The sequence below is a fragment of the Aquila chrysaetos genome, chromosome 1 (genome assembly GCF_900496995.4).
Source record: "Aquila chrysaetos chrysaetos chromosome 1, bAquChr1.4, whole genome shotgun sequence".
NCBI classification, from domain to species: domain Eukaryota; kingdom Metazoa; phylum Chordata; class Aves; order Accipitriformes; family Accipitridae; genus Aquila; species Aquila chrysaetos.
This window is the reverse complement of record NC_044004.1, coordinates 38,862,708-39,006,886: the sequence shown is the minus strand read 5'-3', so window position 1 is coordinate 39,006,886 and position 144,179 is coordinate 38,862,708. Positions and strand designations below refer to the sequence as shown.

General features: G+C 37.2%; 1 long non-coding RNA gene across 3 annotated transcripts; it reads right to left on the bottom strand.

Moving 5' to 3' along the window:
• Positions 1-69,860: 69,860 nt before the first annotated feature.
• On the bottom strand, positions 69,861-124,859 carry LOC115345910. 3 transcript variants are annotated; one of them, XR_003924957.1, is made up of 6 exons: positions 124,767-124,859; positions 114,995-115,052; positions 103,923-104,004; positions 77,376-77,446; positions 73,118-73,431; positions 69,861-70,219 (listed from the first exon to the last, which is right to left on the bottom strand). It is a non-coding gene; the product is annotated as an uncharacterized LOC115345910 (long non-coding RNA). The 3 variants fall into 3 exon arrangements; XR_003924963.1 differs by lacking the exon at positions 73,118-73,431; XR_003924962.1 differs by lacking the exon at positions 77,376-77,446.
• Positions 124,860-144,179: the final 19,320 nt, after the last annotated feature.

The window sequence follows — 144,179 nt, the reverse complement described above, 5'->3', positions numbered from 1 at the left end:
GTAAATTTACAATACAAGAATACTTCCTATAAATTCATTAAAATATGGCTAGGAATTTCCAAGTGTGATTATCTTTTTTCCCATTCTTTTCAGCCAATAGTCTTTAGAAACAGATAAAGGCATTGCAGAAGTGACAGAGGAAGTTAATTTAGAAGTCAGAATCACTGGCAGAGACAGACTGAGACTTTAAGGCAATATTACACACATGGCTGAACATTGCACCAGTATAGACATGTTCCCACCAACTCTGCAAATTGATAAACATGTTCATCATATAAAGATGATAGAAGTCTGGGCCAATACCCCTATTTCACTCAATATCTAGAATCACATAAAATCCTGGCTTTAATTAAGTATCTGAAGCATTCCATCACTAGCACCCGTTTTCGTTTGACTGCCAAAAGCCTCACATAACGTTAGACATCATGATTTACAATTATAAAAGTTTTTTTGGTAGATCATCATTCTGTGATTCTGTGAAAACTCTACATGTCTAGACAATAGAACATCACAATGTTTCTTGTAATAAAGGCAGAAAAATCTAATGGTTTTATCTGGATGTACTAGTTTTGGCTGGGATAGAGTTAATTTTCCTCACAGTAGCTTGTATGGGGCTATGTTTTGGATTTGTGCTGAAAATAGTGTTGATAACGCAGGCATACTTTAGCTATTGCTGAGCAGTGCTTACACAGTGTCACACTCTCTTCTGCTCCTCACACTGCCCCACCAGCGAGCAGGCTAGGGATGCACAAGAAGTTGGAAGGGGACACAGCTGGGACAGCTGACCCCAACTGACCAAAGGGATATTCCACACCATATGACATCATGCTCAGCAACAAAAGCTGCAGGCAGAAAGGAGGAAGGTGGTGGGGGTGTTTGGAGTTACAGCATTTGTCTTCCCAAGTAACTGTTACGTGTGGTGGAGCCCTGCTTTCCTGGAGATGGCTGAACACCTGCCTCGGAAATAGTGAATGAGTTCCTTGTTTTGCTTTGCTTGCACACATAGTTTTCTCTTTCCCTATTAATCTGTCTTTATCTCACCCTACGAGTTTTTGCACTTTTACACTTCTGATTCTCTCCCCCATCCCACTGGCAGGGAGTGAGCGAGCAGCTGTGTGGTCCTTAGTTGCTGGCTGAGGTTAAACCAGAACACCAGAATAATTCTGGATTTGTGGGTTACATATGCTTACATATTTGTAAGGAGGAGATGAGGAGGGGGTGTCATCCTCTGTGTCAATGAGCAGCTGGAGTTCATGGAGCTCTGCCTGGGGATGGATGAGGAGCTGACCAAGAGCTTATGGGTCAGGATTAAAGGGATGGCAGGGACACATGACATTATAGTGGGAGTCTGTTACAGGCCACCTGACCAAGAAGACTGAGTGGATGAGGCCCTCTACAGACAGATAGGAGCAGCCTCATGTTCACAAGCCCTGGTCCTCACTGTGGACTTCAACCACCCTGGTATCTGTTGGAGGGACAACACAGCAGGGCATAAGCAATCCAGGAGGTTCCTGGAATGTGTTGATGATAACTTCCTTCTCCAAGTGATAGAGGAGCCAATGAGGAGAGGTGCTATGCTGGACCTTGTTCTCACCAACAAGGAGGGGCTTGTGGGGAATGTGAAGCTCAAGGGCAGTCTTGGCTGCAGTGAACATGAAATGGTGGAGTTCAAGAGCCTTAGGGCAGTAAGGAGGTTTCACAGCAAGCTTGCTGCCCTGGACTTCAGGAGAGCAGACTTTGGCCTCTTTGGGGATATGCTTGGTACAGTACCATGGGACAAAGGCCTGGAGGGAAGAGGGGCCCAGGAAAGCTGGTTAATATTCAAGAATCACCTCCTCTAAGCTCTGGAGCGATGCATCCCAACAAGGAGGAAGTCAGGCAAAGATACCAGGAGGCCTGCATGGATGAACAAGGAGCTCCTGGACAAACTCAGACACAAAAAGGAAGCCTACAGAGGGTGGGAGCAAGGACAGGTAGCCTGGGAAGAATACAGAGAAATTGTCCGAGCGGCCAGGGATCAGGTTACAAAGGCAAAAGCCCTGATACAATTAAATCTTGCCAGGGATGTCAAGGGCAGCAAGAAAAGCTTCTATAGGTATGTTGGTGATAAAAGGAAGACTAGGGAAAATGTGGGCCCTCTCTGGAAAGAAATGGGAGACCTGGTTACCCGGGATATGGAGAAGGTTGAGGTACTCAATGACTTTTTTGCATCAGTCTTCAACAGCAAGTGCTCCAGCCACACCGCTCAAGTTGCAGAAGGCAGAAGCAGGGACTGGGAGAATGAAGAGCCACCACTAAGAAGAAGATCAGGTTTGAGACCATGTAAGGAACCTGAAGGTGCACAGGTCCATGCGACCTGATGAGATGCATCCGTGGGTCCTGAGGGAACTGGCAGATGAAGTTGCTAAGCCACTATCCATCATATCTGAGAAATCGTGGCAGTCCGGGGAAGTTCCCACTGACTGGAAAAGGGGAAACATAACCCCCAGTTTTAAAAAGGGAAAAAAGGAAGACCCGGAGAACTACAGGCCAGTCAGTCTCTTCTCTATGCCTGGCGAGATCATGGAGCAGATCCTCCTGGAAACTGTGTTAGGGCACATGGAAAATAAGGAGGTCATTGGTGACAGCCAGCATGGCTTCACTAAGGGCAAATGATGCCTGAAAAATTTGGTGGCCTTCTACGATGGGGTTACAGCATTGGTGGATAAGGGAAGAGCAACTGATGTCATCTACCTGGACTTGTGCAAAGCATTTGACACTGTCCCGCACAACATCCTTGTCTCTAAATCGGAGAGACACAGATTTGATGGATGGACCCCTCAGTGGATAAGGAATTGGCTAGATGGTGTGGCAGTACATCCGTAACAGATGGTCCCACTCAGAGAGTTGCGGTCAATGGCTCGGTGTCCAAGTGGAGAGTAGTGACGAGTGGCGTTCCTCAGGGGTCAGTATTGGGACTGATGCTGTTTAACATCTTGGTCAGCAACATGGACAGTGGGATTGAGTGCACCCTCAGCAAGTTTGTTGATAACACCAAGCTGTGTGGTGTGGTTGACACGCTGGACGGAAGGGATGCCATCCAGAGGGACCTTGACAGGCTTGAGAGGTGGGCCCGTGCAAACCTCATGAAGTTCAACAAGGCCAAGTGCAAGATCCTGCACATGGGTCGAGACAACCCCCAGTATCAATACAGGCTGGGGGATGAAGGGTTTGAGAGCAGCTCTGCAGAGAAGGACTTGGGGGTGTTCGTTGATGAGAAGCTCAGCATGACCTGGCAATGTGTGCTTACACCCCAGAAAGCCAACCGTATCGTGGGCTGCATGAAGAGAAGCATAACCAGCAGGTTGAGGGAGGTGATTGTGCCCTTCTACTCCGCTGTCATGAGACCCCACCTGGAGTATTGTGTTCAGCTCTGGGGCCCCCAACAGAAGAAGGACATGGACCTGTTGGAGCAAGTCCAGAGGAGGGCCACGAAGATGATCAGAGGGCTGGAGCACCTCTTTAATGCAGACAGGCTGAGAGAGTGTGGGTTGTTCAGCCTGGAGAAGAGAAGACTCCAGGAAGACCTTATAGCAGCCTTCCAGTACCTAAAGGGGGTCTACAAGAAAGCTGGAGAGGGACCTTTTACAAAGGCATGTAGTGATAGGACAGGGGGTAATGGCTTTAAACTGGAAGAGGGTAGATTTAGATTAGATGTAAGGAAGAAATTCTTTACTGTGAGGGTGATGAGGCATGGGAACAGGTTGCCCAGAGAGGTTGTGGATGCCCCATCCCTGGAAGTGTTCAAGGCCAGGTTGGATGGGGCTTTGAGCAACCTCGTCTAGTGGAAGGTGTCCCTGCCCATGGCAGGGAGGTTGGAACTACATGATCTTTAAGGTCCTTTCCAACCCAAACCATTCTATGATTCTGTGATTCCATGAAATGGTAATAAAAAGATATATTAGCAATAGCCAGAAATAGTAATAGCTTTTAAAACAGAAGGAGGAAGGTCAGATTTGCTTCTACCAAACAGCACAATTCTCATTTGATATTAAATACTTTAAAAAAGTAAACTAAGTCTATAAGAAGGAAAGCAATAATGAGCCAGATCACAAGTAATTAAACTGTATTCTCCAAGCACACAGCTACCTGTGGAAATGACATGTTAGGATATTTTATAGTTCCAGCTTTTAAAGTTAGATATAGAACGCATATCTATATTTATATGTAACAACAGTTTCATATAAACAAGGGATGAATCAAAGACTGTCTTGTATACTAAATCCATACAAAAAGAAGGTGAAATAAATGGCTTGCCAAAAAAACCCAGCTATAGTTGCACAGGGTTTTTAGTGTCTAGCAAACTGATTTTTTAAAAAAATCTGAAGTACCTTGGGAGTCAATGGTTACCCAGGAAGGCAAGATTTAGTAGAAAGAGCATAATCTTTGAACCTGTTTTTCTTCATATTTCTGTTCCTTTCTGCAAAAGAAAATGATACTTCATCTAAGTAACACATCTGATATAACTACAATTTTACATCAATGATGAACAACCTTGCTTCCTCAGGAACCAAATAGACTTTTCTTAATTGCTACAAGGGACATGTGATATTCACCTCAAACATATTCCAGGATAATTAGGGGAACTTAGAACTGATTCAGCTGTTTCACTGCAAACACAAAGAACAAGCATTTTAATCTACAAGATTTTTTTCAGTACTAAGTAGCAGCTGCCCTTCATGATTTAAAAAAAAAAAAAGTAAAAATGACAGACTTTATTAGATGTAATTAGTTGTGCACCATTGCTACTGTCATGTCATAATACAATTTTTGACAATTTATACTATGACATGACAGTGGAAGCACACCATCAGCTGGATCAAATGCACCGCACAGAAAAATAAAGACAAAACAGCTTTACAAAATTCTTTAAGTTCTTAAGACAAAGCATTCTAGAAAGCAAAAAGTGATGATTTCAAAATAAATGCTTTTTGCACAACTTTCCATAAAAAGTATAGATTTATAAATGTTGAAGTTCTTAATGAAAACAGAATTTTTCATGGGAAAATCCCTAACTTTCTGACACAAAAATCAAACTGCTCCATTGAGAACCACTTTAGAGTTGACTCTGCAATCAACAGAGTACATGTTGTTTTACACACAAGGTAACATGCATTAATTAGCTGATGTAATATTATGACTAACAGATGGGATGCATAAAACAGTGCCAACAACACTTCAGCAGTTCTTATTTAATACATTCACCTTTAGGAAAGTCATGAAGATTCAAGGATAATGTCATTACCTTTTGCTTTTATGTCTTCAAATGCCCTGCTTTGCTTTGATACTGATGTTTAACTGTGAGAATGATGTTATTCAGGACATTGCCTTCATTTGTTCAGTTTAGTTGGTAAATTATACCTGCAGTACAAAAATATTCGTTATTCAGAGAAAAAATACATGTGTTAATATAATGCCCTAATTTAAATTTATATCTCTAAGAACATTGCTTTTCTCTTCATTTCAATCATAAATGTTGGTATAGACTTCAAATGCAGAAGGGACCCTGAACTGTGAAACTTTAATAGATGTCTGTGCTTAGTCTACCACCCCTTGAAGAAGTTTCTGATATTTTTGAAACAAAAAATGCCATGTTTTTACTGGCAGCTATTGTTGCATTACAGATGGTCAAGGGCGTATGTGGGTAAGAGAGAATAAACTGAATTAACAGAGATGGACTACAAGTTGCGAATAACTACTTTTCTCAAAAGCTGTAGATAACAAGTAAGCACCATGGATGATTTCCAAACATGTTCATCACACTAAAATATTTATTAAAATGATTCATGCAAACATTTGAATTTTAGAGAAATAGAACTTTGAAAAAAGGCTGCAAAAGCCTTGCAAACTATGATCTTACCCAGTGACTACTAGGAAAATCAAATGTATAAAATAAAATCTGCGAGTGGAGATCAGACTTTTCCCTTCCAAACTGCAGCCCACAAACTAAATGCATGTTCCTCCTGGGCTCCAAGTTCCAGCCCGTCTGCACATTGGCAGAGCAGGATGAATGGAATGCCTCTATGTTTTCTTTTTGCTAACTGGGAAACTATGATAGCATCACCAACCTCTTCCACCCAAATTACAGAATAGGCTGCTTGAATTACCACTGACGTGTTACATGCAATCTTGCTACCAACAAAAGGAACACACTGTATATGCAAAGGCAGGTATTTATTGTCAATCTAAGTCCTTGTACTCTAATAAGAGAATTCTTATTATTTCTCTTGCAACAATACCAACATTGATATTTTAAATTACACAGAGTTAAAATGATACAAACACAAACTATCTAGTGTCTGCCCCTTCCTCTGATGATATCCTCTCCCCCTCCACTGTCCCACTGGGTTTTAAGGTAAATGACCAGTCTAGGGGAGAAGGGTGTATAGCTAGTCATCAGCATCCTGATCCCATGAGATTATGTTACGAAAGACGGAACAGCCTCTATTTCTTCCAAGTAATATTTTGTGCATCTAGATATCTTTGTTTCAGGAACCTACTCAGGTACAGGTTTGAGCTAGGCACCTACAACAGCTGTAGGTATGCAAAACAACAAAGTGCCCGGGACACAGTTTCAAAGTTCCCAGAAGTCTAGTTTCATACAAGACAACATTTTCAGCATATTCAGCAATTGTCCAGTTTTGACTATTTCTTAAATCTTGCTTTAGGCAACTTTGCTTTTGTTGGATCTACTCACAAATAGGTTCCTGTCCAAGATATGGATGTTAGATTCTGCAAAAATGTGTTTACCTCATCCTGCATTTGAATCACAAGCTATAATCAATTGTAAAGATTTTCTCAGAACAACGAAGATTTTTTTATTGGTATCAACTTGTACTGCACTCATTTCCCTGGATTACTGCAATCCACAACTAACATTGTTCTACAAAACTCTGCATATTTTACTCTCATGCCCCTTTAACATGACAAAACAATGTTGATTTAAAGTTTTATGTGCTTCAGAAAATGGTTTTTCATGAGGGTATGCCATAGAACTGCATACATGTAGTAAACTAGTTCTATTAAGGTCATCTTGCACACTGATTTTTTTTTTTTAAAGGTAAGGAAACAAACATTTGAGGTGATCACTATAGTTTATAAATGTTCATGAAATGCTTAGCTTTTTGTAAATCAGCTTTTTGAGCAATTCACTTTGTTTTTCAAATACAGGCAAATTATTTAAATGTAAGAATAGTATGAATGTAAGAATCAGTATTCCATTTGACTCAACAGCCTCTTGAAATACCATTTAGAAACTTTAAATTAGGTAGAATCTAATTAATTACATCATTTATGTTGAGTTAAATAACTGTTTTATGTATAGGTTTGTTTTTTAGCCCTTTAATGCTTATCCCATTAATGAGGATAAAATAGCAGAGCATTTTAAAAAAAAGGAGGGAGAAGACATGGTAGTTTCCCCCCTTAATGGTAAAGAATGTATGTATCTTAAAGTATAAACTGTACTCTACAGCTTTAATTTTGATTCATGATTTAGATCATCTTGAGCAAGATTAAAAAGTAAGGCAGATGATTAAGGCATTTATTTAAGGCATATTTTATGCCTTTTTCTTAATGAAAAAGAATATATAATTGGCCTAGAATGGAAGGCAATACAAATCAATAGCTATCATACTTAATGAAAGTCTCAGTTCAATTTTCTATTGTAACCTGAATCTTTATTTTAAAGGCCTGAGGTCACAGATCATTCCAATTAACCAGAATGTGCAGGACATTTCCCAGTTCTGGCTAAAATTTGCTTCTATTTGTGCAGGTCAGACTTCCAGAAGCAGTTCTATATGAGGGCAGAATTTGGCAAGTTTTTCACAATTTCATTGATTTCTATGTGAAAAATAGGTCTGCACTTTATATATGTACTAGAGGAAGAGAGCTTTAGATGGACCAAACCAATGGAGTTTACAATATAAACTTATAATCAAGAAAGTCAGTGTCCCATATGCTATCACCAGTGAATACTTCATTATCTAAAAATTTGATTCACATTTAAAATTATCACTTCTCAGAATTTACTTAAATACCAATTCCTTGCAAGGATTTCTGGATTCTAGTTCATAACTTCCTGTTTACTTTGTGCATTTGATTCCTCTCAGTCATTATTCTATCTAAAAAATAAACATATCCTTCAGACACTAGAGATACAAAAGTGTTTTCATTTTACAGATGCAAGAATGATGAACAGGGAAATTAATGACATGTTTAAAGATACATGGGAAGTATTTGCCAGACAAATGGGAAGCATCTCCCAGATTTCCTGTGCATTCTGTCAATGAAGTAAAATGGTTACTAAAAATACAAAATAGCCTAGGAGAAATCACCCGTTTCCTCAAGACCTGAACTTCAGTCTACAGAAAATGCAAGCTTTAGGACTATATATTTAGACCACATCATTCACAAAGCTCAGATCTACAAGGATATAATTCTTTAAAACTGAATTTGAAGTTTATAACAAGTGCCACTCCCTTAACATGTTAAAAGTCTGTAAGGATCTCCATTTTTGGAATGTGGTAAATGCCTCAATGTTTGTTTCAGCAAACATGTCAATTCGCATGTGAGACTTACCACAGGACTAAGATCCCAGAAGCAGATCTTCCTCCACCTGAGCAGGAGGAAAAGCCCAACCCAAGGGAGAGTTAGTGAATGTTGGCCTTACACAAGCATGGCAGCTTCCAGCATGCTTCCCCTCAGAGAGAGTCCATTTTTTTCTAAAACAATTCACTTCTTCCCCATAAAATGCCCTCAGTTCTCTCTTGCTTGCCCAATGAATCTTCATTTTATTTATTTGTTTGTGGGGTTTTTTTGCTAAATGATTTAGTTTTACCAAGACGGATTGAAAATAACTGCCGGACACAACAGGAGGCACCACGAGGGTTAACACGGGCCTGAGGGAGGTGAGAGGAGCAGGCCTGGCTGCAGCCTAGGGCCCCCTTGTTCACTCAAACAGGAGGAAAACACGTTGCCATAATCTTGCCTAAGTATCTTCACAGAACCAGCCCACAGGTCACTGGGCTTAGACACCGCGTTTTGCTGCTACACGTTTCTATAATTCAAACAGTCTAATTAAGATTTGATTCCTTATGAGGGTTTTGCAATACTTTGCAGGCCGACTTCTGCACCTTGTTCTCTGTGGACTCCTGGCATTCATAGTACTGCACAATCAAATCCATAAAAAACAGAAAAGTCTAATTACGAGATTCACAAATGTATTTATCAGCAATAGCGTGGGGTTAATTTCTCAAGTATGCAGGTTGAGAACTAGTTAGTTCCCTTTGCTAATGGCCACACAAGCACGCACTTGCTCTTAGTAGGAATGATTTAAGAATTCAGTCCTGTAATGAAAACTAACCGCACTTAAAAGATTTTTTTTTACCTCAGGAGATGCCCAAGACTTGGGACTGTCCAGACAGAGTTGCTGGGCAGGACATCAGGGGCAGAAGGAGCAGTACTGCTCTCCAGGGCAGGCAGCCATGAGGCAGCCAGGCCGTCACCTCACCCTCAGGCACAGTCCCATGGCTGGAGGCAGGCAGGCAGGGCACCCAGCTGGCGGCGGCAGGGCCGACGAGCGTTGCAAAGGATGGGAATAAGCCATGTCTGAGATCAGTGCAGGAAATCAAACTGCCCAAGGCCAGGAGTACAGGCAGGCAAGCCTGAGGTGCTGCTGGGGCAGGGACTGAAAGCCCCGGCTGCACCGAACTGTCATCCTGGGCCTGTGAGGAGTGGAGCAGGCCCTGAGGGAGGCTGTCCTGTGCCAGGAAGGCTCATTACTGCACTGAGGGCCCCGAGGCAGAAAAAAATCTTGCACGTATGTCTCTGATGGTCCTAATAGAGAATTTGTAAGAAGATATCAGGTCGAAGCGTTATGGAGCCCGTTTGCTCAGCTGGCAGAATTTCTCCTTCAGGTATACACCTTTTTGACATATATATAGTCAGTCAGACAATCCAGCTTTTTTTCCTTTTTTGTCACTCAAAGGTCATTTGCTGAAATAGAGACTTGCCTTACTTGCAAACAAAAATCTTCATTATTTTGAGAGAAATTTTCATTAAAAGTACATTAGTATATTTCCTTCAAAACAGACTTTTAACGATGTACATTACTTACAGTTATCTAAATACAGTTTAACAAGCCTACCTTGAAATATCTGTTTCTCAGGAAGTGTTAAGACTAAAATATTTGGTCATGAAATGTAGCACGATGAAAATGTTTGCCATCTTTCTTTTCACCAACAGACATTACAAAATCACTGGAACTGAAATATGCAGATTTCACATCTGCTTTACTTTTATTTGAGTTCAGAGATATAATGCAAATTTGAATCTCTTTAAGAATGCATGATTTTTATCTGTGTAAGTATTTATTAGTGGCTTACTCGTAGATAAGATACATTTATAATATTTATTGCTTGTATATGAAGATGATTAAGCAAATAAACTCTAATGAAATATTAGATCAAAATAAAAGCCATGCATTTTACCAGATGTAAAGAACAGAGCACTGTCAGTTACAGGAATCAGGGTTTCGATGGCAGACCATCGTATCCTACAGCAGTGCAGAAAGGGGAAGGGTTAAATTGTAGTTCTCAATTACTCCACACTTCTGTTTTGAAAATAAACATATCAGTCTTTCAGGGAAGAGCCTGCTTTACAGATTATTGCTTAGAATTAGACAAGAACTATCATTACTGAGAAAGCTGTCAAAAAGGCTGGCTCAGGATCTGTTGACTCTGAAGATACATGTTGCAGAGATTCCTGATTCATAGCTTTCACTGAGGCTCCTGAAGAAAGCAGAATTTACGTTCGCTACTGAACTTAAACTGCTATCCTTATATTTTCCCCCTCCTGCAAACACCAAGAAAAGAATAGGAGTTTTCAAAGCAGGATTTGAGGAAGCAAGACAAGTTTCCTGTTAATTAACCAGGCAGTTCTTTAAATACCATTTTCATGAGGGAATGTTTTAAATTAACAAAACTGATTTCACCGAAACTCAGAACATCACCGCGTCTTCACATTCCTATTTAAAATAAGTGGCTAATTGTATTTCTTCTTGACAAGGAAAACCTTTAAACATATGTATCAGAAGAAATATAGAACAAGTTTGAAAAATGAGTTACTCTAATTGGAAACATATTATTGGTAGTTATTCAAATGCATTTTTTCCTAACTGCCGTATGTGTATTGTAATTTCAACCATTAAATCAGTGACCCAGATTTACAAACACCCCTTTTTGTGTTTGGTATATCCATAATTTATGTTCTTGCTTGCTTCTGTCGTTATGCTATGCAATGCTTCTGTCTTTCTTATAGCCTGAATCACATGGGCTGACTCCATCGTTAATCTAAGCCACCCACCTGCAGAAGACGAATAGCTGCCAAAGCTTCTCCTTATATTAAGGTTTTAAACTTTGACCCTAGTTTAACAGCTCAACAACAAAAACAAACCAAAAAGCCTTGTGCACCAGAGTAGGAGGTACGATCCTATCTATCAACAATTAATGCTTTTCCTAAATTCCTCGCCTTTATCTTCCTAGCTTCATATGTCTACATTGATAGGCTACCTAAGACTGTCTGATGAACACTCTTGTCCCTATTGTGTTACTTCTACATGTAAAAGTACTGCCTTACTAGTAGCCAGGAAAACTTCTGCACTGTGACACATACAATAGTTATAAAAATAAAGATAATATTACATACAAATTCTGTAATAAAATTGATTGTCACTTGCATGTATAATATTTTTATCTTCACACCTGAACTACTTTGTCATATTTGGAATACTGTGTCAAGTTCTGGACTCCCCAGTACAAGAGAGATATAGAGTTACTGGAGAGAGTCCAGCAAAAGACCACCAACATGAGTAACGGACTGGAGCATCTCTCATAATCAGAGACAAATATTGTATTATACTGTTCTCTCACTTTGACAACTATAGCTAAGTGTCTTTCATTCTGAACACTGATTTGAAAGACTAATTTTAATTCATGTTAGATTAAAAATCTAGCATTAAATTATTGCTACACGAGAGAAATTATTAAAAATAATATACAACTTTCTGTATACTTTTAACACAATAGGTAGGATAGCAAGATGGTACCAATGTATTTCGACCCTGAACTATTAAGAAAATCTTGCAAGAACATGTATTTTAAGTATCGTGTACTGTTTATATTAGCAAAATATGCTATTATACATGTTCCTTTTGATTTTCTTAATGCTTCAGGGTCAAACAGTTGGTAAGGTGCAATATGGATCACATTAAATTATAATAATTAGAGCTGCAGAAGTAATTGTATATTTTACCTATTAAAGGTGCAGAATTTTTCTTGTGTATCTGAGATTTAGAAAATTTTTAAATTCTAATTCTGTGGCAATTGTTTGTCATGTACTGTATATGTGCGTGTACTGATAACTGTCCATTAAAATCTTCATTGTCATGTTATAGTCTTTATCCCAGTGGTTTATTCTATATGTACAGCAGTGTGGAAAATCTTATGAAAACAGACAACTGTTTATCTGTATATGTATCTTCCAACTGCTTTCAAAGAGGACAATTAATTTGCATGTATTTAAGAAAAATAGTGTAACAGACAGAAATGAAGATAATTAACATTCTCCATCAAAGGAATGGAAAACCTTATGAGGCCTGAAAAGTCTGTGTTTCTTTTCTTTTCTTTTTCTTTTTTTTAGCAAAATTCAGACTGAGAAGGGCTATGACTGCTTTTTTAAATACATCATTGAGTAACCACTTAGGAGGAAAAAGAGCTTTAGAAGACGAAGCATATTGTTGGCATGAAAACAAATGTGTGAGCACTAACTAAGAATAAATTTATGCTAGAGATCAGGAAAAAAAAATCTCTAGTCATCAAGGAAGTGATTCTCTGGAACATTCCAAGAACAATACCTGGTGACCCAGCAGATCACTCCTCATCCTAAGCCTTGAGTTTTCATATGTTTAAACCATTGCGGGCTGTGGTCTCCCAGCCCTCCCAAACAAACAGCTGTGGCTTCTTGCTACATTACCTAAATGTCACTTTAAAGAGTACAGAGGAATACAAAGGGAAAAGAATTCATGCAATACAAAAGGAAAACATATTTTTAGAATAACACTAAAGCTGAAAACTTCATTTTTATGGATTTCCAACTACAGTTTTTCAAGCTTTTTAAGTATTTTGCTGGTTTGTCAAAGGTAATGTTGTCCTTGAGGATTTGTCCTGCAGTTTTATAGCTACTAGCTTTTCTTATTTACAACTGCATTAAGCAGGTTGCCTGATAGTAGCATAAATGGGTATGAAGCAGTGGTGATATTTAGTCATTCCTAATGAGAATGCTGGCTAGGAGATATGTGTTCCAAGGGGCCAAGAGAATTTAGATGAACTATGTTATGGAATACAGAGCATGGAAACCCCAAGCTATCAATTAAATTATCACCATTTCAGTGGAAAGAATTGTGGATTATCAACAAGATTAATTATTCTGAAATGCTAATGTTGAAATCTCTGGTAGACTATTAGGTGTTGTCTGTGTTACAGACAAATTTACTGGGACAAGGAATATGTTTGTGGGAAAGGGAGAGGTTTATCCTCCACACTAGCACCAGCTTTTGACAGGGCTGCATAGCTGTTTATGCCTATGTATCAGTAGCTGACACACCAGTATCTTCTTTATAAATAAACGTTACTTTATTGTAATCACCACTATTTATCTTTGGTTGTTTGGTTGCATATTTCTACATAAGAGGACACCTGGGCTCCAACAGGGTACTGAGAAGCAAAAAACCTGGGGATTGCCTGAGCTAAGGCAGCTGCATGTAAGGGCACTGCAATGTCTCGGTCACTCCATCGATTTAGGAAGGCACCAACAAATGACAAGAGTGGAGTTATAGAGCAGCTTGATGCAAAGCTACAACATCCCTCAACTCTTCACATAATCCAGGAAGGACAAAGGCTGTGTAAAAGCACCTTTGTGTTCCACCCACATACATTTCTGGCAAGAAATCTCAAAAGGATGTTAGCATCACTAGCTCGTTCTGTTGTACAGCATCTGCAAATTTCACTCCCTGGGGTTGTTGACTTAAAGAATAGTTTCCCCACCCCCCACCATCTACTTGTATTTTCAGATCTAGACATGTGCAATAAGCACTGTAGTTGCAATTCTTAACTTAATTGGCAGTCTTTCAAGTGCAATTATATCTAAAAGATTGGCCTTTAATCTTGCTACACTGCTACTTAAAATGCCTGATTTTTTTTTAATACACTGACCATATTCACTCACTTTAAATATCACTCTGACAGCTCTATACAACAAAAATCACTGGGTTTGAGAAGTTCATTCAATAAATGGTTTTAACATTTAGAGTAATACAAAGTAGATATTTTCCTTGTAAAAACTTAAATTGTTTGGTTCTTTCACCTAATTAGCATGAAGCCGAGGAAAATAATGAACTGAAAATATACTTTGTCCTTTATCTAGCCCACTTTTGAAAATAGCTATTTTCTTTATTTTCAGCTAACTTTAATTTTCTCTAGGAAGATTACTTATTTCAGAGAACAAAGTTGCTGGGAAGGTCTCTCCTGTTTTTTTCCAACTGACAGCAAAACAGATAAAATATGGCTGCTTTTCATGGTCTTGCAGTTGCTGGCAGTATCTGTACCTGGGCCAGATTAAGCATAAATACACTATCTCTATGTTTCTTGAGTCATATTTTCATCAGACATTCAGTTTTCTTTAAAAGAAAAAAGAAGGACGCTTGCAGCCCTGAGTCAGAAGCTTTTTTTCCACCCTAGAGAATGTATTTCATCTAAACAGGTAATTTCAACTGGAAGACAATATTTTTAATGAGACCAAAGTATTCGGTTCCAATATTTTAAAAAATTAAGACTATAAATTGGAAAAAAAGGCATTTTTACAGACCCAAGATATCCTTTAAACATTTTTTGATGTAGGAGTAATAGTCTTATTTGGTTTTATTCATGAAAATATAAACAATGAAAATATTTTTGAAATTTCTAAAAAATTATAATTTAATTTTCTTTAACAGCTCAAAATAATTCGTATGATTAATACTCAGCTATGTCTACAGAAGGTCAAACTGCAGCAATTCTGCAAAGTGTAAACGGACACACTTGTCTCATGAGTATGTTAATTCCTCAACATATTAGAATTCCTCAACCTATTACAGCATAGTACAAGCCTCCATAAAACTCCGATAAACAGCTCCATAAGGAAGAAAAGAATAAAACCAAGATGAGTGACCTCCTTAAACAGCATGCTGATACTTCTCTGCCCTTGCAGGGTAGAGACAAGCATGTACACCAACAGTTGAGAAGAAAACTGAAAGTTCTTCAGAGATAAACAGATGTATGTCTGCGCAGGTGGTATGGTAAGTTTAATTTAACATTTCCAAATCTTCAGAAACTGAAACAGAATTTATCTATTATCCACAAAGTTGTTGCAGTTTTGTTTTACCACCTTCTGTTCATCTTCTCTTTTCAAAGAGGCTTTATTCTGGCATTTTTATCACACTGTGCCAGTGCAAGATTATTGTAATGGATGTGTTGCTTTTAAGCATGGGGAGAATGATAATTTTAGTGGACAGTACACATGACATAAGGGATCAGCAATAGAGGTTTGGTCTTGTGCAGGTTATTCTGCATGATCCAGCAAGTACTAAGAAATTCAGATTTTAAAGTGAAGCAGCCTGAGGGGGTGGGGGTGAAAGTGGCGGGGGGGGGGGGGGGGGGGGGGAAGAAAGAAAAAGAAATTTTATAATTTGAAAGAGTGGGACCATATAAGAATGAAAAGGAAAATACTCTTAATTTGATAAAGGTGATTTATGAAGTGTTCTGAGAATAATAGCATCCTTCTAATGTACTAATTTCATCTTCCAAATAATGTGTACATTGATGAGCAAGAGATATGGAACCACTGGGTTTACTCCACATATTACCATTCCGTTCTTTTTTAACTCTAATTGTTTAGGGATGTAATGAAACTGTGCTAATGGAGTACCACAATTAAAAATCAAAATATCACTTTGCAGCTCCATTTCATACACTACATTTGCTATGAAAGTCTTAACCTTTTTCTTCTTGTAATCTTATTTATTTCTCTTTCTGCATTGTTTAAAGGAATTTATCCTAGGGCGGACTCTAGTCTGTTTCAAAGAGTCTACTGTTTCAGAGATTTTGACAGGAAAGTGGGAAAACTTAAGAAATAATAAGAATAATGAAGCGTATCTGTTCATCTACCTGAGAGCTGGCAATACATGATTTTTCTGTGATCAAATATGCTTGTTCTCAGAATTACGCCTGTCTTGAAAAGCCATAGTCTTTCCTGAAAGCACTGATCACATTGGATTCTACAATTTAACCATATTTAGCCATATCTCAGATATACAGAAACATTTCCTCATAATGATTCAAAGTATGATGCCATGTAATCCTATTATGATATCCATATGATCAAAGAATGAAACAGCCAAAAGGATAGGCTGACTTACTTGCAAATATCTCCAGCTAAGGTTAATAAGAAGCTGTTCTTGAATAGTTTCCCAGAAAGTATCAAAAAGGCCTTGTTTTAAAATGTGAACTAGTCTAATACTATTTCACTCTTAATTGTCTTTCACTCTTTAATGTTCTTGTTGACATGTCAGCAAGAACGGACTTCACATCCCAGATGACATAAGTAGTATGACATAATGTCTTCAAGGCTTTAAGTCCTCTTAGACTTCATAAACTCAGAAACAACAGCTCAAATTTGTTAATGGTGAATTGTTTCAGAGAAAACAGAAAGTGTTTTATTTATCTGTAGTACAAAGAGTAAGATGTAAAGTGTAATATTTTTCTCTTCCTTTAAAAACAAGCAAACTGAACAGATCAACTGAACACATCAATTGTGATAACAAAAATTGAAAAATTATTATCAGGTGACAAAGCATGCTGAGAACCAAAATATCTGGAAAATGTTGTCAGTCTGGGGCACTTCGCTTCAAGTTTTCCAATATTTGACATGTTTCATAAATGCTCGTCTGGAATCATGCGGTCATAAGAGTGTCTGGTTTTAAACTTTTTTATTTAGTGTAAAATAAGCTCTGAAGTTCTTATGATCATGAAAACAAGCTTGAAAATAGGACCATGAGGGATAAAAAATAGAAATTGCTTTGAAAACAGAGGATAAATAAAAAGATCTAAACTTCTCTATAGTTTTGAGTGCCATAAGAAGTAAAATATTTTCAAAAACTTAGGGACTTGCCTTACTATGTTGAGAACCAACTCAGTGATATGAATACTAGTAAACTTCTTGCTGAGTGACTCTTACAGGCAGATAGGTTTGAGGTTCTCTTGAGCTTTTAAGAAAGGAGGCTGTCCAAAATATGTGGATCTTCAAAGCATCTCCCACCTCATCCCAGAGCTTCCAGTTCCAATACTGAGCTTCCCTCTTTTCCTCTGTTCAGAAGCTAAAAGTTCAGCAGATCCAGGCAAAACTCAGAGGATGAGGCTCTGCATAGTTTTTCTCTAATCCTTTTCTATTTCATGAAACTTCTGAATGCAACAGCATCTAGTGAGGTGCTCTAGAATACTAAAGAGATGTAAAAGTTGACTGTGTTGAAGTTAGCAGCAAAAAAATGATCGTTTACTGAAGCAGGTTCAGAAGTGATTTCTCCTTGCTTTGCAATTAAGTGAGAAAAAGGATATTTCACAGATTAAAGGATATTGTGACCACTCCACATATTATACTTTTCTGGATAGTGATGATGTTGATGATGATAAAATGGCCTTAAAAAGCAGGTTTGTTTAGTATTATTTAGGGAATACATTATTTAGATATTACTGCAATTTGTCATAGAATAGCATGTTCACTTCTAATTAAAAAATTGTGGTCAGCTTGGAAACTGTTTGAGCACTTTTAATCTAATGATGCTTTTGAGAACAAGAGAAGGCATCATTGAATATTTTTATTGTCAAAGTATTCAACCTGTCATATTTAAAAACATTTAGACTCCAGAGAGCATTTTACATATGCAATAACTGCTGTCATTGCTTCAGTTACTATTCAATTGTGTTTTATCAATAATCTTATGTAATATTTAGCTAAAATGTCAGTCCAAAGGTTACCCGTAAAGAAATACAAAAAGATTTGCATAATAATTACTCATCAATTCAACAAAAGAGAAGAAATAATGAGTCTTTAAAAAACCTGAAAATTTCAATGAGGTTATAAATCCAAGTCTACTAACAATATACTTAATGTGTTTTCTTCCAAGGCTGCCCAAAATTCTTTTAAGAAGTCACAGTACAGTATACTCTTACAAAATAAATCACCTGACCATAGTAATTCCTTTCTTGTCTTGGGAGATTCTTTTAATTAATTAATAATGATAATAATCCATGGCTCTGTATTACTTTCCCTCTATGATTAATGAAGTGTTTCATAGGCATTATTAAATTAAATTTCCTAATACACTGAGAGATGAGTAAATACTGTTATTTCAGCTACAACATACAGAAGAGAAGTTAGGTATGGAAATGTTGAATAACTTGCCTAGCACAGTGTGAATAAGCATAAATATTAAGAAATTGGGAGTAATTCCCACCCCTAGAATTATGAGATGGGTTTAAAATCATGTTGTTTATATTTCTTAATGCTACTTTTCACTTGCTTTTGCTCCCCTGGATTTTGGCCTTCTGTTGTTTTTCTAATAGATCTTTTTAAAGGTTCCCCTCTACAACCATAGAGTCTAGAGATTTTTTTTTCCTTAAACTAGACAGAGAAAGAGATAGATAAAATTCTCACATAAAAACTCATCCCCAGGGGCTTAGACTTCAAGCAGAGCAACAAATATTTTGAGATTGAAACAAAAAAGCAAACAGAAAAAAAACCCAAAAACCAAGAATCCAGTGCACCAGAACTGAAAACAAATAATTTCTTAATTGTTTTTTTTCTTGGTTAGGTCCTAAAGGTGAGCTTTTACATCCATATTCAGGTGCCTACAGAAGCAACTCGACTTTTGCCAGCTAATTATAAACACAGTGGGCTTCCTTGAGTTAACTGGAATTTAATGCAGGCTCAGAACAATTGAGCACCCAGGCCAATTTTGTGGTGTGTAATTAAAGGGTTCTGGGCTGAACTTTAGGTTCCAGTTTTGAAAAATCTTAACCTCTGTCTCCTGACTTTTACTTTTGGCTTAATGGAACATTTTTCTTCTTCACATTTTTATTTATATTGCACTTGTCACAGTAGCAAATTAGGGCAAATTAAATTCCACAATAATTCATGAAAAGCTGTGAGTTCTATATTAAGATTAAGAGCAGTTGGTTCATGATAATAAAATATTTCCACGTTAACTGCATAGTCTAGGAAATGATGAAATTATTTTTGCAACAAAATTAACACTTTTGACACATACAGCACAGAAACCATGTTAAAGAAGTTAAATAAAAAATGTTCTTCCTGAAGCCGTAGATGCTTTGTGAGACCTTTGTTTAAACAATCCTTCTTAATGGATCTTTTTTTTATTTATTTCAGAATGTTCTCTGTCTAATTAAATTCACTTTCCTCTTCTGCAGTGTAAACAAAACACATACAAATTCAGCAGGTTCATGATAACACCTTTGGCAGAATTGCTTAGCATGATGATGTCCTTTAGCCTCAGTATTCCCTTCAGCCATATTTTTGTAAGTTCCTGTGAAATGCGGAACAGGTAGCTTAATATTTTTGACCTCCAGCAAAAGTTTGAATGGAAACTACACAAGCTCAAGCACAATTAAGCACTAATATAATTGTCTTCATAGAGCAGAAATAAATTGTACTTTCATTGTAATACTTCTCTTTTATATTTTAGAGAAAGGCCAAAAAGGGATAAGGAATGATTGCTTCAGTGACCATATAGATCAAATATGAACTTTAGCATGTAAGTAAGCACATATCTAAAGGATTGTGCTCTTTGATTTACTCCTGGGCCTAGCACTGTCATAAATATAAGGTCAGTCTCTTTTTCAGTGTCTGAACCAGCCATTACTTTTTACTTTATGAACTGTATACTCCATCTCTGTACTATACAGGACTAAACCTCATTTTTCTCTGTTTCCTAAATAATTGATACACAGCCATTATCACAACAGAACTCTTCCACAAAAGTGTTTTCCAATGCAGCCTCTCCATAAGCAATTTGACCTGCACTTGCAAAATAGTGAGGTAATTTGTAATCCATTGAGGCCATTTTCCCTTTTAAACTAAAATTATTTAAAGACAATATAATCCAGATAAAAGAAGCAACATCTGGTGGTAAAAAAAAAAATCTGTATATTATAAATAATTATAATTTCTCGAGATATATATTTTTAACTTGATTTCACTTGGAAAAATATGCTGTACATAATGACAGTACAAGCTAGAGTTCAACTCCTTTAATCAATATTTAAAGAAAGTTTATGTGGGGATTTCCTAGTTACCTTCTAGGGTTTGGGGATTGGGTTTTTGTTTGGGTTTTTTTTTTCATTTCAGCAACTTTTTGCAACTGGGTGATATTCCCAAGCCATCTGTTTGTTTCTTGGATGTATTTCTCAGTGGGGTCAGAGTTTTTGTTTAATGATTTTTATTTTTTTGTTAGGCACTATGTGGCAGTGAATAGCAAGCTGTATGGGTAAACTCAACTGAAAACCAAGAGGCTGTCAACAGGCAACCTTTCAAATCAATAGGGAAACAACACACTTGACTGAGGGACCCTGGTCTGATCTTTTCCCCTTCCCATACAGTAACTATTGATTGTTTTTTCCTCTTTTTCTTCTTTCTCCACCTCTTTCCTTCTTCATTGCTGTTGTTCCTTTGGTCATGTGTTTCTTCCTCTGCATCATTCCATGCTCTGTTCTCACATCTTACTTGCATTTGCAGAATTGTCTGCTTCCTCCGAGCTTGATGATTTACCAGAAGGAATAGTGAAATATCATTATATCTCCATTTTACAATTTATTGTAACAATTGTAACAATTATTGTAATTTCACTGCATAGGGCTCAAACAGGCCTTCCTGTAATACTGTAAAATCACCATAAAACTTGCAAAATCACCTACTACACAGGCATGCATATGTAAGCACAAAACGTCTTTCCAAGATATGCAGAGATGCATTCTGCATAATGACCTCAGACAACAGGATTAAGCACTATAACTTTAACCTCTGTGAGTGGTACCATAAGGGAGATTTTAAAACTGAAATATTTAAGTGTCTTTAAAAGTCCCTAAACCATGTTCTTACTATTCATACTGATAAGAATTCAAATAAGGATTTAGCTTTTAGCCATATATACATATATTTGTTTTTCTCGTTTATGTTAAAGGTTCTGCAGTAAAAATCAATGTGTGGAAGGGTAATACATGTAACAGCATCAATAACAATAATTCTTATATTCTGCTAAAGGCCAAACCACTGTCAAAATGGGATTTCATATAATGCTTTCATCTTCTTTCAGATAAAAAACTATCCATTTCATTTCTGTAGCACATTTATTGTCATTTGTTACAGCTCTGCTGCATGTGCTACTGATGCTGTTTAAGCATTATCTGTTACAAGAGTAACCTCGTCAGCTAGAATGGGATATATGTGCATATGCTGATAAACTATTTTATTGTGATTTAGCTATAATTTATTTCATCCAGCATAAAAGGAAAAGGTAGAATATAGGACAATCTTACAGATGTATCAAGAGCCTGAACTAGACTTGCCAAAAGCTTATATATTTCTAAGTGCTTTTCCTTAAAAAAAAGCTTTATCTATAGCCCTATTTTCCCTAGGGAGGGTAATATTTATGATTAACTGTCAATGTTTTTAGCATGGAGTTATGCACAGATGATTCAATCAAATAAACAACCTCACTGTCTTGGATGTTGTACAAATATACAAGGAAGACATACTCCAGTCCCACATAGCTTAAAATCTGAAAAAGTCTAGAAACAGACAGAGGCTGGAGAACAGACAGTTTAGTTAAGCAAAACAGTTGGGATATAATGAATACAGTTGGGATGTAATTAATAATTTTCTATTGCATTTGTTTTCTTCTTTGCATAATGTATCCATTTCTTTTGTTAATCCTTGATCAAGACTGATGGGGGAAAAACTGGTAATGGTAATAACAGATGGGCATGGCAATAGCAGATATTGTGAAAAGAGGGAAAAGAGAACAAAGTCCGGCAGCCAGAACTGGTCTGTTGCTGTATTTCAGTCCACTTGTAGCTTATGTGCGCAGTAAATTTTTCTACTCCTATTACCATTGCTCTTCAGTGTTGTTAGAAAAACTCAAATTCTTTGAGATTCTGCTTTAATAATGTGGATAAATAAAGACAAAATCTGCTCCCAGTCCACTGGCTTTTACCTTTCCCAGAGTCTTTGTACAGAGACAAATAAAGTTACCTCCCAAAGTGTCTAGATAGCAAGGAAATGTTTTTCATGACTACCTACTGTCATTATGGAAGAAATCTGAGTTATTTAAGACTTCATATAAACTACAAAGAGTGGTTTCAACATGGTTTTTGCGAACAATGCAATTATTTGTTATATTCAACTACTGTTGACATTAAAAGAAATAGCCCTTGTTCTCTTTTGTGTGATCAATACAAAAATATTGCTACATCTCTTTTTCTATGACCTACAGCACATACTCCTCACTCTGCAAACTTAATTAAGGTTCTCTCTAATGCCTGAATGCAACAAAAGCCATTCTGTTCAGCTCTTCTTACAGTATACCAAGACAATAGCATAAAGGTATTCTTTCAGAAGTGCCAAACACAGTAATACTGGTCAGTTTAAGTCAAATTCTTAATCACTGTATAAAGCCAGAAATTATACGTAGTCTGATTAGTCCTCCTGGATTACATGAATTATTTAAAATGTGGCAAAAAAAACCCCTCAAACTGAGAAGTTACACACAAGTGAAAGCCAAAAGTCTGTGATGTATATATATGACATATAGGTGTATATAATTTTACTCTTTAAAAATGTTCTCAATTTCACGGTGGTAACTCTAGCAGCCAATTCTGTGTCACAGAAAACAAGATAGGCCAGGAAATCAAAGACCACATTTCATTACTAAAGCATGAAGTATAGAAATTAAGATAGGTTAATTCGAATGTCTGCTTTTACTTGTTGACTTTTATGTAGTGGACATCTTGGAAACTTGTTGGAAGGATATTAATGAGTAAGAGAATGTGATTCAAGGGAGCAAATTACTTAAGAATAACAGAACATGTCACAGGAGTGTTAGACTAACACTCTCCATTAAAGATTTTTCTGAATTATTCCTATATAGCTTAACAGCATTTCTCAGTCATGCAGAGAAATTAGATTGCCCACTTCAAGACTGATCCACAAGCAAGAAAACTATGGCAGTCTTGTCATTTTCTACCACAGCATTTTCAAGATTTCTATTATTTTCACAAAAGACTCGTATCTCTATAAACTCTATAACATCTGTCAACACCGTCTGTCAATATGGACAATATAATTTGCATATTAATATCCCACATCATGGCAGCATCATCACCTGTCTGAAATACCTACAAAAGTAAGACCAACCTTCAGATTTTCAATCCAAACATACTGAAGCAAATACTCCTCCAAAATTAACTCACAAATATGCCATCAACAAGCAGTATTTTCTCTAAACAAATAACTGCAGCTGTGAACATGAAGATAGATTCATAGTGTGATAGTATCTTCATGAGTTCCCTGAATAATTCCATATACTCGAGTACCAAAATTAGTCTGTATGTAAGATACATAGATGACATCTTAATGATATGCACTTAAAATTTGGAATTTCTCAATCCAGCAGAAATTCAGTAATTATGATTCCCCTATGGAACTGTTTCTTGAAGACTCTTAAAATAATGTGACCTTTCAAAATATCCTGAGCCATATCAAAATGGGAACCTAAGAACTTAAATATATAGCAAAGTTATAAAATCATAGACCAACAGATGAAATGCAAGATGAACAACGTCAGGAAAAAGAGTACAGCACACAGAAAACATACAGCAGGATTGACTCTAAAGTAGCCTTTGTGACTGTGAAAACACATTTTGGAATCACTGTGGACAGTTCGTTGAAAATGCCACCTAAATACTTAGCAGTAAGCAAGAAATTTAGATAGAATGTTAGGAATTATCAAGAAATTAATACAGAACAAGCCAGAAGATATTATTGTGCTATGAAGTAAATCCACGGTACACCCACATTTTGAATACTGCAGTTATGAGACTATTACTTCAAAGCAATATAGTAGAATTTGAAAATGTCTAGTCAAGCACAACAAAGATTATCAAAATGGCTATTAAAGAACCATTTTGACTCAACTATAAACTCGCACAGCTCTCTCACTGACTGCTTGGAGTTTGTGGGATCACTTTGAGCTTAGTGTTTCATCTACTTATTCCATAGGCAGCCACAGTTGGCCACTGTCAGAGATGGGACACCAGTTCATAGGAAGTTTTGATCTCATATTTTCCCTCCCATCTTCACTGTTAATCGGTATTTCAAATTGGAGGGTAAACTCCATTTTGAAGTGATGACAAAAGGACTCTTGTTTGTTTATATAGCAGATAAGACTAAAAAATTCTCATGACATGGGAGCTTGAAATTCTGCCCTTTACAAATAAAAAATTAGTTTGGGAAGTTTCATCTTACATATATGGTCAGCTGTTCATTGCAGAACCTTACAGTCTATTGTCACAAACACTCAAACCTTTTTGCAAAAGAACAAAGGAAGATTACTAAAAAATGTGAAAGGTAACTCATCTCTTTCTTGTAAAAATTCCTTTTTTAGACAGTAATGTCTAAGAAATATGATCATTAGTATCTAGTATTTTTGTAACTAAGCATTACTTGTGTAGCTATAAAAATTATTAAAATGTACCATTTTTTCTGATGTGTTAGTTTCTGAACACATGCAGTAGTTAGGGCAGCCAGTTAGTACAGCAGTTAGTACAACAGCCATTCACTAAGCTAAAACTTCCACAGTTGAGCCCCCCGAGACAGATTATTCACAGTTGCCAGCGTAATACCCCAAAAACTACAACAACAAAAAAAATCCACAACTGAAAGCTGTGTAGTTTTGCTTAGCTGGTTTGTTAGATATTCTCTGATAAGAACTTACTATGAATATTTTACAAAGTACTTAGGGACAAGGTTTTCCCATTTGAGCATGGCAGTTTTCAGTTTGTATAATTTCTGTCACTCAGTAAGGTTTTTCCTGCCTTTGACATGTATGAATGAACTAGAATTTCTTCTGTAGTAATAGGCTGTCTTAATAGCTGACATTTGGGTTTGTTTTGTTCAGTTTAAAATTCATGTCATCTTTTGCCATGGCCCTGTGTACACAGATATGCCATACTGGCCCTGGCCAGCCTCACGTGGGGCCTCCCCCCACCTCTGCCCCCCTGCCCATGTGCCCAGTACCCCGTTTCAGCTCAGCCCAAGGGAGGGCTGTCTCTGGTCCTGCCTCCTCAGTGGACCTCAGCCCTACATGGGTACTTGTCTCCCAGAAGTTCCTGTCAGAAATACATGGTAGCCTTGTCTCCAGCCCTGTCCTTGGCCCCATCCCCTTTTGCTCCTGGCTGGGCTCCCTGGATGTCCCCTGGACCCAGTCCACCACTTGCCATATTGGGGTCTGGGTCAACCTCAACTCCCAGCTCACCTTCCTTAGAAATCAGCCAGCCCTCACTGCTCCCTGGCGGTGTCAGAAGACTGTCAAAGAGCTTGAATGCATATGTTGCCAGAATTCTTTTTCTAGGTGTAGACCCCAGGTATGGAAACAGGAATTAACCCAGTCTAAGAAGTATGTGTATTTATATTTTCAGTTTTGTTCTAGTTCAGCTTATAAAACTAATCTTGGATTTTTTAAACTTCTCTCTTGATCTTAATTTGAAAAAATACATCACTATAAAATAAAGGGCCACTGAAATAGCAGCAGTTTTATGTTCACTTGTATTTGTTTATTTTCAGTACAAATTCTCCAGAAGTCAGTATGTTGGCCTGAACATACGCACTAATAATATGTATTTAATAGTGCACAATATACATGCACTGGAAATACGCACTCTTATATGTAAATATTAAACTATCTGAAGTTCTTGAGGAAAATGTTAAGCTTATGTTAATGTAAATGAGTATTTAGAGTGTTTCATTGTGGACCATGACACACCTAGAAAATTATGTTAGTGTGCCCATATTCTAGAAAATCCTAATGTCAGCATTTTCTCTTTTTGCCCAGAAAATTCCTTTTAAATTCCTATTGCATTTTTTATTCTGTCCTGAAGGAATTTCTCCCAAGATCCTTTTAAGTCTGCTTTTGGTTTACCAAGCTCTACAATTTCATAATTTCTTTGCAGTTGATACTTACCCTTATAATTCTACACCTTACAATAAGCAATATAAAATTTATTTTATACAGATAATTGACCTAAAGCTGAATGTATATAGTTAGACCTTTACACAGACAAGTTGAGAGCAGGGAGGTGGAAAAATAGCTCTTCCATCATGGTTTTTAGGTATCTCATGCCCTTCTCCAAAACATAACATATTTCCATATTTTCAAAGTCAAATGTAAGCAAAGCCACTTTTACAGTATCTTTCATGTAATTCAGTTTGCAGTCTCTGTTGCTAGGCAGGTAAGCCAGTTTCCTCAACCTTTACCTGGTCTAATCCAACAGTAACAGCAGAATATTTTACCTCACCAACTTCGTTACACATACCCTTATTTTAGTCCATTGTTCATCTTACTAGTCTTTTCTTTGTATATAACATACTTATCCCCATATAATATGATCAGAAAGATTTCCCGTGTGCTTACAAAATATAAATTGAGCAAAGTTGTCTCCATCCTTCAGATAGTCATGACCACAATTAACCCTTCATGCAAAAAGGAGGAAAAAAAAAATCTATCTGAACATTAAATATTATTCAAATTTGTTTCTGAGTAGACACACTAGTCTCATTAGTTTTCACCTGGAAGGCTTTGATTAGTTTTAATTGTGTAGATATCCAGCTCCACTAACAGCTACTGTAGGACTGCTAAAAAAAAATCAGTATTTTCATTTCACACTTTTATATGTATTGTACTAATACTCTTTATAGAAGAATGATCCAGATTGCACCTTTGTCTAAAGATGAGGCCTTTTCCTTTCAACCTCCTTCCCACTCGTTTTTCTAATCATCATTCAGATGTCATGTAATCTAATACCAGGTTCTGAAAAAAAACCAAAACCTGAAGTGGGACAAATTTTTGTTTGAATCCTACTGGGAAATCTTTATTGATACTAACAAATTTAATTATCGCCTCCCCAAATAGAATAATAGAATAATTTTTTAAAAAGAATACCATACCAATTATGATTGGAAACAAAGGAACACGGATGGGCCCGTAGGCAGCTGCAATATAAATTATAAATAATTTCTATAATTAAGAAGTGGTCTTGAGGTTACAGTTACTGGTCAGGTGGAAACCATGCTCCTTTCACACATAGGGGAAATAGCTAGATGAATGCAATGCTGTCGTGGTTTAACCCCAGCCAATAACTGAACACCACGCAGCTGCTCATTCACTCCCCCCCCCAACCAGTGGGATGGGGGAGAAAATTGGGAAAAGAAGTAAAACTCGTGGGTTGAGATAAGAACAGTTTAATAGAACAGAAAAGAAGAAACTAATAATGATAATGATAACACTAATAAAATCACAACAGTAATGATAAAAGGATTGGAATATACAAGTGATGCACAATGCAATTCCTCACCACCTGCCGATCAACGCCCAGTTAGTCCCTGAGCGGCGATCCTCCCTGCCCCGACTCCTCCCAGTTTATATACTAGACGTGATGTCACATGGTATGGAATACCCTTTTGGCCACTTTGGGTCAGCTGCCCTGGCTGTGTCCCCTCCCAACTTCTTGTGCCCCTCCAGCCTTCCTGCTGGCTGGGCATGAGAAGCTGAAAAATCCTTGACTTTAGACTAAACACTACTTAGCAACAACTGAAAACATCAGTGTTATCAACATTCTTCTCATACCTAACTCAAAAACATAGCACTATACCAGCTACTAGGAAGACAATTAACTCTATCCCAGCCGAAACCAGGAAAAATGCCTATGCATGACACAGGCTTCTCACTGCTGTGAGAACTTGGAAGGACTAATGCGGCACTAAGAAGGAGCAAAGTCATCTTATTCTGTTTTTTTCTTGTCTTCTCTGACAGAATTTATATGTATTTCTGCAGACATTTTCAAGAATGCAGTAAGAATATTTGGTCTACAGTTTTAAAATTACCAAAGCTTATGTTAAAATAAAGGGAAAAGGGAATGATGGTCACAAAAAGGAAGTATAAGAAGACTTTTCACAGAGTGGCAGAGGAATGCCTAGAGTGGAAAAGACAGATTGGGAAGTGGACACAAGCCTGGCATATGTGACTACATCAGTGGACAAGGGAAGAGCTATAGATGTCGTCTGCCTGGACTTCTGTAAGGCCTTTGATGCAGTCCCCCACAACATCTTTCTCTCTAAATTGCAGAGGTATGGATTTGGTGGATGGACTGTTTGGTGGATGAGGAATTGGCTGGATGGTCGCATCCAGAGAGTAGTGGTCAACGGCTCAATGTCTGGATGAAGATCAGTAATGACTGGTGTCCCTCAGAGGTCCGTACTGGGACCATTACTGTTTAGTATCTTCATCAATGACATAGACAGTCAAGTGCACCCTCAGCAAGTTTGCAGATGACACCAAGCTGAGTGGTGCAGTTGACACGCCTGAGGGGCAGGATGCCATGCAGAGGGACCTGGACAAGCTCTAGAGGTGGGCCGATGTGAACCTCATGAGGTTCAACAAGACCAAGTGCAAGGTCCTGCACATGGGCCGGGACAACCCCCAGTATCAATACAGGCTGGGGGATGAAGGCATTGAGAGCAGCCCTGCTGAGAAGGACTTGGGGGTACTGGTGGATGAAAAGTTGGACATGAGTCGGCAATGTGCACTCACAGCCCAGACAGCCAACTGTATTCTGGGCTACATCAAAAGAAGCATGTCCAGCAGGTCAAGGGAGGTGATTCTGCCCCCTTCTCCACTCTGGTGAGACCCCACTTGGAGTACTGCATCCAGTTCTGGAGCCATCAGCACAGGAAAGACATGGACCTGTTGGAGCTGGTCCAGAGGAGGGCCACAAAAATGATCAGGGATGGAACACCTCTCCTATGGAGAAAGGCTGAGAGAGTTGGGGTTGTTTATACTGGAGAAGAGAAGAGTCCAGGGAGACCTTATTTCAGCCTTTCAGTACTTAAAGGGGGCCTATAAGAAAGATGGGGACAAACTTTAGTAGGGCCTGTTGCGGTAGGACGAGGGTAGTGGTTTTAAAATAAAAGATGTTAGATTTAGACTAGATAGAAGGAAGAAATTTTTTACGATGAAGGTGGTGAAACATTGGAACAGGTTGCCCCAAGAGGTGGTAGATGTCCCATCCCATTCAAGGTCAGGTTGGATGGGGCTCTGAGCAACGTGATCTAGTTGAAGATGTCCCTGGTCATTGCAGGGGGTTGGACTAGATGACCTTGAAAGGTCCCTTCCAACCCAAACTATTCCATGATTCTATGATTCTGTATGTTAGAGAAGACCCTAAAGGAATTACCATCAGTATGATAGGTCCTGTTTGTTGAAACATACCTACCAGCTGGCATATCTAACAGCATTCACATTTAAGTGGAATTACTTGCCTCAGTGCGTAAGAACCTGGTTTTGCTTGCATAATGAGTAGAAGAATTTTAAATTCTTTAAAAGCCTGGGCTTTTCTGTTTGTAAAAATGTATTTAGTAATTATCAATGACTCAAACCTTATGAATAATAACCACTTCAGTTCGATGAAACCATTAACTATGCTCGTAAATTTTAAACAGTTTCATGGATTTGAATACTCCTATACTTTACCTCAAGCTTTAAAGTTTTGTTAAGTTAAGCCACAAGAGTAAAAAATCTCTTAGGTTAAAGGCAAACAAGCAAACAACAATTGGTTTAAAAATTATTTTTCTATTTTATACAAATTTCTGATTTTAAGTGCCATACTTCAATTCTGAAAGAAAGTCACTCTCTTTAAAATCAAATTCACTTCCTAACAGTACTGAAACTGAGAATTGGTGATATTTCAGTGGAAGATGTATTTGCTGCTTTTTCTCAGTTGACTGTCTTTTGACAGGTTTTTGGTGTAGTTTCTTGGCTTATTTTCACTTTACAATATGCTGTACCAAATAAACAGGGGTTTTAGTAGAGAGATCATCAGTAGACTCCCACTAGAATTGTACAGGGATGTATGCTTTTCAGCATATTCATAAATTATCTAGGGAAGGAGATGAATTGCAAAGTACGTTTGCAGATGCTAGTAAGTTACCCCAGCTAGTGAAAAGGAAACCTGACTGAAATACTGCAGAGTATCTCCTGGTATTGAGTGTCCAAGCAGGAAATCCAAAGTTGGTAAGTGATGGGCGTGGAAGAAGCTGAGCCCCCAGTTCTAGAGGTGCAGAATCATAGAATAGTTCAGGTTGGAAGGGAGACCTCGGGAGGCATGTAGTTCAACCCTCTGCTCAGAGCAAGGTCTGCTGTGAGATCAGAGGTCAGCTATGAGATTGGTCACTCAGAGTCACTACCCAGATCATTCAATCATTTTTCTTGCCTGTAAGATATTCAAGACTGGATTCACTGTTCTATTGCTCCTCTCAGGATTCCAGGAGTGTGCTTCTTTTGTCAAACAATGTTGTGTTATTCAAAACTATTGTGTATGTTCTGTCGTCAAAAGGGTCTGACACAACATTGTAGATTTAAATCAGGTACACTGAAACTTTTCCAAATCTTATATAGAACATGTAGATTTTCATGCCACGATATTCGCATTTCCATTTTGATATGAGGGGGTTTTGTCTTCCTTTTTTAAAAATTTCATTATGCATTCCATAGCATAAAGAATACATTTGCTACTGGTTTAGGTCAATGGAACATTGATTATTAGTGCAAGCATTTCTTTTGAAAGCACATTTGAGCCCAGTATGCATGGTGCCTAAATTCCTGTCAGGTCTCTAATGTTAAAGTATTTTTAGGAAATCTAACCAGCTGAGATATCTGTAACTTAAGATTCAGAAAAATGGAAAAGCTGACAAGGAGCTTTGATATGACACAAAGTGCAACTTCACTCACAATGTTTCTGCTTTCACCAAATACTTTGTAGTTACCAGCAATCTATGCCAGTCAATGCCATTGATAATCAGGTGTATTAAAAATAGAAAAATGAAGGTGACATCAGTCTGTATATGAAAACAAGTGAGTGACATATGTCAAATGAAACAAATACTTCAAAATGTGGACTAAATGTTGCTTGGCAACAGAATGCTTGACTAATACTGGGGTGTCTATGAGACCTACGCAGTTGTTAAAACAGTGCTACTTAAAAGCAGGAGGGAAAGCATGGTAGTAACAGTAATGAACATCTCAATAATCATTATTTAAACATCCCATACCCATCCATTGTTACTGAAAAAAAAAATTGTGCAAATAAAGCAGTTTTAAATCACAGACTATTTTCGTTAAGATAGCAGCTGCATTCATGGCAGATGTTAAGGTGGACATTGTAAGAATCTTATTTTCTTTTAAGTTTTAGATTCATTTGATAATTCAGTATACAAAACTATCTCAAATAACCCACACATATTTGCTCCATTCAGGTGCAATACAGATAACTTATTTCTTATCCAAATGATCTAAAGATAAGAAAACTATGAATAAATCCAACATTTTCTGTCCAGCATTTTAGGTAAGATACATTTTTAGAGTACACACCCACAAATTACATTTAATTTCTAGGCAGAGACTAAGAAATCAGGTCATTTTTAAGGCCTTGAGCTGTTGGAATATTTGCATTAATCTGAGGAGGTGCTGGATCACCCATAATTGAAATGAACACTGGGCAAAGTTCTGTTACAGGTCCAAATCCAAAAGAAAACATTTTTAATGGACAATTTAATTAGTTTTAAATTGACTTATCTCAGAGAGCAGAAAGACTTCAGTACACATTTTTGTAAGACATTTTATCTACCTTGCTTTCTAGAATTTAAGATAAAATTCTAGCCCTAGGGCACTGGGGTAGCTGCCTGTGTAGAACTGCTAAAATTAGAATAGTTCTCCTAAAATGTATAATCTAAATTTATCTCCATAATAGTGAGTTTGTGTATTTCTAGCTGCCTGTCTTGAAATAACTAAATATGATCCAATTTAAGAAGCTAAGAACATTCTGAACAATTTCCCTCTTTAGAATACTTCAATTTGTGTTAAAAAAAATCAAAGTTGCTTTTGAAATGAGATTGTGTGTAACTTTAGAGTAATGCTCTTCTATGGAGTTGTAAAATACATCAAAAGACAATGTGTTCCTATAGTTGATAAAAATATGCTTTGTACACCATGACATAAATTTCAGGGGGGGGTTACCTGTACATTGTCACTGTTAATGGAGTAATGATTGGTATCAGAAGCTATCTCTTTGAGTTTAAGGAAATTTGTTTTGCACTTCTTAATATTCCTTCAATTTTTCTTCATACTTGTTTTGTGTATGCCTTAATTAGGCTGAAAAATGTGCATTTAAATGCATTTCTGGAGAACTTAGCAATTCAGGGCTGAAATGGAAAAGCCATTCTTATCTAACTCTACATCATAAACAATTCTAGAATGATACTTACCTTAGGTAAAGTATTGCAATACCTAGACACAGCAAGAACACTAAAAACTGAAATTTTGATTTCAGCTCTGAACTTCCTTCCTGTTATAGGTTTATATTAGCCAGTGTTCAGTATTACTTTGATGTATTGTGGGTATTTTTGATGCTTCAGTTGTTAAGTGACCATATGTAAGTGCATGTATATACAGCAGAACTATCCAGTCACAGATTACACACATCAGTCACTCCAATAGCTTCACTTCCAACATCAGTAGGGAAATGAAATCATCACAGGGAAAAGCAATAATCTGAGGTTACAGCAAATGTTTTGCTCTAAATACAGAACTTTCTTGTCATGTACACTAATCTCTTCTTTCACAGGAGGAGGAATATTTTGCCTAGGTGTGTTACACTCCCTCCTTGGGTCATTTTTCAGGCATTTCTAGCACTGCACAAAGAGCTGCCAGCAAGATATATATAGCTTAAAAGTATAATGCAGTTATTTATTGACTGATGCACACAGAGATATCTAGAATTTAACAAGCTACTAGACTAAGTACTAATATGCACTCTGGCATGATAAGGCACCCAGAGTCTCCGCTGGCCAGGCAGGCACCAGCCTGGAGGGGAAGGGCCAGCTTCCACTGTCCCTGAAACAGATCCTTTTTCACTGACTCTGTTTTTTTCCTTCAGGATTTCATACCATTTCATGCTGATGTTCTTCCTCTTGAAACCTTGAGCTACTAATGATCCAGTCCCACCAACCCTACTCTGTCTGCAGTTTTACCTTTCTTATCTTGCATACCTCCACTCTGCAGACTTCCTCTCAACTTAGCAGTTTCCTCAGAGGTCTGAGCCAAGGTTATGAAGCTGAGCCATATCCAATCTAGGTCTTCACAGGCAGCTGCACCCTGTGGTGAGTGAGGAGGCGGTTACAGAGGGGATCACAGAGAGAGATGGGTACAAGTGCAATTCAGTTCATGACCAAAGACAGCAGCAAAAGTGGGCCTGACCTCAAAAAGCTGTTAAAACTACACGGCTTTCCAAAGCCCGCTGACTCCACTTTTATACCCTCCAAATCCTCAAAATGATCAATGCTATACAGCACTCCCCACCTTGGTGTCATCTACCCCTGCACACACACTGAATCTCTTTCAAATGCGAGGAAACACCTTGCCCACAGGCCCAAACCCTAGGTTTTGGCATAGCTGATCTCTTACTGGATTCTATTACTTCTGTTTCAAATAGTGCCACGTGCACTACTGTACCAGAGATTAAAGTCTGATGGGAAAACATGGTTTCATTCCTTTCCCTTCAGAGAAGAGAAAAAGAAAATATTTTTGTTCTCTACCTTCCATATGGCAAAGAAAGATAGTTTGGAGGTAATGAGATCTTTCATCCTTTCACCTCTTTCACCTCTAATAGGAGGCAGGGATAGGAACAAATGGAAATTCTTTTTCTTTTGGCAGAGATGTCAGTCATCTCTGAGATAACTACATATCTGGAGTTGCTGCAAGCAGCATAAACACATCATTGTATTTCTGATTAAAAATCTTTTAGCTAGTGAAGGTCCAGCAGTTTTATCTCCTAGTTAGCTCTACAGTGCCCACCCTTGAAAACTTACGAAAGCTTGATCATAAGCAGTTTAGCAGAGGGGAGGTAAGTGGATCACATTCCCCAAAATACACAGTTTAGAACAATCATGTTAATTCCATCAGGAAATTTTCATGCTGATTCACTGTAGCCAATACAGGCGAAAAATGACCACTATGTCCCAGATACATGTGCCTGTCTGAGTTTGAGAGTCAGAATGCAGTGCAGAGACTGAGGGAGCTTTGTGCAGCTATTGTGTAGTTAAATTATCTTCATTAGATAGGAAGCAATTTTGCTTGTTTGCAGGAGTATCTAAGATCACAAATGAACTACAACAACAGACCAATTAATTTTCCATACCTTATCCCTTCCCAGTTTTAGCAAATGCCAGACACTTCAGACAAAGACAATTGTACAGACAGTACTTTCCCAGAGGAAGACAGCAACTTCAGTTCACGTGTTTAGCTCTTCTTATAGGCAATCAAATAATTATTGTATTACGCTTTATTTTATGTCCATCCAATTAAGGTTAGTTTGGACATGAATAAGTGTTTATTGACTAAATCAATAGTCTTAGCCATGTTACAGTGCACATAAAATAGTTACAAGAGTAAAATCAGTTGTTACATTAACCACTTGCAAAGAATGGTCAGGCTAAGCTTTGAACTAACATTGCCTCATTAGGTTATATTCAGATTAAGAATTAGACAGGAACAAAAGGAAGTAATTTTTTTTTAAATTAGTCTTCCATTTCCTTTCCACACTTTAGATTAATTAGAATTTACCACTAAAAGAGCCAGACAGTACAATTAAGTTTTACAGCAACCATATTAAAGTTTTTAAAAATTGAGCTTCGACTTCCCCATAAATCCCAGGGGTACTTACAATTAAATTAGGCTTTGTCATCTGAAATAACAGAATGAGATACATAATATGCTACACACTCTCTGGTACAGGAACTCAGCTAATCAAGAGAGTGACCTAGCATATTGCTACTTCAAAAATACAACAGCAGTACAGCACTACTCGTATATCTGGAAACACCTCTCTACAGAGAATGTATGCATGTAAAAGTTATTTCATGTTCCTTCTCCCTGACATCAGCACTAAGCTAGAGCAGAATGAACAATGTATGACAAATAACTTATAGAATGGATTTTGCCTCTTGTCCCCTTCCAACTGTGGCATGTCCATGAAATGGTCACACTCCTTCTACAGGTATTAGGTGCTAAATAGAATGTGAATAATTTCCCTCCTCTGATTTTCTATTTATTTTGAACTCATTGCCAAAAGCCTGTGTTGTATTTTTAGTTGACAGCTCTTCTCTGCATGAACACAACTGTTAGAATATCACAGTATTTCACAGACAATATCCAAATTAATAACTTGTTAACAGAATTATTTTAGAAACTTGGTAAGTGATTTGGCTCGGCTATTTTTCTGAGAGTCTTTTTGTTAAACGCTGGGTCATTGACCAGACCAGATGAGACAAGCCTGTTTGCTTGCCTCTGCTTTATACATAGTGGGCTATAACCTCTCTGAAATAAATTCGTAAGGGTGCTGGAGTATATCCTGGCCTCTACAGCAGAAAATTAGTTATAGGAAAGGATCAAGCCAAAATGATGAGCCCAAGGGAACGAACCAACAGGAAGCACTCTAATTTCATGTTATATCCCACTCCCCTCTGGGAATTAGGTGATTCCACCTAGTGGTAGAAAACTTTGTGTTTTCCTTCATAAAGAAAGCAAAAAAGATCAGAGGTTTCTTTCAAAATATAACCAGAAAAAGATTGTGGGGATAGTGCAGCCCCAAACAGCATTCGTCATTTCCAAAGGTGAAAGCTAGACCTGCTTCTTTGTCTGATAAGATATTTCACACCTCACAGGAGAGTAATCTACATTTCAGGCTAAATTGTTGAGAAGTAGAGAGGTTTGAGATGAATACTCTCCTGTTATTCAATTAATGTTCTATTGATTAAGCTCTTCAGTTAATATTAACTTAGGCACAGATTGATGTGAATGAGAGTTAAGTGTGGTATACTTGTGCTGACCTGCTCATCACAAGCAAGTCTGAGGTATGTCTCAGTATACCCAGAAATAAAACTTTAAGCTTCTGGACAAATGTACAGACATTGCACAGTGACTTCTGCAGTGAATTCTACAAACCTGAAACAAAGCAACAGTTCTCCATTTGAAAAAAAGTAAACAGGACTTAGGAGAGACAGTCTGCATCTTGAACAATCTCCAAGAAAACAGTCAGGTATTGTAAGTGCTATTTACATACTATTTAAACATTTACAGTCTGATCTGGTTAGTTGATTGGTTTGGGTTTTTTTTTTGGGGGGGGGGGGGCGGACACGACGACTGTTGGCTGGTTGTTTTTTTCTGAATCACTAACATGTATTCTTATGACATTAGGCATGGAATCTTTCTAGTGAATCATTTCCAAACTTTCAGCACTATGGAATTGCACATGTCCAGTGCTCATGTCCACAACGCCCACTCAGCTGCCTTTCTAGGTACTTTTCTTTCATTTCCAGGTTATCAGAAAAGAAGCACTTAAATCCTGCATTCCTTGAACATTAGTTTGCTATGCCTGTTTCAGAAACAACTATTTCATGAAGTTGCTTTTGCTGCTAATGCAAAATAAACAATAACAGGCCACAGCAAAGGTAAGTTAGTTGCCTAAGAGCTGTTAATGTAAATTTCCCAAAAAGTTCTTACAAAAAAAATTTGCTTGCAATTTGGATGCTAAATATTTTAAAGACAGACTGTTGCAACGAAAGTTTTCCAGACCTGACGGTAGGTGAGTGAAATGATAGCTAAACACAGCAGAGATTCAGTGTGTTTAGTTCCTCACAATGACATTATAGTCCAGACAGATGCAGACACCTGATTGTCATATGTGGAAAATTAGAGAGAGATTTTACTGCTGTGTTACATATTTGCCCACTTCCATAATTTCAAGCACAAATGGTTTGACCTAGGCAGCTCTCATTCTAACAAAACATCAGGAGACAGAACTGATAATTGGTATTAAAATTTAAAGAAAAAATGTATTATGATTCCTGCTTTGATGAGAAAAATATAAAATATATGCATCTTTGTTTTCATTCATTTTAGTATGAATACTTGACGCTTCACAGATTGTAGATTTTTTTAAACAGTTAATATCTATTACCCCTGAAATTATATTTATCTTATGGCATCTGACACATCTCTCATGCTTTGCAGTAGCTGTTTTCATTTCTGTAGTCTCTGCGATGGATGGCAATATACGATCAGCAATACAGCACCTTTAAAAGAACCATAAATAGGCACTTAGGAACTCAATGAAAGATTATACCATTTTCTAGTGGACAGAGTGCTTAACTCCATTAGTGTCATAGGTTGATTAAATCATCCTACATCACATTTCAAATGCACTGCAACCAATTAAGTCAGCCCCTTGTAGCTCCATACATCTTTACATTTCTATGGTCATAAAGATGTTGTGAAAAATTTTCTGAGATAGCCTGTAAGTGAAATTACTTATTGTGCTGTAGTTATGCCTAACACCATCTTGTGGAAATAAAAGTGATTAAAATATCTCCAATCAGGTGGTTTTTGTATCGAAAATAACTGTGAAATAAGTCTTAATTGTACACTTCAGAGGGTTTTTCTGAACTACAGCAGAAAAAGTAAAGGACTATGTGAACCAACCAACTGGAACAGAGAAAGAAATAAGCTACGTTCATTTTCAGTCAGGTCCCTATTGTGGCAACATCTCCTTGTAACTTTAATATTTCACCTGAATGATAATATCACCAAGAAGACACTGAAAAGGATGAATTTGATCCCTAGTGTAACATCCATCTAGATCCATCCATCCAGCACATTTCAAAAGCATTTCTGATTATTCGGTTGTTCAGTTTATTTCCACATTTCTAACACCACACAGATGCTACACTAGTATCAGAGAAATTACTGAATGCTTTCAGCAGTATCTCCAGGATTCATCACATGGTCACACTGCATGTTATTTATCACAGGTTCCTGACTGAAATAAAAAAGCACGTCACATCTGTACACACCAGCCAGGAAAGATAGAAAGTTCAGCACTAAGAAATGTTAAGTTTTCTGACAAAAAAACAATTCTTACATTCAATACTTGAATTTTTAGGTGGGCTAGAAGTGGTTAGTCTCTCCACTGTGTCTCATCTCTTGCCTTTTTGCAAGAATCAGTGAAGGATAAGCTTCTAAGACATATCAGGACACTGTACCTATCCTGCTCAAAACAGAAATAGAATAAATCCTGTCATTCCCAGACTGACTTGCATTTTATTATTGGTCTTCCACCATTATTGCACTAGTTTTTGAGATCTTCCCAGTAGGATCACTGGAATATACTGTGTGCAGGCTTTTCTTTCACAAAGTTCTTTAATCTTATTTTGACAGAAACTGGATGTCATGTTGGTTAAAATGTCATTGCTTGATTCACATAAATGTATTTGTTATACCTTTGCTTTTTATAAGTAAAAGCTTGATACATGTCAAGTGTACCGGGTCTGGCTAGGATGGAGTTCATTTTCTTCATAGCAGTCCATATGGTGCTCTTTATTTTCAGTCTGTAACTCTAACAGCATTGATAATACCCCAATGTCTTAGCTACTGCTGAACAGTGCTCACACAGCCTCAAGGCCTTCTCTGTTCCTCACTCTGCCCCCATAGCGAGTAGGCTGGCGGTGGGGAAGAGGTTGGGTGGGGACACAGCTGGGAGAGTTGAGCTGAATTGACCGAAGAGGTATCCCATGCTATGTAACGTCTCACCCAGCAATAAAACAGGGGGGAGCGAGCAGCTCGTGGGTGCTTAGCTGCTGACTGGGGCCAAGCCCACTGCAAAAGGCCTTTATCTTTGCACAGTACACAGTTCTGTATTTCAGCAGAGATGTTTACTAGGAAGATCTTATCCTTGGATTACATTATACCCTACCCCAAACTCTGAAATTCTCAATTATGTAGTGGTAGACGTATCATTTTATGCATTAAGAGCAGAAATGAAAAGGATGAGGAAATACACAGGAAGGTGAAATACACATGGATTAGATACCTAATACTGCCAAAGTGAAATCCTACCAGCCTTAAAGTGAATGACAACATTCAAATGGAGTTGAATGAAGCCAATATTTCAGCTATGAAATTTCCCATCATTTTTATAATTCCATTCAAATATTATTAGAAGCAGACAAACAGGGGGGAAATGTCATGTGTACTGATGCTAATTCCTGTGTCCTGGAAGAGTGAGAACAAGTAATTGTCTCAATTTCCAAGATGCATAGTAGCCTTGGCAATATTGGGATTTAGTAATATGATATTACCTGATGTATGAGAAGACACAGAAAAGTATCTGATCAATGTATCAGTAGTCAAAGCAGAACTAGCATCAAAAAAGGACATTTTTGTGTTGTATTCAAGTAGTACTGGGTAACTAGTGTATAAGGAGGTCTTGATGGCAGCTGAGAATGCTGGGAAGTATTTTCTTTGGTTGTGGAGGTAAGGCTTAATTCAGCCTGCCTGTTTTCCCCATGATTTTTCTGGTTTTATAAATGGAGGTGCACAAATTAATGTGCTGCAAAGGTAGTGATGGTTTCAGGGCAAGACTTCTTTAGTTTATTATTTATAGTTTGCACTGTGGGCCAGGAGAGAGAAGGAAAGAGAGAACTTGCATACTAAAATCAATACAAATAATAATAGCCTCTTACAAGAGAAGCCTCAGGGGCTGAATATCTCTGGGTTCCTTTTTTTACATAAATGATCTCGGTGGATTATTGTTTCAATGTTTTGTGCTGTCAGTCACAGTCAGCTACCAGCTCTCTTTTTGTCCCATGGAAATCTTCTCACTTCTGTGTGCTGAAATAAAACAAAATTACATAGCAGCAGGTAGCCCATGATGGCTTTCCTGAATGTTTTCAGCAGAACAGTATTACAACAGAAGCAGTAATCCATGCTGTTCATAGGCTCTTTTTCAGACACACACCCTGTCAGTCAATGTTGAAGTGGCCAAATGTGTTCCTACATTATACCCGAACTTTCTCATTCCAGAGCAACTTGGGGCTGTGGCTCAATTATTTGTCTTGGTTTATTTTCACTTATTTTTAGCAAGCAAAACACACTGAAAAACAAAAAAAATATTCATTTGGGCCACAAGAACATTCATATTTGATAACATTACTGTCAGCTTAATAGGAATGTGCATTAGGATTCTGCAGGATTCTGAATACCTTGGTATTAGGTAAACCAAAGATATTCAGATATCTCTGTATTTTTAATGTGTGCACATAATAACAATACTTAGTGCCTATACTTTTCCACAGACGTTTTTTTCTGCTTGAGCAACCCACCTAATTCTGTTATTCTACTTACTATTGTTCTATGTACAGAGGAGAAATGACAATTTTTCATAATTCTTTTGGCATCATAATAGTTTTTTTCCTTATTAGTCATCTTTATTTATCTACATAAATATTCAGTGAAAATACATTCACATTATTTTAAAATGTTTATGATTTTTATAATTGTATAATTATATTCAGAGGGTACAAATTCTTGCATAAAATGAATTATATCTCTTTTTAAAAAATAGATTACCATAATCCTGTTTACTGAATTATTCAGTGCTTACAGAGAACATATTACAGTCTCTGCATTTTTGCATTTTTATTTCACTATTTTACTAAAACAATAACATTATTTTGCAACCAGAGGCATATTTTCATTGAGTTCCTTTTTATTTCCTTGTTCCCTTTCATATTCAGATAATTTAGGAACACAGGAGGGAAATTAATTAAGATGTCTGCATTTTCTGGATCTTAGAAGGAAGTTGAGCAGTTGGCATTTTGACTTATTTTTGACAAGTAAAAAGGTGTTTTCTCTCCAGGGATCTTTTCATGGTAACTATTCAACTTATTGCAGCAGTTGTGGGTCATATGCAACAGCAGCAGTCTTACAAACCTAGCTCAAAAGAAAATGGACAGAAAAGTAGAGGTTTCGACCAAACCCAGAAACAGTACTGAAAGACAATGAAAAAAACAGTCTTACTGTATCACCCACCTATGCGTGCTCACACAGTGATGTTTCTTTAAGACCACATCAGCTGGAGAAATGGAGGAGTTTACTGCCAGAAGCTACACAGTGAAACTAAAAAGTAGGGAATAGACCGGCATATCAAAGACATTTTGATGCTTTTGCCTAGCTCCTCAAAGCTATATTAATGCCTAACTTTCATTGCAAGCAGTACCTTAAAAACAAAACCAAAAGTCTTAAAGCAACAGAGGTCCTGATTCTGTTTCAAGCACAAAGGGTAGGAAAACAGGAGTTCTAGCCCTTAATGTTGCAGTGTTCAAAGATCAGTATTTTCCTTTCTTCCTTAAAATGATCCTTGCTTAGTTCTAGGAAAAGAAAAAAAAAAAAAGAGCCTTCTTATGATTGTTATGTGACAGACTGTGCTGACTGATGTTTACGTTCAGTGTCTGCTTTGGCAGAAGTGCACACAGCTTTTGAAACACATGATGCTTTTTTTGTCTACATTATTATCATAGCTAATTATGCAAAATCTATTTTTCCGTGATATTTAACGCCTCTTCCATTTACTGAAGTCTTTTTCTCGTGCAGCCTATTCCATGCTACATTTAGGAGTCACGTCAGACTTTCTATATTGTTTATACTAATCACAATTACTAATGTTGTCACAAACCTTTTCTCTGCAGCACAGTGTGTACTTTATGGTTATATACTATGTCAAGTTACTGATACTTATGTATTTGTTTGTATTTATGAGAAATCCAATTTGCCAGGCTCTGTACAATATTATGGAAGTTGTATGTATAAACCAGTAAAAGGTAAATGCTGTTTTTCTCTGACATAATGGTAATTTTAAAAGCAGGAAAAATAGCATTAATTCTCACACAGATGTTTTCAGTCAAGCTAAAACTAATGACTGCTACTGTAACTTAATTGAAGTACAAGGTAATTGCCTTTCGTTTCGTTTAAAGCCCTTAGTTACATCTTTACTACAATAAATACAGTGGGGTTTTTTTAATCTTTAAACAAAAAGTGATACTAATTTACCTTATCCCAAGATCAGAATACAGAATGCCAAAACGCTTTTTATTACAGTAATATTGCTATTAAAATTTTTGTACTTTTACCAGTAAGTTAGTATAACTATGTCTTCTCATACCGTCATCTCATTTTCTAAATCTGTAACACTTCGGGCTTGTCAGATGGGAATTTAGGAGTGAGACAGGTGCAAGAACAGAACCACACAACTTACCCAGAATCCTTTCCAAGGATAGTATAGCTGAACTGCAGCTTCTAATTTATCACATGCACACACTTACACACATATGATCTGTACAGAAACACACTCACACTAGTCACAGCCTCCACTCTATGTCCGGCACCATGGACTTGGGGGACATCTGCAGATGCGTCCTGGCCCACCCAGAGCTATTGGTTTCATTACTTATTATTTCCAACTTAGATGGTTGGCATGAGCTGCCAATGGCCTTGTTGGTCATATCACCTCAGGACAGTCCCTTTCCCATGTTTAAAGCTGATTGGCTGTTGTTACTTAGGTTAATATCACCTTCTGGCTTCCTGCCTCAAATGCATTACAGAGATGTAGTTGTCAAAAGTTCATCTGTCCCTGTCCTTCTTTGTATTTTCCCTATGCATAACTAAACCAATAGAAATGAGCAGATGTAGTTGAGAGCTTTTGGACAATACTCTCCCATAACCACTGTATTTGCTTTGTTTTCCCAGTGCATACCAGAATCACCTAATGAGTGAAGAGGTGGGCAGATGTAGTCAAGATATCACTTATCTGGCAGAAATTTTAGCTGGAGTTTGTCCTGTGGAAAGGCTCTTGCCAAATCAGGGAACAACCCAAATAGTTTGAACTTATAAAACCATTGGCCTTGGAATTTAACAATTTTGCTGATAATTACTGTAGAAATTTCTTTTTGTTTTAATTGTGCGTGTCCCAATCTGCATCTTTCAAAAATTAAATCTTTACTGAAATGTCTGGATATAGACCAGTTCATACTTTATATGCCTACAAAAGAAATAGTTATAACAAAGCATCATGGTTTACCAACTCTTAATCTCAAATATTTTGCAATATAGCTGAGTATGGCACAACCATCCTTTCTGGTGGCTGGATGACTAGGTGCCAGCTTGCAACTGTTATTTTGCATCTTCACCCAGCACTGTCTATGGGTGAAGAAACAGCCGCTCAGAAGATGAATTTAGTGGAGGTCACTTGTGCAGACTCTTCCCCCTGTTTTGACTGATTTTGAGGCACATGTGAAGCAAGATTTCCAGGGAAGGTGTCACCCGCAGACACTGACCAGAGGTATTGACAAGGCACAGATTCTTCTTACAGCTCACTTTAACCGTTATAATACATTTCATATTCAACTGTGCTTAGCAGGCAGATGCTTTTTCCCTGCAAGGACTCAACGAGTGCGTCAGACACAGCTTGTTAAATGTATGAAGTAAAATAGAAACAGGTACCATGCTAATTGCACTGACTGATTGATAGCATTAAGCTTTTCTGAGTTTTCGGCTATTTAGGATGCAATCCTTCACCTATGGGCTTCTCCATCAGCCTGTGCACACCAACCTGCTGGAACCTGGGGGTTCGGGGCCTGGGGTCCACAAAGGCAACACACACAGTCAGGGCTGCTGCCTAACACTTAAAGATGAAGCATGCACACACCAGTATTTGGGGGGTGGGGGTGGGAAGGAAACTATGTAATTGAAATGTAATATATTTTCTGCATCAACAACCTTTACTTTTCCATTTTCAGCACTCAATGAATGTAAAATACTTGTCGCTTAGGACCTTTCATACTCTCTTGGTGACAACACAAAAGATAATCGTGTGCCAATTTACACTCTGCCAGAAGAAAGAGGGGCAAATTTGCTCCTCTAACTTCAGAGAGAGCATATTTTAATGTAAAGTAGAGTGCAGAACAATTTTTCTGGCTCTTGAAGACTTTGAGATTTATGTATTTCCATTTTTGTCAGAGGCAGATAAACAGAACAACTGGAACATTTTAAATGAGGCCACTCAGTAACCTCATGCAGCTAGTTCTCTCCTAAAGGTTTTAACTTTTACTTTTTTTGTGCAGTTTACACATGAATGGAACTGAAGTTGGTAGCTGTCTCCTCAGCCCCCACTGTTTCCTGATATCTAAGAGATACTGAGCTCCTTACCACTAATAATATGAGTAGCTTTCTTATTTAGTCAATACCATCTGTTTATAAAAGTAAACAAATATTAGACAAACTGCCTCCATTAAGTTATTCCTCTTAACTAGCCTGCCTGCACGTTTTCCTCTTGGCTTGCTATCTTTGTCCTACTTTTATTCAGTGGGTTATTTCAGATAAGATTATAAACCCTTAGAGAAAATGTTTTCATTTCCACAAAACACCTAATACAATGAATCTCTAATCCTGACTACAGTTGTTTATTATTATTTATAAATAATATAATAGTTTTAAGCTGATACATTCAGTTCAACCAAGGGCAGCTTAGTACTCTATCTGTATATATTATCTCTTTATTTTCACTCATTAGTCTTAATCCTTAAAACAGGTCTTATAGCATGTGGGAGCAAAGGTAAACAAAGAAAAAAGAGTGAGTAAGGAAAGAAGCCTCACCTGAGCTATCCTAAGTTGACATTTATTATGATAGTTACCTGTGTGATTACAGAGACCTGTCTGTAAACGAACAGTTTAGTGTTACCATAATTTCTATTATGGACATAATATTCTAACTTCTTAGTATTTGGATCCTGTGTGCTGGAGGAAACACTCTGTGCCTCAGAGGTGACAGTGTCTGGCCCTAAACATGGGTCAGATTTACACTGCCATGGCATAAAAGAATTTTATAGCCTTCACCTTTTTTTTTTTTTTAAACACCATCCCTCCCAAACATTTTTTTTTCTTTAAGATTTCACATAAATTCTCTATTCTTTCATAATTTTCACTTTCATACTAAAATTTTCTCTGCCAAACTTTAAAAATGCTACTTAAAAATGCATAAACAAGGAAAACCTTTGTCTAATCATGATCTAATATGGATGATTTAATATAAAAATATATTTAATGTAAAAAAAAAATTGAAACTGAATAAGTAATATGATATGCTGTTATGAGCAGCATAAAAAGAAAACAGAATCCTCACAAATATGGCTGTAAGGTGGAATGTCTCTCCATAGGAACATTCCAAAAAGCTTGCCATTTTTTGAGTTGCAAACAATTAACATAACATAAAAAGCTTAGTTTTCTTGCTGCACCACCTTATCTCCAAGTGTCAATATTATCCATATCTAATTTGAGCCAGTCTGTAAAGTTATACTTCTTTCTAAATGATAAAATGTCACTTATCATGACATTGGAAGGCTGCTAACAAAGCAACTGTATAACAGTTCTTTCTTATGCAGCTCTCAGCCTTTGTGAGTTGCTGAATTCAGAGGAAGATGAATTCTAGAAACAGGCACTGGAATTTGCAGCTCTTAAAAAAAAAAACCAAATCAGCCATTCAAACAGTTGTTTAGGTTTCTATACAGTCTCTCCTCAGTCTTGCAAAGTTTGAAGTTTACCCCTGCTCCTGCTAGAAAGCTGCAAACATGCTATTGACAATTGCTTTTTTAAACCCCTACCAAGACTTCAACACACTTTTATGATATCCTGTGTAACATGTTGAACTTCGAGAAGATGAACGACAATAATGAACTACTTTATTTCCTGAACGCATTTGTTTCCTGTATTGTTATTTTTTCTTCTTTAGCATAGTCTACTTGGTATAAGAAGTGCTACTCTCATTTTCTTCTTTAGCACAGTGTACTTGGTATAAGAAGTGCTACTCTTATTAGGGTATCATCTAAATCACATAAAGCATATTCTTTTTTTTAAGATAAAAATTCAAACTCAGTCATTTGTTGGAAAAATTTTGGAATTTATTAGTTATTATCTCAATGTGATCATTTCTAAACAATTGTGATCTAAAGTATTTCTTTCCATTTTAATAATACTAAGCATGCAAAACATTCTAATACAGCAAATTTAGCACAGTCTTTACAGTTTATTAAGCCCCAGTCTTAAGACTAGCAATCTTTTTTGGCTAACTCTCATTTGTGGGTATTGTTTCTGTGATCCCTACCCCTTTTTCCAGTCAAATTACAGCAGGCAATATTTAGGTGTGTATAGCTTTTCTTGAGAATTAAAACATTATGAAGTTGTAAAAAAATGCTCAAGCATAATTAGCAGAGTAATATTTACCTATGATAAAGACAATTTTAATTAAAAGAAAAACAGCACATTTGAAAAAAAAGAATAAGTCGTTAGAATGCACTGGATATCATACCTGAAAAGGCAATACAATAATTCAGTGGAATTAATTTTCACTATTTGTAACCATTTAACCATTTTGAAGACAGGATGCCTACATTTCAAATGAAGCTAGAATATTATACACAACCATCTTTTAAGTTTTACGTTGTGTCCCCTCAAGCTCTATCATCATAAAGTCTTCTGGTCCCTCTTTCAAAAATACCAATGTTAATGAAGTAAGGTAGAGTTTTGCGCAGGAAGCAGAAAGCTGGGCTAATGAACTGATACTCTAGCTAATGTCCACAAGTCCTCTATGAGATCAGAAGCAGTAGCTATGCAGCTTAAACATATAACCTATTCTCAGATAAAATGCCTATTTTTCTCAAGCCCACCTGCTTTCCTATCACCATCAACATTTTCTCACCAAAACTTCAATTATATCGCCAGTGATTACAAAAAAAATTTCCTTGACTTTGTTTAAGAAGAAACTTTATAAACAATATAAAAATATAAACAATTATAAAAAACCAAGTGGCTTTAAATGGGGACTAACAAACTAGTTTGTATTTTAGAATGAATGTTGAATGAGTATTCAGCATGAATACTGAACATTCATATGACAAAACCCTATTGACAAGAAGGTGCTAAACCCATTTTTTTTTAAATTATTGTTTCTGAAAAACTTCTTTCCTGATGAAATGGGAAACGAGAACAACAACAAAAATTTAAAAAACCCTAGCTGTAAATACTATAAATCTGTAGTTACCAGTGTGCAGTAAATCTGCTAAATCTCAGCTGTGTCCATGTACAGTATCTGAAATAATTACTACGGCAACTCATTTCTTTATCACTTTATCTGCAATGACAAGAGTCCAAAATGCAACTGAAATACCTATAACTATGATTTGTCAGATGTGCTTTCAAATGAGCATAGTCACTACATACTAAGTATAAATTCAGTTTATCTACGTCCAAATTAAGTGGAAAAAAATGCAATAAGTTATATTCAGTGCTAACTAGATTGCAAATGTGAAATTAGGAGATTTTGAGCACCACTGTAGATAAAACCAGACAACTAAGGAAAAAAAGAGGGTAATTGAACTATACCTGAATTTGAACCTTCTGTAATTCATACAGAAGCACATCCAACGTGAAAATTTTCACACACACAACCACCAAAAAAAAAGAAAAAAGGGGGGGGGGTAGAGCAAATATCCTGCCAATGCTTATTATTCCCAGCTTTCAGATGTTATCATGTACCAGTATCACACATGTTAGTTGTTTTCCTCACTTTATCCCCAGCGCTGCATTCCTTTCCTATTCCCCCCAGATCTAATCTTCCTTCATTTTTTTACTCTTGTTATTTTGCTCAAATATTTATTTTGTATAATTCATTAAAAAGTTAATTTTGTCTGCTCTCTGTAATAAAAATATTTACAATTTACCTCTTTCTTAAAATGTCTCCTTTTCCTTCACAAATTAATTATGTAACATTCATCTACTTCAAGTATATTAATAACAAAACCTTATCCATTATGCCAGCCTATATTTCATTATTTTTAAAGTTGTAAAGGCACGTTATTCAGGTGAAATGAAGGTAGGAGCAGGAAAGCTTGGATGCAGGCAGGGAAGAACTTTGGAAGAATGGTTGGTTAGTGATCGCATAGAAGGTAAAGGTGAATCCCAAAAATTTCCCCACAAGACAAGAAATTAAACCCATCTTAGATTTTTCAAATTACAAAGTGTTCAACCTCTTGCACTCAGTTCTATGAACTAATGAATACAGTGCTTACAGACTCATATATACATGGTAATTGTCTGAGAAAAACAAAGGTTTCCACACAATGTTTATGCAGCTTCCTTCCATGGTTCATCTGCTCATTTTCAGGAAGTGTCTCAGTTGAGTGCTTGCATACAACTGAAATGCAAAATGTATCAGTTTATGCAATTATTTCAAACAAGTAAGTTTTTACTAGTTAATTCTAAAGAGAGTAAGTGTCCAGATATTGGAATTTATGTTTTTAAAAATAATTTCCCTTTTTAGTCAACTTTTACTACTAGAGGTTAAGATTTAGAGTTCCAAATATCTGGGACCAAGTTTAGACAAGTGTAAGGGAACCAGAGTGTCTAAATTACCTTGATATAATAATGACTCAGTTGTCAAATCATATTCTGAACTGGGATAGGAAAGAGTTTCTTGTCAGTCTTAATTTTTCCATACATGTCTTCTAGCAATATCATACATTTCTACCTGTTGCAAGAAGAGTTACAGTTAAATTTCATTGAGGAGCTGCAGTTCAAGAAAGATTTTAGATCAGAAGCAAGAAGTATCTCAAAGCATTAACAAAATTTTTGGACTAATTATTCTATGTTCGCAAAAAGGAATGTAATTTTTGCCCAAAATGGAACAGTTGTTTTGTTTTAGAGTCACTGGAAGAATTACACAATAACTATGCAACATACATATAATATATGGATTTGTTGTTAATGTCATAATGCAGCTAGCGTATGAAATAAGAATGAGAAATGACTACAGCTGAAGTTCTGGCTACAGCTGGAAAAAAAACCTCAGCTGTAAGGAAAGGAAGGTAGAGACCATATGAGGACACAGAGCCTTCATCTTCTGCAGGGGCAAGTCTCAGTACCTGTATCCTGTATAAGTCTAGCTTTCATTTTACTCATTTCACATGATGAATCTTCTCATAAAGAGAAATCCGTAAGACTACCCTTTACTCTGCTGTTTTTAGTTTATCTAGGCTTACTAGATGGTTTAGTATCTTTTTTCCTTGATAAAATATGTTCCAAGGAGAAAGTATTTAATCTTTGCTTTAAGCATTTAAAAAAATAAAGAAAACATTTAAACATACACATTTTCATGTGATAAATCTCTGGCTCATGAACATCTGTAAGGTACACTAAAAGCCAAGGATCATAACAGGCCAATAGTTTGATTTTGGTAAGTCATAAGCACTTAACTTTTTAACCAGATATTTATATGTAAAAGAATTTTATACAATTGTATCCATCATCAAAAGATGACAAGCGCTAAAGTAAAAGACAGCTACCTGTTCAGGATAACAGTGTATGAGATTTTAGAAGGGAAAAAGAAAAAGAAAAAGTAGCCAAATGCAAACAATCAAATTTGCTTATAAACCACACTAATGAGCATAATATAAAAACTATATTAGACAAATCAGACTAAAAATATATCATTTTTCAAATGTAACATTAATCAGGATTTTATGGCTAGAACTTCCAATTTTTATTGAGTATTTCAAGTACTCTTACAGCAAGAGGTCCTTTTGATTTCATGCTGGATAATCGAGCAGAAATCATCTTTAAGACTTTTCTTGTCCTAATAGCATGCAAGCATAGTAACTCAGAAATGTTATTTCCTCATTGAAACTTTATTCCATTTCTCGAAACATTGTTCTTCTCTTACTTGTTTTCCTTTTGTTTTCTTACATTCTATAAGCATCAGTTTGTATTTCTTACAATCAGTTTCTAGTTTGCAGAACAAAAGCCATTGCTAATACTAGACTCTTCTATTCACTGCGCCATTTCTGTCTATTACTCAGAAAGGCAAAATGAAGATAAATTGTCCCCATCTCAGGATGGCTTGAGATATAAGAAATTATCTTCTTTTTATTTGGAACTTAGCTTCTGATCATTTATTATTAATAAGATTCTATAAACATTCTACAAATTATAAATGTGATCAATAAACCTTTACAGGTATTTTAGGAGAAGAGGTGAACTTTCCTTTATGAGTGTAAAAATTTAGGAGATTAGTTGTAGCCTCTATTGGCAAAGGTAGCATAGGAGCCAGGGAGGACAAAGTGATCTAGCTTGGAGTACTGATAAAGGATGATTTTCAATGGTATTTTTACTAAAAAGTCAGTGCATTAAAAGTTTATGGCAAGTGAGATTCCTTAGCATATCAGGATACTATACATCCTAAATACACTCATGGAGGCTACTTGAAGGGCACTTTCAGTGCATGGACCTTTATACATAATACAGCTTTTTATTGTTGGCAGAGTCTAGAGCCCTGTGAGTATTTTTACAGTACATTATTTTTTAGAACCAATAAATTACTCATCTGAACTATCCAAGTATAAACATGATGACTTTTTGTCAGGCTTGACTATGATACTATTACAATGAATTATGGATTTTAGCGGTTATCTGCTTCTGATGTGGTGCAATAAATCATGATCATTTATGATTGGTTCTGAACTTCATATCGGTTTTTCATATAGTCTGTCCTGCATTTGTAAGGTTCCTCAGAGTTATACTTTAAAGATGTCAGACAATTTCAAGATAGCATTAGACTGATTTAAAATTCTTTGGAAAGCATAGACAAGATAAATAAAAAGAAATTTAAATACATTTTCAGATTTCCTTTCTATTCCATATACAATTATAAAAACCCCACAAATAAACAGTGAACTTAAAATTCATAAGTTTATGTTAAAGGACAGGAGACGGTGAGATTTTAATAAATAAACAAATAAATAAAAATTAGCCTATATGCTACAGTTACACAGAGTAAAATGGCAGCTATTGACAGATGATTCATCTAACAGCAGCCTCCAGAATTAAAGGGAAAAAAAAAAAAAAAAAAGGCAAGACTTCTTTAGGCTATATGTGAGTGTGGCTATACTCCATATCACAAACACCCCAGAGGAAAAAAAAGGTATCTTCTCTTAATCTCACCTGCTTTATGTCCAGTCTGTCATCTTTTCCTACATCCTCTGTATTATCCAGAAATGGCATCACTGGATTAGGAGTTGAGCCAGTCCCCCAGTGGAACTTAGATTTTACCCTAATTCTTTTTTATCCTGATTAATTATTCTCCTGTTCTATTATCTACCTCTGAATTTCTACTTTTTTTCTCCTGACCTTTTATATGACTTCTGTTTGGCAGGATGTATCTTTCTTTGCTCACATTTCTTCTTCCTCACTTGTCTACCTTCTCCTGTATTATGCTGTGGTTTGTTATCTATTACTACTGGGACTAGGCCCTTCCTTCTCCATAACACTGAAGTTAGATTTAAGGGATACATCTGGTCACTACATTTGATGAAGGAAGAACATTTTTTAAAATATTATTGTAACAGTTAAGCATTCACAATAAAAACTGTTGTGTAATTTTTTTTTTTTTTTAAAGTAAAATAAAAATTTCCTTTTTTTCCTTCCCCCCCCCTGGACTGAGCAAATTCTTGTATGTATTTGAAGCTATGTAGGACACATAGGACACAGAATGAGTGACTTCTTTCCCTCAGGGAAGCATTTGTGCAGGCACAAAAGAAAATAGTTGTCTCATTGTCTGTCATCTCAGAATTTGGAAGAAAACTCACCTTTTTTTCAGCACCAGTAGTATCCACCTCAGGTGTGTTGAAGCCCTTTTCAGAGGGCACTGGATGACCCAGTCACCATGACAGTCTTGTTGCACGCGTCTGTGTTCGACACAGCTAAATGCATTGAATGCAGATTAGCAGTTTCTCTATTCGAGTTTATCCCTGCTTTACTTCTACTATACATTAGCATAAGCTATCCATGGAAACATGCTACCTACAAGCTCTGCAAAGCAGAATTCTTTAAGGAAGGAAAGAGATGGGCCTTTTCTCAGTTTCCTTCATTCCTAACTCAGTGAATAAGTCTCTCACCCATTTCCTTAATATAATTGTCCTAATAATCGGAGATGGGTTTTACACACCAGAGAATGTGTAGGTTGTAGATATGCCTGGATCTTACACCAAAGGGAGAGAAGGGAAATAAAATTCTCCTAAATGTTTCTAATACACATACAGGGATTTTTTTCTACTACTAAGTTTGGTTAGAAAATTGTATGTTGGTATCCTTTTGAATTTTTAATCTCACTGTGATTTAAAGTAGCATTTCATGCATTTTATTTCACAGTAACAATTATAGATCCACAGTTTTCACCTCTCTTTAGTCCTTCTATCCTTCAGTCATTCACTAGCCCTTATTAAGGAAGGGTTTACTTTATTAAAGAATCTCGGGAAAAATCATCTTTAAAGAAGGCATCACATTAAAGTTCACCCCAAGGATCCAGCTAGGTCAGAAATAGATGTTAAACAGCAAATGTCTATTCTCCTTAGTTACACATTAACCCTTATTTGTTAATATTCCATCATTACAATAGGAATGCTCCTCTGTGTTGTCTCTTACCTTAACTTTCCTTACCTTTGTAAGGTAGTAACACTGCCTGACCACTGTGCCCCCCCTCCCCGAAACCAAGCAAAGGGCCACTCTTACAAGCAAGGGGCAGAATAGCGCTGGTACTGCTATGTACCATTCTCAGCTGGGAGTTAGAGACGGTGAGAGGAGAATAAGCATTTGCAGGGTTCACACACACTTTAGCTGCAATGTAGCAACTTAAAAGACTATTTTCTACCTGGAGCCTATTTCGTGGCAGGATCAAGCATAGGAAAAGTACCAGCACAATTAAGCACATTCTCCTTTCTAACTCATTCCACTGCTGAATACTGAGCACAAAGCCACTGAGAAAAACAAAACATACAGAAAGGAAAACTCCAAGCAAATCCCAGTCTCAGCAGAAAGCCAGTCAATATGACTACTGCCTCCAACCTGCAACTGATGCCCGACTGCACTGTTTGTTAAGCGAAACCATCTGGCTGCAGGGAATAATCTCTGCTGAGAGATAGCTGAGGCTGTGAGCTTCTGCTTCCTAGTGAGCCTGGTGTTTGCGCCTTCCCAGACGGAACATGAGCCTCACTGGAGACGCAGCTGCTGTATGTCAGACATAGGCTAAGAAGCCAAGTCAAACACTCAGTGGGAGTGGATGAGTCTACTGTAATTATTGGCAAGCTATTCAACCTCTCACCTGTGTAGGCTTGAAGTCCGTTAGTGGTTCAACGCCCCTAGGTTCAAGCCTGAGGAATGTAATGTTTCTTTTAGTGGTAAGTGCCTGAACAGTTATTGAGCAGTTTGGTTGTGGTTTAGATTATTCTACAATGTTTTCTCATACAGAGTCCACAAAATCTTATTTTACTAGCTTGAATGGAACCAAGGACAATTCTTTAATTGATAGGCTTTCACAGTGTTTCTTTAATATGACTTAACTCTGTCTCTATTTATTTTAACAGTCTCCAGGATTTAACTCTGCATTGTCAGGCAGATACATCAAGTAGATGATCAGAAACGTATGCGATACTTATAAAGCATAATAAACACTTTTTTATTCTCTTCATGATGCCATCAGACTTAACACCATTTCTTGTAGTGAACTGACAGGTTTGCAAAGACTTAACTTCACAAAAATCTGAAGCTAGAAAGGTACCTGGACTCCAAATTTAATTTAAAAAATCCTGTAAAACAGTTTACAGTGCCCGTTTCTTCATCCATATACAATAAACACTGCAACAATTTCCCCAAAGTAACACTCAAACATGTGACTTGCTTTGGCTCATGATCTTATTAGATTAAATATTTAAAGCTGACAATAAGCTACTGTCAATAATTCCTTAGAAAGCTGAGATTTTATATTATGGTTTGTATTACCAGGACCTCTGATTCCCAACCGGAGCCTTCCTGATGTGTATTGCCAAATACACAGCATCTGTACCTCTAAAGGCCTCCAACAAACATTACCATCAAAAATTGCTTGCAGCTCACATCTGAGATCCAGTGTGGGTTAAGAAAAGAGCTGAAAGAGATTTTTTAGCATTCTGTTGGCACTTGCAAAATATAACACATCTAAATCATGATATTCCCTTTGGAAGAAAACATGTAGATCATTTCACAGTTTTCAGCGGCTATTGCAATACCTCAAATTAGAGTTTAGAACTAGAAGAGCTCACGGCCATGGGCATCCTCACTTCACACAGTGCTAAAAGATGTTTACTACCTCCTAAATAAATACAGATAATGAGATTTGTATAATACGTAACTTTTGTATGTTGCTCTGAATTTTGTTCTTGTTTGCTAGCAGGTAGCCTAAGGAATGTGAGAGTGCCAAATCTACTTCATCTCCAGCTGCTGGATGCTATTACTAGCTTTTCTTCTTCTGTATCTGACTGGAAATTAAAAAAAAAAAAAAAAAAAACCAACATCTTAATCCCATATGAGAGCACAGAACACATCATGATGATTACATAGTTATGGCACACATGGAAACAAATTAAATAATCCATGACTAAATGAATTACTGGGTCAACATATCTTAAGGCCAGTAGGGGCCTCACATTAAGAGCCTGGGCCAAGATTTTAGCTCCTTTATGTGCCTGCAAAACTAATGCACGGGGGAAAGTTGGTTTTCCTCCCCTTAAAAAAGAGCTGCTCTTGCTTTTGGAAAAATGTCAAAACCTGAAAGCACACCTAAGCAGAGAAACATAAACATGAGCCAGAACAGCAGCAGCCTTGCCTTCTAAGAATCTATTAGATGTCAGTTTAAGTCTGTAACGTATGGCCAGTTCTTCAATGGGCCCTGCTGGTTTCAGAGATGTGTATACATTCCCAATCGTCCCTGATGTGGAAGCTTGATTTTTTCGAACTGCTGCCTGAAGATGAGCTCATTTTGTGTGTGGTAAAAAGATTATATCAAAAATGCCCTGGAAATCACAAGGTGAAAAATATGCAATGTGATATAGATAATAAAATCTACTATCTTGTATTGCTTTTATATACATATAAAAGGCAAGAGTGATACTATTTATATATATTACATATGCATAAAAGATTAATAACTGAACAAGCTCTAAACTATATTCCAGAACTGTAAATATAATAAACAAACTTTATTAAAACTCTATAAGGAGTTCAAAAGAAGTTTGAAAACTCAAAGACATTGCAGAATGCATTAATCTTGGTTGTCAAAGTCATAGCCATGAGCTTCCTGGCAAAGTCTTTCCAACTCACTAGTCAACACCTGCCACTATACAGACAAACAGCTTCTTGATGCTAAATTCAGCAGCACTAAACCTAAGAATAGATAGACTGTGCTCTTTTCAAACTACCAGTGCTGAGAGGTTCTTGCTCAGTTTGTACTCATCACCTCTTCTAGTGCCTTCCATGGAAATTAGTTCAAGTAGGGTGAGTAAAGACCAGGCAACAATTTCAGAATAATTAACATCTTTCAATACTGAATGGCAATGATACATTATGAACAACAGGACGTGCTCCTTGTCCATAAGTCCTTCAGAAACTCAGAAAATGTTTTGCAAATGAGCAGAGAACAACAGCTGCAAGCAGAGGAAGTGATATGAAAGAAGTACTGCATTAGAAAGTTAGGGACAGGTTGCAGCATGCCAGCAGCACAGCAAGTGAAGTTACAGTAATTCTGCTTATTTTCTGTTACCAATACCACTTTCTATCAGAACAGGATTCCACCTCCAAGCTATTCCTTATAAACAGAAAACATTTCAAGACTTTTAGTGTTACAGTTGTACAAGTGAGGGCCCAAATGCTAGAGATACTGGAGATACTGAATTTTCAGGGGTCAAGTTATGTGCCTACCTAGGAATTCAGTACCTTTAACACTTTGTGTCCAAGTTCATGCAGGTAAAAACCAATAATGGCTTCCACACCTGTGGCCGTTATCCTTCAGGAAATACATTTTAAAAAAAAAAAAACCTCATGGAATAAGTAGGTAAATAAAATAATACATTAATCGTTAGTCATTTACCAGATTTTTTTTTTTAACTTGTCTTTTACTCCTACACCAGGAATCCACTGTGTGCTACTAACCATACATTTTAGCTGACAGCTGTTATATTTAGTAAAACTTGCTTGTGATTCATTATTCATGTTCTCAAACACCCTCAGAGATAAATTCCAATGAAGCTCAAAGATTCATCTGAATGGCTGCTGAAATGACATTTGTTAGTATAGGAATGTGTTGAACATGTCTAGATAAATCTGATGCTATGCTATTATAATGCTCTTATAAAACTTGTAAGATATTCTATTACTAGTAAGATGCATGTTATGCAAGACTGTCATCAAACATAATTATCTTCAGAGGAAAAGGTAAAGGCCAAAGTATGACAGAACAAACTGATTTGCTGCAAAATCTGACTAAAAACATATTGCCCATGGAGGACTGGCAAGATGTTCTAGAGCCCAAAGTCATAAGAAGCTGCCTTATCAATCAGAATTAGGAAGTGATCGGTAAGGAAGCAACTCATATGAAACAAAACAAGCTGTTTATATTCAGTGTTTACAGTGTGAAGTGGTGTGAAAAAGTTAATATGTAATTTGTTTGCTTGCTTTGTCTTTTTCTAGGCTTTTCTGTCTTTCTATGAAATGTTTGTCTCTAGCCAGTAACTTCTATGGGTAGGAACTGTAAGAGTATCATGTATGTACAGAGTCGTATCTCATGTTTCTGTCAATGGAACCCTGTAGAGAATTATAACTCTGTTCACGTTCCCATGTTTATCATGCTTAAAGGGTAGGAATTTAAAATCTCTTTAAGGGACTGCAGAAATTTTTTAACATTCATAGGCCTCAGGTTTATAATATGTTCAATAATTTCTTCAATGCCCAGGATAATCTCTGCGTGTGCTCTTCCAAACATGCATGTCTGACCTTGCTTATACATATAAAGGCTTTATTTTCTGTCACCATAAATATGGATAAGCATATGACTCAGTTCAATCTTCAAACAAATGTTCTCATTATTACTTCCTGCATCTGTGGGTGAATCATGGCCCTCACTATTCCTTTGCATTGGACAATGAAGACTGGAATAGCTTTCAGTGTGGTTAATGGTCTAAGAATATAGAAAGAAGATAGAACTTCTGCAGAATCGTGGATTTGAAATTTGCTGAATCATCACCTTGAGTATGGCAAGGAAACACGAGCAACGAATACGATGGCAGCCTGGGGGCTGCAGCATCAGAAATCACAGTATACTTTTTATACAGAACTATTTCTGTACTTACGTAGATTTAATAGTATCACAAGATACTTGCATATCAACAAAATAATAATGATAAATTATGTAATATAAATTATGATAAATTATGTAATATTTGTCTTTTTAATGTTATCGGCATGATACAACTGTAAGACTCAAGAAGACAAATTCTTCTTTAGCTACATATTTCAGTAACTTCATAATTGAAATTCTTTGTATTTCAGAAATTATTTTGGAAATATTCTAATTTGAAAGTTTTATGGGCAGACTGGGTTTGGAGTACCTTTAAGTGGACTCAGTCTCCATCTGAATTTTGATCTGCTATAGCAGAACTATTTTTAGCACTTTATAAACCCAACCTTTATCAAGCAGTTACCCAGTTGGTAACTGCATGAGGAGTACTTGTATATATAATTGTACGTGCCTAACTACAATTGTCTTTCTGTTTTGAGTACAAGTCAGCAGAACAATTTAAAAAATTATATGTTTCTAAATACTTCATGAAGAGTTGTGTTCTTTTGCTATTGGAAATCTATTCCATGTAATTTCTTTAGTGCTATTCACTCCCTACTTCCTCTTAGATATCTCTATGTCCTCCGCCTGCAGCACAAGAAAGGTATTTTAGTTTAGTTTAAAATGCATCTGTTGGCTGATAATCTGAATTCCCAGAAATATGGCTTAAAGAAGCACTGCTGGGTGAATACTTGTATCAAGTTAAGACCAGTTCTACACTGCTTCAGATTCCACCTTCAGAGCCAAAAAGGAAAAATATTCATGTGGATTCATGAATAAACCACCTTTGAATTACTTTGGATATCATTCTGTTTAAAATCAATTGAAAGTTTAGTGTACAGAGCAATGCTGCTAAACCCAGCTCTCCAAGACGAATGTATTGCCATTAATCAGCACTAGATCATATGCTCCAGAGGATGGAACATGCTTCAAGTGACGCAAGGTCTGCTGAGTGACGATGAAATTGTAGGTGGATAATAGTATCTACATATCTTGGGACCATCCTTCCCATTTATATTGTTAAAAGGGGAAAGGTGCAATGGAGTCATTAATCTGCACTAGCTGTGGGGTCCTGCAATACCTGTTCCATTGCCAGAAAGGGTTTTTTTACTGATCATCTCTAATGCTACTAGCAACAATTCATTGCCTATCTCCAAATAAATTAATTATGAACATACCTTAATTGCAGTAGTCATAATAAAATCAATTGATAATCATAGACTAGTCGTAATTACTTCCAAAGAAGTTTCATTTTAATTCAAAATTTATTAAGCTGACATAGATAAGCACTTTGGGTAAAGTACTTTTGCTTAATAATGAAAACAAATCTTTTGATTTTGAGCAAGATTGTCACTTTTGCCAATGGTTTATTTCAGAATTTACTGGTTCTCTTGTGCTGAACATGTTTTATTCAACAAGAAGTTGTCAGTGAAAGTGGTAGATACTTAGAACCTGGGGTAGACATTTACAGAAAAAATACTTGTGATTTTGCCAGAAAAAATATGTATTTGAGAGGAGAATGGAAAACAGAAAAATTCTAGATTCTCTTTGGTCACACTCTATGTTTAAACAGTATCACTAATCTAAGGACAATCACTAAAGGCACATAATTAGAAACATTTTTGATATTACATTAAGTTATGTTATACTACGTTACATTATGTTATGTTACATGCTTACCATGCCCCAAAGAGTAGGATTTATTTTTCTTTAGGCTTGAGCCAAAAGCATAATCTTTAAACTAAGGAAATCATCAATAGACACATCTGTTTTTTCTGGCATAGGTATATACTCCTTGACGGAAGTGTCTGCTCATGTAAGAAGCTGTAGCCGTAAAAAATCTATTGCAAAGAGAACTACTAGCCAAAAAAATAATTTAGCAATCAAAATATCTAAACAAGTTGAAGTGTAACTCTGACACACTGAACATACTTAATAATTTCTGGAACTAGATAAGCAAATGTACAGATTATGTCTGTTTAGAAATTAGATTGCCTGAAAAACTTCTGGAAGCTCTCTAATGAGTGATAGAGTGTTGCATCCTTTTTGGTTAAATTCAAGCAAGTAGAAGTAGCTATCTGTAAGTATTTATGGAGAATATTATTACTATTTGCTCTGGAAACAGACTGAAAGTACAAGAATCAATTCTGTATTGATGTGTTCAGATGATGTCTAGTAACTACCTTTTCTCTCAATGGCAATATAATTATCTGCTTCTGTCAAGAAGAGTATTTCTTTTAATCTTATCATGAAACTCAGTCTAAACATGAGATTATAAATCTGGTTGCACCTGATTGTGATGTGTACGTGAAGTTTAGGAAATTATAATGTCTTACATAAATGCGCACATGGAAAAGTTTAATCTTAGGCAGAAGCCTTCAGAGGTAGATTTGAGGGAAGGAAATGTTTTTTCCTGTTCCTAAGAAGTTTTGGAGGAAAAAAAATCTTCTAAAAGTCAGGCTGAAAAGACAAAGAAATGTTTCATTAAGAATAGCGAAATTAAAAGACAGTTTCAAAAAGGGATCAAAACTGACCCTGTCCCATAAAACACTGTTTTAATTAATTTGAATCTTGATGTAAAAATTCTGGACAGTTACCACAAAATAGACAACAAACGGTAAAACATAAACCATTAACCTGTTTCTAGGTTCTTTTCTTAGAAAATATATTTGATTTACTTTGAATTTACACTTAGATAACTAATAACAGAAGTAAAAAGTAATGGTAACTGGGAAATGAGAAAGGACTGAAGATTGAAAAGTGCAGTTAGTGAGTTATCATTTGTCTTTTCCAGATTGGTAATAATCTCTTATTTTCTGAAAACACTGTTGCCTAAATGACACCCTTTGTTCACAGAAGGGACCTCTGGAGATCATCTTGTCCAACACCCTTGCTCAAGCAGGGCCACCTAGAACCAATTGCCCAGGACCATGTCCAGATGTTTTTGTCATATCTCCAGGGATGGAGACTCCACCACTTCTATGGGCAAGCTGGTGCCAATGCTCAGTCACCCTCACAGTAAAAAGTGCTTCTTGATGTTCAGAGGGAACCTCCTGTATTTCAGTTTGTGCCTGTCGCCTCCAGTCCTGTCACTGGGCACCACTGAAAAAGGCCTGGCTCCATCTTCTTTACACCCTCCCTTCAGGTATTTGTACACATTGATGAGATCTCCCCTGAGCCTTCTCTTCTCCAGGATGAACAGTCCCAGCTCTCTCAGCCTTTCCTTATATGAGAGAAGCTCCATTCTCTTAATTGTCTTAGTGGCCCTTCACTGGCTTCTCTCCAGTACTGGAGAGCCCAGTACTGGACACAGTAGTCCAGGTGTGGAGTTATTAATAGCAGTTTCATGAGATTTGACTCCTTTTGCAGGTATAAATGCTCCAGGAGATTATCTGATCATTGGGAAGATTCAGGCTTTCTACCACCAGTAGCTCATCCAGCACCTGCAGAGTTGTACCATTCCACCTTTTACTGCTCAGAAATAAAAGGGAAATGAAGCAGTGGAGCAGTAGAGATGAAGCATCCAGTGTTGGTACACCAGAGGTCTCATCACTTGCCTGACCAGCACAGCAATTCTTATGTTGCCCTGTGCTGCTGAGGCTAGCTGACTGTACAACTGGATCTGAAAACATTTTAATGTTGGAAAGGTCACAAAGACACTTTCAGAGTCTATTACATCAACCTGAAAAATTTGGAAGTACATTGATGGAGACAGTCAAGGAGACTAATCCTTTAAATCGGAAAGGTTTAAATATCTTTGGTTTACTATGGCAAAGAAGGAAGAATGTTTTCTTCCATATTATTTGGAAAACATGGAAAAAATTTTAGAAGCAATGGAAATATGACAGGAATTAGGATCATCAAAACCAGCTCCTGTTCCTGCTTGCAACCATGCAAAACAATTAATTCAGAAACTTACCTCCTTCTAAGCTTAATCCTCATAAGTTTCTTCCCCCGGAAGATAATTATAGAATTATTTTCAAGTTATTTATCATTAGTTTTAACTATTGCTTAATAGAAAGAAACTCATAGATTTTCTCAGAGTTCCTTAACTTAAAGATTTGTCTCATCCCCAAAGGATTATAAAAGATACTCTTGTTCACTCCCCCCCTTTACTTTGTGAATCTAGTTGCATTCTGTTAGACCCTTCATACAGGATGTATTTTCTATTCCTCTTACCATCCTAGCAGCATCTATTGCAATTTGAACTCATCTTACTTGAACATCAGTGATCACAATTTGTACTTGATATTCTAATTATCAGCAATAGACAGGCCTGAAACGGGAATGTTTGGATAAGACATTCTGAATTAAGCTTTTAATATAGATGTAAGAATAGATGAAGTATTCTGAAAAAATCTGAGGCACCAACTTTACAGATGGTGGATTACATTATTAGTTGCTCTCTCTTCAGCTATAGACAGCCTATGGAAAAACTGTAACTAAGACCTAAGTAATTAGTAAGAGACAAGTTAGATGGCAGAATGGTATCAAAGGAAGATCATGGCTGTAATAAAATCACCTTCCATAGGTTTAAGAGTGCATAAATGTATCACATGATCATAAGAATGGTGAGGGCATTGGCACAGGCTGGCACAAAATCTGTCAATAGCTCTAATGAGCTCAGCACAGGTGCTGTTAAGTTGTATATTGTTAAAGTAAAAAAAGGATAGTTAAAACTATTTAACTTTTTGACATTCAAGCTGTTAAAGATGATTAAATGTAATGTAGCAGTAGCTATAGGGCATGTAAAGATCATAAAAAGATGAAAGAGACATGGCGTGATAACCCAACAGTGCATCAGCAGTAATGGCAGAACAGTAATAGTCTACATATTCTTCATACAGCTCCCTTGCTGCTCAGAATCCTCTCTGTCATGGACTAGATTAATGAAACTGAGAAGAACTTTATAAAGGTAGCACTTTGCTGCTAAAAACTGTTAACTATCTAATCTTTCCATGACACTAATGCTACCTTTTTACACTGTAAATTCTTTCCTAGAAGAATTCTTCATTTTCTGTGTACCTAGAGACCTTGATTGTTATAAATTACTTGTTCTGTATACCTGGTAATTTTGTTTAATCCTAGCTACTTATCTGCCAGCTGACATGGAAAAAAGCACCACAAAGCCCCACAAAAACAAAAACAAAAGAAAACCATGCAAAGGAAAAGATACCCAGGGCTGGATTCCGACAGCTGTTTCCCTTCCAACTAGAAAGTTGCAGCCTGTTTCTGTGAACTGGTTTGAATTTTCTGAATATCTGTTTCTTCTTAGAATTTATATTTAAATGAAAACAACATGTTCTTGTTGGATTGCTTGAAAATAGTCACCCCAACATTTTTTCAAAACCTTTAATGTTAGAAAATAATTTGTTCACAAAAGTTTAGTGGATGGTCTACATGAATTTCATAGATTTCTCCAAAATAAACCAGACCTTCCTTAAACATTATTAATTCTAATATGCCATTGTGGTAAACAAGAAATATTTCATAAATCTGTTAAAAGTCCTGTAATACTTCCTCAAAATCTATATAGGTTCATGGACTCTGACATGAGTAGTCCTTTTGAGAACAGTGGAATTACTAGTATAAAGGCACTCAAGAATCCAAGTTTTGCAGTACCAGCCATAAATTCTTGTAATACTAAATCTCACTAAATACAGATGGCATTTAGAGGGATTGACCTTAAGAATAAAAATAGAGAACCAGAATTGTCTTCCATGAAGAAGTGAATGTCAGCATTTTGTTTTCACTTAATTCTCTCCTAGAGTCAGCATCTTTTCTACCATTTTTTTCCTATGGAGATCATATCTGTTAGAAGCTTCTTCATTTCATGTGCTCTGTCCAACTGTCTCTACCCCAGTATTTGACTTTCCTATAAAAGCCCTGTATACATACATATTTTCTTAGGGAAGCAAGTCTGTTGGTTCCTTGTTAGGACTCAGCTGTACTGTAAATCATCGCCGACTTCAGCAAGAGGTACAGGAAGTATTGTGATTCAGAGAGGTGCACTGCTGAAGCCCTGCGGGGACTGCAGTCTTTCACTAATTTGTCTGTGAGTCCTTGCCACATCCTCTTTCCTCCATAATATCATTTTTAAGCACCTAATGGTACTATCTATGAAAGTGCTTTATTTTCTCAAGAAAGTGTAAGCACTACTTTACATCAGCACTCCCAAAGCAAGAGAGACTGTCCTGTAGTTTCTGAGTTATCACTCTATCCAGTTTAGCATGTTAAACATAAATTACTGAATGTTTCATTCAGATTTTAGTTACAATTAATATTTCAGGTTCACAAAATGCATAGTAAATACATTCCCAAAAGATGTTCTCAGGATTTCTTCTCGAAGGCAAGGGCCACTAAGACAAATTCTCAATTGCAATGGATAACTGACTGTCTGCCTGCACTTATGAGTTTTGAGACTGATAGATCTACACAAAGAGAAAGAAAAGAGTAACCAAGGAATATAGCAACATAGGAACTAGGAAATGAAAACAGCAGTACAATACTTTGCGCAATGATACACTGCATAAGGATAAACAGATGTACAAAATTTAGGAGTATTGCTTTGGATAAAAATTCCAAGTTATTTATTTAGCCAATTTTATGGAAAAAAGTCAGTGTAGGAAAAATACTATTTCTGTCTTTTTTTTTTGTTTCAGAAATTTATCACTGAGTACCACTTCTTTGCTGTAGCTAAAACAACAGGAGATGGTTCTGAGAAATGGAAATGTATGAAACCATTAACGGAAGACGGCCAAAGCATCTGGTCAGACAGGCTCTCTGATTGAGTTGTGTCAGCCAATAGTGATATAAAGGGTAAGTTATCTGAAAATCATAGAATTTACTTTAAAGCCAGTGTGTATAAATAGCAAATGCATTTTAGATTCCAGAACTGTGTACATAACCATACAACTGTAAACATAAAAATGTACTTTCAAACTTAGAGTGGTTATTGATGTTTGCTTTTTATGAGAAATTAAATTTTCCACAAATGTTTAAATGTGTGTTGTACATGTTTGATTAGGTGAGTTTTACAGCTCCTGGGTGAACTTTCTGGATAAGAAAGAATAGCACAATAGCATCTTCTTTTAGCACGTGAAATGCAGGAAATCCAAATTTAGGTCTTTGTTCCAAATCCTGTAAACTAGGGACGCTTTCACATCTGAGAAAAGAGGTCTTATCCAATAGGCTACTGCAGAATGGACTATGGTTTTGGGGGGTGTCGTGATTTAAGCCCAGCTGGCAACTAAGCACCACAAGGCTGCTCACTCATTCCTCCCCCCTGGTGGGATGGGGAGGAGCAAATACAAAGAAAAGCTTGTGGGTCGACACAATGACAGGGAGGGATCACTCACCAATTATGGTCACAGGCAAAAAACAGACTCAACTTGGGGAAAAGACAAAATCAATTTAATTTACTACCAAGCAAATAAAAAAAGGATAATAAGAAGTGAAACCAAACCTTAGAACACCTTTCCCCCATCCCTCCCTTCTTCCCGGGCATAACTTCACTCCTGGATTCTCTACCAACCCCCCCAGCAGCACAGGGGGATGGGGAACGGGGTATACAGTCAGTTCATCACACGTTGTCTCTGCCGCTTCATCCTCCTCAGGGGGAGGACTCCTCACACTCTTCCCCTGCTCCAGCGTGGGGTCCCTCCCACAGGAGACAGTCCTCCACAAACCCCTCCAACGTGGGTCCTTCCCACAGGCTGCAGTTCTTCATGAACTGCTCCAGCTTGGGTCCCTTCCACAGGGTGCAGTCCTTCAGGCACAGACTGCTCCAGCGCAGGCTTTCCCATGGAGTCACGGCCATCCTGGGGGCACTGCCTTGCTCTGGCGCGGGGTCCTCCCCAGGCTGCAGGTGGGCATCTGCTCCCCCGCTCCCCTCCATGGGCTGGGGGGGGACAGCCTGCCGTCTCACCACGGGCTGCAGGGGCATCCCCTCCTCCAGCGCCCCTCCTCCCCTCCTTCTTCACTGACCTCGGTATCTGCAGAGGTGTTCCTCTCACATCCCACTCCCCTCCTCCACTGCAGGTTTCCCTTCTTAAATATGTTATCCCAGAGGCACTGATGGGCTCAGCCTGGGCCAGAGGCGGGTCTGACTTGGAGCCGGGGAAGCTTCTAGCAGCTTCTCACAGGAGCCTCCCCTGCAGCCTCTCCCCCACTACCAAAACCCCACCACATAAACCGAAAACAGGGGGGTAAAAGGTACAAATATTTTGGAGGGACCTTGGGTTTCACTTTGCATTAGAATAAAAACAAACAAAAAAATCTGAGGGGAAGTTTCCTACCAAAAAAAAAAAAAAGTGTGGTTTTTTTCCCCAAAATATCTTTTTTTTTTTTTCCCCCAGCCAGTATTATTTCAAATTCAGAAGAAGTGAGTTTTGAAACACAAATGAGGGCAAGGTGCACGTGCACGATTCTAAGAGTATATTAATCATTATTCATGCAAGTGAAGTTGTCATAACTACTTTCAGACTTGATTACTGTTCCTAGAAATCCATCTTTTGATACGGAAAAGGGTGGGAGGTTCATTAGTTTTTAGTCCATTCCTAGTACTGTAAAAGTGCTTTGGGATTGGCATAAAACCCTTTCAATGTGCCACGATTACAATATTACAGAAGCATGATACATGGGTAATTCTATATTTAAGGTTGAGATGAGTTTTATGCTCAAGAAGGTATACAAGGGCTTTCTTAAGTAAATTATGGATGAAGCATATCCTTCCAAACATTACCGCTTTTATACTAAGTACACAACAATTTTTTCCTGAGAAGTTACAAAATACACCAATTAATCAGCCTGAGTTAATGTAATTTAAAGATATTTAGTACTATTTTGAATGAGTTGTTGGTCCCTACTGATCATTATAATAGAATAACCTGATATTTCAAAATGAATGCTTACTGAAAGTCTGTGCTATGGCAACATCTCTCTCTCTCTCCTAATCTCTCCCCCCGCTGTCCCCACCTCTCTGCATTTATATTATAATTACTGCTAATCCAGTCTTTATTCTGAATGAATGAAAGTTTTTTTAAAGAAAAGAGGGCAAACTGTAAAAAAAAAAAAAATACCATTTTGCATCATTTTTCCAGGACTGATCAATAAAACCAGAAGATGAGGAATTCACAGAGATCTTTTCTTCCTTCCAGAGATAACTATTTACAGTCAGTTGGAAATGAAGTAATGTTTTTCAGCTGAGACTGAAACCTGAACTTCTGGAGTTATCAGTATTTTACATCAGTTTATTTTTGCCTTCTATTCTATCCTTCATGTAATAAATTTCATTGTGAAGTAAACTGCAAAATGAACTTTTAGTTTAGTAAAAATCGTATCTGAGCTTGCCAAGGTAAAGGCTATCAGCTGCAGAACATGGAGGCTGGCCAGAAGTGAACAATAACTATCATTTTCATAACTTTTTCATGTTTCACAGACCATAACACCACCCTCTTTTGCTTACAGCTCCGAAGTTACCACTTTAGTTACACTTTACTTTTTACATTTACATTCTTATTAACCTTCAACGTGTAGTTTATAGTCTTTTCTACAAACAATTGAAGCAGTAGGTTGACAAACTAAGGAAATAAACAGAAGGCTATTTGGACTGTGAAACTTTTACTATTGCTGTTGTGCTAAATTTGCTTTGTTGCATTTTAATGTTAGAAGGCTATCAATGCGTAGCCATGAGATATTGTCCTGCATTTCAAATACATATGCTGAGTGGTATGAATCTTGATTATGTTTAGAAAGCCAGCCTCTAAGACTAGACTGACTTTCAGACTTTACATTTGAGAACAAATGTGCATATCATATGAAAAATTCAGAACAGACCGTTACTATTTCATCAGCTGCCACAATAGTAAAGTATTACAGATATTTTACACAGGAGGACATGCTGCTGTTGTGTGCAAACTGCTGACTGCAGGGAATTCTCCATTTGTTTTGTTCAGAGCGAAACACCATTTTTGGTGTCAAAGTAGCTGTGTATGTGTTCACCTGAGGTGTTTGCAAGAGGAAAACTACATTGCTATTACACATTTGGGGTGCAGGGGGGGAATTAAAATGACATGAAATGTAAAAAGCTTGAAGAGTATGTGTTGCAGCTTCATTTGACAAGGGAGATATGTCAAGCTGTCAATTGTACTGATTAACCAAATGACCACACAGTATCACTTTTTACCTTTCCTTTTGTAGAAATTATTTTAAGTAGCATTTTAAACCAATACTTACTGTTAAAGATTATGCACTGAAGCAAATAAAAAAAAAAAAACCACCCCAGATATTATTCAAGATCTGTTTACACTTACTTCTTGATGTTATTGTTATTTTTCTTCAGAATTAAGAACTGTTTCAGTTTGCACTTAAACTGCAGCAAGTGCACTCAGGCTGGCATACTGCACAATTTAAATATGAGATACAGGAAGATACAGAAAGGTGGTGTCTTCAAAATGGAAAACAGATAACACAGAGCTTGTTTATACTAGGTAATTATGCTTCTTATTACCTCTTCCTTTTGGTGCCAGATTGGCTGTTACTCCACAGAGAATATAGGTAAGCACTGTATTTTCAGAATTGCCAGTTTGTTATCAGACTTAATGTCAAGATACACAGAGTCTGAGCAAGAAATGTTATAATTCAACTGCTCAATAAATGAAATACTTTCTCCCCATTAGATCTCAAAACATTTATGCAAAAAATAGCTCTTTATTCCATTACTATGGCTCCTGTCAGTTACCTCAGTGTTGAAGGCTGTGGGACAATTACAATTGCAATGAGCCGGCAGCTATCCAGAAGCTGTCTTCTAACACCCAGCTGACATATATGTTAATGCCTGTACTAACTAGTCATCCCACAGACCCAGCTGAGCACCCTTTTTAGGGATTTCTAATACCTATTTTTAGAGACATAGCAATGACAGACAATATAGGTCATTTCAGAATCCAAGTGTGAAGTCATCTTGCCAGTGTTTTAAAATTTGGTGACCCCAAAGCTGGTGGCTCTTTCGGAACTAAAGTCAGCATTTCTCTTCCTTGTGGCCTTGCTTTTGTGCTGATACACAGACACATTTCCTGCAGGCTGGGAAATCTGCACTGATACAAATTTTATAAATCTGTATAGTGGGTCATCACAGTTGTAACAGCTATACTGTGCAGCCACCCTTTGGTAACCCATGCACCTCTCCCGCAATTACAGCAGTAATCATAACAATAAACAGAAAGGCTTCACTTTTCTAAAGTCCCCAGAATTTTTGACTTCCAGTGTCATTAAATGCCTTAAAAACAGGAAGAGGTCCGTAAAATAGAAGCTCCAGGTCAGAAGCATCTAACTATTACACAGGCATCTAACCAGTGTTCATTTCAAATTGAGTTAGTCACCTACAGTATTTTACATGCAAATGCGAAAGTTTTAGTTTCTTACTGTTGTGAGCTACTCGATCTATGCTAATTTATGAAGGGTCACTCTTGAGAGGCACATCAGGTCTGTGGATTAGAGAAATGAGAATCAGCACAATTCTAATCAGCTCTAGTTTATCCCATTTCAAACTTATTCAAAGTTTTAATAATACACACTACAGAAGAAAAAAATCATGTATTTACTTAAAAGGTTATAGCTTTAACGGGTCTTTCAGCCTCAAGGCCCCTTTGTGTCAGAGGCAACAGAATGTCTTCTAGTAAATATTTTACTAGCACACTACGTGCAATTTTATTTTTTGTTATGAACAAAGCACAAGCTTAATTTCTCAAAAGGAATCATAATTCTCTTGTTTACGTTTCTGTCACTCAAGGAAGAAAAGTTTTGTCTTCCTGTTCTGTTTTGTGTTAAGAACAAATTATAATAACAAATACAATTCCCCACTGGTTTTTTCCCTCACTTTTTCCTCAATTCTTTCTTGCTTAAAATGCCTGTCAGTACTTTTAACAGTTCCTTGTATCTCCAACAAGACTGGCCTTAGGCTGTAGCTTGACAAAGACACCCAAGATACCTCCATCACTTCATAGGTGGCAGCTGTCACCTTCCCAATGCTCCTTTTGTTAGGAAATGCGTGTTGCTACTTGGTCTTCCTCTAGCTGTCGTAAAATCATATAACCAGGATGCTTCAACATGGTAGTATTACATGATGCAGCTCTTTCACAGCTTAGAAATAACATCAAGAGTTAGCCTCACAATTATGCAAACTTTATTACTTAGGTTTCTGGTACATTTTATAAAAATGTTGAGTTTTAACTACACAGTCTTTAACACAGGATAATGTATAAAAAAGGTGCAAAATACAGTGTTTAAAAGGAAATGAAAAATGTTACAGTAGTGGGAAGAGGACTTATACCAATACTACCTCATTTTCCTCATAGCCACTGTTACATGTATATCTGCATTCTTGGAATGACTCACTATGTCATCAAACTTTAAAAAAAAAAAAAGGACTTCTTGAAGATAATTTAGTCTAGCCACCTAATCCAGCATTAAGAATTGTAAAACCAACATCCTAAATTATGGCCATTTCTCCACCTGAGGCAATGATCAATAATGTCCCATCAAAGTTTTAAGCGAGGAATCTGAAAAAAAAAAAAAAAAAATAAAAGTAAAAATTTATGGAAAATAGAATCACCCTTAGTAAAACCATTCTCTACACCAAAATGAGGGAGGAAATTTAAAAAAAACCCGTAGCTTTACTCACATTCTTTTCCACCACATGTGAGACAACCAAAGCTGGCAATGGTTGGAGCTAGGATGTTGTCCTTACAACAGTAGTGAATAAGAAATCTATATTTTCTCATTTTCCAACAGATGCACTTAATTATGGGGATATTTGACAGTATAATTCTTTGGGATACACTTGAAACTTAAAAACATGACAGAGGTAACAATCCTGAGACTCCATCTGGAGGTATTTTGTGGAAAAAGTATCCGGTTATTTATACTTTCAATACTAGAAGTAAATTTATAACTGCTTATGTTTTAACACCAGAGAAATCTTTTTTTCTTGCAGAAGTTCATGTTTGTCAACACAAACTCTAAAGGCAACTGTGTTATTGACAAAGAGATGGCTTAAGCTCCTTGAGATCCCTTCCATCTCCTGAGGGTCTACAGACCAACCAAATGACTGTTTTGTCCATGCTACCCTAAGATATCAAAATCCTTACTGTTTCAGTTTAAATTTCAGTTTGACATTATAATCACTACCTTTCTTATTTTAATTGAAGACTAAAGCTGAAGTCCAGTCCTCTGAGTCCTTCTGAGATTGACTGCAAAGGCTCCTGCCTCTACTCCAGCTCCTCTATGTTCAGGCTCAAGATACAGTCACTGTTACCACTGTTTCTTCATTTAGTAACACTGAGATAGTACTCAAGCCTTAGTGCCAGGACAGTTTTATTAAGCTCTTCTCATAACAACTGATGGAAGGAGGGTATGTTTAAGAAACAAAGAGTTTAGAGGGGACACAGAGTAAGTTTCCTTCCACACAGAGTCAGAGAGAATAGCTTGAAATTTAAGCTTGCATTGGGGATTGGGCATTCAGTGCTGTATAAAGCATTGTATAAGCACTGCATTATGCTTGTGTCTGTTACTACTCTGCTACTACTTGTCTTCAGTTCAGTGCTTCAGCTCTGTTAGTCACATGAATTTTGTAAATTATATAAAAGCAATTAACCTCTACATCAGAATAGTATGCATCCAGCAATCAGCAATGAATACTGAATAAGAATTACATATGCATTCAGAAAATATATACCAGGTACTGGCGTAACACAAGGTCAAACCTTCTAAGTCTTCAGAGTGATCTCAAAAAACCCCAACACTTGCAAGAGTGGCCTACACTTAATTTTACTGAGTTCATCATCTCAGATTCAACTTAATGAAGAAGCATAAAAAATGTCCCAGCTGCAGAACCAGAACCCTGCTGTTACTGAGTACTTGATTACAGCCATCTCTCTTTGCAGGAAAGTCCTTTATAATGCATCTTATATCCAAATGTGATTTTAAATTTACGTTCATTGGGTTAGAGAAGTTTATGCCTAGCTAGACAGGTCCCTATCACATTTTGAAAAATAGTTAGAGGATGGTACAACAGACTTAGAGGATTGTCTCTCTTAAAAAAAAAAAAAAAAAAAAAAAGTCAATAAAATCCACAAGCAGAAATCTGTATTTGTCCATCTGTGCATTTAGTAAGCATGACAAACTTGTTGATTTGATATCATGGGGCATGAGTAAAATCAAAGACTTGCCAATGCAGTCTTTGTACATAGCAGATTATACTAATTACCTTGTAGGGCCAAATTTAAATTCTAAGTATTATCTCTTTTTCATCCCAGGTGGGAAAGATAAAACCTTTTTATAAAGAAAGAAGCAAGAATAAGTAGGTTCCACAGAAGAGAAGCAGTGGATTTGTAACACTTATTATGTGCTTACAGCTCTGCATCCCCAAGGGGCTGTATACCCCCATGTAACTGAAATAATTGCACAATGACATCATTCTATCAGTAATGGTTTTCAATAGATACACTGTACTTCTGTGGATGTCATTATGGTATGATGCCCTCAATACTGTGTGTTGCTGCAAAATCATCCCCTTGGTTGTAATAAAAGCCTTAGAGAACCACCCCGTTGCACAGCTTCAGGGTCATTTTTATCTCCCTTTCCAAACCATAAGGAGTTATATGCTACCTATAGGCTAAAAAATTCAATTCCCCTTATTCCAAAAAGCATAGGACACTACTACCTGAGTTACCATGTTGTTGTGGTTTAACCCCAGCTGGTAACTAAGCACGACGTAGCTGCCCACTCACTCCCCCCGACCCAGTGGGATGGGGGAGAGAATCAGAAAAAAAAGTAAAACTCGTGGGTTGAGATAAGAACAGTTTAATAGAACGGAAAAGAAGAAACTAATAATGATAATGATAACACTAATAAAATGACAACAGTAATGATAAAAGGATTGGAATGTACAAAACAAATGATGCACAATGAAATTGCTCACGACCCGCCAACCGATGCCCAGTTCGCTCCCAAGCAGTGATCTGCCTCCCCCCAGGCCAACTCCCCCCAGTTTATATACTGGGCATGACATCACATGGAATGGAATACCCTTTTGGCCACTTTGGGTCAGCTGCCCTGGCTGTGTCCCCTCCCAACTTCTTGTGTCCCTCCAGCCTTCCTGCTGGCCGGGCATGAGAAGCTGAAAAATCCTTGACTTTAAACTAAACATTACTCAGCAACAACTGAAAACATCAGTGTGTTATCAACATTCTTCTCATACTGAACCCAAAACATAGCACTATACCAGCTACTAGGAGGAAAATTAGTTCTATCCCAGTCAAGACCAGGACACATGTATTCTCCTCAATTCCATCATGCTACTGGGATTTTAAGCACACAAACAAACAGACATGATAGCAGGCACAATCTCTGGACTAGATCTTTGGCCTTCAGCTATATGGGAGAGTTATTAAACTCACACCAGTTTAGAGGAGCTCAAGCTTTGGCTCATTGCCATTTTCAGAGTCAGGAGACAAAAAGTAATGCCTTGTGGCTTCTGTCTTTTTTCTCCAGATCCTGTGTTTGCCAAAGACCTGGATCATCTTAATTTACTATCTTGTTTCTGTTAGCTTCTTCCTTTAATTGGCTTTGGTCTTGAAACCTTGCAAAGCTCTTTAAAATCTGTTGTACAAGCCCTCTCTTTAGGTGCTTGGAAAAAAAGAAAAAGAGGCTTAGTTTGGTAGGCTCTTGAAGTGGCTTGAGTGACTGAATGTGGCTTTCTTTGTGGCAATACCTGAAAAAGAAGAAAAAGAAGGAGGAGGGCAGGAAAAAGGAATATGCCTAAGTTAAGCAATCAAGAGAAAAGAGAATGACGAAGACAAAGTTATAGCTGTAAGGATGAGGAATTTTATATGGTGTAGATAAAGGGGACATATCTTTATGGACTTGCAATATTATGCATCTATATACTCCTCATTTACAAAACTACTCCTTTCAATTGGCCTTTCTGACCTGCCCTATGGCTTTCATTTCTCATGCCATCTGTATACTTTAATACCTTTAATTAGATACACTGAGGCCAAGGGCTTAGGCTTTTAAAGGATTAGACATTTTTAAAGGATTAGACATTTATACAGATAATGATAACAACTGTAGCTGCATTAGGTAAGATTAAACACTTTTTCTAAAGAGACATAAGCTTCATATTTTATGGAACAAGAGAAGTTCAACTGACAGAAGGAAGAAAACTTCCCAAAAGGCAAATTATTTCATAATTGTTCACTAAGGGGATTCTTTTGCCTTCTTTAAAGTATGATGCTAGACTGCATCACAGATAAAATACCAGACTCCATGGATCCATTTAAGTGTTTGATCCTATATTCCAAACACGAATGAGGACTACTTTAACTAACACTAACTTATTTCAGTACTTGATCTCTCAAAACTTTATGACTCTTCTTTTTTCTGCACTACAGCTAATTAAGGCTGTAAGATCCATTGCCTGAAGCCTATTATTATTTCATTGCCTAACAGTGTTACACTGGTAGTAATAATTAAAAAGTATAATAATGATATTAAAGCCCATAGATGGTAATTCTACCCATAAACACAGGTGTATAATTCGAGTTTTTAAATATATTTACCATAATAAAAGGTATTAGTAGTAATTGTAGTGCATTTAAAGTGGGATTAATGTACATGTTAATTATGTTAGTCATGTTAACTTTTGAAAAAATGGTAAAGGTCACCTCATTTTTCTCCTTCCACCTCCTCCTGAAAACTTTCTTTCACCAGCATGTCATCAGCTGTTAGGTAGTTGCTTACTGCACTGTTCAGACTTTATTGTTACATAGTGCTTACCCTTCTGGCTTTCTCACTTAATGTGTTTGGACTGGACTGATATTATAAAGCATAGGAGAAAAGATCAGTTTATGGATCTGTAATCTGTACTGATCAGGGTCTCAGTAGATTTTTTTCCTCCCAGATTTCAGGTGTGTGGCCATGAAAATAATAATGAGGCAATGTGTTACTGGGATCTACCTTTGAACTGAGAAGCCAGATCACATACAAGAGAGAAAATTATACACTTCTTATCTTCAACAAAGGGAAATATAGATACATATATACACACACATATCGGTAAGTAAGCAAGCATTGGTTACTTGGGCTATCCAATTTCTCTTTATTTTGAAAAGTTTTGAACTCAGGAAAGAAAAATATCTTCATGGAAGTAGATGCTGCTTTCCAGGAAGAGAGATGTAGGAAGCTACATCATCCTTAAAAGACACACTTTCCAAAATTTATGTAGAAATATGCTCACTGATAATCCCCTAATTTGGGTTCATCATACTTTCTTTTGTACCATATTAAATTCAGAAGCAGGGCAAGTGCCCAGAGAGGTCCAAGGATGGAACAAGTGTCTATAATAAGTTTTGTTCAAGGAGTGCAGCTGAGTTTAACTATTGAAGATGGAAGGCTAGCCTTCCCTTACACAGGCCGAAGAGGAGAGAGGAAGCATAACCCAGTGGCAACAGTTATTAGCATATCTGAGCTTTCACAAGATTAAGCCTTTAAAAATAACAGATATAAGTTACAGTCTATATGAACACAGTTGTTTTCAGCTTAATTAAAGTAGAATATAAATGTGTTCTCTTCATTATATATGTTAATTATTCCAGCTCCAAGCCACGCCATCCTTGTGGTAACAACTGCCACATTCAGGTTTAGCAGAGTGTCCTGGTTTCAGCTGGGATAGAGTTAACTGTCTTCCTAGTAGCTGGTACGGTGCTATGTTTTGAGTTCAGTATGCGAAGAATGTTGATAACACTGATGTTTTCAGTTGTTGCTCAGTAGTGTTTAGACTAAAGTCAAGGATTTTTCAGCTTCTCATGCCCAGCCAGTGAGAAAGCTGGAGGGGCACAAGAAGTTGGCACAGGACACAGCCAGGGCACCTGACCCAAACTGGTGAATGGTGTATTCCATACCATGGGATGTCACGTCTAGTTTAAAAACTGGGGAGTGAGGGCGGGGAATCGCCGCTCGGGGACTAGCTGGGTGTTGGTCAGCAGGTGGTGAGCGATTGCACTGCGCATCATTTGTACATTCCAATCCTTTTATTATTGCTGTTGTCATTTTATTAGTGTTATCATTATCATTATTAGTTTCTTCTTTTCTGTTCTATTAAACCGTTCTTATCTCAACCCACGAGTTTTACTCCTTTTCCCAATTTTCTTCCCCATCCCACTGGGTGGGGGGGGGAGTGAGTGAGCGGCTGCGTGGTGCTTAGATGCTGGCTGGGATTAAACCATGACACAGAGTCTTCAGCGACAGGGATATCAGACCAAATACTGCATGCAATTTATTTGGTCTGAAGAAACACACCTTCTATACAAAGCCAAGAGTTTGTTGTTCATAAAATCTTAACAATCTAACATTTGTAATCCAAATTATCCAATTATTACAGCTCATTACCAATAATAATACAGGTAAAAAAGATATACAACAACTTTCTAGTATTTCTTCCCCTTTCTTCTGGTGTTAATGCTCACCTTTCCTATGCTGCCTGGGTACTGAAATGGGGGGAGAAGAGGGCATGGCAAATCATTAGTATCTCAAGTCCTTTGCCAGGAGGAATATGATGAAGTCAGTGCTTCCCTCCTCCCACATATTGGAGTAATTCTTATACATTTACTAACAGGCAGTGTACCTTTCTTCATCGGTTTACAACTTCACATTATAACAGTAGGTGTAGGGGGACCTGTTGCAATGTCCTGTTATTTCTTCACTAGCCTTCAAGTCGCGGTTTCCTGATAACATACCTAGTGTTTAAATAGCACATCACATCCACACATACATCCTTGCTCTAGGCCATTTAAATTCCAATCTAAAAAACCAATAATCTCTTAGAGCTATTAAGGCAACCTCTTATCAGCTAGCTAAGCAATATCATTGGCAAGTTATCAATATTACTTTGGATAAGGACATACAGGGGTTTTGATATAGAGAGGTCTAAAATAAGCGGAATATGGAGATGGTAACCTGGCTATGTTTAGTTGATCTTCTCACAAAAATCTGGTGTTGGGGCCCCGAGAGCATTTCTGCATCACTGGGGAGATTTGGCTGGTAGAGCTCAGGCCCAACATGGAGACAGTGCAGCCAGTAGCCTTGAAAGAAAGAGAAGCTTCAGCGAAGGCTCCCCATGAACAGTTCTGCTAACACCTGCTTTTAGCTTAGGCTTTTCTGCTTGCTCCTTGCCTGAATGACATCGGAAGTGCACTGCAACTATGCCCGTGCCTGGCCGTGTACCCTGTTGATCCAAAACCTGACCCAACCCTTAGGCTAGACTCCCCAGCTTGATCTCAGGCGTGCCTTACCATTACAAAATTCCGCAGAAATCTGTTCTTTTGGCTGAGCTTGATTACTGTCCCTTGGACCTGCTCTTCTCACCTGGCTCAGGTACCATTGCCTTTGCTTGTAAGGCCACTGCCTGCGCCTGCGCTGTCACCATGTTCAGCTCCCAGTGCCCATTCCCTGTGGAGCAGCCTGTCCTCGCTGCTCCCTGGCAGCTAGGTGCAAAATATCCATGAGATTGTGTAGTCTGAGGTGTTTGGGGCACCTGCTCAATGGGGAAGTTGTAGATTCCTCTCCCAGCCCAAGCTAATGCTTAACCTAGAATCTGCAAGCCTTAACTAAAGAAGGAATAAAACTTAGGTTCACTTGCCATGCCATTGCACTTACCATAGGCTAGCAAGCGAGTTCACCCTTTCTCCCCCTTCTCTTCTGTATCCCAGTAAATCTTTAATTATTCTCTGTAAAGTAAAATGGTTTCAGTGAACAAGGTTAGGAGAGTCCTATAACATTGTTATTATAGGAGTTAGAATTGGCATACAAGATAGGATTGGCAAATTCACATCACTTCAGGCAGGTAGAAGAAAGTACAAGTGAATTATCTACCTACCTTTAGCTAAAATGGGAAAGCATTTATTCTGTATCTTGGGATTAGTCTATTAGATGTTCTTTAAAAATACCTACGGGATTTGAGTTTGCAGGCAGGAAGCCCAAAGCTCTACTTTTACCTTCTTTTATTCCTAGTAAGATGTATTTTAATAAAGCCTGCCCATGTTTCAGGCTTACATAGTCATAGGCATGCACAGGACCAAAATTTCACTGGTTAGGCAATTTTATCAGTAAAAAAATACACAATAATAGGCTTATGGCATCTCCAGGGTTAGGTAGCAACTGAAGAGGACTTGTGGATATTTCACATGTGGATTTAAAGATTTCTAGGGGAAGACAGAAATTAATTAATACACTTCTATTTCTGATACACTTCACAAAATTGTACAGGATGCCCGCTGAGATGTAAAAGAGATCTGCAGATAGTAATTTTTTACCTCTAGAACTATTTCAGGGTCTTATGAATTTTCTTGCCAATACTAACCATTAAAAAATATCAATCCATGTCCCCCAAATCACAAGTTTAAATTAAAATCATCAGATGAACACTGTAACATTAACTATTATATTGAGAATTCCTTTATTTCTTTTCTACCCTTTTCAAACTTTACTGTGCATTTGTGTTATTCTATAGAGATATGAGGATAAAAACATACTTTTGAAAATGAAAACTGAGATTTTCACATAACCAGTTGGCAAAACTAACAATGCAAGACTTCTGATTAAAATAACCCAACAGTTGGAGGTAAAAAACTATATTCATCAAAATTAATTGCATGTTTCTAAAATGCAGGAAGGTTTTGGTTTGGGGTTTTTTTTGTGACTAAGGTGAAAGGTAATAGTATTGACAAAAATTGCAAGGTGGTATTTTAGATAGTTAGAATATTATTATTCAAGTTGAGGTTTTGTCTATTAAGCATACTTAGTACTAGTACAACTGTTAGCTACATTAAGCAGCAAAGCTTCTTTTCCAATTACGTTGCACTGTACAACCCCACTTGCTCCTGCCAGAAGATTTCTGGTCCTGCAGGGCATATGCTTCAAACAGCACAAACTAGATGTTTCTCTTCACAGTGGAAAAAAGAGGTTTTAAGCAATTAAGGTTTTCTTTACAAAAGAAAAATAGAAGGATCTGTCTCTCTCTATGCCCTTACCAGCCCGTGGGAATGCTACAATCCTTGGGTAGGTTTTGTTTTTGCATAGTAGTGTATTACTCCTGCTCCTTTTCCTTGTAGCCTATGATCCCGCATACCCAGGCCAGCAACATGTATGGGGTTTTCTGTAACTGTTAATCCTGGGTTTCTAATAGGAAGAGGAATGGCGCTGAGGAGGAAGGTGCATTGAGTTTTGCTGAACATTGGCTTGCTTCAGCGCAGAAGGCTAGGCTTGAGGTTCAAAGAGATTACATACAATCAATCTCAAATTAAGGCCATAAGGGTACTAGGCAGCAAGCTGGAGGAAAGATTGGCAGGCTGAATGAAAGAGGGAATTAAATCAGCTTCTCAGTAAAAGTGAATTGCTACTTTGTGTTGAATAGTTAAGTAATAGAGAAGTGTGAAAGAAGACGAGAAAAAGGTGAGCCCAGAGTTCAAAGATCATCCAGAGCTAGGGTCCCTCTTTCTCTCAGCTGATAGAAATATGTTGTCTCTGGTAAGTAGAGACTTCAGGCTCCTACCAGTCATGAATACAGTCAAAATTGGGAAACAAAAGTTGACTTTTCTCACAGGGGAAAGATCAAAGCTCTGTCAGAGACAGGTTTCCCATTTTCCAAAGAACTGACTTCCCCAGAAGATTAAATAAAGGGAGACTAGAAATTGAAAAGAACATATCAGATTCCCAGGCAAATACTTTTCATCCCTTCCTGCTCCATACTATGCAACATCCTAGGGTTTCCCTGTGATAAAAAAAAAGCTGCTCATCCTTTACGCTTCTCCCAGCAAAATCTTTTTATGCTCAGTAGAGTATTTTTCTGATTATACTTCTGCCTTTCATAGTGATCACAACACAGTAAATAGAGAAGAACAGGTTTCTGTTAGCAACTTCACACACACACACAGACACATCTTTTGTGGCAGAATCCAGCCTGTTCTTCAAATACATCACTAAAGCCAAACCACCGAAATTTCAGAGGAATCTGATGTCTGTAAGTGTCAGGAATTCTTTTACAGGTTTCATAGGAATCCAAAGCTTTTAGCAAGTCTTTGCATGTTAGTCTATCAGGGGACCTGGTTTACAGGACTTTCAAGAATGATTTGCATCTATCAAGTCAGTACGATTTCATTCAGCTGCAGGAGTTGCCTCAGAGATCCCATATCCAAATAGCAATCAGATCTGCATATTCAATGTGTCTGAAATGGTAAAATAATCTGTTGCAGCCAACAGTTCTGCTCTCTTAACTAATAGCTAACCAATTCTAGCTAACCAACCTTTTGCAGTCCTGCCTTTGTGAAGCTAGATACCGCCACGATCAGCAATGCTCTATTGATTGGTTACAAGTGATGCTCCATGTTATTTATGGAAGCTCACTGAAGAAAAATGAGTTGCACAGAAGTAAATAGGGAAGTATTTACAGACAGAAGTGGATTCCGGGATGACTTTACAATTGAAATAGTGACATAACTGAGGAGGGACAAAAGCAGCAACCCACAGTTCACAACTTTTCAAGCGAGATTTGATAGAGAGTCTTCAGTAACTGCTATATATGTCTATTAAAAAACCAAGGCCACTGTATGACTATTTTTAAATCTAGTTTTCTAAATGAAACTATTTTTAAGATCCTTACCAAGCAACATTCTCCACATGCTCTTTCTGAAGAAGTGTCTACCATGAGTGAATTAAATGCACTGGGCCACACTGGTGCTAAACTCAGAGTGTTATAATTAGCTGTTGAAAAATTGCCACTCTGTCTGTGTGTTTGGTTGTGATATATTTCTTTGTAAAAATGTGTATACACACATACAAAAATAATAATTATAAATAAAACCGAGATAGAATCCTTCTTTTTATCACATGCTGGAGAAAAGTAGACTGTGTGACTGACTAAGAAAAAAACCCAGAAGCTAACTCTACTTTAGTATTTATTAAAACAATTGTGCCTTTTAATTTCCCTCTTCCACATTACAAAATCAACATCCTTCTGTCTAGAAAAAAAAGAACAAACTGATTTGTGTTTGTTACCCGAGCTAGCCAAAATACATAACAAACTGAGATCACTGCTGTTTGAAGGAGATTAGGATAATGAATTTCAAACTTAAAATCAGGAGTTTTGCTGATAAAATTCCAGATTTTTTTTCTTTGAGCCATCTGCCTGTCTCTGAATTGGTGTGCACTGGCAAGTTATTAGGATGGTTCTGTGAGTCATCCGACTCTTTAAGGAAATTTGTCCGAGATGAACATAGAGGATCCAATTATCTTTCACAGAACATATATGTCATTGCATCCAGAAAAGAACAATTGTGATAAAAAAATAGAAACTCTGCAGAGTCAAGTCACAATAGTTTGCAGTGCCAAGAATACAGCTTTTGGTTGAACCTGTGTTTGTTCCCATTTCATGTCTGCCGTGTGATAGGGTTTTATGTTCACACACTGGCTACTCTGAACTGTCACAATGATTGTGGGACCTGGACCCCAGCTAGAACACAGCGCCATGACATAGCCTATGTGTAACCACATTCGTGTTTTTTTTTCTCACAGGATAACTGTTTCAGGCATTGCAAAGGGCAGACATTTTTTTTCTACCCCGCCCTTTCCCTTGCTGATAATTTCCTATTGCTTTTAATGGCTAGGTCACTTATAACCTCCCCTTACTGTTCTGTTCCAAGTGTTACCTCCACCCTCTCTTCCTGCCCTGTCCACATATTTTTTCCTGTCCTGCCCACATATTTTTTCCCAGTTGTTTTTCTCTTTTATCTACCTATACCCTTAGCTTTCACTCCTCACTGCCCTCCTTTCACCTAGCAGGAAAAGCCTTCTAAACACAACTGGAATTGTCCACTCTCCATCATTTATCAGCAATCCTGGTCAACGGGGGAGGTCCCAGACAACTGGAGGCTTGCCAATGTGACGCCCATTTACAAGAAGGGTTGGAGGGAGGATCCGGGGAACTACAGGCCTGCCAGCTTGACCTCGGTACTGGGTAAGATTATGGAACAGTTCATCTTGAGTGCGCTCACATGGCATGTGCAGGACAACCAGTGGATCAGGCCCGGTCAGCATGGGTTCATGAAAGGCAGGTCCTGCTTGACCAACCTGATCTTCTTCTATGACCAGGTGACCCACCTAGTGGATGACGGAAAGGCTGTGGATGTTGTCTACCTGGACTTCAGCAAGGCCTTTGACACTGTCTCTCATGGCATACTCTTGAGAAGCTGGCATCTCGTGGCTTGGACAAGTATACTCTTCGCTGGGTGAAAAACTGGCTGGATGGACGAGCCCAGAGGGTTGTGGTGAATGGAGTTAAATCCAGTTGGCGGTGGGTCACAAGTGGTGTTCCGCAGGGCTCAGTATTGGGGCCAGTTCTGTCTAATATTTTTATCAATGATTTGGATGAGGGGATTGAGTGCACCCTCAGCAAGTTCACAGATGACACCAAGTTGGGAGGGAGGGTTGATCTGCTTGAGGGTAGGGAGGCTCTACAGAGAGATCTGGACAGGCTGGATCGATGGGCCGAGGTCAATTGTATGAGGTTCAACAAGGCCAAGTGCCGGGTCCTGCACTTCGGTCACAACAACCCCATGCAGCACTACAAGCTTGGGGAAGAGTGGATGGAAAGCCGTCTGGCGGAAAAAGACCTGGGGGTGCTGGTCGATAGCTGGCTGAATATGAGCCAGCAGAGTGCCCAGGTGGCCAAGAAGGCCAACGGCATCCTGGCCTGCATCAGAAATAGTGTGGCCAGCAGGAGCAGGGAGGTGACTGTTCCCCTGTACTCGGCACTGGTGAGGCCGCACCTCGAGTACTGTGTTCAGTTTTGGGCCCCTCACTACAGGAAAGACATTGAGGTGCTGGAGCGTGTCCAGAGAAGGGCAACCAAGCTGGTGAGGGGCCTGGAGCACAAGTCTTATGAGGAGCGGCTGAGGGAACTGGGGCTGTTTAGTCTAGAGAAGAGGAGGCTGAGGGGAGACCTTATCGCTCTCTACAACTACCAGAAGGGGGGTTGTAGTGAGGTGGGTGCTGGTCTCTTCTGTCAGGTGGCTGCAGATAGGACAAGAGGAAATGGCCTCAAGTTGCAGCAGGGCAGGTTTAGACTGGATATGAGGAAAAACTTCTTTACTGAAAGGGTTGTCATGTATTGGAACAGGCTGCCCAGCGAAGTGGTTGAGTCACGATCCCTGGAAGTATTCAAAAAGTGCGTAGAGAAGGCACTTCGGGACATGGTTTAGTGGGCATGGATGATGGTTGGACTCAATGATCTTGAAGGTCTTTTCCAATCTAAATGATTCTATGATTCTATGATTCATTTTGGTCCCAATGTTGGTGCCAAAATGGTCTCCCAGTAGCAAGCAGAGGGAGTGTTTTTTACTGTCGTGGTTTAACTCCAGCCAGCAACTAAGCACCACGCAGCCGCTCACTCACTCCCCCCCCCCACCCAGTGGGATGGGGGAGAAAATCGGGAAGAAGAAGCAAAACCCACGGGTTGAGATAAGAACGATTTAATAGAACAGAAAAGAAGAAACGAATAATGATAATGATAACACTAATAAAATGACAACAGCAATAATGAAAGGATTGGAATGTACAAATGATGCGCAGTGCAATTGCTCACCACCCACCAACCGGCACCCAGCTAGTCCCCCAGCGGCGATTCCCCGCCCCCCCTTCCCAGTTCCTATACTGGATGGGACGTCACATGGTATGGAATACCCTGTTGGCCAGTTTGGGTCAGCTGCCCTGGCTGTGCCCTGTGCCAACTTCTTGTGCCCCTCCAGCTTTCTTGCTGGCTGGGCATGAGAAGCTGAAAAATCCTTGACATTAGTCTAAACACTACTAGCAGCAACTGAAAACATCAGTGTTATCAACATTCTTCACATACTGAACTCAAAACATAGCACCGTACCAGCTACTAGGAAGACAGTTAACTCTATCCCAGCTGAAACTAGGACATTTACCCCTTTCCCTTTTAGTTGCTTATTCCTTGCCTATGTTTGGTACAGAGAATCCTAATTGAATTTAGCATGTCAGAGTCCTATGACTCTCCTTTGATGCACTGAGATTCAGGCAAGGGCATGTTTTCACAAGGGTGGTGAAAGACACCATATGTGATTCAAAACTTGTAGATGGTGGATATGCTAAAGTTTCATGACAAAACAGTTCTCAGATTTCATTACTATTTGATATCTAGTCAAACTAATATTTCCCTGTGGTCCCTGGAAGCAAAAGATGAGTCATTTTGGCAAATGAGGATGGTCTGTATGGATGATTTTCCACATAATTTCACCTTTATAGACTTTCATCTTCACCTTCTGAATGTTTCAGACCAAATGTGTCAGGTATTGCAGAAAAATGACCAACTGAAAACATATTCTTATAAGGGTATGTTAACAAGCAACCTTGAAAGTAATCAATAAATGCTTCCTCAGTCACCTTTGGTATCCCATATGTGCAGAGAATTTCCATGCAGAAGACAGCTTGGACCATCTGCCCAAATCTCCTTCTCTAATCCGTCATCACTTTGCCACTTATATATAGTTTACAATATTAATTTCATGCCAATAAAATCTGCAGACCACATTATAAAGCTTTATTCTCTATATATTGATAGAAAGACTGATAGTGATTGCCAGGCTTAAGCATTTTCACTATAATAATCCTTATTTCAGTCATAAACCTTTAACACATTTTTTCATCCACTTGTCCCTGTGTAAATAATTCTGAACAATTCTCTCTACTTTATACTATTAATGAGCATGGAAGAATCTGAAGCAGTGGGTCCCTTCACCTCCAGTGAAAATGAATTGCTGTCAACATGCAGAAGCCCAGCAAACAAGACTCCGTCTTGAAAGAAAAATACTGTTCTGCTTAGTCAAAAACAACTACTTGTGTTAACAGAATAGCTGTACAGAAGTAATGTTCAATTTTCACCAGACAACTACTGACCTTCCACAATATTTGATCTTCAGAATAAAAAACTTCATCTGTGATTACATATGCCTTCAACAGTAGAAAAATTAGCTAATAAAAAAGCATATATTGAAAACTGCTTGCCTGAACAATATTCTCAAATTCCTACTGATGGAATAAAAAGTGAACTTAATTACTGTATTACTCACTTTTATCACATGCTTCCACTTTTTGTTGTAGTAATTTTCACTTTCACAGATACTAGAACAATGCAAGAACAAAGAAAAACAAACTGAAATTATAATTTTTTTTATTGATTAGAAATCTTTTTCTATCTTTTTTACTCTCTCAGTGTTTGTCCAATAATGAATCAATGAAATATTATGTAGTAGGGATTGTGATATTTATGGGTACATTGCACATAAATCATTGAAGTGAGGTTTCACTGGTTGTGTTGGAAACAGTCCTCAGAAGTCAACAGCAAAACTTCTGTTGATTTTGATGGGAGCAGAACTGATCCCATGCTCAGCGACTTGCATCAGAAACTTATCAAGATTGTACCACAACACTGCTACCTTGTGGCATGACATAGAGCAAAATCATTATTGCTTTTGTGACATGCCTCTCACTTCAGTAACAGTGATGCCATATGTCACAAAATGCTAACGCCTCATCTTACACTTGAATGTACGACTCCCTTTCCATTGTAAGTCTTTACAGGATAATTAGTGGAAAGCTATGCCCATTTGACTCATGTTAAGACTACAAAGTTTTAAAAGATGATGCCAAATTACTTTCCCATTACAGTTCCAATTCATAATGTATTCATTCTTAAAGATGCTAATTATCTTGCAAAATTTTCTAATGTTGATGTTAGGAAAATTGATATATTTTTCCATTAATGACCTGAACAAGTTTGGAACTAGTTTGTATATCACAGATAAAAATACCCTTCCCTACTCCACTATATTTATGTCTCATTAGTTTATGGACCTAAAGCCCTCCAGGGATTGTCACTCACAAATCCACCTAATGTTTATGAGCTCTAGATTTTGCATTTGGATCTCTAATTTAGCCAACAGATACGAAAATCATATAGATAGAAAACTCCCTAGTGACTACAAAGCTCTAGGTTTTAATAGAGAGGGCAGAAATAGTATAAGCATAATGTTTAATATAAGCATAATGCTTAGCACATTAGTGGTAAGCTAAGTGTCTCACCTAGGAGGAAAGACATTCACCATATTTCAGATAAGTGTAATACTATTCCTTCCAAGACTGTTGGCTTCTAATGATACAGAGTTTAATAGGATTGTGTGTTAATGACATCCAGTTCATGTTGAAGAAGGTTTTTTTAATGGAACATTTTCAATACAAGCAAGTGAGGATCAGCTATTTTCTACAATGGCAGCTCTAAACTTTGGGGACCAATGGGCCACTCTCCAAATTCTGACAGATCACCACACATTCTTTATCAATACTCTTTTTATCTGCAAACCCTATACAAACAGCCCTACCATACAGGTACAATAATGGCAGGACTTAAGCACATTAATCCAAAATTCAAAGCTGTATCGGAGAGTGAAAATGTTGTAGAGTTATTACTATTCTATTCTCTGAAACTTCTATTAGACATACATAAATTTCACTGTTCTTTCAGTTTTCCACAGCATAACACCTGGTGCAGCTGATGGATCCTAACACACGTTGAGAACTATCCTCTTTCCTACTGGTAATATTGGGCATATAGCCTCAAAACAACAATTGAGGTTGAACCTATGAAGTAATATATAAAATTGATTTTTTCATCCAAAAAGAGAGTTATGTCCTAAAAGAATGCACATGGCTACAATGTAAAATTTGGGAAACTAAACTGGAAACATGGAAATTTCCTAAAAGAAAAGGTTTAGGAATGGATAGGGAGATATGGGATAGATATTTAGCAAGACTTTTAAAAAGGTGGATTAGGTGTTAAGACAGCAGCAGTGTCTTAACAGTGAAAGCTACATAAAAATTCCCATTAGACACTACAATTCTGAAATTTGGCTAAACTAATAATGCAGTTTTATACTTAAATCAAACTGTCCTGTCCAGAGGAATTTAGTGAAATAGTACTGTCTCTACCTCATGATTACTTTGGCATTAACTGGATATCAGATACTTTTTCATGCCAAATAAAAAATTCAAACTAAATGGGAGGACCTCAGAGAAACTATTTTTGTTAACTGAGTGTTTTTTACTACAAAGGTGATATGTGTTATGTATGTATTCAGTAGTATTTAAAGATATTTTCCCAGCTAAAGTCTCCTTTACGTTTAAGATCATAATGTTTTATTACACTCCCTTTACCCACAAAGATATAACTGAGTAGATACTTCCTGGATGATTAAAGTTCATTTTTTTTACAGGGATTGAATTTTTACAGGGATTATTTTATTCACCTAGAAATTTTGAGGTGAAAATGATATGCCTGGTAAACTGCAATGTATCACTTGTACTCTCAGTTCAGCCCTGTGAACCAAAAGATAGATACTTACATTATTGTTCTGCCTGCTCTGTGTTAAGATGAATTCAAATATAATATTACTGCCCTGATAAATATATTCTGAGTTGCATAACGTGCATAATATACACATCTACACCATAATTCTTTGAACTAATACCGAAGCTAGTGGATTAGGTATTTTATAAAAGTAATATTTGTAATAAAACTTGCTGGCACTAGCAACCCAACAGCAGATGGGGTTTTATAGAGAGCACATAATGATGATTCATTGCAGTAAGTACACATGGATCCCTCAGATCTCCTTTCAGTTTAGTTTTTTCTTTGGTTTATACAGTGATTACCTGGCTACATAATTATTTAAAAAAGCAAGAAAAAGTGATGTCAGCCATCTGCTAAATTATTAGTAGACACAAGCAAGCTTTATCTTTCAGAAGCAGATTCTTTCCTGTAATGCCATTTACTGATGTGAAATTAAATACCCATGGTTAAAATGCTTCACCTGATATGCTCTCTATTGTTAAGTCGGCAAGTGATCCTTGACTGATAAAATACATTTCAGAAATGTATCAGTGGGGAAGAGAGGAAGATGATTTAATGATTTAAATACTGAAATGAGTTTGAAAATCTGGGACTGGTATTCATAAACTCCCTACATGTCCCTAAGCATGCATCTCTCTCTGTCTCAGGTTGCTCTGACATGGAAAAAAGGCCCATACTGGTTGATGTCACAGAAGTACTGTGAAGAACAAAACGACATAAATAATTGAAAGATACTTTAACCTTCAATAAATTATACTTTACTGTGTTGATCCCACTCTACCTCCTGATACAAATAAGTAAATTGGTTCCCTCTTATTAACTGCAATTACTTACCTAGAGGGGAACAGTAGGAGGAGCACTTGAAAGTGTTACAGTGAGTAAGAGTGCACACGCGCTCTGCATCCAGACCCCCCATTCTTGAGACTTGCTTTTAACTTCTGAAGCAATGGAAAGTTTCCTGTTGAGCCTCAGCTCCATCAGTTCTGCTATGGATGCTCTTCCAGCCTGCTCCTCATCCCCAGCAGCAATAAAAATAATTAAAAAAAAAGCAAACAGAAGGAAGGAGTGCCCAGGGAATGTATGATATAAACAGTGCAGACCTGAGTTTTGACTACCCGAGTGTTGATCAGTTTTCAGCTCAATCGCACTGGCAGTTTCCCAAAGCAGCTTATACACCCCCCAAATACGTAAAGAAGTCACCTATACAAGACAAACTATAACTAGAAGGAAGAGTCTAAATGTGGGGGTTTTGCAGATGCTTGTTTCACTTCAACAGATTTGTCCACTACCTCTTGTGGGGTAGCGTTCATGGCACCTGTTTCTAGAGTGAAAGCATTCATAAACATTTTTGGTTTTTTTTTTTTACAGATTAAACACCACTAAATTCTTTCCCTACTTCATTTTTACAAGCAATTTTAACAACAGGTTTGAATTTATTAAAGAGATCTTCAAGACTGAGCTTGTTTTATGTGTGAAAATAAACAATGACAAGTATGAATACCACTTACCATTTTTCAGATTTTATACACAAGGCATTAATCAAACTAAATGAAAAGGATTAAACTCATTGCTGGCTTAATAATACTGATATTGCTGGATTTAGAATAAAAAGGAGTTTGCTCCCAAATTACTAGAGTGGTATACTTTTCTGTTTCTGATTGATTCCCTGTATCTCACACTGTTTATCTCGATGTAGAAGCGTATCACTGAATTAAATGGTAAGTCAATCACAGATGAGAGATTTTATCTGAAGACACAAGGAATGTTCATGACTACTGTGAGAGCAATGTGTAAGAAGGAATACATCTATCCAGAGTCAAATGCAAGAGGTTTAGGTAAATTTGTGCAAAAACATGATAGACCTCATATGTATAAGATTTATATCTGACTAGGAAAAGATTTTTAAGAAATATATTTTATCATTTGTTTAAGAAGTATTATACATTTAAGAAGTAATGTTTTATTAATAACCAGCACCCTGCTCAGGTCAATAGGACCATCTATCTGAGGCATATGAGGCATATGAGGCAACAGGTAGGAGAATTAGAGCCAAAGTTAGATCAGGTTTGAGGGTTTAACATGCTAGTTTTACCATTTAATTGTTTTAAATCTGCAGAAATTCAGACATAAAAATAATTAAATTAAATATCTTCTACTGCTATCATATCTGAAAAAGCTTTTGAAATTCAGCTGAAACCCCCTGAAAGAAAGGTTTTCACCAAGAAGCACGTTTAAGAAAAGAAGCATATTAAAATTATATCTATACCAACAGTTACTTTCCAAATATTCTAGCTACAGCTGGTGGCATTTCTTATTTTGAAGCATATTTTTTTCCTCCTGACTATAAACAAACATATTGTGATCACGTGCTTCTGCTGTCAAAGATTTTGCCACAGAAATTATCCCAATATCCCTACTTCATTTAATCCTTGACCTCATAATATATCCCCTTTTATTATAGCATAATGAGCCCACTTAAGCTGGAAGTATTGCCAGCTTTCCAAGGTGAAATAATCAAAGATCTGCACATAATATCTACACCCCTAAATGACTTGCAATTTGATATACAGGATGCCCATAAAATGATGCAGTACAAATACCAACTAAAAGACTGTTCCTGTTGCACATGACAACTTCACGATCAAAACCACATATACAGAGCTAACATAAAACCAGAGCTCGCAAAGTGACTCCAGCATGATGCCTAAATCATCCTGTTAATACTATATTAAAATATTTATATGTTTGTTTTTGCATGAGTCCATTTCAGGAGGAACAGGAAAAGAAGAAGTTAAGCTGAGGAGGGAGGAGAATAAACAATGAAGGTGGAGGATGAAACTGAAGTAAATTATCTGTGTGGAGGGGAACTGAAGGCAATGGATCTGAGAAAGCAGCAATAGCTGGCACAGGGCACAGAAAACCTAGTTAAAGCTCTTGAGAACTCTGAGTGAATCCTTCACAGAGTCCTCAGGGCTACTGCCTCCAGCTGACAGTCCAGTCTCTGCTCAGAAGACGAAGTATCAACTGGTTCTAAAGCTCTTAAAGCCTCTCCTATATATCTCTGGTTCCATAAACAGTGTGGTCAAGTGGAGAAAAAACAGCCCTGGAATACAAAGATCAGCACTAAGTTATTGGTCACTGACTGCATAAAGACTTGGACACAGTTCTTCATAATCATCTCTCACTTACCTACCTGTAAGGAGAAAATCTGGTACTATGACTTGACTCACAGAGGAAAAAGAAATAGAGTTAAATGTTACTACCATATATATAAATAGGCAAAAGGCAAAACAGAGCCAAAATTAAAAGGGTGAGACTAATGCAACAAAGCTTTTCAGTGTTCCACATTAGAAAAAAAATTGTTGACCAAGTCTGAGTAGTTCGCACAGTAATCTTCCAGGCTCAGCTCCAGAACTCCTCTGCCTCATGGACTGAATGTTAGGCCACATAAGACTGACAAATATACAACTGTGCAGACAGAACACGAAGCATTAAAGTCACTAAAATTCTGAGAGTGACTTAAAAAATTATTGGAGTTAAAAAAAAAAATACAGTAAACTAGCTATTTATGTGGGATGGGGTTTATCTTACTCATTTCTTAAGCAAATATCTCCCTATAGAAATCCACACTGACTTCACTTGTTGATTGACTTCTCAAGTACCAGGCAGCCACAAGGTCACAGAGAACTCAGTGCAAGGATGAGATTTCTATTCCTCTAGGAATAGAAACCATCTCCAACATAGGGTTGTGAGTAGTTGTCTATAAAAACAGTGTTCCCCTCTTGTCATTAAAACGTGCATAAATTAATTCTTATTCTATGGTAAAGAAATTTTTGGAATAGCAGTTCTGTGGAGACAATCTACATCCTGGAAACTTTTTGCATCAGTTCCCTATACATGAAAGATCCTGCATATGTGTTTGCAGAGTTGCTCACAAATGAGCATTTGCAGAATGCAACTGTGACTTGTTTCTATCCTCGTAAGAGAAACCAATGATAATATCAGAAGAGAAGGGGCACACCACCACACTTAAGTAAGCCCATGCGCTCTAGTGCACAATCTCAGCTGCCCACTCTCAGCCAGACAGTCCAAACTGAGTGAATGGGTAAAGTTTCTTACAGACCAAAGCCAAAAGCTTTGTTTTCAAATTCTCCAGGGGGATTCGGAACAACGCACATTTATGCTCTCTGGAAATAGTATGACTCCTATAATATTACTTACAGATTATGTCTATTACACTGCTTTAATCTCCACTGCCTTTGAACTAGAAGTTTTGCCTAAACCGAGCTCTCATTCTAATAAGTCTAATTTACAAACCATGAAGTTGTTCAGTTAAAAGATGTATCTACAGGCAACCAGAAAAAAAGGGATTTGCCCATGAATACATGGCATCATCTTTGTAACTAGTGTGCTACTGCATATACATTTGTTTCAGCAACTCCATAAGTTCCAGCAAAATAATGGTTAATGACTCAAAGTCTGCATCGCACAAAGAGATCATATATATTTAAAAATATATCTTGTAAAGTCTACTTTGGTTTTTGGTGGGGACTTTACACTGTATTTTCCTGTAAGGCATTTCTATGAGGTAAGCCTATGATAGTCCAGCTCTACACTATTATTTGTAGGAGCATTCCATTCTACCTTTTACCTTAGAAAAAGATAAGCATGGCATATATCAGATTTGATAATCAAATAGTAAACCCATAAATTTCTTAAATATTAAAAATGTGCAAAATTGCTTTTTATGAATTGCTATTTTGTTTCCAGACTGAGAATATAAAATGTACTATACACAGAATTTACTTTTTATTCATATAATAAAATCTACAGAAACTACTGAAAGATTTTGCTTTCAGAGAAATGTCTCTTTTGTAGTAATAAACTCAAAAAATCTTTGTTCAGGCTGCTTTGACTGTTTTTAGCAGTAGGCCTTTGTACTTACTAATAAGAAAATTTCCATAAAAAGTACCAGTAGAGCTGATCACGGCTCAACACAGATTAAAAGCTTTACAGTTAAGTATTTTGGGGTGTAATAACACCTTCTTTAAAACTGCCTCTGTATTTGGAAGTGATAAAAATGCTCCCATTTCCTGTTCTCCTGTGCTTCGTGGTAAGAAACTGGTGATGCATTCTTACTTGCTGCTTTAGACGATTCATGTGTACTGAGCACAGTCCATCCTTGCAGAGGAATATGGGAGTTTTTACATCCCTTTCAAACACTGAGTTTTGTGTTTTTCTGAGTAGCAATTGCAGCACTTTCACTCTGTTTGGCTAATAGAGATGTGTTCTTTGCTGTACATAACAGCTGAGTTTAGAAACTGAAATACAAAATTTCAGCTTATGAGGAGATATGTTACAATTTCTGGCAGAAAAGTCAGCAGTAGCAAAAAGATACCATCCTATTTAAAAAAATTTTGTGTGTGGTACATAAAAGTCCATTAGAATGTTTGATTCTTCCTTTTTTCCTTTTGACAGATGCAATTTTCATCGAGAAAATGATCCCCTGAAGAAAAGAGATGGAGATGAATCCAGTGATTCAAGAATGTTTAGGAAATGTCTCGTGCAATGGGAGTAATTCATATAGATAGGTCCTTAAGGAGAAATCCTTAAAAACATCCATATGTTCAGAAAGACATTATAAACACCTGTTATAAGCAAAGTTGGAAACTTAGAAATTTTTTTAAAGTTACAGCTTATATTCTTGTAAAGAGAATTCTAGATTGCTTCAGGTCACTCCTGTCCTCTGTTGCCACATGTTTAGTGTCCACTCTCAGCCAGGCTATGTAGGTAGGGAAATCTCTTTCTGGAGTTAAAAGAGAAAGCCTGTTCTCCACAGGAGGGAACATTAGTGCACTGGACTTTGGTGCTTTCCTCCTTCTGTCTTCATTTGTAACCTTAGTCCCAGTTCAGTTAAGCTGTAAGGCACTCTAGATCAATCCCCTTGTGAATATAGATGCACCATCTTACATATTTCAAAGCATTCAGTAGCTGAGATAGAGAAGTGAGAAATACAGTATATTCTTGCATGGAACCTATCATTCAGGAGGAGTCTAACTCCCACAGAAACCAATAAAAGTGAAGAATTTAAGTACCTCCTTTGCCTCAGGTCCTAAGAATTAAATCATGACTTCAGTGAAATCTTAGGGAATTTCGCAAAAAATCTACTCCATCTAAGCAAAAGATAACCACCTCTGTCTCAACTGCAGAAGCTTTTCTTCCTGAAATCATGCTATATTAGGATTTTTTAATGTCTGTTTTTAAGGAGAACATGAAATCAGAAATAAGTTATACAGCTGAAACACAAGTGGACATGCAGGCATTTCTTCAGCACACTATGATTTTAACTTTTATTCTTATTTTATTCTTACTCTTTCAAGGAAGTACTAGAGTACACTGTAAAGTAGAAAGAATTTCAAACACTGTAGTTTTTTTTTAAAAAAAGGTAAGACAAACATCTGTCAGGAATGAACGGGGTATGAATGACCTTGATTTGGAGGAGGATGAGAGATGCACTGACTGAATAGCCACTTGATGTCTCTACTCATTGTATTTTTCTATGAAAAAAAAATGAAGCAAACTTTAAGCAACTGCTTGCAGTCATAACAATACTCCTCTACATCTTCTGAAAAGCAGCTGTTCTAGTATTTGAATTACCACCATAAGGCACATGTTTTCAAGAAAATGTAATAAAAAAGTCATCAAAAGTCACCCATAACACAAAGGTTTTCGCTGGGAAAACCTATTCCCATTACTTAAGATATATTACTCTTTAGTGTGTGTGTATTAAGGTGTTTATATTCACTGAATGTGAAATCTTTTCTAATTCTATGCCCAAAATACATTAAGAGAATGCTAAGCTTGCAAATACAAAATTAACTGCTTTCTTGAATATTTGTGCACAAATATAGGTCAAATTTTTAATTTCTTATAAGGGGACATTCTTCTAATTTCCACAGAGACAAAGTAAGCCACTCAAGCAGAGACTGTAGGCAACAGTTGTCGCATCCTTTATTATGTGTCATGCAGGGAAGAATAAAGCAATAGGTAAATATCTATTATTTCTTGAAATATTTTTAATGATTATTCACTTATAACAGCTTACTCACTGGAATGTTCTATTCTATTGAAATAATATGTTAATAACATGCTTAATCCCATTATACAATGCGTTTTCTTAACCAAAACCACAATTAAGCAGTCAGTGGTGGTCTTGTTGGACTGAAAGGTCCTGTTTGAAAAGTACTGCTCATGTTTTGCGTGTCAGATTCAGAGATCCTTATCTAGTAGTGAGGGATATTCAGGTGTTGAAGTCAATATCAATTTTTTCAGCCACTCCATTGCTGGAGCTAGCCAGTCTAGAAGTTGACAAAAAATTCCAGTAAATGGTCAGAAGCTTTAAATCTGTGACCCCATGGAATGGAGGATCTTAGGGGGAAATAGTCTATGCTCATAGTACCAATTTCTGCCTCTGGGTGATTCACAGGAAATAAAAAGATCTCACCAGCTCTGCTCCACGTGCCAACAACCTTCAACGCAGGTTAAACTGTAAGCAAATCAGTTCTCTGATTTCAAGCTTTTTATTACTTCCAGAATTAGCGGTAGCCTGGGGGAATCTCACAAAAAGAAAATTAGAAGGCAGTGTCTTGTCAAGCATGCAGGACAGGAAGGTGGAAGAGGAAAGGAGGAAGGAGGAGAAGAGAAAGGGGAAGGGTGAAGGAAAACTGTTACCAACTAACTCTGTGAATTTTACATTATCTGATCAATGTGTAGTATACAGATACTTTGGGGAAATACATTTATCAACGTATTTTTAAGGCATATTAGCATAATTTATTTTTTTCATACACGTGATTTCAGGGACTAGGTTTGCTTGTCTTATACACTTTATAAGAAAAAATATAGTACCTAACACAAGCTGAGACAAAATACTTGATCATAAAGTTGAAAATTGTCTGAGAATTTAAGTGGAGAACAAAGTAATATACACCTTAACTTCCCATTTCCCCACTTTACACTCATCTATCAATATAGTTCTTAAATAGGAAGTCACATTTTGCTTTAACTAGTAGTGTAAACCAAGTAGTATGTCAGAGTAAAAAAATCTCTATTTTTCTTTTATTAGTAAAATACACAAGCACACTTATATATGAACTATGAAATAAATGCTTACCAAAATACCTAAAAGGCATAATTTAAAGAGGCAAACTATAAGGAAAAATGCTAAGGAAGATTAAAAATATGTTCAGTATCTTTTGTGTTCCAGGATTTTCCAAAGCATATTGGAAATGGATGCCATAGCTCTTTTATAGTTTTCTTAACTGTTCTGTATTTTAACAGACAGACTCAGCAATGTGGAGAGTAATACAAAATGAAGAACATCACATATCAGTTCATTATGTGAAACATTACATCTATGCTGCATATAGCATGAAACACCTTTCTTTGGATTTTTTTTAGTCATCCTCCTTAGATTTCACTGTCTTCCTGCTGTCTAACTTGCACTTAGGTTGCTAATATTCATTTTACTGTGCAGAAAACTTTCTACCATACAACACACTAAGAAACATTTAAAACATCATCATTGATAAACAGGTCTAAATAAAATGTTTCACTTTGTCAGTAGACAATGTAAGAAGCTCTGCTATTTCAGATGTGGTAAGCAGTTTATGTTACAAAGATCATAAAACCCAACAAAAGGTTCCCCTGGTTTGAATTCACTCCACAAAGATTTGACCTTTCATAATGTGCTATAGTGAATGGCTAGCCTAGTAATCAAAAAAAAAAAAAAAAAAAAAAAAAAAGAAGAGATAAAATAATGAATATAGAATTCGTTTGTCCAATGAATTGAAAACTGATGAATGAACAATAAAAAGAATTGCCCCAGATTTTTCCCACAGGATATTCCTGCAAACTTTTGGGAAACTTGGTAAGATATAAAACAATAGGGTACCTCATGATTCCTCTTCCATGGCACTTGGAACTTCAAATCTTCTATTCATTCCAGTGACTCTGAAACACTCGACATGCCTCTAAGTAGGCACAAATGCAAGTTTGCAGATCACTACACAAGATTTTGTTACCATTACCCTTTAATATCATATAAAAATAGCAAGGCAGAGATCTCTTGGCAGACATCTACATCACTCTGTGAACACCGTTAGTAATTTTCATTATTCCTTAAGTTAAATGTGCATTTACAAAATAATTGCCTAGTTTTAGTACACAGAGTATAATTTTTGGTACCTTAGAAAAACAAAAAGCATAGGACTCTCAGTGAGGTTTACTATTTGACAAATACCAGCTTTCTACTACAAGTCCTTTTTGTGATGGAATATATAAAGACAAAAAAAAAAAAGCTGCAAAAACTGTTACATTGTGGAAAGTCTTTTCCTTTGCTTAGATTGAACTGTTGTTATGTGAAATGGCACCAGGGACAACAAACATCTTAATTTCTAAGTAAATGAGAGACATACCACAAATATTCCCAGAGATTAAATAATGTAACTAAAAACATGAACTTGAAAGTATGTTCTTTGTCAATGATGTGTTTTCAGATCTAATTTACAATATATCTTCTGATTATATAAAGTTCTTACTGAATGAAATTAGACACTGCAGAGTACTGCATTATAGCGAAGGTGATTGACATACTTTATTTTATATATGTTAAATGAACGGAGCTCTGTTTTTGTAAGGAAGAATGAGCTCCGTTCAGTTATGCAGTATTTCAAGCTAATCTTCAGAAGCACTGATTAAGTAATTGCACTGTAAAAGAACCCATGTTCTGCTTCTGACTCCAAATGAAATTTTCTTCCTAGACTGAGAGAAAGTTTTTCCAAGACTCTGAAACCTCTCCTAATGATTTTTTCCTTAGAGGTCACTTGAAAAGTTTTCGTCCTTGAAAAGTAACAAAGCCAATATTTTTCTTATTTAAAAAAATTGATTGTGCTCTCCAGCACTTTAGCTATCAGTGTTTTTTGTGTCATGTTAAAAGGGTCTCATGGAAATTCTAATCCATCCAGTACAATATCACATACAAATCGTGTATAATCTATTATTTTCTGCCAAAGGGTATTTTGATTCTACTGAATGATGACAGTAGTCTTTTAAACATTTAGCATCTTTCTGGATATATTTTGCCACAAAGTGTAGACGGCGATTATAGATAAGCTTAAAAATAGCACATAAAGGAAATGGAAAAAAAACCCCATTAAATTCTGTTGTATGATTTTGAGGATAATGGGGAAAGCAAAAAGCTTTGTTTATGTTTTTCATACAGCAACAGGGTATGGCAGAAAGTCACAAAGCCTCACTGGAGGTTCAGAATAAAAGTATCAAAATGGGGAGAAAGGAGCAGAGGAAACAATTTTGAAAGGCACAACACTCTAGATAATCATAGTAAAGTCAGACAACTGTGAACCCCGGTTTCAGGTGCTAGAATAGCTGAAAGCAACTATTGTTGTGCCTGTAAATAAAGGCACTTCCATATATAGACTCTGGATGCTTAATGGCGATTATTAGGATAGTAGATAGAGGAAGAGAAAGAGCAAAAAGTTATCAGTTGTCCAGCTACCTGCCCTTTAACAAGCCACTGGTTCTTTGGTGTGTTGATTATGAGAATGGCATTGCAGGGACGTATTCCAACACAACAGGGTAGTCTCCACAAGAAGAAAAGTAATCAGAAACTGATTTGACTCAATAGACCAAATCCTTTCCTGATGTTACTTCAAACCACCGGTCTTTTCAAAACAACCTGATACACTAAAAATGCATGTTCCCTCTGTCAAGTGAACATGGTCTACCCACAGAAATTTTCAAAGGCTTATCTCAAAAATAACGAAGTACAAACCTTATACCAAAAGAGCACAGCTTTGTTTTACCAGAACAGAATTTGAGATGACTTCCTCTTTCTGGATGAAAAGAAATAAACCAATCTCAATCTTGTATAAGATAAGGGATGGAGAGGGAGGTGAAACAGCTGATTGGTTTACAAATGGTGTAATGAAGGTAACATGACTTCTCTGAACTCAGACTGGAATCCTATTTAATCACACTAGGCCCTAACTAGGAACTAGTTACTCGTGAACTCTAACTTGTATTTTTACCTGCTAAATTGAATGTAAAGGTCTAACCCTTACATAACTGAAAATACTGGGAAAAGTACAAATGCCTGAGCAAGAGTAACTTTTCAGATACTAAATGTCAGTTACAGTGCTTTGATTTGGGATGGACAGAACACGTGTGAGCATATACCTTAGTGTCAGCTGAAATAGAGACATTACGAAGTGTTACATGTTTACTGTAAGTTAACCTGAGTGCTATAATTCTGTGTGAGAAACCATCAATCCAAGTGCTGCCAGATACTGCTAATGTTTTGCAATATATCAAAAGTCTTCAGCTTTATTTACAAAACCTAAACAATGAGAACAAAAGCCAGTGAAATCGCAAAGCAGCACACTTATTACAGGATATCAAATATATGGAACAAACCATAAAGGCAGTTCTAGGTATTTCCCATGACATGGAAGAAAAGGGTTCTTTTAGATACACAGATAAAATACTTAACATTCTTTAGTATTATCCCATATTTTTTTAATATTGAATATATTTATAAAAATCCTTTATTAATTTCGTTATATATTTAAAGCATATCTCTACTTTGTCTCTACAGGCATACATACATATATGAATATATATAGCTTTGTACGTGTAAATATAGAAACACGTATGTATATATATGTATATCAATTTTAATATGCATCTTCATTTTGAATCCTCTGGTTTTTAACAGGTTTTTGCTTATTATTTCTTATTATCCTTAATTCTTCCCTAATTTTAAAACTAGTTTAATCTAATCACTTGTGAATGGCAGTGGTGGAGAATTTGAGAACTGAATAATTTTTCCTTAATGAGTGATTGGCTCACAACGAATATAGAACACAATCAAAAGCATTACATTAGATAAAATATATATGCAAACACTGGATTTTTTTTTAATGATGGATCAAAGCTTATTTCAAATCACTCTACCTATATCAGGATATTGTTCTGAATAGAAATGATTTAATACAACATTCAGCCTAAGATTGAAAAATACTAGTGTGCTTATAATCACCATCATATAGGAAATCACTCATAAACCAAACTGTGACCATAAATAATATGAACATATAAAGAGCTTGCCATTCTCTGTATTTGTACACATGAGATTCTAATAGATTTATTATAAAAATTATTCTGCACACAGTGTACACATCGTGTGGGGAAATATATTCAAGCCATTTACAGAAATCAGAGATTGATTTAGGCCATTGTGATTTTCCACGGAAAATGTCTTAATTTAAATGTGTGTGTATATATATATATATGAATAGTAGATTGCAAAACTGAATAATTCAGTCAAGTATTAATAATGAGAGACAAATTCAGAGCTCTCTAAATGTTCTACATTATCAGCTGGCTGCTGACTATGAATGCACTCCATCCATAAGGCAGCTTTGTTTTTAAACTTAAATAATTTGTTAAACTTATGGGTATTAAACTTTTTTTTTATAAAAAGACTCTTTATTATACAACCTATCATAAAATGACCCTTTATAATACAATATACTTTAAAGGAAAAAATTATTTTTCAATAATTTTCCAGACAGTTGTAAGGAGATTTACAAATAGGACAAATAGTCATGTGAAATATTTTCCTTGTCTTGCACTTTTCTTGTAAAGTTCTAAACACAAAAGATTTGAATAACAGTAAGTAAATTCTCACCTATAACATTCTCCAAAAATCTGAAAATTATATAGAGGAATAAACTTGAAAAGTATTGCATACTCAGAGTTTTAATTTACATCTTCAATTTTTGCATATTATATTCTTACCAAAAAAAGAACGGTGACTAACAGTGATAAAGAAGGAAAATTGTTACTCCCTTCTTGACTGAGAAACAAGTGAGTGATAAGAGCAAAAAAATGTCCCCTCCCAGCCCTTTGCCACATGTGGGTATGCTCAGGGATTTTTGCTGGAGTTGAGAAGTCACCATTTACTTTCTCTATCATCTCATTTCAAGACGTCTCTGTTGGGGCAGACAGGCTTTGAAGCCTCTTTATTTTCCCAAGATGTGGTAGTCCAGGCTTGAAACAGCTACCACTGTCAAGTGTTAAGCTTGCCACCCCTTGCCTGGTAGCTATAATGTTATGATGAGATCCTAAAATAAATGATTCATCTTTCTGTATTTATTTAAAAGTAATATTGATTTTAATTTTAATTCAATTTTCAGAAGCTGGCTTACTAGTAAGAACAAATTTATTTCATGTTTCTTCCTAAAGTTATTTTCAATGATTTGGTCTTGATCCTTATTCATTAAGAGCTGCCAAGCGTAGGTTATGTTTGACAGACTGGTTCCTGGTTTTGATAGTCATTGTTGATCAATTCCCTCCATTATGAATTATTTTCCACCTCTTACTACAAATATTTTCTGTGTGTTTTCACTGCTCAGAACCATTTGCAATCCAAGACGTAACCGTGGTCTGCTTAGTTGAACTATTCATTATTCATGGTTTGTGACTGGTTATTGAAGTTGCAGAGATTTTATCTCCTTTCAGAATGAGTGAAAACTTTGAAAAAGGAGACTAATGATAAGGGAATAATTAAAAAAAATCAAACATTTATGTTTATATGGTAATATTCTGTTTTAAGATCATTTGGTTATACAGGCAAGAGAAAGATCACTGGTGCCAAAGGTCACAGAAAGCTCAGTTAATATGCTGGAAAAGTATCAATATATTTTTTTCCTACTCTCATACTTTCCCCTAGACCCTGTCAGAAACAGGAGTGTAGACTAAGTGGATTTTTTCTTTCACATTACAGATATTTTTATGTTATGTTTGTACCACCACCCATTCCCAAATCTTTGTGTGAACAAATGCCTAGGAGATAAAATCTCTAAGTATTCCTGGATAGCAAGTAATGAGTGAACATAGTAAAACTGAGCAATGGTTAAAAAATTAGTAATTAATGGCATTCAGCAAAATTTCTCTATGATTTTAAACAGTTTTATCTCCTCCTTTGAATTCAAATTATTGTGGTACAAATGAAATAACACTGTAATGTTCACATGCTGATGGGAGAGGAGCACTACCCATGGAAGAAGTGGAAATTATACTGATTTCAAATTGTTAAAGATGTTCATTTAATAAGCCAGAAAATAGATTTTTCATATTGCAAGGAGTTTTATCTTTTTGTTAGATAAAATGCTTGTTATTATCCTCTGGGTGGTATTTCTGTAGCTTTTGTTTTGATATTAAAGTTATTAAACTTGCCTTTTTTATTCTCATTACCAGAATATTTTATGGGTAAATCCACTTAAGGAACCTATTGTGCTTTCTGATCAAAGTGGAAAACGAAGCCAGGTTATAATAAGCAATTTAATTTTTAATGAGCTGATTGAGGCCCAAGGTCATAACAAAGGGCACAAAACCAAAAAAATACAAACAACAACAAAATTTCTAGCAGAGAACACTAATGATAGCACCCTACGCATGACCTGGGTAAAATAATATTTGGCAGAGTATATCTAAAAGCTATCCCAGTTGTATTTTTTATTTTCTTTCAGAACTCTGACTAAGTCTAAGTAAGGTGTAGCATATTAAATAATACAGAAGCACATAAAAATGCATGAGACTTGTTTTCTGAAAAGAACTTAGCTAGGATGTTTATTGAATTTAAATTTCCCAAGCTCAACTTTAAATGCTACAGCTACAAGCTGAGCGTTTAACCCTCTAATGTCTCTTATAAGAGCTTAGAAGGTAGTTAACTACTATTCTGGAGTGTAATTCTGCCAGAATCTCACACGTAACTTCCACTGAAGTCCTTGGGATTTGGCCTTTCAGTCTTCAGAAATAATAGATCATATGTAAGTAGAACCTTTAGATAAACATGGTGTCCTTGCTTTCTTTGCAGTTTGTAAATTAAGTCATCAAACTTTATTATTTTTGAATACAGCCTTGTTTAAGATCTTATTTAGCATATTCTACAATTTTTACTGGTGGACTTTCTTACAGCTTTCTCTAGCAATAGAAATATTTATGCCACTAAGCCCTCTAGAAAGCACTTTATGTCCAAGACACACATAATTTTACCCTGACAAAACTGCTATATGTATTGCAAGTAATGTCCTTATGAAACACACTCTGTCTCATTAAAGGAATATAAAATTTAAAATTAAATTAGATATACCTTTACATCTAGCAGAATATAAGCAATAGAGGAGATGTTAATGAGTTCTGCAGGTTCTACAGGTAGTCCATGGATCAAGTCCAGCCCACAGGATGCTTTCATCTGTTTTACTAGCTTTTCTCTAGGGAACAGAAGCAACTGTTTGAACAGCTAATTGCTGCTGGCACAGCCAAACACTTCATCATGGTACTGTCACTGCCTCTACTCTCCCTATGAGAGGGGAGAGGAAAGAAGCAAAGAGGACAGGCTGCCCCCATTCAAAGAGAAGGAGAAATGGTACCCCTGCAGAGTTCCAAAGTAACTGTTCTTACTAAGTGACAGCAGCATCAAACACAGAAGGAGGCACGTGCCTATGCTGACATCACCCGCCAGAGCCATGAGCTGCAATTTTTACGACAGTCAAAGAGTCTGAAGGCAAAAACTAAAGTCCAGCTCCCATGGTAGCTGCGGTGACAGTGACCCTGCTTAGAAAGTTTACACGCTTCCTCAAAACAGTTTTTCTTAATAAAATGTATGCTAATCCCTCCCTTTCTTCCCACTGCTTACAACATATGCCAACTCAGTTCAACCAAGAGTTGGAAAATACAACATATATAAGAGCTGACTATCTGGTAAAGCATTATTAGAAAAGTATCTAATGTATTTCAGCTGTCTTCAGGTTAGGATTGAAGGAGGGCAGGGGGACAACAGTACTATGTGATAAAGAGGTTTTCTATGGACCACAGAATACTTTTTGAGAACCACTAACTTGGGTGATCACATATCAGCCATTTAAACAGATACTAATATGAAAAGCATTAAAATGAGCGTCACGTTATGTGTATTATGTCACCACCCATTTCAGGTGTGTTGCAGAAGTGTAATCTTACTTGTTAGCTATACAGGAGCTAGACGTGGCCCTTATCTCTCCTGATAACAAGAACAGCTTGTCATAACAAGTGTATACTCTGAATTTTATCAAAGGATGTTGGTTGCTATTTTTCAAATGTTTGGGTTTTTTCCACTTTCCTTTAAAAAAACATATAGGTCAGTGCCACTGAGATTTTGTCTACATCCTTTCTTATTTCCACTAAAAGAGAAGAAAAAGAAGGAGGAGGAGAAGGAGCAAGAAAGAAAGAGGAAGGGAAGAGGAGAGAGCAAAGAAGGGAGGGAGACTGATTCTCAGTGAGGATGTTTGGTTTGTGGAAATAATCTAAAAGAATGAGGACAGGGGACTGGAAATGATAGAAAATGTAAAGAGTAGGTAACCGAGTAATACAACTGAGGACTCAGTGTCTGGAGATAATACCAAGTTAATCTATGCCTTTAATTTGTTGTTTCAATAGAAAGGATATTGTACAAAGAGGTGTTAGGATATGATTTAAATATGATGCACGTATGCAGATTATACATTACCTGCACAGTGCAAGCTTCTTTACTGCATTTTATCAATATATTATTGTCATTATGTGTAACTCTACTACATCTGGAAGGGGCATCAGCAGTTACTCACCAGCAATCCAGTAACTGGATCGGAAGACTGCTTCAATGTCCTTCTTCTGAAGCTGCACAGAGATGGACACATTGCTTCACATCTTTTGGGGGAAAATAACACAGATCAGACAACTCTTGACATAATGTATAAATGCATTTGGTTTTGCCAAACTGCTGTCAGAAAACCTTTACAACAGCTTTACAATTGCTGTTGTAAAAGCTTCAAGGAAACTTTAAGAAAATCAGAATGAATCACTTGGTTTTGAATTGATTAATATTTCATTCAACATAAGTGGATGTTATGTATTTTTATTTACTTTTAAGTTGTGTTAGATATACTCTGATACTTTGTTTGCTTCAGCCTGAATTAAAATTAAATTTTGCTTTTTCTGGGGGGACTTCAGCAGAAGAACCCTGGTTCCCAATTTGTTCAGATAGTTATGTCATTGCAGTAAAAAAAACCCAGATTGTTTCTTCAGTCTAAAAATCTAAAAAGCAGTACACTGCTTGCTGTTATTTTTCCCTCTAATTCAATTCCTCTAACTTATCCTGAGCTCTGTCAATTTTCAGGAACTGTACCTCAGTCTTCAAGCATTGTCATGAATTTTGGATTGTCAGCTGAAAATACAAACAGAAAAACAGCAGTTGCAGGTAATAAAATTCGATAGTAGCACAAACTATGTATAGGAGAGATGCCCAAGACAGTATCGGACATGATGGAAGTAGGTGTCCATTAACTTAGAATGTAGTCACAAAAATGGTATAAACACACTTTAAATTAACATAAAAACAACATCACTCCTGAAAGAACTCTGGAATGGCATTGAATCTAGAGAAATCAATACCATTTACTAAAGAAAAGAAACTCAAAACTCAACCTGTATTTGTCATTATCAGCCTACTCAATGCAGTCTCTGTACCAGCATCATATACTTCTTGCATGGGCAAGAGAGTGACAGTGCGCATACCTCTCTACCTATTATAGCATGTAAACTCAATAAACTCAGTACAATACTCTGGCAATGGAAGCGTAGAGAAAAAAATCCTCAGTCACAGTCATGGGAGTGACAGAAATTTGTCATAGCCTGGAATCTGTAGTCTCCTGTGTTCAAAATGCAAAGATAACTTGTTTAATTTTTCAGTCCAGAATGTTCATTCTTTTACAAAGTCTTGACATTGAACCAGTACACTCAGTGACGTACTGTCTTTGTACAACACAGGTATGGAAAAGACCTGATGGCAAATTACATTTAAAGAAGCAACACGAACACCACATGGTCTTTTCACATTATCTGAACGCAAGAGTCAATTTCACAGCAATTCAAAGACACCAACAATATCTATTACAAATAATCATGATGCAAACTGTGATAATTATTGTGGCATTTCTCTTCTCTGATGCTAGGAAAACCCTAGCATACCTAAACTAAGCAGCTCAATTTCTGTTTTGTGTAATCTGTCTTCCCAAAACTTAAATGTGGAGTTATTAAGAAAGTAACACTACACACAGGACCCTTTACAAATAGCATCAAGTTAAATTACAGTCTTTGCTTGCTGACCATTGACCTAACTAAAGGTTTTCACAATGTAAATTATAAGGGACTCTTGAAGCTTTTGGAGACATGTGAATGCCCTGCAAATTTTATTTCAGACATATTGAAGTCTTCTGTAATAAGATGATGGTTAGAGAGGTGGAAAATGGCAAGATTTCTTTAATATCATAAATGGTTTCCATACTCCTTTCCATCTTGTCTCTGTTGTGCAGATGGAAGCACTTTGTGCCATTGGCAGAGCTGTATTTATTCAGTTTCTTACTGATGCAAGTTGCTCAGTCTGCAGACACGTGTGGCTGATTTCTTCATTAGTGAGCTTCTTTTTGCTGATGACTGTGAGTTGGTAGCTCACTCAGTCAATAACATTCAATTTATTATTGATGACTTTCCTTGTGCATACTCTCCCTTTACTTTTTCTGTGAACTTAAAAGACAATGGAAGCACTAAACCAACCAACATAGTGGCATGAGCACATGCACTCACATTTTTGCACTTAGCCAAATTTTCTCAAGCCTATAAAATGTTTTTCTAGTTAGACATCATTCAGATACAGAGACACTGTGAAACTGCTTCCACATTGCCAATTTTAAGTCTTAATTTGAAATATTAGCATACTGATCATGTAGCCATGAGAAGGTCAGTCTCCAAACATGCACTGGGCACTTGTTCTTAGAACACTCCAGCATGTTCATGAGACATAGACAATTTATTCTCTCTACATGGGAAACTCATCAAATGCAAATACAAATCTAGAAAATTGACTACATGCTTCTAACAGCAGAATCCTTAAATACCAACAAATATAGAAACTGATGTCCTGATCCCAAAACCTTGGCTATGATAATGATTAGACAATACGGCCCAACTCTCAGATAGTTACAATTATCTATTGCTGCCTTCTTCCAAGATAGTTAATGCAAACTGCAATGTCCTTTGAAACATAACGAGAGTTTACTATACAAATCTGATCATAAGAAGGCAGTTTAGAGAGCAGTGGATTCAGTATATTCCGGCTACTTCTAATTAGCCTATGATGCCTTTCTAAAGTTTCATAATGACATTTTGTATCGCAATGCCATTGCCTTCCCTTTTCCTCAAATGGAATTGAATAAATTTTTTTGCACTCACTGGGGTGACCAGAGCAAGAGAAGATATTGCTGGCATTTCAGCCAGCCTGGAGTAAAGTCCAGTAGTTCTTCCAATGGAAAAGTGCTGCCCGGAAGCCTGGACTGTGTCCTACTCCTGCAAGAACTCTCTTCTGCTACCATATCTTTCCTGTGACATCGATGTGATTTACCGACTGGGTGGTAGGGGGTTTTTTTGGAACTGCTGGTATAGCCCAAGGGCTTTTAGTGACCATCAGCCAGATGCCCAATCATAAGTGAAAGAAGCTCCAAGCCATACAGAAATGCAACACAATGTTCAGTAATTTTCTTGCAGCTTTTCTCTCTCCACAGATCAACCCCTAAGCAATAAACTTTTCTGATAAGGACAACAGAGCTAATGAGCTTTTCTACACCATATGTCCATCAGCTAGGCCATAACTACCTCCCCTGTCTCCTGATATTAGTGGCTACAGAGCAAGAAGGAACATCATAATCTTTTAAAAGATTAAAGATTTCACTTCCCTTGGATTAACTCAGCTAAAATCCACACACATTCTTCTGAGGCCTGTGAGAAAACTTCCATAGTCTAAATGAATAAAGTAATTGTTTTCTAAGATTAGGCCACAGATACCTCATGAGAAAGAATTTTTATCCAAGTTTATTTCCTAACTCTTTTCTGAGTGATGCAATAATATCTATGTCTAATGGCTCTCCTTTTTTTAATTTAAAAAAGTTCCCTTTTATTGTATGAGTTGTCATACCAACTTAGTGACTGACTGAAATCCTAAATTTTTCTTGCAGGGAAGCAAAGTTTGTGTGGCAGTACTTTTAACTATAATTTGACCCATTATTTTCAGTGGAGGTAAGCCATTTAGGAAAGAAATGTTCCTTTATATGAAAACTTCAGGTGCCTGAAAATTCCTGAACACAAAGACACAGACATGTTGAAATTCTCAACATTAATATTGCTACATTTAGTATTGTATATCTCATCAATGCCTATCTGTTCAGACTTCCAGATCCAGTACTTGCTGGATACTTCTTAAGAGTCATCATGATGCCTTTGAGTACTGTTTTACAGCACTTGACAATTTGCAAAATACTACATAAGAGGAAATACAATAGGTGACAGAATTTAGATCTTTTACAGCTTTCAAAAGTTAGAGAGACTACAGCTTTCATTTCACAAACAGTCAATATAACCAGGTGAGAAGATGTAAGGAGCAGGACTGCGCTCACTGCAGAACAGAACCATTATTCACGCAAAAACATGCAGGAAATCAATAGAAAATCCAGAAATAGAATCTCAGTTCCTAGTTTCATGTCAGTGTTAAACACATTTTTGCAATACTTTGAATAAAAGATAATTGTTGCATTCTTTAGCTTGTATTGACTCATGTTGACCAGCTAAATAAGTGCATTACAAAATCATGTCAACTGATAAAAAAACAATTAATAAAAAAATTTTCCTCGTATAAAGCAATTTACTTCTTAAATTACACAAAGAAGAGAAATAAATTATTGAAGTTGCTACTTATGATACTTTTTTTAGGAACGGCATTTTGCACTTTGTTAACTCTGTTCTGTTAATGACTAGTGAACAATTCTTGTCTGATCAGATTTATGACAGATCTTACTGAAAAGTACAAATTTCAGTGTGTATTGGTTGTGATGTTATTTATAAAAACAGGATGGTATTTAAAAGTGTTTATAATAATACATATTTATATATTTCCTGTTTTGAAAAGGAGATACTATTCTGACTTCAAATGTATGAAGAAAATGCTTTCTGAAACTGAAGCTACACTTTGGGAAAAAGTGCTTTCATGAGTTGAACGTGGTGTTTGTTAAGTATAAATGATCTTCAGAGGAAGTATAATCTTCATTTTTTTCTGTACTACAGAGCATCACACAGACAATAGAAGATTGTAAAATATCTACCAAAACGAAAAAGAAGATATCTAAGGAGATGTTTTAGACAAACCTTTGGAAACAGCTTTCATTTTCCAATTCTACTGTAATCAAATTATTCCACCATCTTTTCAGAAGCAAACCCTAATGTTTTCTCTACTCTTTCTGAATATCTTCCCACTTGGCAACAGAAGAGAAAAAGCAAGGGAAAGGGAATTCTGTACTATGATACCATTTCATAAACAGAAACTAAAATGAACAGGAGAAACTTCATAATTCTTCCCTTTGAACTCAGACACATAGTTCTACACAAATTTTGTTCTCTGGTAATATATTTTGGGTTGGGGGAAATGTTTTCTTTTGCTAAAATATTCACTTTTTTTTTATTATTCTTGAAGTCAAGAGGCAATAATTCATTGAAGGAAGAACCAGATGAAAAAAGAAAATAAGAAAACATGGAAGAATCCATTCCATCCCAAAGGTTTTCTTGTCCCCTTTAACTCTATTGAAAGCAGTTTCATCACCTTGGAACACACAATACACATTTCTTTCTGGAGGACTCCCAGCCCAGCCACAGCCAGAGTCTCTGAAGATTTTTGAAATTTCATTTAAATTAACATCTGTATGTAAATTTCTGTGAAACTCTCTTTTTATAAGGAAAGAAGGGAGGTGTCAGTAAAGAAAACTCAGGTTCAATAGGTAGTGTTTGGGAATATTCTACTGCTGCCTAGGGATGTTCAGAGAAAAAAATCCTTCTGATTCTTTGATTTTTTCTGGTAAGGAGGGATGGGAATTAAATTGTGAGTGCAGGGGAGTTTTAAAACAGAGACTTGATACTTAGGGACAAAAAACCCCCAAAACACATTAAAAAAGGAAGCATTAAAAAAAATCCTATTAAAACAGAAAAATATAATCTAATAAAGCCTTTCTTATAATCTACAAACTGATGACATCAGAAAGCAGACAAGCAATTAAAGAAACATGATCCTTCACATTGTGATATAGAGATCTAAACCGAACAAAGAGTCTACAAATATTTGCCTCAGAATTTATCTGTTTCTAAAATAAATACATATATAGTAAGTAAGTACTACATCTTGATAATCTTCCAAATCTAAGCACAGTTGCCTATTTTTTTCTATTTCAGAAGTTACTGTCTAACCTCTTTAATATTCTTCTTCACTGTCCTGGTTTCAGATGGGATAGATTTAATTTTCTTCTTAGTAGCTGGTACAGTGTGTTTTGGATTTACTGTGAGAATAATGCTGATAACACACTGATGTTTTAGTTGTTGCTAAGAAGTGCTTATCCTAAGTTAAGGATTTTTCAGTTTCCCATGATCTGCCAGCAAGCAGGTGTACAAGAAGGTGAGAGGGAGCAGAGCCAGGACAGCTGACCCAAACTAGCCAAAGGATATTCCATACCATAGAACGTCACGCTCAGTATATAGACTGGGGGGAGTTGGCTGGGAGGGGGGATTGCTGTTCTGGCATCAGGGTAGTGAGCAATTGTATTGGGCATCACTAGTATTTTCTTGGGTTTTCTTGTTGTTGTTGGTTTGTTTTTTTTTTTTAATATTCCTTTTCATTACAATTACTGTTATATTTTATTATTATTATTGTTAGTATTATATTTTCTTATACTTCAGTTATTAAATCGTTCTTATCTCAACCCATGAGTTTTACTTCTTTTTTTGATTCTCCTCCCCATCCCACTGGGTGTGGGGGGAGTGAGTGAGCGGCCGCGTGGTGCTCATTTGCTCGCTGGGGTTAAACCATGACATTCACTTTCTGTAGGTCCTCCAAAAGTGGAACCATGAAAATGTCTTCTTTTAATTTTTTTCTGTTTTAATCAAACTGTTCAAAAGAATCTTCTATTCTTAGTCATTGAGAAAAAACAATGGCTCACTGAAAACAGTATTGAGAAAGCAAGACATAAATTAAATGTTAATAAAGAATTATAAACCCCTTCCTAATGAACTCACATGCAGATCTGTAGCTCCACCTAGAGGAGGAGCTTCACCTAGGAGGAGGAGTAAAAAGTGGAGGAGGAAGATGAAGGTGTCAACACCTGTAAGTGTGGGTTTTAACTCAACATTTGTTTCTTCTTAATATGTGATACATTGTGTAGTGTTCCCTGTTCTGTGAAAGAAGAAAGAAATACCCTGACAAACATCAATTTCAGTTGGAAAGAAAAAAATCTTGCCCAGAAATCTTAAGTATGGTTTCTAAATTCTTAAATGTTCTTAATGATAAGATTCTTTGATACATTTTGAAAAGTAAGTGCTGCAAAATTGGGTCTAAAATATATTCAAAAGTAAATTAAAAAGGTTTTAGTCAATAGCACTTTATCTATTGATTTTGATTTTTATATAACTTTGCCCTTCAGCCACTTTTAAAATGGAAAATGTAATATGTAAAACATATATACCTGTTTTGACATAAAAATAAATTATCTAATTTCTGTAATCTATCTCAGCCTTGGACAGATGCAGGAAAATTCCTGGGAGGCAGACACCAGGTCTTGGAGGCAACATGCAACATTTTGAAAGTCAGAACACAAATAACATTGGTATGAGAAACAATAATGGTCTCTGCAAATTTATTAAATTGCATCTCTTTTCTACTCACATAACTTCATTGGTCTAGGTTAAGCTTGAAATGGCTCCTCCCTCAAGTTCTCGTTTCTTTAGCACACTCAGTCAGCTAGTGACAGCTTTGTCTCTTCTTTATGAGAAACACAGAGCGGGGTATCAATATATAGATTTAATACAAACTTCTTATTCTGGGTATCTTGGAGATGTCTAAAATGTATTTTGACTTGAAAAAATGGACAGGTCCAATCAACAGGTGATAGGTTTTGAAAGGACTCACAGTTCCTTATTATCATCTTTAAAAAACAAAATGAAGACTAAAGAAAGAAAAGGCATATGAAATGTGCTGAAAAGCAGTTAGTTGAAGGGTCAGTGTATAGGACAATGACCAACAACTAGTGAACATGCTGGCCTGAAAATGCATATACATGTAATGACTTGAAAAAAAAAAAAAAAATCAAGTAAGCAAGATTGTTTCATTATACTTTGCATGATCATCTGCAATAGTACCTTTTTCTAAATATTTGGTTGTTAATACATTTAAGAATTGGCTTAATAATATGCCATACAGTACTCAGCACTGCAATACTCCCATTGTCTCAGAGTACATCTAAGCTTTTCAATTTTAATTTTTTGTTCGTTGTGCTCATGACAGATTTTTTCAGAGACTTCAACACAGTGGAAAGGTGGCAAGGACAGAAGGGGATAAAAGCAATTAACTTACTGAAATAAAATAATCAACATAATACCATACAGCAAAGGGTTTCTTATGTAGCTACAGCATTACCAGTACCAGAACTTCTAAGCTATCTGTTGCCACACGGCCAAAGTACTGATTGTATTAAAGATGTATCCCAGATGCTTTGCGCTCCACTGATGCAAAGCACTTGTATGGAACAGTGTACAGCAACTGGGACAGACACATGAAATGAGATCTCTCAGAGTTTATATATAAATTCCTGATCTGATAACGGTACTAGGTGAAGAACAATCACAGCCATTGTAATTACTCCTGAATCTGAACAAGCTCTTTTATTTCTGTTACTACCATGATTTCTTTATAATCTTTCTCATGGCACATTCTATTTCTCATTGTGGTATTACCACAGAGCCTGCTTCTGTAGAACAATGCAAATCAACAGGGGTACCAGTACACTGAAACTTTCGACTAGTTGATCTCAATAGCTTGTATGAACATTAATAGGGGAAAAGCTTAACAATGCTGTGGATGACGTACACACAACACTCCTGCAATTTAAATATGACATATTTGTCTGGTGGATTTTGTAGTGACACTGGGAAACCTAAATTGGATGTGGACAGCTGAAGTATTTATTTGCATGTTAATACACTTTTATCCTATAAGACTGTTTTCAATAGCAATACTATGGCATTGGATCTTGCCAAAAGCTTGGGTACATTTTAGATTAATTTTCTGCTTTCATTCCAGTTGAAGTTCTTTGCAAGAAGACAAAATCAAAAAATCATCAAAAATATAAAAACACATATATATTTTTACATATATAAAAATATAAACATACATTTTAGAAGACTTTAAATGATTCTGATTCATAGAAAGATCTTACTATATGAGTATAATCATTCCTGCAGAAAAATGCTAGTATGTACCTAGAAAATGTAATTTGTATAAACAAGTTATGAATTGCAAAATGCAAAACAATTAATTTATGCACAAATATTATCCATAAATACTGTCATCTTCTTGCACTTTTCTGTGACTACAGAGTGCTTGCCTTGGTCTGAAAATATACATATTTTAAGCAATTCATTATTCAATTTAATATATTATATTCTATGTATTATGTTCCTTGATTCTAAAGAATATATCAGGTCCTATATATTTCTTAAGGTCTACAAGGCATAATCCTTAAGTATGGACTATATTATGTTGATATTTTCTAGAACTAACGTGATCATTAAATGCAGAACTTCCACTTTGCTCTGAACTTTACCAAAATGTTCTTTCATCCCTATTTTCCTGTACATCGAGCGCTGTCCTACATATGGAGAACAGCTCAATGGAAAAGACACATGTGCACAGGAATACAAAGAGGCTGATGAGGGGAAATGAGGAAAAGTCATGATATTACTGACTTACAGGTGTTTTTCCTCACAAACAGGAGACTTAACCTGAAATGCAATTTGCTACTGAAACGGCAAATATCTCACAAGGTTTTTTATGTAACTGGCAGACATTTTTCATTTTTGTTTTTCTGAAGTCTTCCAAAAAAGCTTTAAAATGTCAGTCTATATGACCTGTGGACAATTGTGGAAGGATTAGATTTGTGCACAAGCTCTTAAGGTACCTTATGAATTTTAGTATAATGATACTATATGGATAATGTTACTTTCTTAATGCAAATAAAGATGAATTTACCACACTTTTACTCTTCTCCCTGTAGAAAAATCCCAAAGTGAAGCTGACTTAACAAAGTGGGTGGAATTTGAAACAAAAATTCCTCTGATGTCTCCTGGAAAAGTCATATTAAGAAGGATGTTCCCCAGCCAGATCCCCTCCTCCCCCCTTAATTTAAAGTAAATTTAGAAAATTATTGAATTTTTGGTAAGAATGCCTTAGTACTATAAATCAATGAATAAATATACTGATTCATATGTTATAAGGCATCAATATACTATTTTCCTCTGTCAGTGACAGCTGGAATCTTTCTTTTGTATTATTCAATTCTTCTTCCCTAGAAAGGAGCATAATTTCTGGCAGGTTAAAAATGTAAGATGTAAATTAGGAGGACTCCAAAGCAGACCATGAAAAGTAAGTAACAAAAGATATAAACAATTCTTGAAAGTGTAAATAAAGAATGAAGGAAAGTTAAGAAAGAACTGGTGGTATGGCTGGTTTTTAAAAGACAACAACATTACAAAAAGCAGGTAAATGCTTTATTTTGTCACTCTTCTCCAGAAGATGGAACAAGTCATGTACAAAGTTTCTGGACATTAGTGGTAAGAAAATACTGGAACAAACAGATAAATTGAAAAGCTGTACTTCATTAGGCCTAGATACAGTTATTCACCAGTTCTGCTGGAGCCTCGGACTCATCTGGCTGAACTGTGAGCTCTAATGCAGTAGTTAACGGAAAATGAAAAAGGCTGCAGGGTAGCAAATCTACTTATCCTATGCTAGCTATGACTCAAAAATCATAGATACCAGCAGTCAAAAATGATTGCTTTAAAAGGGTATGATATAGGAAAATATTAAAAAACAGATATTAATTTCTGCCTAATTTGTACACTGCTAGTGCAACAGGAATATCTTCTGCTAAGGAGAGCTAAAGTATATACTTTTATATTACACAATATAAAATATAAAATTATATAAAAATAGAATTATGATTTTTTTGTTTTCAAAAGTTCTTGACAGTAAAACCTGGGACTGCTTATGGGACAAGAGGAGAAGTTTTATCATGGATTAAGCCTTGGTTAATTGGAAAGAGACAGAGAAAAGAAAAGAGAAATTAAATAATCCGTTTTCATTATCTCCAGTGGTTAGCGTGTTAATTGACATGTTATTTACTATATATTTATTCCTGTACAGGGTCAAGCAGTACTGAAATTTGCAAAGGACATAGAATTCTATGAGCTGTAATGTCAAGATGGTAGGTGAGTGGAGAAAACAAATGAAATTCAATGTTAAAGGGTGAACTAATATATATTAGGACCAATATTTGAAGTAACCCACAAACAATGGATGGTTATAATGGTTATAATTATCTATAGTGGCTCAGCTGAAAAAAAAACAGTGTTACATTTCTGGCTAGTAGCATGTAAAGCTTTGCAAAATCCTGTAGCATTCAAAAAAAACCCCAAACAACAAAAGAACAATTATCTCTAGAGAAGTAATGCAATATATATACACCCATATATACATATATAAAAAACCCCAACAACTTACAATGTTCTTTGATGTCATTCTTCCCCCAGTATGTGAACTTCAGTACTGATTATCCTATCTTGAAAAAGATAGAGTACAAACAGAAGGGGATTAGAACTGAAGGTTGCATATTGAAACATTTTTCTTTAAGAAGACACGATAAAGATTCTTAGTACGAGGGCTTACAGTGAAACCATACAGCACGACAGATATCACACAGGCAGAGCAGCATTTCCAAATATACTTCTGTGACTTTAACCTTTCAAGTTTCATTTTCTAGTGTCTAAGGAATTTTAAATGCAAGATTTAAGACCGCTAATTTTCTTTACGTCCTCTGGCAAATTATACACAAGAAATCAGGTGTTATTTTCTAGAAAGAACATCGAAAGGTTCACTGACACCGAAAGGCAACAAAATGAAAACACACAGAGACATTTATATAAATGTATCTACATTTACATATGTGTGTGTCTAACAAAATGCATAATTGACTTATGTAATTCAGTGCATTAAAATTTCACAGTAGAAGAGTAGGAATATACATAAAAGAACAGGATAAAACCAGCAAGATGTAACTATGGATAATGAAGTTTGTCACAGTTACCATAAGAAAGGAAAAATGTTGTGTGTCAACCTTGTAATCTATTTAGTGGTGAGCTTGCATGAGCAAGCTGAATCCTCTGGCAAGTAATACAGGCAGTAACTCAGCAGAAGACAAAATCATGTACTTTCAGGGAAGGAGAAAAGACACCTTCCTTCCTCCTGAGCAAAACAGCTTGTTTTCCCTCAGATGTCACTACCAGAAATTCCTTCTTCCAACTGACACACTATTTTACATGGAACAAATCGGTCAAGAAAGGTGTTACGAGTCCATCATAACATAACATTAAACATGGCGAGGATTTCTTTTTTGTAGTGAGATCTCAGATTGCTAAGACTCATGGAAAATATAACTGGAAAATTAATGTTTAAGCCTTGGAAATTGGCTGATTATGTTGGATTAGAAAATGAAATACAAAAATCCGAAGCACTGCAGGTTACCCATGGGGGCTGGACATCAGAGCTTATTTAGTTCAGTCAAGAAGACTGTCTAGGTAGAAACCCATTTTTTGCTGGTTATCTCAGACTGATAAGGAGAGATACACTGCTCAGCTGGGTGGTATGAAGAACAGAAATTTAGAAAATGCAGGGCAAAGATATCTTGATGAGAATACGAAAGAAATACCAATAAGGCAAAGCAAACCATGTGGCTATTGGGCATCCTTGGCTGTTCATTAGTCAGGGTGAAGTATCAGCAGAATAAATAACATCCTTTGTGGGGGACTTACTATGCAACTATCCAGCATGATATTTCTTCCTGATGGAAAATGAGAGTAAAAAAATCTTTTGATGATGATCTGATCTAATACTGTAATTTTTACTTTCACATTATTAAAGTGGAAATTATAATCCTCTAATACAAGTCCTTGCTCTAAAATTCCAAAATGTAATAAAGTACCTTTCAATTTAAAACTTTAACATATCTATAAAATAATTTAGTATCTCTTCTAATGTAATATTAGAATATTTAGTACCTATTTTAATTTAATATTAGAATATATGGACATAACTTTGACCGGTTTTATACATACGAAAGTTTTAGAATCTTCTAAAATCTTTAACAATTAGTTAAGGGAATATTAGAAGGTGAAAGGGAAGCATGAACTAGTGTTATGCATATCATTACAGGAAAACTGTTATATGCAAATTTGGTGCTAAATAACGTGAGTTAACGCGTTGTTCCACAAACCTGACTCACACAGACTTATTTTACAACAATTAAAACTGTATACTTAAAAATCACATTGATCAGAGTATTCAAGGACAGAAAGAACCAGGTATATCACTGGCCCTTATGTTTGCCTCAGACTTAAATTTAAATGTTTTATTTGGTTAAAGCACAATCTGCACCTGATTAAAAGACAAATCCAGATTTTATTCAAGTACCTGAAGGAACGCAAAATTTTACGTTGTTTTGGGGAGTTTGTTCTTATAGTTGATCTCATCATGAAAAATACATACTGTATTTACATTTTAAAGAGTTCTGGTGGCAATCTCCAGATAGAAAGACTTTCTCTGTTAGACTGAAAAATTCACTAGTATCTGATATTTTCCTGTCTTACCAGTTAACTAATCTCTTTAAATACTCAGTATTAGAAATTTTCTCCAGTTTCCAAGCACTTAGGGTTCTTTTCTGTAAGTTTTCTACTTCTCAGCTTCACTTTATTGTCTGGGCATAGGGACCTGATATAACATTCTTTTATCATCTTTATCTATACTATACATGTAAACAATTTCATCTCTATTCTCCTAACCACTACTTATTTCTACATATAACAAATAAAGAGAAAACCCCTTTTAGATACAACACGGTAGTGTGTGTGTGTGTATGATATCAACTTAACTATCTATTTTATGACCTTTTAATTATTTTCAGAGTAATTATTTTCAAGGGTATAATCCCAATTTTGAAAGTGTCGCTTTATGTATTTAATTTCTAAGCATACAACTATCCAGGCAGCTGTACAAAAGCACTTACTTTTATCAGCCAAACTTTTAACATTCTCAAAGAAAGAATTCACATTTGTTTGACAAGACTTTATCTTCCAAAAACCTTCTGCCTTGAATTCTAGCAGTAATGCTCTGTATTCAAAGCTTTTGAACTGTTATGTATAGAAACCCACCTCACCATTCTATTAGCTTCTCTTTTACAACATAGGTCACATTGCTTGGGTTTCTATTTTATTTTTTTTAAGCTTTAACATTACATTCACTGCTTCCAGGAGTTTCTAGATTATTCCAAGATTCCTCTAAAATGAATACAGTATATATCTACTTCTGAATTCAGTTCATCTGAATCAGCTGCTTTCAAATATTCATCATAAAAATACTGCTTAATGCTTTCCTTAGAAACTAATTGCTTGGAAAATACTTCACCATCATTATGGAATACAAGTGCACTCTCCTATTTCTTTCCAGAAACAGAAAAGAAATAGATATTGAACACTTTCTTTTTTTCTGTCATTACTAGCAATTTGATTTTCTTGAACTTTTAATAGTGCCATTTATATATATCTAAGGAGAAATTCCTTTTTTCCCATGATATAATGTAATATATATTCTATTGTCCTTAGTGAAGCCAAGGATTGTTCTTGGTCTCACTTCCACTATACTTCATAGCTTCTAGTTCATAACAAACTATATTTTCCTTCCCACTTTTTACACTGTGATATTATATACAGTTTTTTCTAACTAACTGGTGTCCTCATATTGTCACCAAACAAAGCTAGATTTTTAGAAGGTGCTTTTCTCAATCATGGTAGAGTGGCTGTTTGGCTAGCTGCTAAGCTGCTGCTTCTTTAATTTACCTTTCAGTCACAATCTCATATCTACTTACACATTTATGTCCAAAGAATGTCATTCAGAACATGTTTAACTTTGAGAAATTAGCTTCTTTGAGGTATCAGTTCTCCACATTATTGCTAAGGACCTTCCTCTGTTTACTAACAGTAAGAACAAACCACTTAAAACCACTGGTCCCTAGGCAACTGTAAACTTCCATTACAATGATTAGTTCATCTTTATCTAGCCCAGAAAAGTCCAAAGTGGAATGAGTGCATGTAGACTATCTAGCTAAACATCTCCTAAACTGAATTCCCAAATAGCAATTCCATTTTTCTTAAGAAGGGAAGAAGGAAATCTAAAAAAAAAAAAAAAAAAAAAAAAAAAAAAAAAAAAAAAAAAAAAAAAAAAAAAAAAAAAAAATTAAAAATCATACATTTCATGTTTGGAAGAGTAAATATTCTAACCATCTTTTTTCCCCACAGCGATAAATAAATTGTCTAAATATCAAATTTCAGGTAAAAAAATTGAGCATGTACATAAACGCTTTCAGACTAGGAAGTCCACAAGCAAGGAAAGGCTTACTAGCAATTGAAAAACAAAGTGGTTTTAAATGTCGACATTATGAACATTACAGAATGTAGTTCCTCTCTGTGGCAATCTAGTTTTTTAAAACTTCACTCTATACATGGGTCCTGTGTACATATATAATTCTGCAAACAGTTCAGCAGCTGTTTGGCTGTGTACACTGGAGCAATACACACCACAAGTCTGCAAAACTTACTAGTTTCAGATCAAGAATGCTGAATGTAAAAAAGTGTAAGGAGTGGTTTAATTCCTTGATATGAAGCCAATAGGTACAATAATTTCAGAAGACAAAACAAAATAAAATAAAATGAAAATTATAACATCCATTTGAAAAGTGGTAGAAACCCAAACATTTTCTTTTTCACCTATAAATGTCAAATATCTATCATTATATCAAAATTCCAGTTGTGAAATGTATTACTTCAGTCAAGTAATTTTAAATTAAGCTCTCCTTCAGACATCTCTCTTATATATGAGCTTTCATCTTTAAATTTTGCTTGTTAACATCAGTTCTTACTATTACAGTGAGTTTCCATCACAACTGCTTGATTTCGTAAGTTCATAATCCTGTGAAGCCTTGAAACTAACTTTTTCTAGATGTGGGTTTGTTTGGTTTTTTTTTTTTCTGAGGTGTATATATTATTATAATGTACTCAGTAGGACCATTACAATGAAAGAGCATCACTTATTCCAGTATGAGCTGTAGAAGAGGTTCCAAAACCATGTAAGAGCAGACAGACTGGACCAAGTCAGAGGTGCTTCTCACCCAATACCCCTCCTCGTCAAAAGGCTGTTTGCCGTGTATGGTGATGTCTAAGCACAGCCAAGCATACAGTGATGATTTCCTTGAAAACTCTCCCAACATCTGGTACTACATGGCTCAAAACAGAGCTCAAGTCAAAGATGTTGTCTATGTTTTTACACCCTTCACTGTATTCTTCCCCAAAACATTTAAGTACGGTTAAACTGTCAGCATTCACCATGTCCTACTGTATTGTATCGACTAACCGGGAAACTATAGCAAATGTCTTTCACTTTTGGTTATTTCTGTACTCCAGGGAATGAGAAAGGTTATCTTCATCTTCTCTTAGACCTTTATATCAATTAATATTTCCAGGTGCAAGATGTTTTTTGTGCCTTGCTTAATAAAGTGTATACCTTTATGTCAATATTTACGTGGCCAGCAGGAAGTACCTGAGTGCTGAATAAAAAGTACCACTACGAGAAGATATGGTTATTCTTAACATTTATGGTACCAAATATTTTTAAAAGACATTGTATGGTGGAAAAGGCTCAACTGGCAAGACACAGTATAAATATGTGCCGTTATGCATGACTGCCCAATCAGAGGCAAGTCATGACAGGAGATTGTTTAATACACTTGATTCCCACTAAAATATGTCTCTAAAAAAAAAAATAAAAGAAAGATGTTCTGTTACAGAGAGGATTATAAGCATTGATTCACTCCAAATCAGGAAAAGCACACTGCTCAGGATCGGCAGAACATTTCTAATTCAGCTCACATCTGTTTGAACTTCAGCGCTTCAGACATGTTTTGCAGCAGTAGGCCACCCATCAACATGCTCATAAACACATCACTTCGGAAGCTTTTTGGTTCAGCTCTACAGCTCTGACCTGGGCAGGGCTACTCTCTGGACAAATGCCAGAGAATCATGACAATTACAACACACCACTGCAGTGAATGCTATTCAGGCATCCTCAAAATATACAAAAAAGTACTCTTTTCAGCTCCCTTTATGACATACACAAAAATTTACCAATGCATCTGACACAGATGAATGAAGAAGCTCTTCCTGGCTGCTGAGGGACACAGGTGACATGGGGCCATACGTGAATGTTTTAGAGTTACAGTAATGATAACGGTCCATGTGACATCCCTGTCTTTCATAGAATAGAATCATAGACTATCTCACATTTGAAGGGACTCATAAGGATCCTCAAGTCCAACTCCCTGCTCCTCGCAGGACTACCTAAAACTAAACCATGACTAAGAGCATCATCCAGATGCTCCTCGAACTCTGACAGGCTTGGTGCCGTGACCACTTTCCTGGGGAGCGTGTTCCAGTGACCAACTATGCTCTCAGTGAAGAACCTATTCCTAATGTCCAGCCTGAACTTCCCCTGATGCAGCTTCATTCCATTTCCTCGTGCCTTATCACTGGTCACCAGAGAAAGGAGATCAGCACCTTCTGCTCCGCTGCCCCCCTTCAGGAAGCTGTAGACTGCGATGAGGTCAGAAGATGCAGATCTTAGTTACCAGAATAGAGACTGACTGTAAACAACTCACACTACCAAAGGCAGCTGCTCTTTCTCTTTTATCTAGAAAATATTGACCTCGCCTGTGGTTGTATGTTTCCTTAGAAGAAATCATTTTCCCCTAACCAAACAGGAAAAGTAAGTGGTGGTCAGACCCAGGACTTACTATTCAAATGTATTCCTATCACCTCAACATAAAGGTTTAATTTACAGGGAAGCAAATCATCTTCCTCCAACACAGCAGCCTGAGAGTACCAACACTGTCGTAAAAAGCTACAGATTTTCTTTCTCTTTTCCAGTCTCTGTGATGGTTTTTCCCTCTTTCAGATCTGTTTGTTGACATGCATTTGTTTTAAAATATGCAACATTAGCACACATCTCCTAATCGGTTATATATATTCATCTTTGTTTACAGAAACTGGAGAACAGGCCAAAGACTGAATTCTCTAGTACCCTTGGACAGGCTAAGGTAAATGCAACGCTTTGTTTATTGGTTCTGAAAAAAGGGAGAATTCCTACCTTTTCTTGCCTTTGAAATGCTCACAGTAGTAAAATATTCCAAATCATGGATAGCTGAAAAACCTTTTCATTGAATCTTTATAAGCCTGTAATAATTAGGTAAGATTTCATAATATATTACATGTTATCCACCCATAAATTTAACATGCATTCATGTAGAATTATTGATTCTTTATAACATACACCAGCATATGATCTTTGACACAATTTTAAAACTCAAACTGTCCAATATATTCTTGCTAGTTTACTCATAGCTGTGCTTGACATATTTATAAATTGTGATCAAAAGCATTTCAGTTACCTGAAAAGAAATTGAAAAAGGAGTGGAAACTTGCCTGTTCAGCTGTGGAAGAAAAACCCATCTTTTTTGTAAAAAGCCTCCTGCACAGATAAAATGGCTGGGGGTAGAAAACAGTGTTTGTTTTGGAGAAACTTCTTACTGATGCGCTGTCTCTCTTGATATTTAAACAGAACTTGCTCAGATTTGACTGATTTTAATATTGGAAACATTCAATATTGGAAATATTAACACATACATTTAATTTTCTGCTGAGATCATTAGATGGATTTCTGAAGTACAAGTGCACAGGATGTGTATCAGCAGCTACATGTAATATTAGCAGCTCTTTAAGCCCTTAGAAGTAGGATTTTAAGAGTCCAGACAGAAAACAGACCGTTATATTAGAAAAAAGAAAGCTAGTTTTAAGGTCCTATCAGTGCTGGTGAGTGGGGGGTGGTAGGGGGGGGGGGCGGGCGGTGCACTTTTTTTATTTAGCAATCTCAATTTGAAACGCTTTAAAACACCAAAATGCCAAGTGTGAGATCACAGGGATTTAAGTGATGAAAGAAGCCAAATGAAGGCAAGTAAACAACACAAGATGAAATTTTAGAAAACATAGCCTTGCTTTCTCTTTCTTTTTCCTTTCTGTTTTATGCCTTTTTTTTCTCTTGGTTTTCTTAATTTTAGCTATTTATTCCTAGCCTTCTTGTATAATTCTCAGCTATGTCTCCAGAACACTGAATAATATTCTGCTTGCGTAACTCAGGTGAACAGTCAATATATTAAGTAGCCACTAAATTCATTATTAGCTTGACCTAGTCAAGTCAAAGTCCTGTTGAGGTGTATCTACCTGCCTAAGGAACTAATTTTGATGGAAGCAGATATAATATGCTAGTACACGATTAGTCTTTTTAGGGGCTTTGCTGTTTTTAGATAGTTCTTCCTTTTCTTAGAATCCATATAAAAATAAGAGACTCTCAGTTTACTCATAAATAAATTGCTTTTTAAGATCTGTGAAAGAGTTGAAATTTGAAACAGTGTATTATAGCATAAGGGTCAAACTAGGTTTATCTGAAATCACTGAGGGTCTTTTCACTGACTTTGACAAGCGTTGTTATAGATCCACCATTAGTAAGTATGTATCCTCATTAACCTCCCATATTTTGAAAATATAGTAGTTTATTCCAGTGGAAGACACTCTGTGCTCTTCTGAACAAATACTTCCTGAACGCTGAGAGTTTACAGATTAAAATAACAGTCAGGCAGTCAACTTTTAAAATATTGCTCACTAAACATTACGTAAAGTTGGTGGCATTCTTTCAGGCATGGAACACATCTGTCATTTGCATTTCATTGACCTTCAAGCTTACTGGTTAGAGGTGAAACTTCACCTATTCAAAGCAAGCTGTTTAAAACATTCAAGTAGATTTTTTTAAAGTGCATTTCACTTTTTAATTTCCTACTGTTCTTCTTCCATTGAGAAAGCACTGCCTGAACCCAAAGGGATTTCCACATCTAGCTTTCATGCTTTTTGTTGCTACGTGGCAGTGACCGCCAGATTGGCAAATAGAATAATTGCCTTTGAGAGATTTCTTTAAGGATGTTAAGAGCATGAACTTCATTCTTTTTAAATAGCTTCTTAAATAAATGCTTCAAAACAAAGTCAACTATTGATCCAATTCTTTGAATAAAAAGTTCTCCCCATTTGACAATAGGATTTACTACTGAAGACAAAATGTACATTAATCTTTCTGGTTTATTGTCTTCAGTTGACAAAGGTAGAATTACAGAGTTGCTGCACAAAGAAAGATTTGTACTCTCTGTTTGAAATGACAAATCTACATAAATTCATTGACCGACTTAGGATAAAAGCAATCTTTACATCTCTACGTCTTGTCACCTGAAGAGAAATAGGGATATAATTTATGCTTTATTGCCTAGTAATACTGTTGAATAACTGTTTATTCTCTAAGCACATTTGTGATTTCCTTGTTTGTTTATCATAGAGCTCTGAGAATTTTTTTTTTCCCTGGAAGTGAAAAAGAACATCCAGAACGTCTATTTACTGCCAGGGCAGAAGGGTGGAAATTTTATCCAGGAAAAAACAATGCAGCCAATAACACCCCACCCCCCACCATAACAGCTGGAAGAGTTTGTACCAACTTTGCAGATTTTACACTTCTGTCTGTTACCACTGGGACATCTAATTTGAACCCTAATTTCTAAAGGGGGAGGGATGGGAGAGAAGACAAGAATGTCAATATTCTGTCTGTCACGTGTGTGTACAGCGAGATAAAAACAGCCACTGTGGGACAGAAACGTTTTTCTCCACTGACAGCTGCAATGAGAAGCTGAGCTAGGACGGATACTGCAGGAGCAGTGAAGGGAATCCTTCATGCAGTCTCACCTCCGCAGCTTTTAACTTATGTTCCCTTTCCTTGCAATAATCGCAGTGGTGTACTTGGCCCTAAGGAATGGACAGGTGAGACCTGCTGTGCTGCTCGAGCTGCATGTGGAATTGGGGGACGGAGGAGGAAAAGGGCAATAAAAACAGCAAACAAAGGTTCAGCAGCCGGTAACACAGAGGTGAAATAAAGCTTGCTCTGCACTGGTCACGCATAAGCTATAGCCAAACGTAAAAGCGATGCACACAAAGTACACTGCGGCTAGCGAGCCTGGAGTCTCCTTGAAAACAAGCTTCGTGCAACGTTACCGGAGACACACGTACGTAAACACAGAGGCACTTACATACACACGGTCGCGCCCGTATGCGCACCCGGCGAGAGAGGCATACCCTCCTGTGCACGCCCGCCCGCTCCCGCCCGGGGCTGCCGGGCGCACGTCCCCGGCGCCGCCGCTGCCGCACCGCGGCGAAGCCGGCTGCCGCCGCACCGCGGCCGCCGGGGCCCCCCACGGGCGGGGGCTCCCCACGGGCGGGGGCCGCAAGACGCCGCCGCGGGGCCCCCCGGGCTCCTCGCAGCAGCCGCCCGGTACGCGCCGGCCACCCTCCTTCCCGGCTCCGGTCACCAAGCGTCCCCCTGCCCGGCCGCCCCGTCCCTGCGGCGGCCAGGGCCAAGGCGCGGATCGCCCTCCCGCCTCCGCACCCCGGTGCGGGGGACGGGGCGTCCGGCGGCACCTCCCGCCCGCTCTCCGCTCTCGCCCGGCAGCGGCGCGGCGGCTGCCCCGCTCCCGCCCGCCTCCGCTCCCGCCTCCCCGCGGCGCGCCCGCCCCTCACCCGGCACCCGGCGCTGCCGCCGGCCGCAGAGCAGCCGCGGCCACGCTGCGCGGCGCGGAGGGACCGGGGCTGGCTGGGCGGCGTGCGGGCGGGGAGGGGGGAGGGAAAGGGAAGGAAAAGGGAAGGGAAGGGACGGGGGGTGTGCGTGTGCGTGTGTGTGTGTGTGGAGGGGGAGGGGGGGGAAATCAAATAAATAAATAACCTCCGCACCAATAAGAGAGGCAGCGGCTGCCGAGCAGGCTGGGATCGGATGCGAGAGGTCCTTCCTGGGCTGTATTTGTTTGTTTGTGACTGGAGCTGCAAAGTTCAGAGCCAAACGTGTTGCTTTCCGCCGCCGCCGGCGGCGACCGCCCCACTTCACCTGCTCCGCTGACGGGGTGCCTGCCCGGCGCGGGGCGGCCCCGCCGCTCTGCGGGCCCTCTGCCCGGCATCCTCCCCGCCGCTGGGGCCGAAGGACGGGAGAGGAGCGCGGGGCTGCGTCTCTCGCCTTCCCCTCCGCGGCTGCCGGAGGGGCAACGGACAGGTGAGTGCCTCTTTTCCGCACTTCTGCCCAGCACGGCGCGGAGGCTGCCTCCGCTCCGTAGTTATCTGTCACCGCGGGACTGCTCGTTTATCAAACTTTGCCTCCTGTTGGCTCCCGCACCCCCCGCCTTGCCTTTTGCGGGAGGGCGAGTGCCCGGGGTTAATTGGTTTTGCGCAGAGGGAAGCCGGCGGGCGGGGGGGGGAAGGAGGGGTCCCGCTCTGCAGAGCGCAGTTCAGCCCTCGTCGGGGGAGGGGGCTTGTCCGAGCCGTGCGCCCCTCCTGCCGCCCGGGGCCGCCGCCCGGCGCCCCTCGCCCCCCGCCCGAGCTGGCAACGCGGGCGCGGAGGCGGCGCGGGCGCCCGGCGGAGCGAAGTTGGTGTTGGGGTTGTTTTTTTTTTTTTTTTTTTTTTTTTTTTGCCCTGGAGGGAGCCCGCGGGGCCCGCGCAACAGGCACCGTCCTGCGGAGGGAGGAAGGGAGGGAGGGCGGACGGGCGGCGGGGGCGCCTCGCCTGCCGGCGTGGGGCGCCCGGCGTCCCCGAGCGGACCCCTGGCCTTTCAGGTAATTTCGCTTTGCTTCCAACACCTCCAAGGATTTTCCTTGCCGGGAGCCTGTGGCGCGCGGCTCCTTGCGAGTGGCTAGCAGCTGCCCCCGGAGGCACGCCGGCTCCTCAGCAGGAGAGAAACTCGCCGCTCCCCACGAGGGACGGATGGGGTGTTTTCCGCCGGCTGCGCGGAAGATGCGCGTTGGGGCGCCGGGCGGCTCTGCCCTCCCCGCTGTGGGGGCGCCCCGCGGGGTGGGAGGAGGCTGCGCGGCGGGGCGCGGGCGCCCGGCAGGTGGAGCCGTGGGGAGCGGCGGCGGCGATTTATCTCGGCTTAAGCAGCGTTGGCAGCGGAGCCCCGTAGTCGGGGTGCGAAGCGGCCGCGGGGTCCCGGCGCCCGGGCGGGCGGAACGTGTCCTGAAGTTGGATGCGGCGGGCGGTGAGCGGGGCTGCGGCGGGCGGCTGGCGGGTGCGCGCCCTCCCGTGAGGGCGGCGGGAGGCAGGTGGAGACGGCGTGCTTCGGTGTTAGCGTTAGCCCTGGTCACACACGTATTCTTCTAGCAGTGATTGTCGTTCTGTCTGTCACTAAAAAACAAGATGAGATTCTCGGGGTAGTCTGTCTTAATTATCACGGAATGCATAAAAGCGTAATTGCTAAAATTATTCAATAGCGGTTAACAATTAAAAGATTATCCCAGTACTCTGCAGCTTGCAAGGAGCAGACTGTACTAATTGGATAGTTAATGACATTTAAATAGGCAGGCTTTCTTAAAATAGTAAGCTCCACTCTTCCAGGGAACCGAATAGGGTGTTGGAGTATTTAATAATTATATTGCAATGACGGTAACACTTCTGAAAGGGCTGTGGTAATTAACTTGTTAGCTTGGCCAGCAGCACTGGGACGGACTTTGCACAGTTTTAGAGTATCGGCTAAGAGAAGGCTGGATTTTCGTCACTTTTCCTTTGATAGGTAAATATAGCTAAACACCTTAGAAATTTGTGTGAAGCCAAATCGCAGGGGAGGCAATATTTTACATATTGTCCAGTGAAATCTTCTTCCATCTATTACTGACATCATTTGCCTGAATTGACAATTGAACTTGAGTTTTATGTCACTTACCACTTACTAGTTGAGTTTTATGCCACTTTATGCCACTTAACTCTGATTGGAAATAGTTACTGTTTAATATTGTGAAGACTGGATCAGGTTTGGTGTAACAACACTCCTCTTGTCATCCTTTAAAAACTAAACAGCTAAGGTGTTTTTTGGGTGGGTTTTTTTTTTTTTGGTAGTAATCACATGCCGGTTTAAACACTATAATTCAATAACAAAGTGATAAACAAATCAACTTCTGCACGGTTAAACTTTTTTCCTAAACTTTATTCTCCACATCCTTCATGTTTCTTGCATAACTTGAAAATTTTCTATGAGAAGCTCATAGAGTAACTGCATAAACTTGTGTTTTGTTTTAAAAGTCTTCTCAGTGTAATGTATAATAAAGTTGGCATAACAAGAAGCAAAACAATGTAATCTTACGCTTGCTGTATTTTTTTTTCCACAGAGAAAATGTTTCCCACTATTTTCATCAAAGATATATACTTAAGGAAAATGCCAGAAATGTAATTAAATAAAAGATTAAATTTAACAAATTAAATAGGATATTCTATTTTAAGAACTACTGTAGAGAATAACACATAATTAAAATTGTAAAGTATGTATGGGCTCTTAAATACCTATGCTTTATTGAGTCAATCTTAAGTTTTGTCATCAACATAGTTTTGTCTTCCTTTGCAGTAAAAAAATACAGAAATAAATAAACTCCTGAAATGCTGGTCTAAATACTGAAAGGGCTTGGAGTGTGTGTCTCCCAGGTCAGTGAAAATGCTGAGCTTCACAAAAGTTATATTCACAATTGTAAAACTAGTCTATTTTCTTCTTGTGTTGGATGCTACTGTTGTCACTTAGGAATCTTTTTGTGTTGTATCCAAATCTTTCTCAAACACTTTCTTTATTCTTGCATGCCAAAGTATTCATATATTTCTTATGAGCACTACTGCTGACTTCTGAACCTGAACTCCATTCTATGCTTTCCCAAATCAGGGTTTCTAAAAATCAGAAAAATGGAGCTTTTGGTTTTTTCCTCGGTTCCTCTAAAGATGTTAGCTTAAATGAAGATGGGGGTTAATGTTAAGATTAGATTTCCTCCAAAACAAAAGTATGACTTTCCACACAGCTGATAAACAGATAGCTGAATGTGTTATCAAAGATTTACAAAACACTGATGTCTTGACATCTAGATTTGTGGAGTGTCTTCGATAAAACATGGAGTGTGATAAAATGCCATACAGGGTTTTTTGAGGGGAAAAAATCCCAACCCCAAAATAGAAGGAGTAATGAAAAATGTTTTTCATGACATACTGGATTGTATAAAGCTGCTTTGGGGAGCTGTGTTTGTATATTTTCCATATATTTTATCAAAATGATACCAGCAGAAGTTTTACAAGAAAATGAACTCTGCTTGAAAAATCCTTCTGATGTAACACAGATACCGTTCTTCTATAACATCTACATATTTTTTCCCCTGATCTTTCCCAACTCTTTATTGGTAAATCTATGCAAGAAGAATCCCCAGCATTATTAAGCATATTCTTCTGTATTGCTTCCAAATTGTACCTCTTGAAGTCTTTCTTTCACCCTAACATTTGCAATACTAATGTTAAACTTAATGTCCTTGCTAGGTTGAAAGTAACTTTCTGCTCTTCTGACACTTCCAAAAGATACATACCAATGTTTTACATGTAGTATATCTAGAAATGTATTTACTAAACTCACAGCTCAATATGGATAAACCCAAAAACTTTACGCTTGGAAAATGCAATTTTAATATTGGGGGGGAGGGAGGGAAAGAAGTTCTTAAATCCTGTATAATTACCATACTCATGTTGCTTGGTAAATGAGGGAATGTCAGCTTCTGGGCACATGCCTCTGTCGTAACAGTAAAATACCCTATGGTTGACTCTGAAGCTACAGCATACATTACAAATCATTCCAGGTAAAACAAATATTTAAGAAACAGTTGCAAAATATCTGTTAATGCATTGAAGTGAACAGGCTATGAAATTCAGTATGTGATAATATTTCTAGTGTAGCTAGTAATAATTATTACCTGTGGTAGATACTTGAATAAGACTTCTGGAAGCCAATACTTGTTTTTTAAAAAAAAATGTTGGCTTCATAGATGCTGAGATTTTTTTTTTACATTATAATAGCATTTTACTGTATTAAAGATAGCAACTGAAGTTATAAACTAATGCATTCTATAGGCTTAGCAGAGTCATGGTCTGCAAATTATCAGAATGACTAAGGCATTAAATTACACTTTTATTTGTGCACTAGAGATAATTTCATACAAGACTTGACTTGCAGCTCTGTTATGTTATGAGTATGTTCTTACTCCTGAAATTGCGTTCCTTCATTCAGGTCTGTAAAGAAACTAAGTTTTACATGTGGACCTGTTACTTCTGGGCTATGAATTTAGCAATTTAATGATGCGCTAGGGTTTTTCGATGGTTAACATTTTGTCAAACAGAGAAGACTGTTCTTGGCTTAGCACACACACATGCATCATTACATACCTAAATATGTGCCTATATATGCTTTCTGTGTGAAAATCGGTCTTTTATTTAATAAAATCAAGACAGAGATAATCTATCTGCCTTACAAACTGCTTTAGAGATTTAGTTTATCTAGTACCTCATACCCCAAACAATACATCTATTATAAAGTAAGACATAATTTGCAAAGGCTCTTTTAAAGCATGGGAAGTGTTTTAACTGTAGTATGTAGAAAGATCAGGATGGAGCATTTGCAAATACTTTTCCTCTAGAAACACGAATGAGTCAAAGATGATGTTAGTTTTGTTAATTAAAATTGCATCTCTAATCTTAAACTATTGCACTAAAGGCAGTCTGCCTGTGAGTTCCACTGAAATCTAGAACTCTTGAGAATGTCTCTTCTAATAGCTGCTAAATGTTCCAGTGTTAATTAAGAGGTAATGTAAGTGGAAAAGAATGTTATGACAGCGTAATGGTCTCCTGTTGAATATAAGTTCCATGGCTAAGCAGACACACTTTCAGAAAACAAGCATATTTCAGCACTGTCTGTTCAATAGGAAGTGTTTCTGCAAAAGCCTTAAATAATCCCCCCCCGAGAAATCTGTTCATCATGTTTCTATTGTAATGAGAGCAGCATCGCTTTCCCTTCATTAGTTGAATGCAGGGACAGTTTACAGAAATCTGTAGGGTCACACTCATGGTGGTTCTCTACTCCAGTCCTTGTCTGCACCAATACCCAAGACTTCTGCTAGCTGAAACTTTTACTTCCTCCAACGGGAAGAGAAAACAAGATAGGTTAGCTGTATTCCAGGATATGCCATCATGATGACTGTTTGACAGTGCAGAACTGCAGAGGGCAGACTCGCAGCCATCCCACTGTGTGTGATCTTGACCCATATGGAATATTTGGAGTAGGAGCTTTTTGAACACAAAAAGGGAAGCAGTCAAGCTGCTTTTCCCTTCTGATAGACACCTATGCATTGACAGTTCTTCTGTTTATTCAGGAGTCATTCTATCTTTAAAGTAGTGTTAAAAATCACATTGATTTAGTCTCTGAAGAAATATGTGACAAATCGTTCTGGCTGAAGTACTGTTCCCACACTGATCTCTACCTTTTTATTGTAAACCTGTTCTCCCTTGGGAGAGGGTAACATTGAGATGTAGCCATAATGAGAACATCACCCATTTCCAAGGGCAGGGAGCAGGGCACAGTCGGGGAAAGGCAGCCAGCCAGCAAGGACTGAGCTCGTATTTATCCACTTTCGGAGCAAGTGGGGTGAGGAAGAAGGAAGGATGAAGCGTGTGCTAATTGACAGTGGACAGTGCCCCTAGGTCACGGCAGGACTGAAGCTTGTTGAAGTTTGGACTGAAAACACCTCCAACTCAGCTTTGAGAGACTTTATCTTGGCAGCTAATTCCACTTTATGGTAGACTGACCATTATATGTATGATTTCAGATGAAAGCATTTGAACTGCTAACAAAATTTTCTGAAATTGCACTGATTTATGCAGTGACAACCATCTAACATTACGAGTGATAAAACCCATTTAAGCCCTGTTCCTGCAGACACTACATACATGTTTAATCTGATGATGAGTCCTGCTTGTATTTTTAGGACTACAACTTGATATAACAGGAGATATGAAGCATAATCTTTTAATGGAAGCAAAGTGTTTAATACTTTTCGTTTTGGAAACTAACAATTTTAATTTTCATTTTGGTGGATCTCTGGCTGGCAATGAGTCATACCTCAGCAACTGTATATAGTACAGCTTCAGTTATGTGCTAACCCCTGTGAATCATTGGGGTATAACTTGTTCTTGGACAGCAGAGATTACTAAACCTAATTTTATGTTACACTGAAATAAAAGACCACATTCAAGGAACATACAAGTCTTGTCAAGGTAATTTTTAAATATTTCTAACTATTTGCTACAGTGAAGGGGATAAAATACAGGGATGAGAATCAAAATGGACTAGCTGATGGTCTAAAGGGAAATCAAGCTTTGGAGAGAAGAGGTGATAGTTAATAGAGATTCATCCTTTTTTTTTATTTCAGCAAATCTGCTGCTAATTTAGGGTGCGGGCAGAGGATAGCCTGTGAATTAGGTACCATGGGTAAGAAGGTACTGTCCATTCACTTAAAAGCTACTGTTAATTTAATTGGATTTTTAGCTGCTTTTCAGACTAAACTGCACATGTATTCCTAGTCCATTGCAGTAGGAAGTAAAATATGTTCATTTGCAACTGCAAGACTAATTAATTTTACTTCACTTTGCAAAAGATTTATTGTGGCTTATGTGTCCCGGCGAAAAGGAATTGTAGATTGTTGGAAAGTGCTCTAGAATGAAGACTTTTAATTTTTTTTAAAACAGAGATTGACTAGTTAGGGCTTACTTCAGCAATCGCTAGGATTAGCAACACGGAGGCACAGGTAGAATAAGAGTTAGGTTTTACCACCCTTCCTTAGACTCACCAGTCAATACTTGTAGCTTAGTGAGTATTTGCTCAGATATGCTCTTTGATTTCTCATGCAAAAAATGGGGAAGAAACTACAAAAAGAGAATGAGAGGAGATTGCATGGGACTGATTGGCAAACTAGCAACAGCTGTTACAACAATCAAGGGGGACGACAAGTAGTTATTCTTTAGTAGGAACTGAAGGAGTGAGGATTGGATTTAACATAAAGAAGAAAAAGGAGGAGTGATGAGAATAGAGAAGCTAAAGAAGGCTTTAAAATACTACCTTGTCAGAAGTTCTTGGAACAAAGAAGTTACTCAACAAGGGGCAAAAAAGATTTATTTTTTTTTAATGAAAAACTCCCCTAATTTTTTTTTTTTTTTTTGAGTAAGAAGTATTAAGTTGGGTGTGAAGTTTTTTCTTGAAGAGCTTGTAATGTGCTGTAGAGGACATGGAGTGAGTGTCTGAATCTCAAACAGTACATAGATTCTTTGGGTTTAAGCCCTGTGGGGGAGAACTACTCTTTATATGCACAGAGTTTACTGCGTGCTGTGTGGACTCGTGTTCTTGGAGGACAGGAAGAGCTTTTAGCAATTTCTAAATTTTTTTTGCCCTTGTTTCCTTTTTATAGACTTTCATCCCACTAACTTTTCCTCTATCTTTGTTTTCTTTACTTCTGTGATTCAAGAGCATGAGGATCTGAAGATAAAATTGACCTAAACTGAAAACTCCCTGAACCAGTAGAATTGACTGGGGCTGTGATCACACTCAATTTCACACTGCTGCTAGTGTCATGTAGAGTAATATTGTGAAGGATTCTGTCAATTTTTGGTTCAGCTGCTAGTTGTCGTAATGGTAAAGAATCACAGGGAGAATCACTATCTTCAGTCAGTGAATGAGAAACTTTATTAGAGAAAGGAAAACTGATATTTTCTCTGAAGCTTTCTTTTTTTCCTCATTATAAAGCTTTCACATAGAATCTTTTCATTTCCTGACTGAATATCTGCAGCTGATTTTCAAAAACTGAACACGACATTTGAAGCCTTGGTTCCATACATATTTTTCTTGATGGAAAAGTTAAATTGTTCCAACTCTTTGGCTATTCATTTCTACTGTCTAATAACCTTCTCAGTTGAATTATTTAGAGGACTATACACACAACCAATCTAAACTGAGTAATTCCGTAGTGAAAAAAAAAAAAAAAAAAAGGCAAGATTTCTTAACCATATTGAATCACCTGAATGCCCCCAAATAGTTTTGCTGGTGCAAATGAGGGTGCAGAGTAAGGGTAGGATTCCCTCCTGTGAAGGAAGAGGAGGTGGGATCTGCGTTAGCCAGCCTCGTCACCAGAAGAAAGATTTGTAGAACTTCTGCCTCATGCTTGGTATCATCCATACTCTGTAATCAGAAGGCTTTGTGATAGTTTCATTATTACCTTTAATCTTCCGTGTTCTGCCATAACAGCTAGAGAGCAGGACAGGATTCTCTTGTGCTAGATGGCATGTGCATTTAATGAGTACAGATTCTGTTTTATCCTTGTAATGGACATAAGATTCCACTGTCTTGTCAAGATTTATGCACTTGCATATGCAGCACATCTAATGTAAGAATATTTATTTCTATTTAGAACTTTAGAAAATGTAGTTAAACTTTAAGCTTATTCATTTTTCTATTGATTTTTTTTTTTCCCACTCACGCATGCACCATTCTACCATCTATTCCTTATGGAGAATTTCATGGCTTCCATATCACATACTGAAGATCCTATTTGCTATTTACGTATTAGTAACTCTTGGTATAGCATTAGTAGTGCGCAGCTATCTATTGTAAATAATTCTTTGCTAAGGAAATTTTCTATTGCTGCTTTTGTTTACTCAACTACAGTGACTTTCTCCACCCACCCAGCAAGTCTTCCCTCTTGCTCTTCTACTTTGGTCTCATCTGTTTCTCAGGTGAGACTGTATTTCTGCTATTACTGTAGTTACCTGCCTTTACAAGTTGGCATTGAATTCACTGTTATCAGCCCTGGCTGCTGTATCCTGAGCTTTGTGAGTGGCTGTCCTTTTCTCTGAGTCTTTATCTGACTGTCTCATTGCCCTTTACCTCCTTACAGAAATGCTCCTAAGTTGATATTTTTGGAGCCAAATCTGAGTCTCAGACAATCCTTTTTGTGAATAACCTGTAAGCCTGGAAAAAGATCTATTGTGAAATCTGTGTATCAGCCCTTCTGTCTTATGTTTCTCATAGAAAGAGGAAAGCATAGAAATGAGGAAAAGATGTGGTAACTAGACAGTGTTTTTAAGAGTAAAAATAGAATCTATTGCCCAAAATTGTTTCTTCATTAGTGCACAAATTATGATCTGCTTGAGAGTTGTGCTCACTGGTCACACTTGCTCAGAATAACACAAGAAGCATATTGCTTGGGGCTTTTCTGAAAGACAATTTCCAGCTAGTGAAAGAGAAGTGTTAGCTGTGTGAAAAGCTTGTCAACCTACCCCAAGAAAAGATGCACACTGGGTACATAGGTATAAGGCTCTATTTCATCACTGTTGTCATAATCCATCTCAATCTTACTTTTGAGAGGCTACTTCTAAGTTTAATGTCAATTTACATTTCACTGAATACCTTGTTTCTATTTCTTCACTGCAGTGAAGATATCCTTACTTATTACATGACAGCATTTTTGAAATGCCTATCATGTTTGTAAAATATCTACAGTGACAAAACGTACACAGTAAAATGTAAGCTGTAGAAAATAATACTGCATACGAAACTGCCAGCAATTTCAGCCCTAGTAAAACAAAAAAAACACTTCTGAAGTTACCCTACATTTCCCTAATAGTCCTTCAGTACAAGATGATCAACGAATGTCTTTACATGTTTAAAGCCTGCTGAATCTGGACTCTGAGGGTACCCACAATAGAAGTTTAAAAGTCAGTAAGAAATTTTTGTTTACATGCCCTGAATAACCACAGTAGAAATACTGCTTCATGGGAAGAAAAATGCATGTCATAAGCAAGATGTTTCGGGAATTATGCATTCAAACTGCTATAATGAACTTCACTTTTACAAAACAAAACAAAAGCTTTCATCATTCAGTGAAGGCAGCACTTTGTGCCATCTTCAGAGAACAATACGAAACCTGTCTGGCTAAATTCTGCATTAACTATCTTTTAAATGTTCAAAGGTGTTATGCTATGTAGTGTGCAGAAATAATATACTGTATTATACGTGCAGTTCCTTGAAATCAAGAATCAGTCTGTTATCCAGTATAATAATTTTTGCAAGGAAATACAAGGACAGTGTGTGACACACTGCAAAGTAAAAATTGTACATACTTTGCTTTCTGTGATTTTGCTACTGCAGCTTGCTCTCTGTTCCTCAGAACTCTGACAAACACTACCAAATATACTGCATATCGTAAATATTTCAGTGATAGGTCCTCTATATTTAATATTTTTAGTTGTCACTGCTGTGAAAATGGCTAAACACAAGTAGCTTTTTATGAGAAATTAATTTTAACTCACTGATAACTTAAGGGTTTATATAATTTGAGGGTTGTCAATGTGTACGACATGGACTTTGGCTATGCCTGCTGGTGAAAAACTATGTTGAAAACATACTTTTCTTCACATTTGACATAATTATCACATGCCTTGCTCTTTTCAGTTTCTTTCTCAGGACTTTTCTTCATGAAACCATCTCCAGTTAAAAGAAACGCCACATTTACTCCAGATATGTAATCCTTCTCTTCTAATAGTATATCATAATTAAACCAAAACAAACCCAGAAAACAAAAAAGCCTGTTTGTCTCTTTTTTAAAAAAAGTTGCTATCTATATCTACGTATTTTATTAGCATATTGGACCTGAAATCCATTATGAAAATGCTGAATGCTAAACTACATCAGACTGGAAGCTAAAGTTTTGGGTTGCTGCTGGACCAATAATTTTTCTTCATTATTTTAATCTTGTGAACTTTTATTTTTTCACATTTTCTCTTAAGGTATTCAAATGTAAATAAATAAAAGACTTAAAGATGTTCTTTAAGTGGAAGATTTAATGCTTTCTTGTTAAAATTTGCATGAAACTTTTCTATACATTTTTGTAAACTATAATGTTTTTGTAAACTCAACTCCCAGTTGAAAGAACTGTATTAATTTAAAGATTAGCAACTGCACAATACATCAGTTTCTTCTGCACAAAAAGCATTCTATGCTTTTGAAACAAAAATCTGATATGTCAGATTTTATGTAGTGGTTTACAAAATGGACATTCTTCAATTCTACTTTTTTATTTTGTATCACTTGTCAGTATCAAGCTGATTTAAAAAAAAAAATCCTAGGACCCAATCTTGCTAATATTCATGCATGTTCAAGCTACAGTTAAAAACATGTATATGAGAGCACGCATACAATAACTTTCAGTGCTGTAGCTTCAATGTCAATCTAAAAATACATCACTTTCAGGGGTCTGAAAAATCAGGTATTTGGAAAAAATGGCATGATGCTAATACTTGTTTTCTTTTACATCAGTTCATTCTCACCTCTTTTGATAGTACCCATGGTTTTGCTGTTAAGACTAAGATTATCATGTGGTTCCCTTCCAGTGTAAAATATTTCTTACCACATATTTGAATAAATTTAATTTAAGATCCTTCATATTTATTTCTGGCTTTGAGTGTTATCTTGTCCATGCAGAAATTATAACCTGCTCTGTATGTGCAAATAAATGATGCAAACATTTTGAAAATACTAGCTGGCAAATCACAAAAAGTGAAAATCACTCTCTACTTGAAGACCCTTTATATAAAGAGCAACTTGGAAAATAGTAACACTCTAGTTTTCCATTGAAAAGTGGCTCTAAGGTGTGCACTTTTGAGTACATAATATAACCCACTGAACACTGAAGAGTTACATCTCCATTCTTTGCAACTACAAAGAATTATAAAATTTATGTGAGAACTTAAAATGCAAGAATAGCTGGTAAAACGTGAACGTTGCTCAACTGAATTTCCTCATTTGTTAGCATGTGTGTTCTTAAATGCTGAAGAATTCACTATTTTTATAAGAGGACTTTGACACTTTTGTCTTGTCTGTTTTTTGTGAAGCGTATCTATGGTTTCCTGCTGCTTGGTCCAATTTGGATTTAAATTCAAAATCTTTGTATAGTTCAAGGTGATAAGTACCTTGAAACTTGTTTTTTTTAGATTCAATTATCTGATTGTCCTATTGTCCCATTTATGCTCCATATTTTAATTTCCTGTAATAAAGTTGGTAAAAATTTCAAGTAAATAATTTATAATGGTCTTTAAATTGGTGAAGGAGCTCTTTTTTTTTGTAGTTTTATTTGAGATAATTTTACTTCTGATTTATTTTTGCAGTTAACTTAGCAGATATTGGTGTATTAATTTCTTACTACTTCAGTGAATTTTGCATCTTCACTAACATTAAATCTTCATGCTTTAAAGTACATGTGTAGCTGGTGAGAAAAGTAATACTGCCTGAGAATTTCAGATTCAAGTAATTTTATTTCCAGTGCACTTGTTGGGGGGGGAAATTATCTTTTGGACAGAATGTGAAAAGCTATGGAAAGAGTTTTATATTTACTTAATTTTCTTTCCATTGTTTGATGATTTGATATACAGGAGGCCAGTGGAAGCCTCATTCTCTTTTACGATGTGTTAAAAGAGCTAAAAGTAACCTTTGTCACTGGCTCTGGAGAGCTCTTATAGAAAGTAATTTTCTACTACATTGAAAGCTTCTCATAGTCAATAATCACTTTATGTAATAGACATATATCTTATCTTGTACCTCGCTTATAGAAAGGTGCTTGATTGTGAGGAATTTTCTTAGGTAGGCCAGTTCTTTGGTTGAAATCCAGCAATGTGGTGAATCAATTCCTTGATATCCACATAAAAAGCTCGTAGACTGTAGTCAGGTAGTCCTCTCCACCTGTCATTGATACTTACTCTGTGGATTAGTGGTAGAAGTGTTACAATGTTGGTTTGGGAAACTAATTTAATCTGCTTTACAATCTGAATGGCTTTGGTGTTTACTAGGTACCCTTTATACCTTTATAGTGTCACTTTTAATACTGATTTACAAGATATTTTTCTTCCTGTCTGTCTTTGCTCCCCTTATCCAATACTGTGGTGAAGCCAGTGTGCAAATGACCTGAAGATGCTCTTTCCTAATAAATATTTATTTGTCACTGGCTGCCTTTGCTATATATGGTCTGGATTTTTCTGGATATACCAAGTATGGTCAGGCACACATTTTAATTCAGGGCAATTAAGGAGAATGATCTAGTCTGCCTCGTTAGAGTACTTCAGCTTTCGGTGCTTCATGCAGAAACTGTCTTTTGAGGCATGGTCAGATGACTACATGCTCATTGAGAGGCTGCAGCAAGCTGGTCAATAGAAAATGCCAGGTGTACAGTGTTCTGTCTGAAATCTCATATCTCTTTAGGGCTTGAAAGACTGACTCATTAGAAGTATCTTTTCATTCGGGAGCCAGAAATCTGGCATTCTTTTTATAGGAGTAAACACCTAAGTGAGGAGCTTATTCTCTTTAAAAGGACAGTAATAGTGATTGCAGGCACCTCTTAGTGCTTAGGGCAGTTGCACAGACAGTGGAAACACCATTCAGTCAGCCATCTTTTGAAGGGACTTCAATTAATGACTCCTGGGTCCTACAGAAACAGCAGATTAGTTTATTACTGTGCAACTAGTAATTTTGAGAGAGAACTAGAAATAACCAAAGAGCATTACTCTGAGATGGAGTGAATATGAGAGGTGGTCATGGGTGTGCCACTAGATTGCTTTTGCTTTTTTTTCCCACTACATAGTTATTGGGTAAATAGATTAAATCCTATGAGCAGGAACTAGAATCTGGGTCTCAACTCAATAAAGTTTTAAAGCTGTTGATCACTAAGGTTGTAGACACACAGGCATTCAATGTCAGAACTGGATATAAAAGATCTGGCATTTAGGCATTGTTAGCGAATGTCAACTATTGTACATGAAGAATGAATAGCTTTAGAAGTAAGTTTACTGAAGTATATAAGGCACCTTTCTATTATCACAATATTCTTATACACTTTACTAAAAACGAATGTCTTTTTTTTTATTCAATATGTTAGAGAGTGTCACAGTTATAATTTTGGCTAGCAGAGAACTTTGGCAGAGAACTTGAATGGAATTCTAGGGTTCAACCAACCGTGTAGATCAAACAACTATATCTTACTAGCAAAAACATTGGGGAAAGTTTTCTGTACTGTTTTATTGTCAAATGATAATGTTTAGCAAGCTGCTAATAAAAAGGAAGAAAATGGAGACTGTGTTTGGGAGCCTGTATAGTGGCAGTCCTATCAAAGGCCTCTTAAGTAATTAACACAAGTACTTTTTAAAAAAATACACTGAAAAGAAGGTGTAAATCTAAACTCCATGCTAATGTGTGTCCCCCTTATCAAAACACAGTGAGTAATGAATGCCTTCTGTATTTCAAAAAGGTATATGTGGGGGTGAAAATATATCTCCAGTCAATTCTCAGTTATGGCACATACAGTAGCATATCTTACCTGATTTAATACGAACATTTGCTCTGTTACCACTAATATATTTTTATTAGTCTTAAAAGTCTTTAAGTCTTAAAAGCTCCTTGGCTTTCTGCATCTGTGTGTACTGATTTTTCTCATGGTGCCAACATAGTTGTTGTCAGTGTGATGAACAGAGTAAATTAAATGGCCAGCTGTCTTTTTCTGTACATTTTTCCCTATTTAATATTCTTATGAATATTCATAGAACTCCTAGAGTCATTCTTTATCCAACTGTTTAACCTGAAACTACAGAATTTTTTAGTTCACTAAAAACTTATTTGTGTTTGTTATTTGAAGAGCGTGGTGGTATGGCAATGCTAATTGTGCTGCATTTCTTTGTGGTATAAAAATCTAGACATTTGTATGTGCTTAAGCTTCAAATATAAAGCAAGATGATTTTGTCTAATTACCAAAACAAGAAAGAGGTTCTGCTCATAAGCCATAACAAAAACGCTAAGTACTGTTTATTTCTCTTTATAACAATAACGGCCTGAACTGTGCTTTTAAGATGAATGAGCGTAGTCTTCGTAAAATTCATCTGTCTTACTACAGCTGAATGTGTGTGAAGTAAAATGATGACTTGCATTTGTGCAGGGAGCTGGTATTAAAGAAGGCTTTTGAGGCATCACTATGCTATAACCAGAATTATAAGTATTCATAAGGACAGTGGAAAAGAATTTTTAAGAATCAAATTTGGAAGTCCAGAAAAAGGTTTCTTCTTAGTGTTTCAGATTGAGCACTTTTCCTACGTGAACATTACTCTTTGCAGAAGGGTTTAGCTAAGTGGGGAAAAAAAATATCCTGAAACGCAGAGCCTTAAAATGTTACCACCAGAAGTGTGCCAGCCAGTTTACTAGAAGCTAATGTACATTTCACAAATGATGAGTGAGAACTGAAGATAGAGTGATTATTGCTTATAATCAATAAAAAGATCGACTACAAAGTGTCCTGAATATTAATGAGACTGGTTACTGCCCAAAGCTCCCTGCTTCACTTAGTCTGATGGGTGGCTTTTTCAGGAGCATTTCAAAAGTGGTCCCAAGGTACTTCTGCCTCTGTCACAGGTTAGTTGTGAGATTTAATAAAGGAGAATGTAAGTGAAATTCTGTTACATTGTATGAGGAAAACATCGAGTCTGTCATCGGGTAGTATCCAAGTAACAGACCTACAATTATGGGAAATTCTGATGTATTTGTAGGCACCTACTTTGGAATAGCCAGAGTCTGTGTGTGTGGAAAATCTACTATTATATTATTAGGTTCATCTTTGACATAAATTTGTACATAGTATGATAGTATTTGTAGTAAATAACACCAAGGACACGAGGATCTAGAGCAAGAGAGTTCAATTGCATGTAAAAATTATTTTACAGTATCAGTTCCACATCTGTTGTTTCAAGTGCCTAAATATAATAATATATAATATAAATAGTTGTCACTAATAACACATAGTATTATTATGTATTATGTAATTGGCATTTTGCATTTAAAATACGTAAAGTTAGGTTATTGGAAATCATGCTTTCCTAAACATGGGCAAATTTTTTTCTGAAAAGTAGTATATGTTAGGTCAGGATTATGACATGGTGCTTAAGCCTCAACCTGTTTTGCTGCTTTGTACAAGTATCCTAATAGCATTTATTGTGGATTTCTAAGATTTTTAGCAGAATCCACAATGATTTTGATATGTGCATGTAATTTTACTGTTTGAATGCAAGCCACTCAGACTGCCTCTGTAAATTGGTATAGTGCAAATACTTGTCTCATCTAGCATCATGCGTATCATTTTGGGATGCTGCCAAGGTCTACAGCTTAGCAGATCTCAAGGAAATTACAGGCTGGGGGCAAGAGAAGAAAGGACTGCAGTTTCACTTGCTATTTTTTATGGTTCTAGGACAGCGTTATCTGCATTCCACTTTGTGCATCAGTGGTGAGCTTGAGTGCATACTGGAGAACTTCAAGACAAGACAAATTTGTACCAAAAATGTGCACTGACTTGCTAATAGGGGTGTTCTAGAGGGGCACTCTGTCCTTATGGAGCTGGTGATGTTAAAAGATCAGGAAAACTGAAGAAGAGAAGGAAAACCTTGCTGGATGCCACTGGCTTCACTGACTGTCAAAGTTTTTTTGGGTGGGGGAACTGGCTGAAAATTTGGTGGTTCTGACTCAAGCATATAGCATGAGAGCATGCTATTGTTTCAACAGAGGTGAAAGTGTTTGAAGAAAGTGTTGCTGGATTACTTTGTTTTCTCCAGCCTAGAGAAGAGGCTCAGATCCCAACAAAGGGGAGCTAGACACAGTCTTCCAATACCTAAAAGGTAATTATAAAGAAAACGGAGGCACTGTCCTCATGACAATGCACAGTGACAAGGCAATAGGCATGTGGTGCTTCGAGGAAAATTCTGTCTGGATGCAAGACCATGAGACCAAACTTGGGAATAGGTTGCCCAGAGAACTGGTGGGATTCCTCTTACGGGAAATGAAATTCAAGATTCAGCTCTGAGCTTGATAGGACCCTGGATAACCTAGTCTAAGGTCATGCTTTCAACAGAAGGCTGGCCCAGATGATGTCCAGAGGTCCCTTCCAACATCAGCTTTTCTGGGATTCAAGACTGTATAAGAGCCTTACGTGTTCCTTCCATATTTCTGCCTAAAGGGAATGAGAAAATTGCCTTTCTAAACCAGAGAAAATGCTGAACAGTAGCTGAGTTTGGGATATTCTTTTGTTTGCTGTTCAGTAATTCACACTCATCTTTGGCAAGTCTAGATGTGACACAATGTTTGATGATGGTGAACTCAAAAATTGATGTATATAGTCAGTACTTATGCAGTATATGTCAATATTCTATCGTGTACACTTTGTCATTATTTGGATACTCATATGAGTATATTGAGGAGTGGGGGGAAAAGGAGACAATCTTGATCATGTCAAGTACCAGTTGCAGAACAGGAAGCAGAGATAGCAACTAGGCTTATAGTAAGGTATTTTCTTATCCATACAGAAAACTGTATATATTTATTTTATCCTATATCTGGGAGAATTAAGCTACTGCATATAATGTCTCAGAGTCAGTATATATAACTTTTGTTTCCAGGCTGATTGGTAACTCTCAGTTTACAAGGAATGCATTCTGTGTAGCTGTAAAGACTACTGTTTACACTGTGGAGTACTCTAAGAAAAGAACAAGGTCTACTCTAAGGAAAGGTCCCCAAGCAGAGTGGTGTGCACTCACATTCCTGTGACACAGGAAAAACATGGGTTTTGGTGGGGGGCAGGTTGGTTTGGTTTGAGTAGCTCAGAGGTGTGGTTTTGTGAGTGGGTTGGGGGTTTTTTGGGAGTTTTGTTTGCGGTTTTTTGTTTGTTGTTTTTGTGAAAAAGTGGGTGAGGGTGTCTGAAGGTGAAAGGACTGCGGAGACTGCCAGGATTCCATGTTGCATTGGCTGTCTAGGGTGGTGCATGCTATGCTTGGTGTGGTGTGTATCGACCCTGCCTGTCTACAGTGGACTTCGGAGGAATCTTGGTAATGGTGCCTGGATTTCCTCTTTAGAAGAGGCTAGAATGACTAGATTACTCTAAAACGAACTCTGTATGAATATGAACGTCATTCTACCAAAACATATCATCAGAGCAGACTTTTCCTTTGGCATCCTAAATTTCAAATGTACTAAAAATGTTACAGGTGCATGTTGCATACTTTGGGAAGCAAACCTGGACTAACTGTTGAGGTCCAAGTGGTGTGGAGCTATGTGTGAACATCTGAAGAATCAGAGTAGGCCTGAGGAGCTATTTGTGATTTTTTTCGAAAAGGAACAGTATGTGTCTTCATAAGCAATTTAAAATGAATGCACTGATGAAACAAGCAAAAGTTGGCTTAAAAATTCACACTAGAATTAATCAAACATCTTCTAAAGATGAGTACATTTATCTTTTGGGGGTTCAAATGATCAGCAATTCAATTTTCTTTTATCTGGTCTTTATTTCTTTTGATGAATGTTTTTTCTGAATTGGGGCACTTGCTTTTCTTTGTTTTCAGACTCTGGAGAACTGGTGAAAGTCTGATTTATCCACTGTTTCTTGAATGGGTTAACTTAGGATGTAATTATGCATGATGGTGTTCAGATGTATTATACGAGAAGGTACGGTCCTTTCATTTCTTTCCTCTGAAATTATTACTGAGTGGTTGACTGAAGTTA